The sequence below is a fragment of the Aotus nancymaae genome, unplaced genomic scaffold (genome assembly GCF_030222135.1).
Source record: "Aotus nancymaae isolate 86718 unplaced genomic scaffold, 86718_ANA_hifiasm-v0.15.2.pri h1tg000040l, whole genome shotgun sequence".
NCBI lineage: Eukaryota > Metazoa > Chordata > Mammalia > Primates > Aotidae > Aotus > Aotus nancymaae.
Window position 1 is genome coordinate 62,341,611 of NW_026988454.1, and position 144,179 is coordinate 62,485,789.

General features: G+C 36.4%; 1 protein-coding gene and 1 non-coding gene across 6 annotated transcripts; one reads left to right on the top strand and one right to left on the bottom strand.

Moving 5' to 3' along the window:
* Positions 1–10,372: 10,372 nt before the first annotated feature.
* On the top strand, positions 10,373–114,442 carry HACE1 (HECT domain and ankyrin repeat containing E3 ubiquitin protein ligase 1). Of its 5 annotated transcripts, XM_012438445.2 has the most exons (24): positions 10,373–10,715; positions 18,205–18,259; positions 19,238–19,327; positions 21,002–21,106; positions 25,270–25,345; positions 34,895–35,026; positions 54,371–54,453; positions 63,137–63,233; positions 63,407–63,508; positions 64,464–64,570; positions 69,990–70,140; positions 76,563–76,897; positions 77,401–77,469; positions 77,717–77,804; positions 85,193–85,304; positions 85,400–85,497; positions 85,684–85,771; positions 89,141–89,290; positions 89,821–90,017; positions 98,561–98,692; positions 102,337–102,435; positions 102,714–102,784; positions 109,774–109,887; positions 110,427–114,442. In XM_012438445.2, the coding sequence occupies exons 1-24, from the start codon at positions 10,640–10,642 to the stop codon at positions 110,527–110,529; spliced, it is 2,730 nt and encodes a 909-aa protein (XP_012293868.2). In that variant the 5' UTR covers positions 10,373–10,639; the 3' UTR covers positions 110,530–114,442. The 5 variants fall into 5 exon arrangements, with proteins under 5 accessions (XP_012293868.2, XP_021526191.2, XP_012293869.2 ...); XM_021670516.2 differs by lacking the exon at positions 54,371–54,453; XM_012438446.3 differs by lacking the exon at positions 34,895–35,026.
* LOC135268544 (U6 spliceosomal RNA) lies at positions 91,657–91,766 on the bottom strand. The gene has a single exon (XR_010336853.1). It is a non-coding gene; the product is annotated as a U6 spliceosomal RNA (small nuclear RNA).
* Positions 114,443–144,179: the final 29,737 nt, after the last annotated feature.

Here is a 144,179-nt window from a genome sequence, read left to right on the forward strand (position 1 = left end):
CTTGCACTATGGTTCAAGAATGGGTAATGAAGAAAAGATGCACAATTCGAGACTGTGTTTGTCACCATGAAATACAAAATGAAATAAGGGAAATAAGACAGATACTGTTATTATTCCTATTTTGCCAATGACAAAAATGGAAGCTTCCAGGGGTTAAGGAAGTTTTTCCAAGGTACAAGGTTAATAGGGGCAGAACCAGGAATTCTAATCTAAGCTGTTTTCCTCTGAAACCAAAAGGGCTCAATAAACTGGCAATTGTTATAAGACTGAAAAGGTTAATTGAAAACAGACAGTCCCAGACTTTGAATGGCATTCTTAGGAGCTTAGATTTTTTTTTTTTTTTGAGCCGGAATCATACTCTGTTGCCCAAGATGGAGTGCAGTGGCGTGATCTCAGCTCACTGCAACCTCTGTCTTGAACTTCTTACCTTGTGATCACCTCCTTGGCCTCCCAAAGTGCTGGGATTACAGGCATGAGCCACTGAGCCCAGCCAGAAGCTTAGATTTTTAAATGATGGAGAAAAGGGGACAGCTGCAGAGATTCTGAGGTAGGAAATGAAATGTTTTAAGTTGTTCTATAGGAAGATAACTCTGACAGAGACCAGAGAGTTGTGATGGTGCCCCCTGCTCTTGGCATTCATGAGCCATCTTACTGTATCAATAAATTCCTTATTTAACATAAGCTAGCTGAAATTGCATTTCTGTCAGTTAAAGCTGAAAAAAATATCCTATTAATAATCTCAGTTTGCAGAGGAGGAAACGTAAAACCAGAAAGTATAAATGAAACACAGTTTTTTAGTGTTAAGGTCAGCACTGGACTGTCCATGTCCTCACTCCCCTAAACCACTGTACCCTGGGTAATTAGACCTTTTACTTTTTCACTGCACTACTTGTCTTGAAGAAAAAGTGAACAAATCAATTCTTCAATGGCAATTGAAAGTGAAGATTTTATGAAAAAATTTTATGCAAAAAAATTAATTAAAAAATTAATTCTATACTAATAGATGTGGAAAACCAGTACTCAGATGACAGATGCATTTATTAAATGAATCTAGTATAGAACCATCCCATGCTTCAGAACAGCCTTGACAAGGCTCATCAGAATTCTGCTACCTAATGATTTGGAGTTAGAAACAAACATAGCATGCTCACATAAATAGTGAAATACACAGTAACACATGTTCATCAATAAGTCTACTGCACCAAAGTGGAGGAAAAACAGAATCAAACATATATCATACTAATTTCAATGCCTATAACCTAGCTTTATGAGAAATGGATGACTTCAAGAACAAGACTCTGTCTCAAAAAACAAACAAAAAACAAAAACAAAACCAAACCAAAAAAAGAACTACCTTACTCCTGTCCCTAACTTTGGAGTCATCTTTAACTCTAACCCATCTATCCCACTGATCATCGAGATTCCAGATTCTGCAGGCTGCCAATCAACAGTATCCTCACATACATCTTTTGTTTTCACCCCCACCTTAATACAGTGTCTTGTATCCACTCACTAGTATAATTGCAGTAGCCTTTTAACTCATCCAGCTGTTGCCACTCTCTCCCACTACCACCTAATTATTTTGCTCCTCACTGCTTATAGAATTGACTTCAAGCTGCTAAGCATGTCATTCAAGGCTAACTGAAATCTGACTAATATGTTAGCCTTAATTCCTCAATTACCCATAAGCCTCAGCTAAATCAGCTATTAATGCTCAACAAGTATCAGCTGTTATTATTTGTTGTTAATCAGATTGTCCTGCTTGTTTCCGTACCCCATGTGTAAATGTGACCTCTTTCAGGCATGAAATCTCCCTGATTCTACTCCCTCACTACACTGAAGCGGTGATTCTTTTTCTCACTTCCTCAGGGGTTTTGATATAGCTTGAAGGAGTCTCCAGAGTTTGTTGTGTATTATTGTCATACTTGTACCTGTCTTAATTCTCTTTTTAGAAGTTGAACTCCTAGAGCATAAGAAAAAAGTATTTATTCTGGGGATGCATGTGCGGGTTTTTATTCTTTAGTGTACATCTACTTTGCATTTTGCACATAAATGTATGTGTTGAATTTGAAACTAAGTTACTGATGATGGAATGAACTCACTAACACCTTTTATCTAATCCAAATGGAATGTTCAAAGAAGGTAACATTTTACTGAAATGAAAAAAAACTCAACACAAAATAATTAATTTTAAATACACAAGTTAAATGATTTCCTTCTTTCTTTCTCTCTTTCTTTTTCCTTCTTTCTTTCTTTTGGCTCAAGTGATTCTCCTGTGCTCAGCCTCCTGAGTTACTGAGATCACAGGTACGTGCCACTATGCCTGGATAATTTTTGTATTTTTAGTAGAGACAGGGTTTTACCATGTTGGCCAGGCTGGTCTCAAACTTCTGACTTCAAGTGATCTGCCTGCCTCGGCCTCCCAAAGTGCTGTGATTACAGGTGTGAGCCGCCGTGCCTGGCTGATGCTGTTTTTCTTGACACTATTTTTTTTTTGTACGAAACATCTTTCGTGCTACTCTCTGAAGTGATTACTAAGGTCACTGAACTTACTACAAAATTCGGAAAACACTTTCATAGGACTAATTACTGATTCCATTTCATTTATTATGAAAGTCACAGACTTCTACAAATGTTTTAATGGTTTAAAATGTTTAACTTCTCAGTATGAGTTGCATTTTGGATGTTGTCTATTGATATCCTAATGCCTCACTTTGGAAAACATAACACTGCTTTTAATATTAGCATAAAACATGAAACTTGCAATAGGTATATGAAAATTTGAAACATCAAACTTATTTAGGCATGGTTAAAAGCTTCTACTTTATGCAATCACAATTTATGAATTTTGATTCATAGGAATCCCCAAATTTACATTTCTCCTGGGAACAAATACATTTTAAATCCTAACCTAAAAGGCACGTAGGCTTGTAATAATCTACTCCTGAGAAAGTTCTAGTGGCTTGCAATTTATATCCATGAGGACCAGCCTCTGTCGTTAGCATGCACTTCTTCCCATTGTTGATATACAGGGAAGAAGATTGACATCTACCATTCTTTAAATACAAGCGTTAGATATGGATTTTTAATTTATTTGTCCTCAGTATTTGTAGTGTGTTTTCTCAGGACTCAAGAAAACAGAAAGAATATTTTAGTGCAGTTAGATTTATCCAGTATGAAATCCCTTCTACATATTAAGCAATATGTGAATTCTGCAAAAGTGGACATCTTTCATTCTATCTCTGTATTATTTCATCATAGTCTCAGAGAAGAAACCTTTGCATTGATAGAATATGCACTTATTAACTTGGTGTGTCATGAGAGGCATTCGGTTGTCTTGAGACATATTATATTTACTGAGTACTATAGCATGAACATCTTCAATTTATTAGGTTGTTTTTGAGTGACAGGAATTCTTTGTATGCAAATTCCTTATGAGATAGGTGTTTTCTGAATATTTTCTTCCCTAGAGAATTTACCTATTCATTTTTATAACAGTATATTTTGCTAAGAAGAAGTTTTTAAGACCAATATAAAGTTTTTGCTTTTACGCTTTTTTACTTTGTCCTGTAGGAAGTCTTTGACTTCTCCCAGGTCATGAAAATAGTATTCTATATTTTCTTCTAGAAGCCTTATAGTTGGCTCCTATGTTCAGATTTATGATCCTTTTTGAATTAATTTGTGTGTGATATGATGTAGGAATTGAGGTGTTTTCTTCTCCCAAATGAATATACAATTACTCCAGTATCATTTTCATTCACCAGGTCTTCTAATACAATGTTGTATAGAAGTAATGGAAACAGATACTCTTGCCTTATTCCTGGTTTTAGAAGGAAAGCAATCAATATTTTACCATAAATGTAGCACACAGAGAGAGGCAGGAGAGAGAGGGAGGGAGGCAGGGAGAGACAGAGACAGAGAGACAGAGAGAGAGACAGAGACAGAGACAGAGAGAGATATTGAGGTTCTGGTTCTCAGAAGAGTAAGAAAGCTTTTTTCCAGAAAGTTCTCAGCAACTTCTCCCCATTTCTCATTGGTCTGAATTCTGAACTATTGACTATCAGTAGTGGCCTGGGATGAGATTACACCTGAGCTACCTGCCCCTAGAGTCAGGATTAGAATCAACATATGGGCAGTGCAGAAGTGTAGACACATGAATGAAACTAGGACTTACAAATACGTGTAAAGAGGGTTAGGGAAGAGGAGAGCTATTTTATAGAATATAAGAGGTTTTGCAATCATAACAACAAAATGTGATATATGAGTGTTATTTGGATTCTGATTCAAATAAACCAGTTGTTAAAAATGTCTAAGACAATTGGGAAAATTTGAAAATTCTCTGGATATCTGACAATATCATTACATCTTTTAAAATATTTTATGTGTAAGGCTGGGCATGATGGCTCATGCCTGTAATCCCAGCACTTTGGGAGGCTGAGGTGGGAGGATCACCTGAGGTCAGGAATTCGAGACCAGCCTGACCAACATGGAGAAACCCCATCTCTACTAAAAATACAAAATTAGCCAGGTGTGGTGGTGCATGCCTGTGATCCTAGCTACTCGGGAGGCTGAGGCAGGAGAACTGCTTGAACCCAGGAGGTGGAGGTTGCAGTGAGCCGAGATAGTGCCATTGTACTCCAGCCTGGGCAACAAGAGGGAAACTCCATCTCAAAAAATTACCATGCCTGGCAAATTTTTAAGTTTTTTTGTAGAGACAGGTTCTCACCATGTTGCTCAGGATGGTATTAAACTCCTGGACTCAAGCGATTCTCCTGCCTCAGCCTCCCAACGTGCTGGGGTTGTAGGCGTGAGCTACTGCGCCTCACCTTGAGAATACTTTTTATCACCCTTTCTCCTTTGCCTAGATACCTTCTATTTATCTTTTGATTCTTAGGTGAAGTGTCTGCTTTTTTGGAAATCCTTTCTAGAAGTTCTCAGTATTTCATGGAATGGTTTTTCCAGCCTTTCGGAACACATATCTTTATTTATAATTGTATGTCCATGAGCATAATTATTTGAAAAACATTATTAAAGAAACATTTCTATTCCCCTGCTACAGGCAGTGTACTTGTGTTTGTTTACAAAACACAAGGAATTTAATAATACTTCTGTATAAATAAATATTTATCTATACATCTTTGTCTTTATTTCAGATTGCTTCTTTGGATTATATGCCCAGAGGTGAAATGAATGGATCAAAAAGTACACAACAATTCTAATGGCTTTCAGTACATAGACAGATATGTTAATAGGTGATGAAGTATTCTCTCCCAAAGAGCCCATTAATGAATCAAAGATAATCTGGGAAAGTTTTAGGTGGTAATTTCAGTGCGGGTCTTTTTTTTTTTTTCTTTTTTGTCTTTCTTTTGTTTCAGCATCTTAATCTGTTACTTAAATCTCTATACAGAGAGGGAGCTTGTCAAATCTGCCCATGATATACAGCAAAGAAGATACCAGACACATGATTAATAGATGCAGGTTCCAACAATATCTTTTCAGGTTATAGTAATGACCTCAGGCCGGGAACAGTGGTTCATGCCTGTAATCCCAGCATTTTAGGAGGCTGAGGCAGGTGGATCACCAGAGGCTAGGAGTTCGAGACCAGCCTGGCCAATATGGTGAAACCCCTGTCTCTACTAAAAATACAAAAATTAACTGGGCACAGTGGCTGCGCACTTGTAGTCCCAGCTACTTGGAGGGTGAGGCACGAGAATTGCTTGAACGCGGGAGGTGGAGGTTGCAGCGGGGGTTGCAGTGAGTGGAGATCACACCACTGCACTCCAGCCTGGGCAACAGAGAAAGACCCTATCTCAAAAAAAAAAAAAAAGAAAGAAAAACCTAATCAAGATGAAATCCAGCAGGACAAATGTAGGATCCTTCACTTTGATTAAGAAATTCTATAGCACGGGTACTGGATGAAAGTGTAGTTTAGTGAGACCTGTGTCTGCCTCTCGTTGCTAACTCCAAAGTCCCTTCTACTGTCTTATGTATCCCCTGACTTTCCTGCTGCTATTTCCAGACCCACAGTCTGCTTTGTTTTTCTTTGATAGCTTCCTCTGTCCACTCCATTTCTTGGAATTTTCATCCTACCCTCCCCTGGCTTTGGCCATGGTCTTCCTAGTTGCCACCTCATTGACACTATTCTCAAGAAGGGCACTTGGACGCTTTGTATTTTTGTAACTGTAATAAATGTGCTTTGAAAGAATGTGTATTCCCTCTTCATTAGCAGTGAAGTGAATGTTCACACATCCCCTTGGATGAGACTTGAAGTCGAAGTTTTTGAATCTTCTGTATCCTTAACTATTTTTTCCTGCTAGCTTTATTCTTTTCAGAGAGAAGAGTGTGAAAAATCTAGCACCGTGATGTGAAACTTGTAATTCTGTCAAGTGTAGCTTTATTTTTAGTCTATGTTTTTAGGTATAGGTTCAGGACTATTATAAACTTTCTGGTGACTCTCTTTGATCCTAATAATGTTTTTCCTTTAAAATTTATTTTGCTGATATTAATATTGTTCATGACTGTTAATTTTATGTGTCGCTGGGCGCGGTGGCTCACGCCTGTAATCCCAGCACTTTGGGAGGCCGAGGCGGGTGGATCACGAGGTCACGAGATCGAGACCATCCTGGTCAACATGGTGAAACCCCGTCTCTACTAAAAATACAAAAAATTAGCTGGGCATGGTGGCGCGTGCCTGTAATCCCAGCTACTCAGGAGACTGAGGCAGGAGAATTGCCTGAACCCAGCAGGCGGAGGTTGCGGTGAGCCGAGATCGCGCCATTGCACTCCAGCCTGGGTAACAAGAGCGAAACTCCGTCTCAAAAAAAAAAAAAAAAAAAAAAAAAAAAAAAAAAAAAATTTTATGTGTCAACATGGAGGGTGTTTTTGGAAGAGATGAATATTTAAATTGGTTAACTTTGGTTAAAGCAGATTGCTGTCCATAATATAGGTGGGCTTCATCCAATCAGTTGAAGGCCTGAATAGAACAAAAAGCAAGAGGGAATTTTTCAGCAGAACTGCCTCCAGGCTTCATTTGCCTTACTGGCTGCCCTGGCCTTTGACTGGAACTTCACCAACAGGTTTCTTGGATATTGAGCCTGCTGGTCCAAACTGTAGATTTTGGATTTGCCAGCTTCCATAGTCACGTGAGCCAATTCCTGATAGTAAATCTCTTCTCTCTCTCTATACATACATTCTATTGATTCTGTTTCTCTAGAGAACCCTAATAAATATATTGTTATATCACATTTATTTGGCTAGTATTTTCTATGGTATCTCTTTTTTCCATTTACTCTTAGAGATGGTGGTCCTTTAGAAACAGCAAATAGCTGTTTTGTTTGATCTTTTCATATGTAAGAAATAAATCATATCAAATACAAATTAGGATCCAGGAGATTTTGAATCAGTGGTGAGAAGCTCGCCTTACTGCAGTTCCAGTACAGTTTATAAAGCATAAAGACGAAGTACTTTGACCTTTTTCTTGATTGGCTGTTATACATTAATTTTTTTAGGGCAACTATTTAAGCTGATTTGTCTATAGCTGACAGGCTTAGTTTCACCGAGTTATGCTGACAAGGATATAAACCTTATGTTTTGTGTTTATTATTACAGATGGTGTTTTGGGGAAATGAGGATGAGCTTTGGTCTGTGGTTATACAAAGTTGGACTTGGGTATATCTAAACTGTGGCTTCCATTTTCATTTTTATTTAACACACTAAGACCTCTGTTTTTTAGAGTAAACATTGAGTTTACTCTATTTATATTTTCTGTGACCATGAATATATTTAGATTTATTTTTACCGTTATTTTATGTTCTGTTTTTATGAGTATTTTTCTTTGCTTCCCACCCACTTCCTGCCTTTTGTTGAACAGATTGTTTTCCTCTTCTCTTTTCAAATGGAGAAACTTAAAGCTTGGGAATTTTCAATAAAACCAATTTACAGGAAAAAAGAAATACCAGTTATAGAAAAGTTAAGGCCACAGAAGAATCTGGGTTATTTTAAGTGAAAATCTCTATGCTTTTTTTTTTTAATGGAACTTAAGATACAAAGTAACCTTTTAAAACTTCCATTTGATGTTTCTCGTGTTGGTGACAGGTAAGAATATCTTCTATTCTTTAGCTAATAATAATCTATAAGAAGCTATTTAGCTGCTTTGGTGTTCTCCTGGAAACCACAAGGCACATATAGCTATTTAACTTAGTTAATTACATTAATTATACTTTAATGAAAATTTAAAATTGAGTTGCACCAGCCACATTTCAAGTACCCAATAACTCCATTTGGTTAGTGGATGCTATTTTGGACGTTGCAGATTATAGAACATTTCTATCACTGTAGAAAAGTTCTATTGGACAGGAGGTGATAAGCTGATAGCAGTACTGTAGCTTTGCACTTTTGAAGCACAGCTATTTGGGAGACTGCATCATATTGCAGAATTTAGAACTGACAATCTACATCAGCATTCCATGATGTTCTTCCAGTATCTTCTGCTCCTGTGGTGAACAGTGACCAGAATGAGGTGCAATGCCCACCATGGAGGCCACTGGGGCTCCTGCCTCTGTCCACAAACTCCAGGCTTGGTCCTCACAGGACATTGGAGGTAATTTATATAGAGCAACAGCCTAGAGAGCAATGGTGGTAACAGCAGCTGAGAGGCCAACTTCTGTACAGCAGTGGATATCCTGACTTTTTGAAAACTATAGAGAGGCCAAGCAAGACTGGAGCATTTTTAGTTGAAGCCAGGTTGCAAAGGGTTGGGCCTGGCCTAGACTGGTCCATAACATCTGGTATTCCTCCCTCCCTCCCTCTCCCTTTCTCTTTCTCTCTTTCTTTCCTTCTGCCTTTGTTTCTGTCTCTCTCTCTCTCTCTCTCTTTTTTTTTTTTTGGACAGGGTCTTGTTCTGTCACCCACGCTGGAGTGCAATGGTGGGATCTTGACTCACTGCAGCCTCCACCTCTTGGGTTCAAGTGATTCTCCTAAGCCTCCTGAGTAGCTGGGATCATGGAGGCACACCACCATGCCTGGCTAATTTTTGAATTTTTTTTTTTTTTTTTTTTTTTTAGTAGAGATGGGGTTTCACCATGTTGGCCAGGCTGGTCTTGAACTCCTCACCTCAAGTGATCTGCCTGCCTCGGGCTCACAAAGTGCTGAGATTACAGGCATAAGCCACAGCACCCAGCTTCTGGTATTCTTTTGAAGCTTTGACCTCTACCACCTTGTTGCCAGACTGGTTTAGGTATTATCTGATTAGGTAATATTACAGAGGTCTTTCCTAAGCCTGTGGCACCACTGGCACAAATGGTCACTAGATGGAACTTATTTAGGATGGCATTGGCAGAGAACACACATGCCAGCCACCATCTGCCCCTTCATATCCTGAATGGGTAGGTGAGACTCTCTTTCTCTTGGCCGACCAACATACATCATCAAGGTACATAGGCCCATTCATTACAGGAACAGCTTTGCCTCTTTGAGGGAAGAGAAGCTGAAAAAAAACAAGCCTTTTGCTTCTCTCTCACTCCAGCATCATCTTGGCACTGGTAACATATCCAAGATATTCATAGTCAGTGGTGTTAGCCAGGTTCATATTTACCCCTTTGATTGGGTTAATTTTTTCAAGTTTCAACTTCTGTTGTTTCAAGTGTTTAACTTCTGTGCAGAGCTTATGAATATGATTTTTGCCACTGAGTTCCTTTCATTTCTTTCACACTGTAGGTATCCAAGTTTTTTGTAACTTGCGAAGTCAAATCCTTTGGATTTCCCACTAGGCCCTGTCATCATATTGACACTTTAGCATTGTAGCAAATAAATGAAAAAAATTTTCAGGTTGTCATCATTCATATCTTCCCCAAAGTTTTAACTTTGTGCCAGGTGCCTTGTTAAGTACAGGGATACAATACAGTGCAACATTAAATGGTGTCCCTGACCTCAAAGTCGCCCAGCAGGAAAGACAACTAATTAAGCTATTGTTAAGTTATTTACGATGAAGACAAAAGCATATGGTGCTTTTGCATCTGTTTGATTTTATTACTCTTTAAATTTGACATATTAAAATACCATTTAAAAAGTTAATGTTCCTGGAACAGATGCACTAAACAGTGCTATTAATGTCGTGACGGATTTAAGAACAATAGTGACAATTCCAATCTGCTTTATAGGACAGTTACAGAATTGGAGGAAGCTGCTCCAGTACAACTTTGGAGGGGAGGAGGAGCAGGGCCTGAAGACATCTTTCCAGGGACTTAGGACTACGCCCAGTCGCCGCGTGGCTTCCCGCGCACTCAGCACCTCCGCCCGCGTCGGCGTGGCGGGGTTCCCCTAGCGTGACTCCGCCCAGTGCGCTCGGTTCCGCTAACTGGAAACTACAGTTCCCAGAAGGCCGCGCGAGCCCGGGAGGGACGCGGCGGAGGTGTAGGCAGGAAAGGCTCGAGTGGAGGCGGTGGCGGGTGTCCACTCGGTGGTCGGTGCGGCAGCAGCGAGGTCCCTGGACGCAGGACGTGGTCCAGGCAGCCCTCGCAGCTCGGTGCTCTGGCCAGGGCAAGCCCGCGCCTCTGCCCGCTGGACGGGCCCAGGCGAGATGTAGGGCGCTGGGCGCGGAGGCCGCCGGTGCGGCGGGGGGATCGCAGAGGGCGCACCGAGGATGGAGAGAGCGATGGAGCAACTCAACCGTCTCACGCGCTCGCTGCGCCGCGCGCGCACTGTGGAGTTGCCCGAGGGTGAGCTGGTTCGCCGGGCCGGGCTGGCCGCGGAGCGGGGGGCGGCCAGTGGGGCAGGAGCTCCGACCGCGTCTAGGTCGGGTAGAAAAACTAACCCAAAGCTGAGAAAACGCCCATTTTTACTTTCCAGAACTGAGGGGCGGCCCCGGGCCCCGGACTCCCCCCGGCCCCACCCCCTCAGGTGGGAGTTTGCGTGAGGAAACTGGGTTGGTGCGGGTTCCGCTGCTGGGAGGAGCGAGACAAAGATCTCTCAGGTCTGTCGATTAGGGAGGGTCTTGGCAAAGGAGCAGGAATACCAGCCCGAGGCCCGAGATCCGGAGTCAGAAAACATCATAGTTGCGGGCCGTTTCACAGTCGCTGGGGATAGAGATGCCCCAGAGATAGTGTTTCCTTTAAGCTGCATCAGGGTTCCAGGCGGGCTTTTATTTTAGTTATTTTTTAAAATATGGGCACTGCCTTGTTTTGATAACTGGCAGACAAAGGGTTGTCACATCAAACAGGTACTCTTAAAGTTCTGTGTGTGCAAACACAATACATTTTTCTTTGATATGCATGCCTGCCTTCATTCTTCATTTATTCGTCAGACTGGTATTGAGTAAGCTAGCTGGGAACTAGGACGCATCTGCAAAGAGGAATAAGGCATGGTCCCTGAGGTTCAGGACTTTTAGTTCAGCATACCAGCGTTCCTTCAGGACAGGCAAAACTCTACTAATAACAGAGAAGAGAAAATAAGCAGTTTTGTTTGCAGTGTCGTGAATTCAGACGTTTTATTGGTGATGGGAGATGGTAGTGCTGCTTCTAAGAAGCTTTTGGCTCTTTATGCCCAAGTGAGAGAAGGGTTGGGATGAGGTTATGGCTGGTGAATAGCTTTTTTCTTAATTGTAGTAGTTTATCTTATTTTCTAAAAAAATCTCTTTGAATTTCTGCTCGGTGGTTTGTAGGATAGGGAAGGAGACTTTGGCACAGTCATGAAAGAAATGTGGGAATGAGTATTTTGGCGGTAATTTTCTTTCCTTTCTTTTATAGAGATGAGGTCTCACTATGTTCCCCAGGATGGTCTTGAACTCCTGGGCTCAAGCGATCCGCACCCCGCTCCCCTCAAAGTGTTGGGATTACAGACATGAGCCACTTTGCCTGGCCTGGGGATAATCTTGAAAAAATGTTCTCTAGTCCCTGTTTAGAATTCAGATTTTAGTAACTAGATTATAGCTTCAACTTTTTCTGTATTTTCTTTCCAACTTCTACCTTTGAATCCATTTCTTAAGTGCTGCTCTTATTTTCTGTAGTCACATTATTGGTATAGGTTGATGAAGACTGCATGTATAATTTCTATTGTCTAGTTTGAATCCCCACATTTTTTTACATAAATGTGATTTAGAAGACTTTGATAATGTTACTTGGCTTTAAAAGTAATACACTTTTGGCCGGGCTCGGTGGCTCAAGCCTGTAATCCCAGCACTTTGGGAGGCCGAGGCGGGTGGATCACGAGGTCAAGAGATCGAGACCATCCTGGTCAACATGGTGAAACCCCGTCTCTACTAAAAATACAAAAAATTAGCCGGGCATGGTGGCGCGTGCCTGTAATCCCAGCTACTCAGGAGGCTGAGGCAGGAGAATTGCATGAACCCAGGAGGCGGAGGTTGCGGTGAGCCGAGATGGCACCATTGCACTCCAGCCTGGGTAACAAGAGCGAAACTCCGTCTCAAAAAAAAAAAAAAAAAAAAAAAAGTAATACACTTTCACAGTAGAAAATTTGGAAAATAAAGAAAAATAGAAAAACTATGTCATTCCACCACCCGGTTATAAACAATGTTGTTGTTGTTATTTCTTTCTCTTTCTCTCCCTAACAAGTTAAGATCATATTGTATATAGTCTTTTATTTTGTGTTTAGAAAACATCCCAAATGTTTTTTTATGTGCTTCAACAGACTTAATGAGTGCAGGATTTCATAGGATGCATGTAACAAAGGTTGAATCTAAATATTGTTTTTAAACTGATTTTTTGAGAAACAGCTTTGTTTTTAAGACATTGTTTGCCCCTAAATACTTCCTTAGGGTTAATTCTTAGAAGAACAATATCTACAATGCATTGCTAAGGCTCTACATATCAGTTTCTCAACTTACACTTAGGAAAGTTCCACCAGCAGTCTGAGAGCGCCCAGAAACCAGAGTATTATAAGTAAAAGCAAAACTTTTCCACATATAGGCAAAGATGGCATCTTGTTTGCATTTGCTTTTCTTTGATTATAATGAATTTGCTCATTTTGTTTCTTGATTTTAATTTACCTTTGTAAGTTCTGATAAGTCTTTTTGAATTCTCTGAGCTTGGTTCTTTCTAGTATATCATATATATATATAGAAATGAATATATATATAGATTTCTACTGTTACAGACTCACATTTTGTGCTTACATTTTAAGGGCTGAATGGAAACTCTGAAATCTCTCAAAGTTTAGAAAATAATCAGATTTTTTTTTGCTTTGTTAGAATTCGATAATCAATAAGCATCTAATTACAACAGACTACTAAGCTTGTGAACTTCTTAGCTTGTACTTTAAAATTAACTTTGTTGCAAAGATTGAAACCATAGATGTTTGATTAAACTGCGTTGGATACTGTGTTTTCTTGAGATAATGAAAACCTGAGTATTACCCTAAGTAATGGAGTGCAGGTAGTTGAGTCATCCTAGGCTGGCCTAACACAGGAATATTCTTGAGGAAAAAAAGAGGTGAAGAGTAAGAAATTACTTTAGGGATATGGATTATTAGTAGAGTTTAAAAGGTTGAGGCTGGGCGCAGTGGCTCATGCCTGTAATCCCAGCATTTTGGGAGGCCGAGGTGGGTGGATCACCTGAGGTCAGTAGTTTGAGACTAGCCTGGCCAACATGGTAAAACCCCAGCTCTACTAAAAATACCAAAAATTAGCTGGGTGTGGTGGCCGGTGCCTGTAATCCCAGCTACTCAGGAGCCTAAGGCAGGAGAATTGCCTGAACCCAGGAGATGGAGGTTGCAGTAAGCCGAGATCACGCCGCTGCACTCCAGCCTGGACATCAAGAGCGAAACTCAGTCTCAAAATAAATAAATAAATAATAAAAATAAAAGGTTGGTGTGTGTTGTTAGTATATGTGGAGAAAAGTTTAAACTACTATATAGTGAATGCAGTTTGTTTAATAAAATAATGAAATTTGAGCCCATTTTAGCATATGTGATCAGGATAATTGTGTTTAAAAAAATTACTCCCGTCTGATGGTTTGAAGAGAAATTGCATATAATTGAATACTCTGAGCACTTTTTCTTTTTTTTTGGAATAGTTTGGTTTTGAAACTGTAGTGATAAAAATGGGCCAACATGTCTAATAAAGTGAGAGATTAAACTTTTCTTATCACCCTGGAGACTTTAATTATATACCTAATCTTGAAGGTGTCTTCAAGAGTAGAGAAGGAAGTATCTGGCAACAAATTTTATTCTGTCCTTTCTTAGTATAGTCTTTCTTGGATAGTCTTCTACCACCACAGTTGGGGTTAGATTTATTTCTTCATACTTACCTGTTAATGTATGTGACCTACTTTTTTTTTTTTTTTAGGTTAGATGTGACTTAAATAAGATGTAAATCTAAATTTTATATAAAAAATAAAAACCTTACAAATAAAACCAATGTGAACCTTATTATGCTGTCTAATGCTCACTTAAAATTATGCACTATGTTGATTTAAAATTTATCTTGATTTAAGTGTAAACCCACAAGTAACTGTTTTTTATGACTTTATTATGGAGTGACTTAATAGAAATTCTCATGGTTTAGAAGTTCAATATTTATTGAGACATGTATTATTATATGCGCGATAAAGAATGTTGTCATGTCAAGGGAGGCTTGGTGTAGTATTTTCAACTCCTGATGGTGACTCATTGGTAGTTTCTGAGAGCAATTAGTGGGTTGCAGTCAGCATTTAAAGAAAGAAAGTAAGAGGATAAAAGAGAGTCTGTTTTACATATTAAGAATATTATTATATTGTGGACCTTCTAGTTATATGGTATATACTGGGTGCACTGTAGGATATATTATTTGTGGAGGCTCTGGAATCAGCCACTTAATGCAGCCATTACACAGCTTGTTACTTAACTAGTACTTCTGTTTCCTCATTTGTTAAATGAGGTTAGTAGTACCTACTTTTTAAGGTGGTTGTGAGGAGAAAAGCAATGATATATGCACCATGTTTAGAAAAGTGCCTTTAAGATAATGGTTCTTAAATGTCAATTATTAATAGGATTTGTTAGTATTTTACTTTTATAGTGAATAAGTTGTTGCATCTGCATACTGAACTTGTGAATTTTGACAAGGACTAAATTGCTTTTCATGTCTACGCTCACAAATGGTAAAATATGTGAAGGAATGGTAATAACTTTTCTCCAGTGCCCCTATAAACAGCTCAGTTTATATTTCGAAACACATGAATTATGTTTTTCAAACACAATTCTGATACCAACTAGAGCCAATACAATTAACAGTGATTTTGTATTATCCTGAAATAAAATACTGAGTCCATATACAGTTCGTCTTCATCCTGAAAATTTCCTTTTACAGTTTTTTAAAAAAAATCACTATCCAGACAAGGGCTACATATTACATATGGTTGATTTGTCTCTTAAGACTTTTATTCTATGACAGTTTCTCCTCCTTTTAAAAAAATATTTTTTAAAGTAATTTTAAACTTACAGAAAACTTGCATGAATAGCACAGAGTTCCGCCCATGTACCTTTCACCCACCTTTTCCTAACATTAGCATCTTATACAACCATAGTACAGTTGTCAAAAATAAGAAATTAACATTTGCATATGCTATTAACTATACTACAGAGTTTGTTAAAATTTTACCAGTTTTCCCACTAATGTCCTTTTTAGGATCCAATTCAGGATACCATATTGCCTTTAGTTATGTTTCTTTAGTCTCCCCCAAACTGTGATAGTTCTTCAGTCTCTTTTTTTTTCCTTCTTTTTTTTTTGAGGCAGAGTTTTGCTCTTGTTGCCCAGGCTGGAGTACAATGGTGCAAATCTTGGCTCACTGCAACCTCCACCTCCCGGGTTCAAGAAGTTCTCCTGCCTCAGCCTCCTAAGTGGCTGGGATTATGGACATGTGCCACCACACCTGGCTGATTTTTGTATTTTTAGTAGAGATGGGGTTTCGGCATGTTGATCAGGCTGGTCTCAAACTCCTAACTTCAGGTGATCCACCCACCTCTGCCTCCCAAAGTGCTGGGATTACAGGCATAAGCCACCGTGCCCTGCTGTTCTTCAGTCTTTCTTTGTGTTTAATGGTCCCGAGAACTTTTAAAGAGGACCTGTCAGATGTTTTGTGGAATTACCCTTAATTTGAGCTTCTCTGATATTTTCTCATGATTAGATTGAAGTTATGCATTTTTGGCAAGAACAGTAGTCTAACCCTTATCTGCAGCTTTGCTTTCTGAGTTGTCAGTTGCTGGAGGCACAGCACAATACTTTGAGAGAGAGGGAGAGAGACCACTTACACATAACTTTTATTAGAGTATATTGCCATAATTGTCCTATTTTATTATTGGTTATTGTTGTTAATCTCTTACTGTGCCCAATTTATTATTTATTTATTTATTTATTTTTTTGAGACAGAGTTTCACTCTTGTTACCCAGGCTGGAGTGCAATGACACGATCTCAGCTCACCGCAACCTCCGCCTCCTGGGTTCAAGCAATTCTCCTGCCTCAGCCTCCTGAGTAGCTGGGACTACAGGCGCGCGCCACCATGCCCAGCTAATTTTTGTATTTTTAGTAGAGAAAGAGTTTCACCATGTTGACCAGGATGGTCTCGATCTCTTGACCTTGTGATCCACCTGCCTCGGCCTCCCAAAGTGCTAGGATTATAGGCGTGAGCCACTGCGCCCCGCCCTACTGTGCCCAGTTTATAAATTAAACTTTATCATATAGGGAAAAGAATAGTATACATAGGGTTTGGTACTATCCACAGTTTTAGGCATTGATTCAGGGTCTTGGAATGTATCCCCTGCAGATAAGCGGGGACTGCTGTACTACAAAAGTGATGTGCCCTTCTCAGTGGATCATACCAGGAGCTATATGATATTGACATATATTATTTCTGGTGATATTACCCTTTGTCAGTTGATTAAGATTGTATCTGCTGGGTTCTTTACTATAAATTTTCTTTTTCCTTTGTAATTAGTCAATATTTTTGAGAGGTACTTTATACTACGTAAATATCCTGTTTCTCCTCAAACTTTAGGTTAAATTGAGCATCAGCATTAACGTTTAAAGGGCTGAGTGGGGGCTATCAGGATTTTGTCTCTGTAAATAATTTATTAAAAAACAGAAACCTCCAAAATACATTGAATTGATAAATGACCCTTAGTAATATATAAAAATCAATTCAAAACACTAGCTGAAATGTACATAAGTATAATATGACATCATAGATATTGATTTTTAACCTTTTCTTTTGGGTCATGTTTTTGTGAATTTATCTCCCTTAGTCTGTTTTCTGCTGATGTAACAATACTACAGACTGGATAATTTGTAAAGAAAACACATTTATTTCTCACAGTTCTGGAGGCTGGGAAGTCCAAGAGCATGCATGACACCAGCATCGCGTAAGGGTCATTTCATGGTGAAAGGCAGAAGGGTGAGAAAGGAAGACAGAGAGGAAGGGCTAAAGGAAAGGGGATTGAACTTCCACTATAACTAAGCCACACTTGCATTAACAACATTAATCCATTAATGAAAGAGGAGCCCTCATGTCTCAATTACCTCGCCAAAGCCTCACTTCTTCACACCATCATAATGGCAACCAAATTTCCAACACACGAACTTTTGGTGACACATTCAGACCTTAGCACATATGAATAAAAATGTTGTGAGTAAAGTGGTAAGTACAATGAAGACTTCGGTGCTCTTTCATAAAACCTTCTAAGCTAATTTGTTTTGTAATCATATTGACAAGAAGCCAGTATTATGTATATTTAAGGTTTTAAAATTATTTTAGCATATATATAATATCTAAGTATATTTACAGTTCCCCCAAACTACATGTAAGTATGATAAAACATGATGCCTATAAACACCTCTTTGGAAATAAAATACATTTCAGTTGTTAAAGCTACAGGAAGGTTTTTGGATGATGATGTGCAGGCTACCATACTGTGCTTAGAGACTTGTTTTTTGATGGCTAACGGGACAAAACCTTCCGAAGAATCAGTCTTTAATTTTCCTTTTACATCCAGAAGCTAAGCTCTTTTGTGATAATGTAAAGGGATAAGCAGTAGAGGGGATGAAAGATTCTGCACTATCATAAATTTTGAATTACCTCTGGTATTCTGTATTATTCTTTCCTCCTCCTTCCTTTCCTTTTCGCTTTTTGTATAGAGTTAGGAAAATTCTAAACTAATCTTAAGTATCACCCCTTGGACAAAGTAGGGGATAAATGAACTTTCTTTTTTTTTTTTTTACTCAGATAATGAAACTGCTGTTTATACATTAATGCCAATGGTTATGGCTGATCAACACAGGTGAGTGCTTATTTCATAAATTTATGCTTTTTAAATGTGTACCTGCATGCATGCACATGTGCGTGTGCGTGCGTGTGTGCACGCACACACACACAGACACACAGAGTTTGGACATAGATATTGTTTTATCCTGGGGCAAGTTGTTTAATTTTTCTGTTATAATTTTGTATGTGTGAAATAGGGAATAAGATTTTCCAAGATCCATATGCGCTGTAAAATTTTATGGTGAGAGATTTTCTTAATGAATATTCAGATATTTGGTTGGTCACTGACATAGAAAAATACATTGTGATGATTTCTTTCAGAGGTCACTGCTGATCTTACAGCAAAAGATGAGGGCTGAGGGACAGCTTACTTCCCTTATGTGCTACTTACTTTGATGTTTCTTTTTTTGATGTAGTGTTGACACTCTTTTACAGGGCATATATGAAGTACAATTATTTGGCTTTGTGAGGGAGTCTTTACACTTACACCAGTCAGCTCTGCTGTGAGTAGCCATTGGATAGTTTGATATAAGAAGAAGAATGTGAAAAGAAACTATTTTGAAACAAGTTAAAATTTTTTTTTCTTTTAAATTTCCTATATGGTATAATTAAAAAATGTTTTTGTCTAATTTTATTTGGCCAAAATTAATATAGCTAGGCTCAGCTTTTGGCAAGGGGAACAGCCAGGCCTACACCCTTTGTTTCTCAATCTAAGGAGAGCTAAAGCCAACTTACTCTGTTGTATATCCTGAGCAGGTAACATAGGATGATCCAGTGGCAGATGAGGAAACCTTCAGCACCCTTCTTGGCCAAGGGGTTTGGTTTTTGGATGATAATGTGCTGGCTAACATACTGAGAATAGTGCAGTATTTTGTGGTGGGTGTGGGACAAAATCTGAAGAATCAATAAGAGTAGCTAAAGAGCTGTTAACTTAATTTATTATGTTTTTGAAAGCTTTTTTCACACAATGATTCCTTTTTTTATTTTGGCATAGGTCTGTTTCTGAACTACTATCAAATTCAAAATTTGATGTCAATTATGCTTTTGGACGTGTGAAAAGAAGCTTGCTTCACATTGCAGCAAAGTAAGATAAAAGATATTTTGAGTTAAACTCTAGTCTAGAGCAAGGATCAGTAAGCTTTGAATCAGCATTGTCACACATTATTTATGGGGAGATATGGCACAGACAGCTAAGTAGTTCCTTATACTGTTTTAGGGTGTGGTGTGCTGTTTGTTCTCTACATAAACAGATTTATGTAACTTTGGGATTGTATGTAAGTCTCATGTCCCTCTTGTCTTAGCGTGTTTTATATTGGATCAGAGTAGGTTAGGCATGGAGATTGTCTTTCCTGGATGGTGCAGTTCACCAAGATTTTCTTTTCTTTCTTTTTTTTTTTTTTTGCTCTGTCGCCGAGGCTGGAGTGCTGGAGTGCAGTGGCATGATCTCAGCTTACAACGTCTGCCTCCTGGGTTCAAGCAACTCTCCTGCCTCAGCCTCCCAAGTAGCTGGGACTACAGGCATGTGCCACCATGCCCAGCTAATATTTTGTATTTTTAGTAGAGATGGAGCTTACCATGTTAGCCAGGCTGGTCTCAATCTCCTGACCTCGTGATCTGCCCGCCTCGGCCTCCCGAAGTGCTGGGATTACAGGTGTGAGCCACCATGCCCGGCCCAAAATTTTCTTTTCATCCCACCAATATGAGATTTTTATATGCTGTCTGCAGGTGAAGTCACTAGCCTTATATTTTTTACCTAGGTGGGAGAATGATTTTTATTTACAGTCTTCTAGTGTGTAATCAATCAGTTACCTGTCCTCTTCAGAATTTAGGTAGGTGTGTAGAAATCAGTTGTCCATGAATAATTTGGCTTTGAAAGGCCAGAAAGTTGAAAGTACCATTTGGTTTCTTTGAAGTATTTGAGTTTCTCAAATACTTTATAATTTTCATAGTAGAATGAATCATCTTGAAAGTAGGGAATGTTTACTATTTGTGTCAGAAGTTAAATCAAATTATAGGTAAAAAAGGACCTTAAAAATAATGTGTTTAAGGCCATGCACAGGGGTTCACATCTGTAATTTCAGCACTTTTCAGGGCAAAGTGGGCAGATAACTAGAGGTCAGAAGTTTGAGACCAGCCTGGCCAGCATGGTGAAACCCCATCTCTACTAAAAATACAAAAGTTAGCCGGGTGTTGTGGCATGCACCTGTAATCCCAGCTACTTGGGAGGCTGAGGCAGGATAATTGCTTGAATCCAGGAGGCAGAGATTGCAGTGAGCCAAGATCATGCCACTGCACTCCAGACTGGGTGACAGAGCAAGACTCCATCTCAAAAAAAAAAAGAAAAAAATTGTTTAAGGCTAGGCATGGCAGCTAGCATGGCAGCTCACACCTGTAATCTCAGCACTTTGGGAGGCCGCGGTGGGAGGATCACTTGAGTTCAGAAGTTTGAGATCAGCCTGGGCAACATAATGAGGCTTCTTTCCTATAGAAAAAAAAATTACCCAAGTGTGGTGGCTTATGCCTATAGTCCCAGCTACTTGGGAGGCTGAGGTGAGAGGATTGCTTGAGCCCAGTAGTTCAAGGCTGCAGTGAACCGTGGTGGTGTCAGTGTACTCCAGAGTGGGCAGCAGAGTGAGACCCTGTCTCAAAAACAACAACAAAAACATGTATTTAATAGAATATTTTGTTTTTTAATTAAACTATATCAAATATGGCTGTACATTGAATGTATCTGAACTGTCTTTTAATATTGTTGTAGTTGTGGATCGGTGGAATGCTTGGTTTTGCTGTTAAAGAAAGGAGCAAATCCTAACTATCAAGATATTTCAGGCTGTACACCCCTTCATTTGGCAGCAAGAAATGGGTAACTATTTAGTTTTCTTAAGTGGCTTAAGTTGTATTATCAGTTATTCAATGCAGTTTGCCTTGGTTTGATGATTCCTCCCACACCCCCAATATTTACCTTGGGAAAAGCTATAATAATGATGTGCATATTTTATTTTCTATAATTTTTTTTGTCTCTCAAACCTATTGATGAGATTATTCTTCTTTATAGTGGATCTTGAGTCATTATATTGAATTTTAAAATAGCTGTCATATTTAGTAATTCATTAGATTGCTCACTAATTTCTTCTTGAAAATGAGTATGTGGAAGTTCATTATTGCTTGTATTACAGTGAAATTGTATTTTCTGAAAAGCATAATTTTCATCTCTTTTTTAGTGTGCTTTTTTTCTGCTAATCTTTTGTCACTCCTAACTCCATGGCTCACTTTGCAAATTGCTTGTTTAGATAATTTTATTAATGGAATTATACACAGACTTAATATATTGTACACAGTTTATTTGTAATTATTTGTGGATTAACTATACCAGAGTAACCTTCCTAGAGAGAAAGGTAGTTTACTCCTTTTAGTGCTAACATTAGTTTTTATTTGGTCTGACAAATCAGACTAAAATGATTAGAATTATATTTAAAAGGAAAACAAGTAGTTTTTGATTCAGGACTTGAAGAACTGATGTTTTATAAACCCTTTCAAACAGATACTTCTCTATGGAGTCCGGGCCTGTAATCCCAGCATTTTGAGAGGCCAAGGCGGGTGGATCACCTGAGGTCAGGAGTTTAAGACCAGCCTGACCAACATGGTAAAACCCTGTCTCTACTAAACATACAAAAATTAGCCAGGCATCGTGGAGCATGCCTGTAAGCTTAGCTACTCGGGAGGCTGAGGCATGAAAATTGCTTGAGCCCAGGAGGCTGAGGCATGAGAATTGCTTGAGTGCCCAGGAAACCGAGGTTGCAGTGAGTGGAGATTGTGCCATTGCATTCCAGCCTGGATGACAGAAGAAACTCTGTCTCAAAACAAAAACAACAAAAACCAAAAAAACTTCTCTATGGATACGGTGTACAAGTGCACTGTGTCTTTTTTTTCTATTACTCTTGAAGATATTTTTGTTTCCTATTCAGAACTATGCTTCTAGATATTTGTATTAGCTGCCTAATAAGATTGATATGGAGCTAAAATTGTCCGTTACATCAATCTGAGGCCAAATTTTTGCATATAAAGATTAAAATAGAGCAACAACAACAAAAAAGACAAGTATAATAGTGCCTAGGTTGGAGAGGGGAAAGGCATAGTCCTTTGACCCTATCTGATCTGCCCCATTTCCTGATTTAGCATGCGAGCCGGTTTAATTGTCCGCTGTTCTTATAGGTAACAATGTGTTGAATAAACAGTTGTTTTTATAATTAGCCATGTTAGGTATCTTCCAGTGTGTTACACCCAAGGTCATAGAGTAAATCATTCATTCCCTTGCTGAATTGATCTCAGGTCTAGGTACATTATCCCAAGTGTTGATAGGGTAGTGACAGAGGTCTTGAAAAGGTTACATATAGGAAAATATCTTAGTACTCTGTTTCAACAACTGTTAATGAAAAGACAGATTAGCACAGAGCAGCGATTAAAAACTCTGCTGTCATCTCAGTAGGCAACTTAGTCATAAGACTTCCGTGTGAGACTTGAAAGACAGGATGTTCTTGATCTGCTAAAAAGAATTTTCATGTACTGTTTTTCAGAAATAAATAAAGTGGCACAGAGAAAATAAATAGTTTTGATCACTATTTCTGTCAACAGTAATTGAAGACCATTATGTTTTAAAGATGAAGAAATATGGCAGATTCACATAGCCATTCAGCAAGAAGAAAAGGAATAAAAATAATTCTTGATCCTCTCTTTACTTTGCATACTTTTCTATTTCTATAAAGATTACTCTTGACATTTAATACTTAAATATTTTGTTTTTTATTATTTATTTAGTGGAAGCCTTGTACAACTTAGAGGTGCTCAGTGTTTGCTAAGTGACTTGAGTACTTCCTGTAGTGGCTGATGTTTTCAGAAATAGCTTTTTACTATAATATCTTTATGAGTTCACATTTATTCATACCGAAGTAGAAGTCATAGTAGAGTCCTGCCCATTTTGCTGATCTGTCTGTGTTTTGGGGCCAGCTTTTTGTTTTGTTCCCTCAGCTGTCATCAGATGGCTACTATATTTCTCTTGGCCTGCTTTAGCATTTTTCTCTTTGCCATTAGTGCTGTACTGGATTGTCCTCCTTTCCAAAAGAAGCCCCCTTAAGCTTCCACAGAGTGCTTAGGTGACTGGTCCCTGTGTCATTTGGGTTACCATAATTTCCCTATAATTGGTGCAATATCTGAGCAGGAATGTAGTTGCTTCCTTATACAGGGTGATTCAGCATTGCTCATTCTTATGTGAGAATGTTAAAAGGAGAGGCTTTGAAATTATTGTGTATTCTTAGTTGCATTTTGGTCAGATTTGAAGGAAGAATTTTTCTTTATTTTTTTAGGTGATTGTGAGCTCATAAAGGGTAGGGCCGATGTATTACGTAGTATACTAGTTCCTGTTAGCAAAATAGCCGCTCATTTATCGGGTTGATTTGACTTACTCAGATCTGGAAAGTAATACTAATGGTTGTTCAATAAGAAAGACAGGATATATTTCTCTCTGATATTGCCCTGTACCTTTTGCAATTCATTTTTGGGAGGGGAAGCATTATAGATTACTGCTTTTCTTCAACAACCCCTACCCTAAACACTTTTTTGGGTCTATTTCCCTGGCCCATTCCTAACTAACAATTTATTTTGGCATTATCGGCTTTAGGCCAGTGGTCCGTGATAGGCATCTGAAAGGTTTTAGAAATCCATGCATACTGGTATAGATACATGAACACACGTTTAAACAGTACATTTATTTTAATGGGACTATCTCATCTGTGGTCTCATGATTATTGAATATATATTTCTTAAGATTTTCCTAACAGTGTGTTAGACAAAGGAACTTTGTAAATGTTTGATTTTGAAAGTTTACCCGAGCTTTATTTTCCTCCATTTCTTTGATTATAATGCTGATTTTAAATGACATACAACTTCATTACAAGTACAAAAATCAAAGCAAGAAAAGTAACTTGCCAGTTCTTTTTTCTTAAAAGTTGTATTCAGTCAATGAGAATTTTACCTATTGACTTATAATATTGAATATTAATAATCAAAAGTTTTATTGAGAGCTATGAGCCTGACTATGCTTAGTACTGAGTTGATTAAAGAAATGTTATATAATCCATGGCATGAAAATGTTTATGATCTAGTCGAATAAATAGTTATATATATATATAAAATATACACTCTATATACCTAGAGTATATAGCATAGTCTATATGTATAGCATATGATTTAGATTAGTGCAAAAGTAATGGTGGTTTTTGCCATTGAAAGTAGCGGCAAAAACCACCATTACTTTTGCATCAACCTCTTATTATATTACTACTGTATTTATTACATCGTATAATATGTATACAATACACATGTATTATATATACGCTATATTGTATATATTACTATTTACTCACTGGTCTATTTGCCAGTGAACTGTACACTTCAAAATGGTTATGATGGCAAATTTTATATGTATTTTACCACAATACAAATAATGGAAAAAATAATAAGTCTATGCATCTCCCTTCTCACCCCCAGTGAGTAGAGGGAATGCCTAGACATACATTTTATTGATATTCTGATTATGTTTTTGTAACGTTTTTGTGTTATCTTTTAAATATTTTGCTGTCAAGAATGTAGGATACAATGTTGAGACATCATTTTTCTCTATCCATTTCCCTTCCATTAGTCTTATATTTTGTTATATTTCTAATGAATATTACTATTTCATAAACTTAGCCAGTACTAGAAATTTCTCTGCAGTTTGAATGATTTGTCCCAATGATATGAAAACCTGATTGTGCCATTGTTCTATCCTGTTATCTTTGAGTCACAGAAGCAGTTTTGTATTTTATATCAAATAGTGTTTGTTTAAATATTGCAGATATGGTGTGATATTGCAGATAAAGATATGTTTTGATGTCATCAGCTGTTATGGATTGTAGTTACTATTTCAGTAAATTAATTGTTATTTGCATATTTTTTTAGTACCAGTTATCCATGACTCTCTTTTCTTTTCAGGCAGAAGAAATGTATGAGTAAATTATTAGAATATAGCGCTGATGTCAACATTTGTAATAATGAAGGCCTTACAGCAGTAAGTGCTATCAATGTTATTTGATATTTTAAAAGTACATTTTAGAAAATGATATTGAATGTGACAGTAAGGCAAAGTGTAGTACAAGCATTTCTGCAAGTTACTTTTTTTTCTGAGACAGAGTCTCGCTCTGTTGCTCAGGCTGGAGTGTGATGGTGTAATCTCAGCTCACTTCAGTCTCCACCTTCTGGTTCAAGCAATTCTTGTGCCTCAGCCATCCAAGTAGCTGGGATTACAGGTGTGTGCCATCATGCCCAGATAATTTTTACATTTTTAATAGAGATGGGGTTTCACCATGTTGGTCAGACTGGTTTCTAACTTCTGGCCTCAAGAGATACCTGTCTCACCCTCCCAAAGTGCTGGCATTATATATGAGCCACCATCCCTGGCCTGCAAGTTTAGTGATTAAGAATGTGTAGAATGATTTGAGATAAAGTTTGTAGCTATATTTAAGAAACAGGTTTTAGCTATATTAAGACAAGTTATGGCTCACCGTATTTCTCTTTTCTCCTTTTTAAGTTTATGACTTTCATTTATTTTGAAACTTATTCCCCTAGCCTTTGTCACTGACTTTCAGGGACTTCTTAGGAGCATCTCTGCTGAGATGTGTTATGTGTTCATTATTGGAGAGCTGTTTTTCATTATGTTCTTTTAAGTACTTTTAATATGTTCATTGTAGAATTAGATGGCTAGTCAGAAAGGAAGAAAAAAGATAACAAAGGGAATGAACACTCCCTGTATGCCTTGGACTCTGAGATAATCACAGTTTAAAAAAAAAACTTTGTATTTTTAGTAGAGATGGGGTTTCACCATGTTGGCCAGGCTGGTCTTGAACTCCTGACCTCAGGTTATCCACTCGCCGGCCTCCCCAGAGTGCTGGGATTACAGGCATGAGCCACCGCACCTGGCTCAAAAAACCTTGTGGGACAGGGTCCCACAGTCACCCAGGTTGCAGTGTAGTGGCATGTTCATAGCTCACTGCATCCTCAAACTCTTGGTCACAAGAAATTATTTGGCATCGTCCTTCCAAGTAGCTGGGACTATAGGCGTATGTCACTACACCTGGTTAGTATATTTTATGTTTTTTTGTAGAGGTGGAGTCTTGCTTTGATGCCCAGGCTAGTCTTGAACTCTTGGCCTCAATCATCCTTTTGCTTCTGCATCCCAAAGATATAATCATTGTTAACATTTTATCCTATTATTAGACTTACATTTTATATAAAGGCGTGTTTGCCATTTTGCCATACCACTTTCTTTGCAAAAATAAGTTTATATATTTTTGATTCACATGGAGGTGGTATGGGATACTGCTGAAGAGATTGTTGAAATCCCAGAGTTTTAACCAAGTTTGTCATTATTTAATAGAGCACTATTAATTTTAGAAGTAGAGATAACAGAATTATGTGACTGTTGAGCAGTTGTTTTGAAATCATGGCAGAAGATGTTAAGTTTTATTTATTAAATTATACATTCCTTTGAATAGTATTTATATTTTGAATCTTTTAATTTGTTAATAAAGAATAATATTGAATATTTACTTACCATGCTGGTTTTCAAGGCCTTTATGATAAAAAATTTGAGGGTGAGGCATAGAAAAACAACTTTCCTAAGATTTTGAATGGCTTATTATAGAATAAACTCAATCATGATGATTATATGGCATCTACAATTCCTGTAAAAATTCAGTTTTTGTTATATATTAGTAATATAATACCATCTATTCTGTAAGGAAAGTCTGTATTCTGAATATCCATAGGATGCGTAGTGACATGGTAGGTGCAACAGAAGCTTTTGAAACCCTAGAAATGACATAGATCTTTCCTTAGGACACTAACCAGTTTAGGCGTGATAAGGTGTTCAGTGTTAATATAATGTGCATTAATTGCCTAAGTTTTTAATCTGTTAATTTCTTCCCTTCCCTCCTGTACTTTAAGGGAGGTGGAATAGAAAATTTGTAAAAATAAAATTTTCATTTAACAAAATTATTCAGGTATGTATTTAAAGAATCAAATATTCCACATGGCTTGTAGAAAACAGTCTCTTGGCCTTCCTCCCCAACCTCCCAACTTCCCACTCCCTAAACAACTTCTCTCAGCTATTTTAATGGATTAAAAAATGTTATCTCTGTATATTCTAAATAGCATGCTAAATGTTACTTCTTGGTTTTTTGGTTGTAGGCATCACTTACTGACTTTCTGGAAGATGAAGTTATTGTTCTCTTTTTCAACTCCTCCTCCCACCCTGTTGTGTATAAGCACATTTCTCTTCAATCCTTTAAATAAAATTACTGTAATTTTAGTTAGGTCATTTTTAGTGTGTGTTTTTATTTTTTTGACTACATGAAAACTATTCATAGTTAAGCCAAATAGTTGGTTATAATTGCTTTCTTTTCTTGTATGCCATTTTATTTTCCCTGTAGTTAATGATTGCCTTTTTTAAAAAATTGAGATAATTGTAAATTCACATGCAGTTCTAAGAAATAATACAGAGAGATCCCCTGCACTTTTTGCCTAGTTTCCTCTGTAAAATTTTGCAGAACTGTATTATAATATTATAATAAGGACATGGACATTGGTACAATCCATCTTACTGAGATTTCCTCAGTTTTATTTTATTTTTTTTAAGACAGAGTCTCGCTCTGTTGCCCAGGCTGGAGTGCAATGGCACTATCTTGGCTCACTGCAACCTCCACCTCCTGGGTTCAAGTGATTCTCCTGCCTCAGCCTGCTGAGTAGCTGGGACCACAGGCGTGCACCACCATGCTCAGCTGATTTCTGTATTTTTAGGAGAGATGGGGTTTCACCATGTTGGCCAGGCTGGTCTCGAGCTCCTGACCTTGGGTGATCCACCTGCCTTGGCCTCCTAAAATGCTGGGATTACAGGTGGGAGCCACTGCGCCTGGCCTTCCTCAGTTTTAATTGTATGTGTGTGTATGTTTATGTATATTAAATTCTCTTCAGTTTTATTACCTGTGTAGGTTACCTATCTAGTTTTATTACCCACGGTAGGTTTTCGCCACCATAGTTAATATTCTGAACATTTCTAACACCACAAAAGATATGTGTTGTTGCCCTTTTGTAACCATACCTTTCCCTTTGTCCTTCACATCCCATGGCTAACTCATGGCAGCCATTAATTTGTTCTCCATTAGTCATTTCAAGAACGTTACAGAGATGGAATTATATTGTATGGAACTTTTGGGGATTGGCTTTTTTTGTTTGTCATATTCCCTGAAAACTTATCTAGGTTATACTTATCGTGTTCCTTTGTAACGCTGAGTAGTATTCTATCCAGTAGTGGATATACCACCATTTGTTTGACTACTCACCTATTCAAAGACATCTTGGTCACTTCTGGTTTGGGTCTATTATGGGTAAAGCTGTTAGAAACATTAGGGTACACATTTTTGTGTGAACATAAGTTTTCGTTTTTCTGGGATACATGTCCAGGAATGCAGTTGTTTTCCATAGTGGCTATACTAATTCACATTCCCACCAGCAGTGTATGAGGGTTCCTGTTTCTTGACATCCTTGCCAGCATTTGTTATTGCCTGTCTTTTGGATATAAACCATTTTAACAGGGGTGAGATGATACCTCATTATAGTTTTGATTTGCATTTCTTTGATGATCAGTGTTGTTGAGCCCCTTTTTACATACCTGTTTTCCATTTGTATATCTTCTTTTTTTTTTTTATTTGAATGCAAACAGCTCTGGGTATGGATATATCTTCTTTTGAGAAGTTTCTAAGATCTTTTGTTCATTTTTTAATTGAATGATTTTTTTTCTTTTTTCTTTTTTTTACTATAGAGTTGTTTGAGTTCCTTATATATTCTAGTTATTAATCCCTTGTCAGATGGATAGTTTGTATTTTCTCCCATTCTGTAGGTTCTTTACTTTGTTGATTGTTTCCTTTCCTGTGCAGAAGCTTTTTAACTTGAAGTGATCCTGTTTTTCTGTTTTTGCTTTGGTTACTTTTGCTTTTAGTCAAAAGCAAATTCACTCAAGGGATATTACTCAAGAAAGCTTTGCTCAGACCAATGTCCTGGAGAGTTTCCCCAGGATTTATTTTAGTGTCTTATTTTAGTAGTTTCATGTCTTAGATTTATGTTTTTAATTCTTTTTTATTTGATTTTTGTATATGGCAAGAGATATAGGGGTCTAGTTTCATTCTTTTGTATATGGATATCCAGTTTTCACAGCACCATTTATTGAAGATACTGTCCCTACCCCCAGTGTTGCATTCTTGGCACCTTTGTAGAAAATGAGTTCACTGTAGATGCGTGGATTTATTTCTGAATTCTTTGTTCTGTTCCATTGGTCTGTATGTCTGTTTTTATACCGGTATCATGTTGTTTTGGTTACTGTAGCTCTGCAGTATACTTTGAAGTCAGGTAATGATATTCCTCCAGTTTTGATCTTTTTGCTCAAGATGACTTTTGCTATTCTGTATCTTTTGTGATTCCATATAAACTTTAGAATTATCTTTTCTATTTCCATGAGGAATATCATTGGTATTTTGATAGAGATTACATAGAGATTACATTGAATCTATAGATTGCTTTGAGTAGTATGGATGGTTTAACAATATTGATTCTTTCAACCCTTAAACATGGAATATCTTTCCATTTTGTTTGCGTGTACTTCTTTGGTTTCTTGCATCAGTGTTTTATAGTTTTCTTTGTAGAGATCTTTCACTTCATTGGTTAAGCTGATTCCTAGGAATTTAATTTGTAGCTGTCATACATGGGATTACTTTCTTCTTTTTCAGGTTGTTTGCTGCTGACATAGGAATGCCACTGATTTTTGTATGTTGATTTCATATCTTGCGACCTACCTATTTACCAGTTCTAATGGTTTCTTGGTGGAGTGTAGGTTTTTCCAAATACAAGATCTTATCATCTGCAGACAAGAATAATTTGACATCTTTCTAGTTTGAATGTCCTTTTCTTCTTTCTTTTATCTGATTGCTCTAGGACTTCCAGTATTTAATAATGGTGTTAACAGGGTCTTTTGAAGAGCAAAATTTAATTTTGAAGCCAAATTGATCAGTTTTTTGCATTATGGTTCGGGCTTTTGGTATCAGGAACTCTTTATCTAGTCCTCGATCCTGTAGATTTTCTCCTATCTTTTTTTCTAAAAGTTGCATAGTTTTGTGTTTTACATTTAAGTTTATGATCTCTTTTGAGTTAATATTTGCATAAGATATGAGGCTTAGGTCAAGGTTTACTTTTTTTTTTTTTTTTTGGCCTGTGAATGTCTAGTACTAGCCCTGCTTATTGAAAAGGTTGTCCTTCCTGCATGAATTTGGTTTTGCATCTGTCTCAAAAATCAGTTGGGCATATTTGTGTGGACCCACTTCTGGACTTTATATTCATTCCACTGATCTGTGTGTCTCTGCTAATCTCTCTGCTAATACCACACTGTCTCGATCACTGTAGCTGTAAGTCTTAATACCAAGTAGAATAAATAATTCCTTTCACTTTATTTTTCTTTGTCAAGATTGTGTTAGCTATTCCGGTTCCTTTGCCTTTCCATGTAAATTTTAGAATAAACTTGTCTATGTCTACAAAACAACCTTACTGGGATTTTGATTGGAGTTGCTTTAAACTGATAGATCAATTTGGGCAGAATTGTTATCTTTACTGTATTGATTGAGTCTTCCAATCCGTAAACACAGTATTATCTCCACACTTATTTAGGTCTTTGATTTCTTTGATTAGAAATTTATACAGCATAGTATAGGGCTTTTGTGCATGTTTTGGTAAGCATATAACTATTTCATTTTCTTTGGCATAATTGTAAATGACGTGTTTTTAGTTTGAGTTTATGCATGTTCAGATAGAAACACAGTGGGTTTTTGTGTGTTAATTATGTATCTTGCAATCTTGCTGAACTCACTTGTTAGTTCTGGGGGATTTTTGGGAAATTGCTTGGGATTTTCTTCATAGACAGTCAGGTTTTCTGCACGTAGAGACAGTTTTATTTATTTATTTATTATTTTGACATAGAGTCTCACTCTGTCACCCAGGCTGGAGTGCAGTGGTGCCGTCTAGGCTCACTGCAACTTGCATCTCCTGGGTTCAAGTGATTCTCCTGCCTCAGCCACCTGAGTAGCTGGGATTACAGGTGTATGCCACCATGCCCAGCTGATTTTTGTATTTTTAATAGAGATGGCATTATACCATGTTGGCCAGGCTGGTCCTGAACTCCTGACCTCAGGTCATCCACCTGCCTTGGCTTCCCAAAGTACTGGGATTATAGGCATGAGCCATCGTGCCAGGCTTTTATTTTTTTCTTTCCAGTTCGTATGTCTTTTATATTTGTTTCTTGCCTTACTGCAACTTTATTAAAGTTTTCTTGTAACTTACTAATTCATTACCAAAGTCTCTTTCAGCTTTGTAAATATCCTCTTAATAGGTAGTCAGTACCTTTCATGTCCTTGATTATGTCTTGGAGGAGTTTTTTTTTTTTGAGACGGAGTTTCGCTCTTGTCACCCAGGCTGGAGTGCAGTGGCATGATCTCCGCTCACCGCAACCTTCGCCTCCTGGGTTCAGGCAATTCTCCTGCCTCAGCCTCCTGAGTAGCTGGGATTACAGGCACGCACCACCATGCCCAGCTAAGTTTTTGTATTTTTGGTAGAGACGGGTTTCACCATGTTGACCAGGATGGTCTCGATCTCTTGACCTCGTGATCCACCCGCCTCGGCCTCCCAAAGTGCTGGGATTACTGGCGTGAGCCACTGCGCCTGGCGGAGGAGTCTCTTAAGGAGACTTTTATGCTCTCTTTGCTGGATTTGTTGGACCTAGGTCTAGCCACACAGTTGTTTGGAACGTCTCCTTATCATCCTGGGGATTCCTTTGCTTTTTACTTGCTTTGGGTTCTCTGTTATGTGGGTCTCATATCTGTCTTTTCTGATAACTGTTCTGCCACTTTGATGGAGCGCAACCCGGACAGTTTCCTGAGAAAAAGAGTGTGTGGGTTATCTGTTGCCACCTTGCATGTTTGAATATGACTTAAGTCTTTGAGTCTGATTATGCAATTGACAGTTTAGCTGACAATCTAGATGAGACATCATTTTTCCTTAGAATTTTGAAAGCATTGCTTTGTTGTCTTCTAGGTTTGTTTTAAAGTTTAGTACTATTTTGATTATTGATTCTTTATATGAAATCTGTTTTGATTTTTCTCTCTAGAAACTTACAGAATCTACTTTGTCCTTATTGTTCTAAAAGCCTATGATTATTATGTCTTGGTTTGGATTTATTTTATCCATTTGGCTGGATAATAGTATTGAGATCCTATCAACCTGGAATTTCATGTAATAGGAACTTATGAGAAATATTCACAAATTATTACTTTCATGATTTCTCTTTCTGACTTTCTCTGTTTTATTTTTTCCCCTAACCTCTATTATTTGAGTATTAGACCTATTCACACTAGCCCTTTACTTTTCCTACTTTTTCTCATTTCTTCATTTATCTTTGTACTTTGAGGGAGACTTCCTCAGTATTATCTTCTAAATCTTCTTATGAGTTTGCATGTCTCTCTCATAGTATTAATTTCCAAGAGTTTTTTTGTCCCTTGTGTCTTTCAAAAAATAGTATCCTGTTCTCATTTCAGGGATGCAATCAGTATGTTCTCTCTCTGACAGTATTAAATATAGTTTTTTCTTGAATATTCATGGTTCTTTTTTCCCCCTACCTTTTGCTTTAAAAAAATTGTATTTTGTCCTTCAAATTAGGTGGGTTTATCAAATGTTTGATGGGAATGGAAAAAGCTATTTGAAGGCTGTCAGCATGAGTGAGGTTTGTTCATTAGGGGCTTCAGTGTAGGGTGATCTCCTTGGGCATTTGCCTCTTGGACTTTTCCAGTGTTGATTTCTTTAGGCATTTACTCTTGAGCTGGTCAGATTTCTCAGAGAAGACTCTTCCAACTGCCTGAAAGATGTTAACAGTCTGGGTGCTGGTTAACAGTCTGGGTGCTGGTTAGAGAAGACTGCTTTGTAAAATCAATATTCAGTGTTTAAACTTGCACTAATCTCCCCTTTTTAGTGTGGTATTTTTGGTTCAGTGTGCCTGGTGTCTCTTACCTAGAGACTGTTTTCAAGCCTCTTGTATTCTATCTGATTGAGGAGGGGCTGTTAGTGGCCTTGCACACTTGGGGAGGGATAGAGATATGAGGCTTATTGAAATCTTATTAAATAAATTTTCAACCTCTTTTTAAGAGATGCATGGTACTTACTATTGATTCTTGATCCTTTTGGGAGTCCTATGATCTGAATCACATTTTTGAGGGGGTTTGTCTAATACTGGGGTAGCATTCTGACAAGTCAACAAGTGTAATCTGACAAGATAAAACATCATCTACTTTCTTTGCTTCCAAAACTTGCTGTTCTCTTCTCTGTATCTTTATGGATTCTTTAAGGAAATACTCTTTCCTGTTATTTCAGTGGGGTTTAGGGAAGAAGAGACTCATGCATATATTAAACTTGCCATTTTAAAACGGATTGCATGATTTTCTTTTTAAAGAAAAAAAAAAAACTTGTGAAAAATTCATAGATAGCATAGTCCAAAGTTTTAACATTGATTATCTTTGAGTGGTAGACTTATAGGTGTTTTATGTATATTTTTATCCTCCTTTTTAAAAATTTATTTATGTAAGATACATGTGTTACTTGTAAAATACAGGAAGTAAGGAATATAGCATTGCTATGTTAACTACTTTTTAACTTATGTTTGATTCTGAGAAAGGAAAAATATCTAACACCTTTTCTCCAGAGATAAGCTATGCATAGAGTCCAGGATTATCTAGGAAGCAGAGTATTTGATGATTGTGAGCTGGGCATACTTATTATTTTGAACCATTGTGAGTTATTTTAAAACAGTTTTTCTTTTTTTGAGGCAGGGTCTCACTCTGTCCCCCAGGTAGGAGTGCAGTGGCATAATCGTAGCTTCTCAAACTTGTGAGCTCAAGGGATCCTCCCACCTTAGCCTCCCGAGAAGCTAGGACCATAGGTGTATGCTACCATGCCCAGCTAATTTTTAAAATTTGTTTGTAGAGACAGGTCTCGCTACATTGACCAGGCTGATCTTGAACTCTTTGCTTCAAGCAATTCTCCTGCCTCAACTTCCTAAAGTGCTGGGACTACAAACATTAGTCACCACTTCAGCCCCATTGAGTTCTTGATTTTGAAATATATAGTAGTATAATCTGCATCTTGATACAGAAATTTTCCTCATGTAAAATCTAGTTTCAGCTACTTAAGAGACTGAGGCAGGAGGATCACTGGAGCCCAGGAATTTGAGTCCAACCTAAACAACATAGCAAGACCCCAACTCTAAAAAACACAAACCCATAAATTTAAAAAAATTTTAAAAAGGGAAAAATTACATGGACTTAAAATATCTTTAGTTTTTAACAATTACATGGACTTAAAATACCTTTAGATTTGCTTGAGCAAATCATGCTCAGCTGAGAAATAACATTATTTATCTGCTGTTTTTATATAAAACACTCTTACACAAATGTTAAGTAATGAAATGGCTTCACAGATACACTGGCTGGCTGTGAATGGGCGGACAGAACTACTCCATGACCTTGTGCAGCATGTCAGTGATGTTGATGTTGAGGATGCCATGGGGCAGACAGCACTGCATGTTGCCTGCCAGAATGGTCACAAGACGGTAAGTTCAGCCATGAGGACTTTAAGCTGCATGTGTTAGTTTTTAAAAATTGAATTCATGAAAAACTTTTTACCGTGCATATTTGGGAACATGAAACATTATAGCAAAATCTTATTTTCTGCATTATATGGACTTTTTATTTTTTGAGACAGTGTCTCACTTTATTGCCCTGGAGTGCAGCACTGGGATCCTAGCTCACTGCAGCCTTAAACTCCTGGGCTCAAGCAGTCCTCCTACTTCAGCCTCCCGAGTGGCTGGGATTACATGCGTGAACCACTGCACCTGGCCCATATGGACGTCTGATTAATATATTCTATTATTAATATATTCTATACTTCTGATAATGGGTAGAGGAAATAGGAAATAGTGCTTTTGAACTGGGAGCAGTGGCTCACACCTGTAATCCCAGCACTTTGAGGGGCTGAGGTGGGTGAATTGCTTAAGCTCAGGAGTTCAGCTTGGGCAATGTGGCAAAATCCCATCTCCCAAAAATACAAAAAATTTAGGTGGATATGGTGGCATGTGCCAGTAGTCCCAGCTATTCCAGAGGCTGAAATGGGAGAATTGCTTGAGCTCAGGAGTCAGCAGTTGCAGTGAGCTGAGATTGTGCCAATATACTCCAGTCTGGGTGACAGAGTGAGATCCTGTCTCAAAAAAAAGGGAAAATAGTGCTTTTATATCTGTTCAGAATATTTATAATTTGCATTTTGATTTTATTTTTGATTTATATGTTTTAATAGTTGAATATACTAAAATTTTGAATGTAGTATATTCACATTTAATTTTAATATTTATAATGTTTATTCTATTCTCAGTTTTGGCAAATAAAACTTCATATTTTATTTTATCTTTTGCCCTTAAGCCTCAATTTTGAGGTTCAGATAGTGAGAAAAGTGAGCGGTGACACTGGTTGAATAGTATGAGTCAGATTATCCTATTTTCTACTTTCATTATACATGGTACAAGTAACAGTTCTTTCCTTTTCTTTTCTTTTTCTGTTTTTTTCTTTGCTTTGCTTCTTTCTTTTCTTTTTTTTTTTTTTTTTTGAGATGGAATATTGCTCTGTCACCCAGGCTAAAGTGCAGTGGCACGATCTCGGCTTGCCACAACCTCTGCCTCCTGGGTTCAAGTGATTCCTGTGCCTCAGCCTCCTAAGTAGCTGGGATTACCGGTGTGTGCCACCACACCCAGCTAATTTTTATATTTTTAGTAGAGACGTGGTTTTGCCATGTTGGCCAGGCTGGTCTTGAACTCCTGGCTTCAAGCAGTCTGCCTGCCTCGGCCTCCCAAAATGCTGGGATGTAAGCTGCTGTGCTTGGCTATTTTCTTTCTTACTCTAGGTTTCTAAAATCATGCATTTGTTTTATGACAATGCTTTCCTGTTATTCCTGTGTCCAGACATTTGGCTTTTGAAATTGCTATTTCTCTCTCATTAGGAGACTTTACTGCCTTATATAAAGATTGAGAGTTTAAGATTTTAGATTGAATTTCTGCTTTGCTGTAATTTTCTACCCTGTTTATATTTTTCAGTTTTTTTTTTGACATTTAACATTATTGGTAATAGAATGTACAGGTGTATGCCAGTAGTCTCAGCTACTTGGGAGGCTGAGGTGGAGAGGATCCCTTTAGCCCAGAAGTTGTGGGTTGTAGTATGCTATGCTGGTTGGATGTCCATACTAAGTTTGGCATTGTTGTATCCAAGCGAGTTAGAAGGAAAGAGCCACACTCTGAGTTCCAAATTAAGAGTCCTTTATTAATTAGCTGGTGACTGAGAGATGAAAGTCGGCTAACGCTCAACATTCTCTTGGCCGGAGGAAGGGGCTTGATTTCCTTTATACCTTGATTTAGGTAGGGGAGGGGGAGCTTAGCTGAAGCAGAATTTTACAGAAGGGAACAAGCCAGTTAGATAAGGAAGCTGGTAACCAGGGGGCAGGAGATTCCCAGGACTGTTGGTTGCTAAGGGTATTTCCATACAATCATCAAGGTAGGGTAGCAGGGGGAACTTTCCATACAATCAATCACCAAGGAAGGTGTTCACAATAGCAGGTAGACTTGGCAAGCAGGATGTGGTTACAGTGGTTACAGGTACTGTGAACAGTGTAAACCACTCTTGAAGGTTCAAAGCTTTGAGTGCAGCGTGACCCAGTAATGTATCTGAGGGGGCCAAGGCAGGGAGGGAGAAGCCAAGCGGGAGCCTACTGCCAAGATGGAGTCAGTTAGGCTAACACAGCCTAGGTTATTACATTCCCCACTTGTGTTTTTGGAGAGTCAAAGCATTGACTCTTCCATTACAACAAGGGGGTTATAGTGGCTTTTGAAATACCTAAGTTTGACAGAATTTATGCACTGCCTTATGAAAGCAAGGAGCCAGTTTAGTATACAGGGCCCAAAGATTAAGCCTCATAGGAGGAGAAGACGAACTGGAGCCCATGGCTAACTACTTTAATAACTGGGCTATTAAAGTTTAATAAAGTTTAATAACTTTAATAGCCCAGTTATTAAAGTAGTTAGCCATGGGCTCCAGTTAAACATCCTTTGGTACCATGGGGTGTTCTCCTGCTCCTGTTGGCGTTTATCTAAATTTTCTTGAACTCTTTTAAGAGTGTCTTTTATGACTCCAGATTGGTTAGCATAAAAACAACAGCTTTTTCCCAAAGCAGCACATAAACCTCCTTGAGAGAGGAACAGTAAATCTAAGCCTCGTCAGAGCAACTTCAGCTAGGGATTTTACTTGGGTATGTAACATATTTATGGCTGACTGGAGATTTCTTAAATCAGCATCTACTTGTTGAGATAGGGACATTAGTCCAGTTTTTCCTGGACAAGAGCAGCAGTGCTGATAGCTGCTGACCCAGCTACGCTGAGGCCAGCCAGAAGGGGCACGAGAGGTGGGACAGCTTGGCGGGTCCTGGAATGCAGTTCAGGGGCAGCGATGAGAAGTTGTCCTTCTGGTCCGCTGTACATGTAGACCTGGGGAAGCACGTGAACCAACACGCACAGGACAGGTCCAGGTTCAGTCCCACTGATGCAGCAGGTGAGGCCTGAGGTGCAGGTCAGCCAAGTACTGTTGGGTGCCTGGTAGGAGACTGAGGAGTTTAGGGAAGTAAGTAGAGACTCGTTACATGTAGCCTGAAAAGGAGAAGCAGACAGTTTATACCCATTGCTAATTAGGCAGGTGGTGTTTCCTGCCATGTCCCCTAGTGTTAAGGAACGGGGGGAGTGTCCTTTCCAAGCAGGAGTGAGTCCTTCTTTGGGGAACTTTTGACATACACCAGGTCACTAGGATGGAAAATGTAGCAGGACCTGCTTTGGTCAGGAACTGGATTAGGGTGTGCTCCCTGGATGAGTGACTGGATAATGTCTTGAACCTGTTGGAGAGACTGTAGGTACTGTAACAAGTTAGCTTGGGCTATTTCTGCTAGATGGGTATTTTTTAGCTTAGGCAAGATAGGGGGAGCCCTCTCATACATGATTTCAAAAGGAGAGAACCCCACCTTGTAAGGGGTGTATCTGACTCTAAGAAGGGCTAAAGGAAGGAGGTTTGTCCAACCCTCACCGATCTCCAAGATAAATTTTGTAAGAGTACTTTTTACAGTTCTATTCATGTGAATGTGGTGACCTCTCAGGAGAAGGGACTGCTAGGTTGCCTGAGGAGAGGTGAACCAGACCAGGTCAGAAACAGAGCACGTCAAGAACCTCATGCTGGTCAGTTTGTGGGATCATGCTAGTGAATTGCCACCGTACCTCATCTCTTAAAAAAAAGAGAGAATGTAATTTATTTTCTTACTGACCATAATAATAACAAAACCAACAGAAAGCAAAGTTAGTACTATTAACTACAAGGATACAAAGTTTGTTTATTTTTTGTTACAGACTTTCTGAGTCTTCCCTCTTGTTAGGAGAATTTCTAGTGGAATCTGGATTTTTATCTCTTCAAACACTTTTTCCTTAACCTTGTTTCAGGATGTATAACATAATTCACAGAATACTGGACTTCTTCAAGACAGGTTGACATTGTCTTATGTTTAATAGGTTGTTGGAAAAATGGAGGGATATATGATCCTTTTTCTGTTTCGTGGATTTTTTTCTGAATACCAGTGTTCATGTGCACTTTTTGTCTTTTATCATCTGAAAACTAACCCAGTATTTTCAAGTATATTCTTCTCATTAGTTTTTACTACTTAGAGTCAATATTATTAAATTTAAAAAGTATTCTATGTGGGAAAAAAAAGGTCTGAAATGTCCTAATCTTGAGTGCTTCAGGTTTTTAAGGCACTATTGCATATTAGAGAATGAGTCTAGCTGATAGCTCTCAGAGGGCAGAAGAGCACCTACTTTAACATAAACACCCTCTGTTATAACAGATGAGCAGAGTGTCATTTAGTAAGACTTGCACACCCTATCTGGTGCCTAGGAACTTGGATAGGAAAAATACTGGGATTCAGATTAGAAGAAGATCTATAAAAGCTAATTTTAGCTGCTTTGAACTAGTATAGAAGCAAGAATTACTAAGAAAACTTTGTTCAAAACATGTGCATTACAGGCTGCATTAAAACTTTAGAATTGCCTTCTGAAGTTATTGAAAATTAGGTGGTATAATATACTCCATATGGTTTGCAACCTAAAGCAAGTGTGGTAAAGTAATGGAGAATTCCTCATAGTCAGATGCCTTTGAACAATTGTATTCTCAGAAGATTTATAGGGAGCCTGACTTCATTGTGATGATGAGTTTCACAGAATGAGGTTTTGCAGGCAGAGTACAGGAGGAAGGGTACGAAAAGTCATGTTGATTTGTGGTTGATTATAATTGCCAATGGGATTCATTCTGTCATAGTTAGTCAGTTATAGTTATCTGCAATGATCATATGCAGGTAAAGGGAATGCTTAGCACTGATTATTTTCTGAATCCTTGTTATCTATAATGATCATATAAAGGTAAAGGGAATGCTTAGCACTGATTATTTTCTGAATCATTGTTATCTACAATGATCATATAAAGGTAAAGGGAATACTTAGCACTGATTATTTTCTGAATCATTGTATGTATTTATTCCTTTTTCAATTAGGACAAGAGGGAATCTTGAAAAATTAGTCTATTTCTTTGCCTCCTAGCTGAATTATAGTTCTAAAAATCTGTGTTCATAGTTGTGCTAATACTGCCTGTTTCAGAATTGCTCATACATTTCTAGGACACATTCACATCTCAGTGTATAAGCGTATTGTTTTATTTTGAGTTGCATGTGATTTACTGGGCTATGAAATATGATGTTATTATAGGATAAGGATTACTGATTTTTTAGAAACCCTTGTATATCTTCCCATAAGTTGAACACTGAGTGTGTAATGCTTTGTCAGGTATCCTAATGACTCAGTGGCAAGTCAGAATGGCCTTTCTGTTGTCTCAGAGTAGCAACTTCTGCATAAATTCATCAAAAAGTCTTCAGAACTCTTGTCCATGTAGATATATACCAATGCATGTAAGTTTCAAGATTTTATTTTTAAGCTTAGGAGTTTACATAATTCTGATTATATATATTTTATAGAATACGATAGAAAACTTTAAATGGGAAAGAAACTCCATTAAAAAATAAACCACATCAGCTCTTTTCAAAGAGGCATGGATGATAAATCCTTTGAAATTTGCCTTCTAATCTCATTTTAGAGTAAATCTGAGGAGTGCATGAAAACATTTTGAGCAACTAGCTAAGCGCCCTGTAGCTTTGTAGAATATGTAATGAAATGCTGTATTCTTGCTTCAATGACAAGAAATGCTTTTTCAAATTTATATTACATTTTTTAAGGATAAAAGATTCGGAAGAAAGATTCCTTTTTTATCATAACTAAGAAATTGAGTAATCTTAATTATGATTTCATATAGATGCAACTGTTGCGTTAGAGGTAAAGATAATAAAGATCTCATTTTCCTTTTGTTGGAAGGAAGTGGTTTGGGCAGTTGAAGAGTGAACTCTGTTTTTGTCATTGTAGCATAGTAGCACCGTTATTTTAAACTACTTCTATCCCTATTTAATAATGATGAGATGAAAGAAATCACAACTTCTTAATAATTTCATTTTTATGTAACTTTTCTTAGAATAACTGTTTAACTCCGTTCTTAGCTGTATAATATCAGAATACTGGTGTGTCTTCGGGTACTAATTTGAAAAAATCATTTCAGAGTTTGGTTATTCAACTGGAGATGATATAATTTTACTGGTGATATTATTAAGAAAATGTTGTGAATCCTTTGGAAGGCATTTAACAGCAGTAATAACTACTGGCTGCTATTATGATTGTTATTAATATGCATGATGTGATTCTGTAAAAGTACACAGATTACTGTCTAGACCTTTTATTCATTTATGCTCATACAAGAAGCTGGGCCCAATGTGTTGTTTGATTTTTAATTTCAGTTTTAGAAAGTTGAGTAAAACCTAACACTGTTTTCTCTAGGTATGACGTGCTAACACTTTTTGGACCATGAATTAAACCTAGTTTTTGGTAACTTTTTTTATAAGATTTATGAATGTGTTGAATTGTCAGAAATGATTGATTACAGTCTTCTTGGAATATCATGGATTTAGAAACCCTAGAGAACTGTCAAATGGTTCAGTCTAAATTTCTGTAAGTTAGATTACATGGCAGGATTAGTTAGGGACTAATCTGTAATTTATTTAAAAATAAATTTCATTTTTATCAGAATAAACCTTATTTTCTTAAGTTTATGTAACTAAATACAAAGCTTCACAAACAATATAAAATGATAGTTGAACTCCTAGTATTAGACTATCTTAGATAGAACTGACTGCATTTTTTTACTAAAATCATAGACTTGTTAAGGAACAATGCTCAGCAATGTTCAGTCAGCTCTCTTGATATCGTTAGCCAGCTTCCAGGTTTTTCATCCAGTTACTGGACAGCCATGCAAACTTAATTGAAAACATTTTCCAGACATTAATTAGATTCAGCCTTGAGCCACAAAGGTAGGTAGACTAACATTTCAGAGTATATTTCTAGGTTCAGAGTAATTTTATTTATTCTAATGCTAGAATTCTCCTTTAATCACTTCTAAGAAGTTGAAGCAAATAGTAGAAAGTTCTCTTACCACTGTTACTTTTATAACACAACTAGACAATAATGATTTTTGATGGTTACTATGTAATAGTTCAAAGTTCTCAATAGGTGAAGGTGGACAGGTTTCTAGAGACCTGTGTAAACCAGTCACTGATTAATGAGTTGGGAGTTTTTGTTAGTGTATAAGTTATATGTGCATTGCCATAACTCACGTCTTCAGAATTATTTTTAATAAAAAAATTAAGGACTCTGTTTTTGTTGTTTGTTCTCCTTTTAGCTAGTGATAATACCACAACTTTAATTTTTACTTAGAGTTTTATTATTGAATATCTATTCCTTTTTACTTTGATCAGTGTTTTGAGAGTTGACATTGATAAAGTAGGGCTGCTTTGGATTTCTTGCTTTGTAATTTATCAGTGTATTGGGCACAGGTGGTCTTCGTTAGTCACTGCTTTCAATTAAATGACTTGAGATTGACCTACACATTAGGTTTGTACGTTCATTTTCCACTCAGGATATTGTTTTATCACTTGAAAGGTTATGAAGTCTGTTGAAATATGTTGTTTCTTCTTAAGGATGTCTTGAGGGCCATATGAAAATACCCTATGTTTTTCTTTTACGGTTTCTCTGCAACAGTTTCTTATTTTGTAAGGAGGAGGGAGAAATCCCATTCTAGATAATCAATGACTAGGAGAACAGTTTTTTTTGGTAGGGAGTGGAGGGGCAGAGTTGGGCAGGGAATTTGCAATTCTAAATATTTTAAAAAGTGTCTTTTGTCGATCCAGTTTTAGGCATATAAAGTGATTTCAATTCAGTGTAGCTCTTAAAATTATATTAGCTCGAAAAATACATAGGTAATCAGCTGTCAGTAACACATTTATATTGGCATGCTTTACATGTTTACATTTAGTAAATTGTAAGCTAACTGTGCTCAATTTTAGCAAGTAAATGAGAAGCCATAAAATTTTAAAAGTAGAAGTTATGACAATCATTTGAAATCACAATTGTTATGCTTTTTATGGACTTTATGACTTACAAATCAGTGCACAGTTTTCACAAAATTATTTGTGTGTGGGATTTTAGGGGCAAGAAATTTGCTAAAATAAATTGAATCCAAATCCTAGAAACTTCTGGTTTATTTTTCTGGATAGCACTGATCACCATCTGGTACATTACAAATTTTGTTTATTTACATCTTGTCACTTTATCTTCCTTTTCCACTATAAATTTGAAGGCAGGGATTTTTGTCTGTTTTGTTCATTGTTGTAATTCAAGTATCTAGAGTAGTTCATAGCACATAATTTAGAGCAGTGGTCCCTAACGTTTTTGGCACTAGGGACTAGTTTCATGGAGACAATTTTTCCACAGTGGGAAGTTGTGGGGATAGTTTCGGGATGCAAGTGTTCCACCCCAGATCATCAGGCATTAGATTCTCACAAGGAACTTGCAGCCTAGATCCCTTTCACACGCAGCTCGTGTTCCTGTGAGAATCAAATGTTGCTGCTTATCCAACAGGAGGCAGAGCTCAGACAGTGAGGCTCATTTGCCTGCCACTCACCTCCTGCTGTGTGGCCCAGTTCCTAACAGCCCCTGGGTTGGGGACCCCTGATTTAAAGTAGTGTATAACACATTATCTAGAAGAGGGCATAGCACATGATAGATAGAGATTTTTGTTGAAAGGTGGAAGAAACTGGTGGAGGGTGTCCAGATTCTTGGCATTTTGAACGAAGAATTGGACAAAACACATAAAGAAAGATTGAAGCAACAAAAGCAGAGATTTATTGAAAATGAAAGTACATTCCACAGCGTGGGAGCGGGCCTGAGCAGCTGCTCAACGGTCTGGATGCAGAATCTTCTGGGGTCCAAATACCCCCTACAGGTTTCCCCTTGGCCACTAGGTGTTCACCTCATGTAAATGAAGTGGTAGCCCTGCAATCAGTCAGATGCTGAAGGAAAGTTACAAAGATCACACCCCATGCAAACATCTGATTGGTTATGGGAAGCAACCAATCAGAGGCTAAAGTGAAGTTACAAAGTTGCACTTCTGTGCAATCTAAGACTTGACCCTCAGTCAGTCTGTATTCTGTATTGTTGATATCTGCAACCAATCAGGGGCTGAAATGAAATTAGAAGATTACACTTTTATTGCAAACGTCTGACTGTAAATTCCAGTTGTTAAGACCAGGCAGTAAATACCTATCAGTTGCCTTTTGCAACCAATCAGTGGTAATTTCCTTTCCCATCTGCCTTGAAAAAGAGGTGGGGGTTTGCAAAGGGAATAGTCTCTGGTCCTTTTGTTACTTAGGCATGGAAAGTTAGGGTTTTCCTTTCAATTTATTTCTAGGAAGTCAGTGTGAAATGGCCTTCAGTTCCCTGCCTCCAGACCCTGTTCTCCTGCCTCAAAACCACTCAAATGCAGTATCGTTTTGATGAATATTTTCTGCCATTTTCTTTGTGTTTCTGAATTTTTTGTTTGCCACTTTTTTCCTTTTATATCTTTAAATGGAGTGTATATTGATAGTGCTGATTCTTGCAAAAGGTTGTATCTGATTTGTTTGTATCTATTGATGAAAATCTCTCCTTTTGAGAATCCTTAGGGATTTTAAAAGTTTAATCCAGAATTTATTCTCTTGAATTATGTTGTGCCTTATGTTTTGATACAATTTAAAACTCTCAGGTAGTGTTGTTTATTCAAGAGCTTTTATGTATTTATTTTAACTTAATAAATGCTCAGGGTGCATTTTCTTCTACCTAAGTTTTAACCTTTGGACACACATTAGCAGTTTTCACATAGTGGAAAACATTTATTATTTTGTAGCACTTCAGAAGAGTATATGTGGAGTCTTGAAACTCTGCTGTTAAATTCCAGTTGTTAAGACCAGGCAGTATATACCTTATTCCAGTTCTATATAGCTATTTATCATTCACGATATATCAATATCGTATGTGTGTATTGTCAGCGAGAATATAATTTTTGTGGTTAGACCTTTTGCTTTACCATTGAAATATTATTACTCTGGATTATCTGAGAACAAGAATCCATTTTGCACACTAGTTTATGTCCAATTAAAGAGTAATAAGGAACTCAGGAGGGCTCACCTTCTGAACATGGCTCAGTAGAAACAGCCAGAATAGTAATAGGGTGGGTTGGATAAGCGTTACAGCTTCTTTCTCTCAGCCTAACACCAAGTAGATCTTCCTTATTCTTTTTACTACTCACCACTGTGCAGTCTGCTAATTGTTGAGGTGAGTACATCTTAGGTTCCTTCTGTACTTGAATTATCTTTACTTGCTGTCCTCAGAGAAATGACTGGAGAGTTTTTTTTAAACTGTAATTAAGGTTGTCTGTGACTTTCTAGCAGCTTTTCTTATTATGTCATTTAATCAATATTGACTGAATTCTGCGTTTTCATTTCCCTTCCTGTTTTAGAGCTTTTACAGAAAGAAAACACCAAGCAAACATCTTTTTTTTTAAGTCACAAAGATAGATGACTGCACTCATTTCATTGCTGCAAGGCAATTTTTTATTCTTTCAAATTCCTTTATACATTTTTATCCTTATTCTAAGGGAAGTAGGTTTTTTTTCTGTTTTTTGTTTTTTGTTTTTTATTAGGGGGATGGGAGCAACATTTAATCTACAAGTGCATTATTGAAAACTTTAAAAAATACATTTATTTTAATAGGTACATATTTTGAGGATCTTAATTGGGCTAATTCTGTTAAAATAGAAAAGTAGTAAGATTTAGGAATGGAAAATAAAATGCTGGAACAAGTAATTTCCAGTTTTTTTTTTTTTTTTGGAGACTCAGTCTCGCTCTGTTGCCCAGGCTGGAGTGCAGTGGTGCAATCTTGGCTCACTGCAACCTCCGCCTCCCAAATTCAAGCGATTCTCCTGCCGCAACCTCCCAAGTAGCTGAGATTACAGGCGCCCGCCACCACGCCCAGCTAATTTTTGTATTTTTAGTAGAGACAAAGTTTCACCATGTTGGCCAAGCTGGTCTGGAACTCCTGACCTCAGGTGATCCACCCACCTTGGCCTCTCAAAGTGCTGGGATTGCAGGTGTGAGCTACCACATCTGGTCTCCTATTTTTTAATCAAGTGTTTTCTCTCTTAAAAAAAATTAATTTCTTTGTAGGATATATTAAAAGTGATGGCAAAAACCACAATTACTTTTTCACAATACAGGCTATGACAGTTTATGTTGTAAATAAAGCTTTTTTTCTATGATTTGTTGGAAGTTTGTCTCATCACTTTGTTGAGAACAGTAGAGGAATATGTTAGTCTAATGGCTACATTGTTTTTATATTGTAAGCTCTACAGTATAAATAGAAATACAGAAACACTATAAAAAGTATATGGTTAAAAAATACCATTACTTTTTTTTTGGAGACAGAGTCTTACTCTGTCTCCCAGACTGGAGTGCAGTGGTGTAATCGCAGCTCACTACAACCTGTGCCTCCGGGGTTCAAGCGATTCTCCCATCTCAGCCTCCTGAGTAGCTGGGATTACAGACATGCACCACCACGCCTGGCTAATTTTTGTATTTTTAGTAGAGACGGGGTTTTATCATGTTGACCAGGCTGGTGGTGAACTCCTGACCTCAAGTTTTCTGCCCACCTTGGCCTCCCAAAGTGCTGTGATTACAGGTGTGAGTCACTGCACTTGGCCCACTTTTTTTTATTGTTTATTTTTTTGGAGACAAGGTTTCACTCTGTTCACCAGGCCAGAGTGTAGTGGTGCGATCATAGCTTACTGTAACCTTGAACTCCTTGGCTCAAGTGATCTTTCTGCCTCAGCCTCCCAAGTAGCTAGGACTACAAGCACACACCGCCATGCCTGGCTAATTTTTAACAAATTTCTAACTTTCTTTTGTAGAGATAGTAGCCTTACTGTGTTGCCCAGACTGATCTTAAACTCCTGGCCTTGAGCAGTCCTCCCACTTTGGCCTCCCAAAGCCCTGGGATTACAGGCATAAAAATAGCATTACTTTAAAACTATACACAAATAGCTGTCTAGGCACTTAAGCTTGACTCTGTAATAGTTATTCAGTAGGGAGTTACTAGGTTATCTGTGATTAACATGGTTTATGAAGATATGACAGATTATCCATAATACTATAGTAATTTGAATTCAGAAGAATTATGCCTATTTTTTGATAAATGGAATAGTGATTATGAACATGGACTTTTTTTTTATTGAGACAGAGTCTCACTCTGTTGCTCAGACTAGAGTGCAGTGGCATGATCTCGGCTCACTGCAACCTCCGCCTCCTCAGTTCAAGTGATTCTCCTGCCTCAGCCTCCCAAGTAGCTGGGATTACAGGCACATTCTACTATGCCCAGCTAATTTTTGTATTTTTAGTAGCGATGGGGTTTCACCATGTTGGCAAGGATGGTCTCCATCTCTTGACCTTGTGATCCACCCGCCTTGGCCTCTCAAAGCACTGGGAATACAGGCATGAGCCACTGTGCCTGGCTGGACTTAGGCTTTAATCCCTGCTTCCCTGTTTATTTATGTGTTGGGGTAAAAATTGCATGATCTCTTTGACACTCAGTTTCCTGCTTATAAAAGTGAAGAGAATATCACCTTCCTCACAAGGTGCATTAAATGAAATGATAAATGCTTATTAGCACACGGTTTGGGTATATATTAGTGTTATTTATGTTATTATATCATTGCATAGTTTTAACAGTATAATTTAGTCACAGGCAGCCTTAATCACAGTTTTAAAAAAACTCTCCAGTCATTTCTCTGAAGACAGCAAGTAAAGATAATTCAAATACAGAAGGAACCTAAGATGTGCTCACCTCAACAATTAGCAGACTGCAAAGTGGTGAGTAGTAAAAAAGTGTCTGTTTATGTCCTTTGCCCACTTTTAATGGGCTTGTGTTTTTTGTAAATTTGTTTAAGTTTCTTATACATGCTGGATATTAGACTTTTGTCAGATGCATAGTTTGCAAAAATCTTCTCTTGTTCAGTGGGTTTCCTGTTTATTCTGATGTCAGTTTTTTTTTGCTTTTGTTGCAATTGCCTTTGGTGTCTTTGTCAGGAAATCTTTGTCTGTGCCTAAGTCCTGAATGGTATTGCCTACATTGTTTCTTTGAGATGGAGTCTCCCTCTGTCACCAGGCTGGAGTGCAGTGGCACGATCTCAGCTCACTGAAGCCTCCGACTACCTGGTTCAAACGATTCTCCTGCCTCAGCCTCCTGAATGGCTGGGATTACAGGCATGTGCCACCACACCCAGCTAATTTTTTTATTTTTAGTAGAGATGGGGTTTCACCATGTTGGCCACGATGGTCTTGATCTCCTGACCTCATGATTCACTCGCCTTGGCCTCCGAAAGTGCTCTGATTACAGGTGTGAGCCACCGCGCCCGGCCTACATTTAAGTCTTTACTCCATCTTGAGTTAATTTTTGTATATGGTATAAGGAAGGGGTTCAGTTTCAGTTGTTTGCCTGCACTGCAGCTAGCCAGTTATTCCAAGACTGTTTATTGAATAGGGAATCCTTTCCCCGTTGCTTTTTTTTTGTCAGGTTTGTGGAAGATCAGATAATATTCAGGGTGTGATCTTATTTGTGGGTTTTCTATTCTGTTTCATTGGTCTATGTGTCTGTTTTTGTATCAGTACCATGCTGTTTTGCTCACTATATCCCTGTAGTATAGTTTTAAGTTGGGTAGTGTGATGCCTCCAGCTTTTCTTTCTGCTTAGGATTGCCTTGCCAATTTCGGCTCTTTTTTTGGTTTCATATGCATTTTAAAATAGTTTTCTCTCATTCTGTGAAGAATGTCAATTGTAGTTTAATAGGAATAGCATTGAATCCATATAAATTGCTTTGGGCAGTATAGCCATTTTATTGATATTTATTCTTCCTGTCCATGAGCATGGGATGTTTTTCCATTTGTCTGTGTCATCTCTGATATTTTTGATCAGTGGTTTTGTAGTACTCCTTGTAGAGACCTTTTACCTCTCTAGTTAGTTGTATACCTAGGTATTTTATTCTTTTTGTGGCAGTTGTGAATGGGAGTTCATTCCTGACTTGTCTCTTGGCTTGATTCTTGGTGTGTAGGAATGCTAATGATTTTTGCATGTTGATTTTGTATCCTGAGACTTTATTGAGGTTGTTTATCGGCTTAAGAGGCTTTTGGGCTGAGACTCTGGGGATTTTCTAAATATAGTGTTATGTCTTCTGCAAACAGGGATAGTTTGATTTCTTTTCTTCCTATTTCTTTGTCCTTTTGTTTCTTTCTCTTGCCTGATTGCCTTGGCCAGAACTTCCAATACTACGTTGAATATGGGTGGTGAGAGAAAGCATCCTTGTCTTATGCTGGTTTACAAGGGTAATGCTTCCAGCTTTTGCCCATTCAGTATGATATTGGCTGTGGGTTTGTTATAGATGATTCTTATTATTTTGAGATAATGTTCCTTCAATACCTAGTTTATTGAGAGGTTTTTTTAAAAACACAAAGGGATGTTGAATTTTTATCAAAAGCCTTTTCTGCATCTATTGAGATAATCGTGGCTTTTGTCTTTAGTTATACTTATGTGCTGAATCACATTTATTGGTTTGTGTATGTTGAACCAACCTTGCATCCTGGGGTTGAAGCCTACTTGATTGTGGTATATAAACTTTTTGATGTGCTGCTGGATTCTGCTTGCCAGCATTTTGTTAGGGATTTTTTCTTCAATTTCATCAAGGATATTGGTCTGACATTTTCTTTTTTTGCTGTATTTGTTCCAGGGTTTGGTATCAGGATAATGCTGGCCTCATAGAATGAGTTAGGGGATAGTCCCTCCTTCTCAATTTTTTAGAATACTTCAAATGGCAATGGTAGCAGCTTTTCATTGTACATCTGGTGGAATTCAGCTGTGAATTCATCTGGTCCTCGACTTTTTTCGGTTGGCAGACTTATTTTCTATAATTTCTATAACAGTAGTGAACACTGTTGCTACTCTCCATCTCACTCCTATTTTGGGACCTTACAGACACAGCTTTTAGGTCAATAATCAGAGGAAAGCCATAATTAGAAGGCCCACATAGACCTTCTCTTATAAAATAGTGACCTAAATACTTGTTTTTCTTATATTTGAAAGCTATACTTGACTACTTGTTTTCAATTTAAAGGAATTACATAGCTAATAATATAGTTTTATATAACACTGCTTTTATTACATAGATTATGGAATTCATGTTGGGATAGAAGTAAATTTAGGTAGACATGTGAATACTATTTAAAAAAAATATTTTATTAGTGTTAAAATCTTCTAATAAGATTGCTAGTCCCTTAAACCCACTGCTCTCTTTGTCAAGTCATGATCACCAGAGGCAACTTTCAACTTTATTTAAACTTTTCCTTTGGTATGTATTTCCAAATGATAAGCTTCCATGGCTCTTTCTCAGTTTATGACTTTTAAATGTTACTTAATCATTTCTTGTTATTGTAAATGATGATTTATAAGTTTTGATTAGACAACATTGGTTATATATATAGTTAAAGTATTATTTACTGCTCAGTCAAGTAGTGAACTGTAATATTCTTCGAGGATGACTATTTTCTTGAAGTTAATAATTGGCTTTGCTCAGTTTTCTTGTACGAATCAGCAGTTCTTCATCTATATGCTCCTATATCCTCTCTTCTACAAAGACAGATTTGTTAGTTTGCTAGTTCCATCGTTTTTTCTCCTCTGTATTAATTTGTTTTCACACTGCTATTAAAAAACTACCTGAAGCTGGGTAATTTAAGAAGAAAAGAGTTTTAACTGACTCACAGTTGTGCAGGCTTAACAGGAAGCATGACTGGGAGGCCTCAGGAAACTTACAATCATGGTGGAAGGTGAAGGGGAAGCAAGCAGCTTCTTCACATGTCAGCAGGAGAGAGAGAGTGTGTGTGACAGGGAAGTGCCACATGCTTTTAAACCATCAGTTCTCATGAGAGCAGCAAGGGGGAAATCTGGCCCCTTGATCCAGTCACTTACCACCAGGTCCCTCCTCCAGTTCAACAGGATATTTGGGCAGGGACACAAATCCAAACCATATCACCCTCTAAATCTAGAAATAATCTTAGTGTCTCTCCCATGTTTGAATCTCCATATTCTAGATTCCACGTCTTCTATTTTGGTTTATTCTCTTGCTTTGTAGGAGGATATACTTCAGTAGCTTCTTGAGAAAAGGTGCATTGAAGGTAATTTTTAACATCTTATAAAATAGTTAAACTTTTTTTTATTTATAACCATATATTTGAATAATAGTGTAGTTGGCTATAGAATTCTGCAGATAGAGTAATTTATCTTACAAATTTGAAGACTTTTCACATTTTAGATTTCTGTGTTGCTGTTGAAGTTTAGTGCCCACGTGATTTCTGTTTATCTCTGGAATCTTTTATCTCTGATGTTATGAAATTTCACTTTGACTCACCTTGTTGAAGATCTTTTAATTTAATAGACCGTACACTTGTTGAGCCTTTTAAACCTGGCACCTCATGTCCTTCAGTTCTGGGAACTTTTTTGGTATTATTTCTTGGTTATTCCCCTTTGGTCCCTCACCCCCTTCCTTTTCTTTATTCTCAGTTTCTGCCATATGTCTCCTTTGATTAACAAATTTTGTCATCTTTCCTATTTTCTACTTTTTGTATTTTTATTCTACTTTGTAGAATTCCTGAACATTTTCTTTTTAAACTTCTGTTGAATTTTTATTTATTCCATTGTATTTTTGATTTCTCATTCTCTGAATATTTTCTACCCAACATCCTTTTCTCATTCCATAGTATAATTTCTTTTCTGTTTGAAGTTATCAGTTACTTTTCTAATTTTTGTTGTTTTCTTTAGTTCCCTTTATTGTCTTTGTAATTCTGAGTTTCATTTTTCTATTTGTTGTAATTTTTGTTTTTCAGGTTAGAGGCCTGCTTCAGTTGTATTTTAAATATTGTCTGTTCATTCTTGTGTAATGGTGAGGCACTCAAATGCTGACTGGAAGCCTTATGTACATGAGTTGAGTTGTTTGTTGACTACTTGGTTTGATTGTGCACCAAGGTTTCTCAGCTCAACACTGTTGATATTTTGGATCTGATAATTCTTTGTTGTGGGGGCTGTCAGCTGCATTTTAGGATGTTTAGCTGCATCTCTGACCTCTACCCACTAGCTGCCAATAGTATTCTCCCTTCCCTAGTCATAAAAATAAAGTTGCCTCATGTCCCCAGGGGGAAAATTTAGCCTTTGTTGGGGACTACTACCCTAGACCCATTGTCCTGAATTGGGGTATTTCTTTATTTTTTATTTTTATTTCTTTTTAGAGATAGGGCCTTGCTTTACAGATAGGGTCTTGCATGAACCACATGCCTGGCTAATTTTAAGCTTTTGTTGTAGAAATGGAATTTCTTTAAATTGCCCAGGCTGGTCTTGAACTCCTGGCCTCAAATGATGTTTCCACCTTGGTTTTCCAAAGTCTTAGAATTATAGGCATGAGCCACCATGCCTGGCCGAACTGAGCTGTTTCACTGGGGACTTTCTAATGCCAGTATCTTTAAGATTCTTTTCTTATGCTAGTCTCCAGAGGAAGCTTTTAATTCCTTCTACTTGACATTTTTAAGCCTGCCTGCTGGATTTCTGGGAGCCTAGTAGAACATGGAGGCTGAAGGTTTTAACTTAATTAGTTATTTTTACCATGGCTTCTCATCTTTTGCTCTACCTATGTTTCTTGTCTACCAGTCTAGAGCCTCCCTGTTCACTTTGTGCAGGAATAAACTCTCCATCTTCCAAGACAGCATAAAGAGGGATAGTAACTAACTGGATGGGATGGGAAGAAAGGTCCTAGGGGAGGGTCTGTTTCTTTTATTGGCTTTCAACTATTCCTTCTGTTTTTAGCTCTACATAACTATTTCTATTTTCCAAGATACCTGGTACTTCCAATTCCTCTTTTCCTTTTTTTTTTTCCTTAATGTGTGTGTTTTGTAGTAAGAATTTAGTTGCTTATTGTTGGAATTCCATTTGTGGCAGTTAGACTTCAGCTTTCTTTGATCTGCTAAGTCAGTTACTATTTCTCCATTTGCTTGCTGTCTTTCCAAAACTTACTGACTTATCTAGTATGCTGTTGTTTTCTTTCTTGTTCTTCTTCTTTGAGTATTTAGTCTTATTATTTTACGGATATTGTACTTTGTTTAAAAGCAGCAATAAAGATGAAGTGTTCGATCCAGAAGTAACAGTCTAATTTCAAACTATTTTATTTTATTTTTAGATATGGGGTCTTGCTCTGTTGCCCAGGCTGGGTGCAGTGGTGTAATATAGTTCATAGTAACCTTAAACTCCTGGGTTCAAATGATCCTCCTGCCTCAGCCACCTGAATACCTAGGCCTACTACCATGACGTTCTACCATGACTAGCTAATTTTTTTTATGTTTTTGTAGAAATGGGGTCTCACTATATAGACTAAACTGGTCTCAAACTACTGGTCTCAAGCCACCTATTGCCTTCTCAGGTTTTATGTTTTTACATTTTCTTCCTTTTAGCAGAAAAAACTCAATGAGGATTTTAGGAATAAAACCATAAAAGTGTTTTTAAAAGGTTTTCAACTGATCCTTAATCATCAGATATGGTATTTTTAAGATTTTATGTTAGCGTACTCTCTCTTAGTATGAGTTAAATGATTGGAGGAGTAGAGCTTAGGGGACTAAGTATACATTAATGGCAATCAGTGAAATTCCTGTATATGCTACTGTTAATAGCAGAAGGGCATCTTAGCTTTTTAAAATGTTGTACTTTAATAGTTATGCTCTTGACTTTGGGAAAGTTATTACTCTGGTGCTTATTTTTTGTTTTAGAGGTGAAAAATTCTGGTATTTAAAGCAGTTTAAATTCAGGTATCTAAAGCAATAGGGTCTAATTCACTAGACACATGTGGCTGTTTAGATTCAAATTAGCTATAATTAAATACAATTAAAATTTTAGTTCCTTAGCTGAACTTAGCCACATTTCAAGTACTTGGTAGCCACATGTGACTACTGACTACTTATGATACAGTGCTGCTCTACAGACTTCCAGATTAACACAGTTTCTATTACATTGATAATTCCACATGTATTGTGTTGTGCCTGAGAAACTTAGAGAGCTTACAGAAAGTTGAGTTTGCCCAGTTATAATAATTGTCACGTGTCCACTCAGTTCCTATGTAGAGCTTCAAGTTGTGGGAAGAACTTTCCTTATAAGGATTAAAATTGTGGTAACTGTATCTTTTGTTTGACTTTTCTGGCTTTACTTTTAATTATTTTTTTCCCCTCAGACAGTGCAATGCTTGCTAGACAGTGGTGCTGATATTAACAGGCCAAATGTATCAGGAGCCACTCCATTGTACTTTGCTTGCAGGTATGATATTTTATATTTCCAGATGCTCCTATTAAAGAATGTTGTATATATACTCTTATTTCCAGGCACACACATTTCTTTGTATTTTCTAAAACTCTCTTATTGTCCCACAAATACTGTGCTCTCTTTTAAGATGAAGTATACTCTCTCTTTTAAAAATGAAGTTTTATAGTTCTATTACTTAACTGCATGAGGAAGTATTTTCTGTTATATTTAATTGCCATTGCTTTTATGTTATTTGTGGGAGCTTTTGATTTGCTTGATTATTTCAATTTTAGACTAAGTACTTATTAACAAAAGACAAATCAGTAATCTGGTAATTCCCATAGTTTACTGTGTTGTGTAACCAGGTCATTTCCAGTGGGATAAGCTGTTGGAATATATCTTCTTCCAGAGCCATGTCTTTTCTTTCTCTGTATCTATAACCAAAAAAAAAAAAAAAAAAAAACTTGAGTCAGTCTTGTTAGATATTGTTATACATGAAGTTATTTTTGTATTTCCATATTGGTTCATTTTCTTGACGTGTACATTTCGTTCGCTTATTCATTCATGTAATCAGCAGATGTTTAATTAGCACTCACTGTGTCATGCATTGTTGTAGGTGTTATAATACAATAATAAACTCTAGTCCCTAAGGAGCTAACAGTATAATTATATACATACAGTCACACACCAACACCCACACACATATATAAAAATATGTACACACATATATATTATATATTATGTAAATGTAGTTTGCAATTAGGAGCAGTTCACGGAACAGTATAGTGATTCCTATTTTTGATTTAAATTATATGAATTGTAATATTTATTTAGGCTTTTATATTCAGATATAGAACTCTCCAGAAAACTCCTGTCTTCTTTTTTCCTGTTTTGTATTATTTTATTGGAGGTTGGTTTTAGGTTGAAAGATCTGCTTTTTTCTTGTTGAGTTTCTTGTTGGGGTCTCTGATGTTCCTTTGATGAGACCGATTCAGATCATCTATTTAACAACCTTGTATTAGAATTCAGGGGCTTTTGGATTTCTACACTTCCAGATCTTATCCAATACCAGCCATTTTCTTACATTATATTTATGATTTGGTCGCTTGGCTAGAAAACCTGTTCCTTCCATAGTGTCCTGAATTTATGAATAATATCATCACTTGATTCCCTGAAATCATATTGTATCTTGAAGGGTTATCTTTAGATCAGACCTTTCTTTGAAGCTCCAGATTTGAATGTCCATCTGTCTGATTTACATCACCACTTAGAAATACCACAGAATCTCAGATATTAACATGTCAAAATAGAGCTTCAGATTTTCCTCGTCAAACATTTCCTCCAGTTTTTTTTCTCATCTTAAACAGTAGAACCCTTATCTTCTCAGTTGTTTAAATTAGAAATGATTAGGTTATTATTTTTTAATTTCTCTGTCAACTTGGAATTTATTAGTAAAGTTCTATAAATTACGCCTTCAAAATATGTTTGGAATCTCAACTTCTAACTCAACCTAAACCACCTTAAAGTTGTTACCTTTTGCCTGGAGTACTGCAGTAATCTCTTCGCTGGACTCCCTGATTCCTATGTTGTTTTCCTCTAATCTCTTTCCTCAGCAGTCAAAGTGATCTTAAAAGAAAAAAAAAAGAATTGGCTCTTGTCGCTTTGTATTTAAGCCCTGTATGTAAAACTTTTCAGTGCCTCTTTGTTGCATTTCAAATATATTCAGGTTCTACCTCGGCCTGTGAGACCTCCATGATTTCACTCTTGTTTAGCTCACTGTATTTTAACCACATTGATTTCTTTGAGTTCCTTAAATGCAACCAACTTAGCAGGCTTTTCTACTTGGTGTTTGTTTTGCCTGAAATCTTCTTCCCTAGGCTTTTTACAGGGCTGACTGCTTCTTATTCATGTTATTGCTAAATTAAGTTACTTTTTGGTGAACAATCTAGGTACGCCTTTCCCCAAATTTTTGATTGCAGTATCACAGTCATTTCCTTCATAGCACTTCCTGTTTTGTAGTTGTTTATTTACTTGTTTATAGTGTGTCTTCCCTACATGCCTGAAAACTCGATGAAAGCAGGAACTGTATTTATTTTGTTTACCACTTTATGTCAAAATGTGGTATAGTGTTTTGCAATTAGATGCTTAGTAGATGTTTTTGAATGAATGAATCACTCTGAAAAATATCTTATAAAAAACAATGCCATTTATAATAGTTGAAAGAATAGAGATATATTAGTGTTGTGCAGAACTGGTATATTCCTATAATAGTTAGTCTGAGCTTAGGGATATGGCCAAAGGATTTTTAAGAAATATTTTCTACTAACATTCCCATCACTTAGTTTCAGTTTAGCAAATATTAGATCTTTTTGAATAAAAATGGTTAAGCAAGTTTGTGATGAAATGTGAAACCAAAAAACAAATTCATTGTTGTAGAAGAATAATAGATAAGGAATGTGGTTCTTCTGCAGGAATACTTTTAATTTTACTTGTCATATCTTGATATAGGTATAAATTAAAAATATAAATAATTCCCAATGTGTTGTTTCTGATAAATTAAAGGGAAAGGAATATCGAAAATAGAACAAGTTAACCCCCAAGACAAATTATAGGGCTCTAAGATAAAGGTTAAATGGAATATATGGTTTTTATTTGTTGAGAAGTATTATTAGATATAATACATTATTTCATATTTAAGTGTCAACTACTGAAACTATTTTTTTGTATTTGAATTTTGCAATTAAATTTAGAATGGTATTAAGATACAAGGGAAAGAACCTAGGTTGTGGAGGCAGATTCAAATCCCTGCCTCCAAAGCTATACAACGTTGGTCAAAATTCTTGACTCCTGAAGCTTTGTTTGTGAAATGAAAGTGCTGATATCTGCCTTGTGAGATTATTGTGATGATTAATATTGGCTTCTGTAAAGCATGCTGCAGAATCTTCAACACTTAGTAGTTGATAGGTGCTCACTAAGCTCTGACAGACTTCTTTCACTCATAAAATCATATTGTCTTCATTTAATTTAGTTGCTCTACAGGGTTTTCTTTCTAAGAAATGATTCTTCTGGCTTAATCTCAGCTCATTGCAACCTCCGCCTCCTGGGTTCAAACAATTCTTCTGCCTCAGCCTCCTGAGTAGCTGGGAGTACAGGTGTGCACTGCCACACCCAGCTAACTTTTGTATTTTAGTATAGACGGGGTTTCGCCATGTTGGCCAGGCTGGTCTCGAACTCCTGACCTCGGGTGATCTGTCTGCCTTAGCCTCCCAAAGTGCTGGGATTACAGGTGTCAGTCACCGCACCTGGCCCTGAGCACTGTTTTATAATGTAGTGCTTCTGTGAGACGTTTTCAGATGGATTTTGACCTAAACTTATGATAGAAACGGTTTTCCAGCCACTTTTCTTGTCTAAATACTCTGGGCAGGACATTATAACTCATGTAAACTATATACCTCATGCTTTCTGTTGTGAAAAATGTAGGCACACATTGATTTTTTTTCCCTCTGCCATCTTTACACACCTTTGTTTTTAGGTCTTTTATATGATTGCTACCAATATTTCAAATCCTGAAATTGCTAGATTGGTTTTATATTCAATCCTGATGTTCCCAATTCCCTCAGCTGGGTTCTTCAAATGAAGGTTGGGATGTATAATGGTTTTCAGGTATTTTCTGTGCCTGTAGATAACTTTTATTCTATTAGGAAAAGCAAGGTTAGTTGGAATTGTATAGAAACAGAAAATTAATGAGACATTAGTGGAGTTTTAGAGGTCTCTAATAGAGTCAGAAAGGGCTAAGATTTAGAATGTGGATTTGTAGCTACTGTGAAGCAACTCCTTTCAATTAGAGTATTCCAAATCAAAGTAGCCATGTAAAAGAGTTCTTAGACTTAAAATTTTAAACTTTTAGCATAGAAATGGACCTTTAGAAAATATGATCTCTTTGTTTTGTAATTCCCAATAATAAATATTTGAACTGCTTGTACTATTTACACTTTGGCCAAATTCTCAAATTTGTAATGATGAAAGAGTCTAAAGTTAGGAGGCTGAAAGTTTTTGAGAAACTAGTTCTAAGTGCTTTAGAAGCCACCACAGGTTTCTTATTAAATTTTTGTCAACTTCTTAGTTTTCATAAAATACATAGGCATTTTCTTGAAGAGAGTATTATCGCAATCAATATTAAAAAATTGAGACTGTCTCAAAAAATATTAACTTCATTTATAAAGAATGATTATCTGTTGAGTAATTTTTTACAGTTATTTCAACTGAAAAATCTTTTATGCAACACTCTGAGCAGTCTGAAAGAGGATTGTTCTAATTGAATTACAGATGAGGCACTTGAGTCCCTAACTGTGTTGTGCAGATTTTGTATATTATTAGCTATTGTTTATTGTTTTAAAATCTATTTTAAAACTTATTCTTATGTTTAAATTATTACTTTTTAGAGACAGGGTCTTGTTCTGCCACCCAGGCTGGAGTGCAGTGGCGTGTTCATAACTCACTGCAACCTCTAACTCCTGGGGTCAAGCATTTCTCTCATCTCAGCCTCCCAAGTAGCTGGGAGTATAGATATGCACCACCACACTCAGCTAATTTAAAATTTTTTATGTTTAATAAAGTCAAGGTATGTTGTCCAAGTGGCTCTTCAACCCCTGGCCTCAAGTGATCCTCCCGCCTCAGCCTCCCAAAGTGCTGGGATTACAGATATGAGCCATGGCACCTGGCTCTTAATCTGTTTTTGAAATGAAATGTCAACTGATCATAAATGAGATTTCTGTGTAGTTTTAGAAATGACTCTGGCTTTCTAAAAATGTTATATTGGTATTTCTTTTTCTTCATGCTGATTATCCTTTTTTGCTATGTATGGTACAGAGTTATTTTGAGGCTTTTTTATTTACCTTATGTATTTAACATTGTCCTGCTTATACATGGTGATCTTGTCTGTTCATCCTGTCTGATCCCCATTGCATTGTTCTCATAGCACATATTCTCCTGTGTCTGATACCATAGTTTTTTGAGTACTAGATTGTTTACTTTTAGAGGTCATAAAACATAGAGAGCAAACTCTATGTTTATTTATCTTGCTAGAACAGCATGATATAAATGAAGGATTTTGGAGTCAGACTGGTGCTGTGAGATACAGCAAAGTTTCTCTTCAAAGACCCTGCCTAACCTTTTATTCTTTAATTTCCAGTACCCTCACTTTTTCTTCTCCTTTTCTTTCTGACTTTACTACATGCCCATACATGCCACAACACCAGTGGTGTTATCAACGCCAGCTCACATTCCTTTTCTTATTTAAAAAAAAAACCTAGCTCTCTAGTTCGCCGCAGATGACCCCTTCCTTCTCTCCCCTCTCTCCCATCACATGTCCTTATCTAAAAAAGTTTAAATGTTTAGCCAGTCAAGTCTAGTTTAAATTATACAGTCCAACCCTAGCCAGTAAAAAAAAGACACAGAGACAAAAGTCACTTTAAAAATAAAAACTTCTACCCTCCTTTGTTCAACGTACTCTCATGACAACCAGCCATACAAGAGACACCCTTCTACACAAAAGTAAATTTACTTTGCTAAAAAATCCTTTGTCTGAGTGCTCATTTTTCCTTATGACTCCAAGCATTATTTGTAACAGGTGCAGATTTAAATTCTGCTCTGCCATGTAATTGTTCATCTTGAGCAACTTCGTTATACTCTTGAGCCATGGTTTTCTCAACTGAAAAATTGAGCGAATACTCTTAAAAGAAAAACCTTAGAAAAGTTAAATTTAAAGTTTATTTAAATGATAAACTATTCATGAATCATTCAGAATCAGAAGGGGTTGAAAGAGCTCTTCCCAGCAGTGTGTAAGTAATGAGCTTTTATAAGCTGAATATGGAAGCAAAGTAGAGAAATCACTTGAATGGCTACCCTTATGTATGTATTTTCCTTATTTGGGCATGATGTGATGAGGCATTTGCCTAATTTGGTTGTAATGTGACACATTGGCTATCTGATTGGCTGAAACCTACTCTTGCAAAATATATACTTCCAGGTTAGGTTGCAGTTTGTTACAGAGGAACTCAAAAGCATAGTGACAATCTCAGGCTAATGGCCTCCTGTTTGCTTAATTTAATGATGCTTATTAACAATGTTGGTGTTAAGTCAGACGACTGAGCATAATGCTTGTTACCTAGTATATCCTAAATAAATTGTGTTTTAGGTCTCTTGTTATTTTCTATAGTGCAGTGTTGTCTTTAATACTTATTTGTCAAATGAATGGTGTAAGTTAAAGCCTGTAATATAATTCATTGAATGTATTGAGTACATGTTATAAGACAACTGCCATCCTTGGTGCTATGGAACAAATCTACTGTCAAGAAGTTTACAATTTAATTGGAAAAAATCGGGCACATGGATATTAAAGAACTGTAAAAGAGATATCATTAAAATTGAACACAGCAGTTTTTTTAAACTGTATTTTAGGTTTTGGGGTACATGTGGAGAACCTGCAAAATTGTTGCATAGGTACACACATGGCAGTGTGATTTGCTGTCTTCCTCCCCTTCACCTATATCTGGCATTTCTCCCCATGCTATCTCTCCTCACCTCCCTACCCCCTGCTGTCCCTCCCCTATTTCCCCCCAACAGACCCCAGTGTGTAGTGCTCCCCTCCCTGTGTCCGTGTGTTCTCTTGTTCAACACCCACCTATGAGTGAGAACATGTGGAAACACAGCAGTTTTATAAAATGGATTCCTCAGAACCTTGGCTACTTGCAGAAGTATCACTATATCCCTAAATAAATTAAGCTCAAGTTAGTTGCTTTTCACTTGGCCTTTATTTTTAGGCATGTTAAAGAATGGAACAGTGTAAATTATAAAATAATAACCATTAGCTATAGTTTATAACATCTTGACCAACACTTTCAGCTTAATGACAAATGATGCTTGATGAGACCTTCTTGCTTGATACTAGTAAAGCTGATTATTGTTGCTTTCAGAGGGATTGCTGATTTACTTACTTTTTTGATTTTTCTAAAATAAATTAGATATTATTCTTAAGTTCTGTGTTACTGATATTAAGGAAGATAATCAGTATAATAATAAAGTATCAAGAGAGTGATATACCTATAATAACTGTTGCAGGGTTTTCTGGCACTAGATTCATAGTAGGATACTAATTAAGTTTCTTTTTTTTAAAACTTTAATTCCAATTGGCTATAAATTATTCTTCATATAGTGCCATTTTGTGAAAGAGAATGAATGATGTTTTGTTTTTTCTCAGGCATGGTAAGCGTCTGAGAAATACGTGTAGTCTTTTTCTTTGTGAAACGACATGCCTCTTTAGGTAGTGTCATTGTGGAAAGTGTATTGGTCTAGAAGCCCAGGTGCCTGAGTTGTAGTTTCACATGTGCTTTGATTACTTGCTTTTCTCACCTACAAAGCACTTTTTGGATTCATGCTCTTTCAAACTGTACAACTTATTTAGGCCTGGCTTTTGTTTTCTTTTCTTTCCTTTTCTTGCTTTTCTTCTCCCTCCCTCCCTTTCTTTCTTCTTTCTTTTCTTTCTCTTCTTTTTCTTTCTTTTCTCCTTTCCTTCCCCTTCCTCTTCCCTTCCTGTTTTCCTTTCCTTTCCTTTTTTGGGGTTTCGCTCTTGTTACCCAGGCTGGAATGCAGTGGCGCCATCTTGGCTCACTGCAACCTCCGCCTCCCAGGTTCAAGTGATTCTCCTGCCTTAGCCTTGCAGGTAGCTGGGATTATAGGTGCCTGCCGCCATGCCCAGCTAATTTTTGTATTTTTGATAGAAACTCCTGACTTCAGATGATCCACCCACCTCGGCCTCCCAAAGTGCTGGGATTATGGGCATCAGCCATGGTGCCCGATCCTGGACATTTCCTAAGAATCAGCCTTTAACATTAATCTCCCTGAATTTTAAGCTTATTTTTTATTGCCTTTATCTAGGACCAGATGAGCTCATTGAATAAGAGACTAGAAGTCAGTGGCTACTATCCCCTAAGTAACTTGGTCTTATCTCAGAGTGATAGTTACCAATTCTGCTTCTACAAGAAAGAGAGCAATCAGGGAATGAGGCATGTGGATAGGAGAGTTCATTCTAGGACAGATTGAATACCTATCTGCAGAAGCCAAACTGAGTGGGTTGATAAAATGAAGATGGAAAGTTAGATAGTATTTTTGAGTAGTAACCCTGCCTCATATTCCCCTTTCCCCCAAATCTTAAAAGTTTTACTTTTCTCCTTCCTTCCTTTTTTTTTTTTTTTTTTTACATATGCCATAAAATGTACTCTTGTTTTGACTTTTGAGGTTCTTTGGATTAAGAAGCCTAGAGACTTGGATGTGTGTGGTAGGAAGAAGGTCAGCCTAGAGTTGCAAATGGTCAGGCTAAGGTGGAGAGAGGGATTAGGAAGTGAATGTAAGAAACACATAAAGCAGAAGCCTGAGTAGTAGTTACTTATCCCCGAAATATTATGACTTATTTTAGGAAATGTGACACAAATTCAGTTCTAAAATGTAATATGTCACTTTTTGGTCTACATAGTGAAAGCATGGCGCTTAACACTGAGAAAAGTATTTTTCTGTATTTCACATCCTCCTGTCTTAATTTTTAAAATTATTCCTCTTCTATTGACTCATATTAATTATCCACAATTTATAGAGAAAGACTTTAAAAAGATTGTATTTTTACCTTGTTTCTATTTCTACACAGTCATGGTCAGAGAGATACAGCACAGATTCTATTATTACGAGGAGCCAAATATCTGCCAGATAAAAATGGAGTAACTCCTCTGGATTTATGTGTACAGGTATGCTTTTAATTTATATTCTGAGCCCCTTATCTCTTTAATAGAAACTAAGAGTGGTAAAATTATTATTTTTTTCAATGAAAGGGTAGGTGCAAAGTTTTTTATTGTGTGAAAAGTATGAACTTTAAAAAGGACTGTTTTTAAACCTGAATAACTTTGAGTCTTGTTTTTAGGGTGGATATGGAGAAACTTGTGAAGTATTAATTCAATATCACCCTAGGCTTTTTCAGACTATTATTCAAATGACACAGAATGAAGACCTCCGAGAAAACATGGTAATGTGTTTGTGCTAGTAGCTTGTAGATGAAGAAGTTTTATTCATGCTTAGCATATATGACATTTTACAAACATGCTTAGCTTAGTAATTTTCTTTATTGTCACAAATATTTTAATAATTAGATTATCTGCACTATAGGATAAGGGTATATTAGATAATAATTAATATGGCTTTTGCTAATATTTGGTCATATAAATCTTCTGCCCTCTGGATCTTTGGTCTCTCCTTAAGATAACTAGAATAGGCTGGGCGTGGTATCTCAGGCCTGTAATTTCCAGTACTTTGGGAGGCCAAGTTGGGTGGATTGCTTGAGCCCAGGAGTTTGAGACCAGCTTGGGCAACAAAGACCCATTTGCTACAAAAAAAAAAAAATTAGCTAAGTGTAGTGGTACATGTCTGTAGTCTGAGCTACTTGGGAGGGTGAGCTGGGAGGAGGGATTGAGCCCAGAGGCTGAGCCTGCAGTGAGCCAAGATCATGCTACTGCACTCTACACTCCAGCCTAGGTGACACAATGATGCTCTCTGTCTTTAAAAAAAAAATATTCCCATGACAAGAGGAAAATAATTTGTGGAGGAATGTCGTTATGATTGGTAGTCACTAGTTTACTGAGCTATGTATTTGTGATAGTTTTAGTCTTAGAAAAATTGCAGAGTTTAAACTTCTCTTTTATTTTAGAAGTTTAGAATTAAATTTCCAAAACTATACTTGATGATTTTTAAATTTTATCTATATTTATTATTGTTTTGCAACTGGGTGATTTTCAACAAAGATTTTATTATATATCATTATATCTCTATATTAGCTTTTAAATTTATGCAAGACAAAATAACTAAAGGACTTGATTTTGACTGATTGGCTTTAAGATACTTACTGAATTAATAGGTACTTAATTGTTTGATAAGATTTAATGGATTACTGTGCAATCACAGTTTATCATTTGTAAAAAATTTAGTTACGGCAAGTTCTGGAGCATTTGTCTCAGCAAAGTGAAAGCCAGTACCTAAAGATTCTGACAAGCCTTGCTGAAGTTGCTACAACAAATGGTCATAAACTGCTTAGGTAAGTGTTTCTGAATAGGAGGAAATCAATAGGTAGCAGTGTCTATTGGCTTCACTCCTGAGTAGTTTATTCTGCAGGATGCCTTTTGTCAGTGATACCATGTTATAAAAATTTGCTGACTTCTGGTTTGTTTTGTTTGAAAGGACTAGGGTAATCAACTATTGCTAAAGAGATTTTAGTGTCTCTAAAGAGCCTAAAAATAGAGCATACTTCAATGAATTTGAGCTTATGTGTCTAGAATTTTGTGAAATGATTACTTAACTAGATGTGTAAGTAAATGTACATGAAGAAGAATCAAGAAAGTTCAGAAATCTTGACTGCTAATTAATAAAATAAAAATAAAATTAGTTATAAACTATTGTTTAACCTTTCAGTGTACCCTCATGACTCCTTATGAAGTTTTTTCTCTGAACTGTCCCCCCTCATTTAAGTTCTTTCTTCTTTCCAAAAGATCCTGTGGTTTTAATGGCTCATCACTAAGTTCATGGAGTTAATGCCTTCTATTACTTGACTTTATATATGAAGTGTTTTCCTGCAGCTACACTTCTGTCTATGTGGCTGGCTACCACGATTAGGAATAAGCAGCCATTGAGAAATGATTATCGTCTTATTATTTCTTAGCCTACAAATTTGACCCCCTTCTGATTTGGATGCTTTCCCCTTCATATTATTCATTTTACTAATTACTTCCACACTTAATGAATTGACATGTCATGATCTTATCCCACCTCTGTAGTTGCAACTGAAATTTTTTCCTCCCAACACCGTGCTGCTACTTTAAATCAGCTATATTATTAAATTTATTATTTTAACCATTTTGTTTCCATCTTCTTTGGGACGTTTCATGTATTTCAGATTGGAATCCCGTTTTGTACTATTTACTTAAAAGAACCTTTGCTAGGTTCCTTATACTTCATGATTCCAAGATCACCTTCTTCTGTTCTTTTAACCATTTAGTCTTTCTCAGCAATTCTACTCAATATACCATTTGTTTATTTAAAAAATTATTCTGTTTCTACCTTTGAGACTACGTATAGACTTTGTCTATAACAGTCATTGAATTCCAGCTTTCCATAAAGCTCCCACTTAGTTATTCCCAGTAATTTATGTATTTCATGGAACCCTTGTAAGATTCAGATATGATCATTAAAAGCATGGGCTTTGGAGTCAGCCAGACTCAGGCTTAAATCCAGATATTGTCATTTACTGTGTGACTTTATCAACTAACTTTCTTGAGTTTCCCTTCAACATCCACCCATTCATCTAATACTTTTTTTTTTTTTTTTTTTTTTTTGAAACAGAGTTTCACTCCATTGGCCAGGCTGGAGTGCAGTGATGCAATCTTGGCTCACTGCAACCTCCACCTCCCAGGTTCAAGTGATACTTCTGCCTCAGCCTCCCAAGTAGCTGGGATTACAGGCATATACCACCATGCCTGGCTAATTTTTTTATTTGTAATAGAGATAGTGTTTCGCCATGTTACTCAGGCTGGTCTCGAACTCCTGAACTCAGGCAATCCACCCGCCTCAGCCTCCTAAAGTGTTAGGATTACAAGTGTGAGCCACTGCGCCCAGCCAAATGCATATTTTTGAGGGCCTACCATCCATTAGACCATCTGTGGGGCCTACCATCCATTAGACCATCTGTGAGGTGATCATGAATAAAACAGACAAGATCTCTCTGTTGAAATTACATTCTAGTCAGGATTTTATTCCATTTTGTTGGAAACTGGTAATAAATATCTTAATGAGTTGTGAGAATGAAATAAGATAATGCTGTAAAATGCAAAGCAGGGTCCAGTATATAGTAGAGGTGATGATGGTTATTAGTTTAAGTTCCCCTGTAATACCATTTAGCCTGCTTTCCTACATTAGAAAACTTATTTTTTCTTCTTAAATATTTTTCATGTTGTTTATACTTCCACGGTAATCAGAAAGCGTTTATGTTTTTATGTATCTATGAAAGTTTACTTTCATCACTTATTAAGCAGGTACTAAGCTAAGGAACATTCAAATATATTATTTCATTTAAACCTTACAGTAACTTTATAATATAGATGTGATCTCCATGTTATGTATAAAAAATTGAGTTAAATGATTTGCCAAGCTAATAATAAACCTGGATTTATATCATCAGTAGTAAATAGCAGATTCTAGGTTCTAATATAGCTTCTAAAAATGATGGGGGCTGTGGGTTGGTTAGTGGGACAGGAGAAACAGGGTAGGAAAAAGGAATCTGGGGCCAAAACAGTAGTAGCTGTTTGTTTTTTGATTTTTTTTTTTTTGAGACAGAGTCTCACACTGTTGTCTAGGCTGTAGTGCATTGGCGTGATCTTGGCTCACTGTGATCTCTGCCTCCTAGGTTCAAGCAATTTCCTGCCTCAGCCTTCCGAGTAGCTGGGACTACAGGCATGTGCCACCATGCCCAGCTAATTTTTTTGTAGTTTTATTTGAGATGGGGTTTCACCATGTTGGCCAGGATGGTCTCGATCTCCTGACTTCATGATCCACTCGCCTCGGCCTCCCAAAGTGCTTGGATTATAGGCGTGAGCCACTGCACCTGGCCAACAATAGTAGTTTTTAAAAAATTGCTGGCTAGGCGTGGTGGTTTATGCCTGTAATCCCAGCACTTTGGGAGGCTGAGGAAGGAGGATCACGAGGTCAGGAGATCGAGACCATCCTGGCCAACATGGTAAAACCCCCATCTCTACTAACAGTACAAAAATTAGCTGGTCATGATGGCACATGCCTGTAATCCGAGCTACTCGAGAGGCTGAGGCAGGAGAATCACTTGAACCAGGGAGTTGGAGGTTGCAGTGAGCCGAGATTGGGCCACTGCAGAATGAGGCTCCATCTCAAAAAACAAACAAAAATTACTCTGCTTAACTGTACTGTCTCACCACTTACAATGCTATGTTCCAAATGTTTTATAGAATCTGTTATTTGGCCATTTTTGGCCTGTAAATATCTCATTGTTGGGATTGGTAGTGAGTATTGGTTATTAGTTAGAATTTATTGTACTGTTAAAAAGGTTATATCTTAGGATGATTTCAAATACGGATTGTTTCCCCTTGCTGATTTATGTTTAATGATATTTTGTAGGGTATCTCACTTTTGTTCATTTATTTGTAAATGATTTTATGTTTATTAACCCACTATGTGAAGTAATTTTGACCTTTGTTTTAACAGAAATTTTCATTAAGAAAGTAACTGATTCAAATATATGTTAATTAGTGACAACTAAGGTGTTATCCAGGATAGTTCTTGAAAAATTGGTAGCCTATTAGATAATAGACTGATTTCAGGGATATTTGCTAAAGATAATAAACATTACTTGCACGTAATGTTATATTTATATTGAAATGAAAGATTTATCTTCCTTTCTGTATATTTATGTTTGAAAGTAGAGGTAGTTAATGATGTGGAAATAAACACAAAAATCATAGCAATATGCTAAGTAAGACACGAGAAGATACCCATATAAACCGAAGGTGAGGATTTTACAGTGATAGGGGTTTGAGTTAGGAAATAAATTTTTAAACTTTTCTGGTACAACATTTTAACTTTGGAACAAATGATCATTTTATGATCAACTGGAGAAGGGTATATGAGGTTTAGATTTTAGAGTCTTTTTATATAATACAAAAGAGACACTTCACTGGTTGAAAAATGAGGAAATGATATTTTTTACAGCAGTGATTCAGCTTGGAAGAAGTTTCAATTGAGTAAAGTAATATAAAATTGTTAGACTATATTTATAATTAATAATATTAGATTCCATGGTTTAAGAAAATACTTTTTACCTTAAAGTAAGATAACTTCTGATGTATTTCCTAGATCAGATATTTAAAATGAATATTTGTATATGTGGTAATTTTGCAGAAGAAAATAAAATTCACACCTCTCTTACAGAATTTGAGAGTCATTCTAGTTAACTTTTCCAAAAGCTGCAATACTGTAAAAGAAGGAGATGGTTACAACCAAACTACATTTTTATTTTGTTAGTTCCATATGATATACAATTAGAATCACTATTTCATAAAGACAGATATGTAAAAATCAGTGCAAGCTAAATTAGTTACTCTATACACATTTGCTTCAAAATTACTGAAGCAAAAAAGGCTTTGCTAATGTGTTTTAGCTGTATGGACAGCAATAGCTATTGATAATTTGTGAACACTGGTAGCTGACAGCTAATTTTTATTGACTTTTAAAACAATTTCATGAGTCTTACAATGATAAAATAGCATGAATATTAAAGTGAAAATGTCAAGAAATTTTGATTCATGTCACCAGGATTGAAAATGCCCTCTAATTTGACATTTATCAAACAAATACTTCAGACATTTGCCATTATCATCTTACTATTTTTTTTAATATTAATACCTATAAATATCATAAAGGAAGATTTCAATGAACTGGGTAAAATATATAAGAGAAGAGACAGTAAGCTTTTGATACTTAAATTTTTAAAAAGGGCAGCAGCTTCTGCCATTCTGCCCAGAAGTTTATGCAACTCTTTACTTTGCTCCAACATTTGTTATATAAGATAACTGATGTTAGAGATATCAAAATAAAACCACCATCAACCAACAAAAATAAAATTCAATACAAATTTAGCCTAACTCCTACAGTTTTTCTGTGGAAGGGTAATGATTGGTATTCATGATGATGACCAATCCCAAGGTACTGTGGGATTCTTAGGGCTTTCTGATTAGTAAAAGTGAGTTTATGTTATATTTAATATGATTTAGTGTTAGTTAATTTTAGTCTTTTCTTTTTTCATGGTAGGGGTATATTTCCTATCTATATGTAGAGTCTTAAGCGACAGCCCATTATATAGAGAACAAACCTAATGTAGACAACAACTTTAAAATTATTCAATTTGTAAATGTTCTATATGTGAACAATTGGTTACTATTCTGGGGTGGGAAGGGGATATGGGATTAGGGATATAGTGGCAGACAGTTCAGTTTAGCCTCTTTGTTAAAACAGTTGTGGGTTGGCCTAAGAATATGATGATTTGTACCATTGCTTCTCTGTGAAATATAATCAGAGTTCTAAAGAATAAATTTAATTTACAAATATACTTTTGAAAGTAAAAGTTTTAGGGGTTGCCTTGAAGTTGTTGCCACAAGAAACCAACTATTCTAAAGGAGTGATTTTCTTCATATTTTAAGTTTTGATCGTTTGTTATATTTTGGATGCTTAAAAAATAGTAATTCATTTATATGCAATTCAAATAATGTAACTCCTTGTTAAACCATTCTATCTCCTATCATGATAGGAAAGGAATTTTACTCCAGTTATATTATAATATGAAACAGATGGTCAGTGGGATGAAAATGTTTTAAAATAAGCATTTTAAGATGTAATTTGTTTTACTCCATCTAATCTCATATTTTAATTTTTATTTTCAGCCTATCTAGCAATTATGATGCTCAAATGAAGAGCCTTTTAAGGATTGTGAGAATATTTTGTCATGTCTTTCGAATTGGTCCATCCTCCCCCAGTAATGGAATTGATATGGGTTACAATGGGAATAAAACTCCAAGAAGCCAGGTGTTCAAGGTGAGAAAAGTAGATGACATTATTAGGAAGACAGACATAAAATAGATGAATTTGACAAAGCATGCGTTCATTAATCAGGAACCTCATGAACAGGATGTAAGTTTGGTTTATAGCTATATCACTTTTAAAATTAGGCATACCTTTCTCTTCTCTGTCAATAACAGCAAGTTGATGAGCTTTCTGTATTTTTCTTACAAATAAACTTTTTTATTTCATTAGTGTTTTATTCTAAGGGTAGAGATATTTAATGTTTAAACTTAATTTTATTAAGTTATAGATTTTTAATATAATATGCAGCCAGCATGCTTTTGAAAGAAATGTATTTCTTATCAGGAGGGAAATCAATACAGTTTTAATTTAGATTTTAATATGATATGTGTGTTAGGTATGTGTCTGTGTATGTGTTTTTAAAGTAATGTTACTTTCATTTACTGGGTTTACTAACAGTTAATTTCTGAGATCACTGCAAGGAAGAATTGTTGAAATATTTTCTTAAAATATTTTGTATTGCTTCAGCTGCCTTTCTGTATAAGCACATATGGATTAAGTCCTTGGAAGAATGAGTTCATGTAAAACCCAAGGGAGTGTTGGTACTCATGTTAAATTATAATTTTATGAAGTAAACAAAATGAATATGACTATAATTGCTTTTGTTACTGTTTTCTGGATGACATTTTAAAATAACTGAGATTTTAGAAAAATGTTTAATTTAGTATTAAATTATTTATTCATGTATTTTTATTTATTCATGTATTTATTTTTGAAACAGAGCCTCATTCTGTTGCTTAGGCTGGAGTACAGTGGCACAATCATGGTTCACTGCAGCCTCAACCTCCCTGGGCTCAGATGATGCTCCCACCTCAACCTCCTGAGTAGCTGGGACTAGAGGTGCATGCCACCATATCTGGCTAATTTTTATATTTTTTGGTAGAGATCGGGTTTTGCCATGTTTCTCAGGCTGGTCTCGAACTCCTGGGCTCAAGCAGTCTGCCTGCCTCTGCCTCCCAAAGTGCTGGGATTATAGGCATGAGCTACTGCACCCAACCAACTTATATTTCTTTAAACAATGATTTGAGTATAAAATATAGGTTATTTATCAAAAAAGTAATATAAATGTTTTTATGTGCCACTTCCTCGAAAACTAGTTAGGATTGACAGCTTTGCTGTCTGTAAAATTCAAAGCTAAATTAATGTTCTATACTAAATGATTCATTTCTTACATGGAGAATTTTTGCAGAAAGGTAAAAATAAACAGTTTGCAAGAACTTTGACCCTATAGATTAATACTTTACAGTAGTCTTTTAGAAAAGTATGTATAAATGTCTGTCTATCTGTTTTATTCTCTTTAAAAAAAATCAGTCTAGGAAGGAAAGTTTTCAGCCATGTATGTATGCCTGTATGTGCATGTGTGTGTGCAGTTTTTTTCTTTTTTTTTTTCTTATTGTGCCACCTCCTGGAAGAATGAAGTTATGCATTCTTGTAATTCTTGTGGCTTTTCACATACCACTTCCTTGAACTTAGGAGTGACAACTTACTGTCTTTGTAAAATTTTGATCTACATTATTGACCTACTTTTTTTGTCAGTACTGTTTTAAGCGAGCTTTACTGCTCAAACATTCATATCACGCAAAGTTGTTTTTAATGTGTTCTGGCATGGCTCACTCTGATAGTGATGGAATCTACCTGTGATTTGAGTTTGACTCATCTTTTCTACTCACCTGTAATGATGAATATAAAATCAAATCAGGCATAGAAATGGTCACCATTATTCAAATTGAGTTAGATTATATTCAATTTTGTCTGATGTTTTTGGTTAAAATTTGAATCTGCTATTAGCTAATATCAGAAAGTATATGTTAAGTAGCCTCTCTATAGGTGTTTAATCCTTGGTTTGAATGTTAGTTTTCTACCTACACAGTCAATACAGACATAACAGAGTAGAGAGGTTATCTCTGTTTTCCTTTTTAGCTTATTTTTAAAAAATAGAACCCAGACTTTATGTTTTGTCATATATCTATGATATATGTAATATGTAAATACTTGTAGTATCTGTTTCATTTTTTTAAGGTAGTACTTTCTACAGCATTCACAACTACAATTTCTTCTCATCACTTATTTTCTCTTAAATTTTGAACTTTCATTTTGGTAAAACACTTTAATTGCAAAACTCAGCTAGTTTTTAAACACATTAATAAGTTTTAACTCTTAAAGAATTTACTAGTCTCTTTTCATCCAGTTTTATGAATTAAACACGGAATCTTTGGGGGTTGGCAAAATGATCTGCCCTTCCATTTACAAGGATAAAAATAGAAACTATACATTGTCATCCATGTGAATTAGGTCTGTTCATTGTGGGGTGACTCAAGTTGTAAAAATCTTTGCTATTTACTGAGTTGCTGTGATGTTAGACTGGAAATACCATTTTAATTCTTACCAGATTTTGTCTGAGGTAGCAATTGATCCCTAATTTCCATTTCATTAACAAGGTACTCTAATGCTACTTTATTGTTCAAATTAACTAATGGGTTTTCCATTAAGAATGAGTAGGTTTATAGGCCATATGTTTTTAGTAGTTGAAATTGTTTAACATCCTGTTATTAGTTTTCTGATTTATTTTAGAAGTTCTTTAAGTTAGTCTTAACACATAGCCATTCTTTGAGCATTAAGAGATTTTTATCTAGTGCCTTGGGAACTTTGGTGCATTTGAAGGAGAAGGTCATTTTTATTTTCGAAGCACAGTGAACATGGGGAAGACAATTTAGGCTTCCTGAGTCTTGCTGTGTTCTTTTTTTGTGAATAGTAGGCTGTGACTATTAATGGTTACATAGACTTAGAATTCGGAAAATTTGGTAACCAAGAAAGATTGTGAAACTTTTAACTTTAAGATCTTATCTTATGGGTTGTGGCATTTGACATTATCACAAGTTAAGAATAGACAGACTAACAGGCTATCAAGGTACTGTTAATGAACATAAGTTAGTAATACTTTTCTGCCAGATTTATTCCTCATTTCAGCACCTTGAAATTTAAAAAATATTTCAGTAAGTTTGAGATTGTATATTATTGTTTGAAAATATGACTTAGAATGCTTATAAATCATTTATGATTGTCATGTCATTGTACAATATAATTCTTTGGTAAGGATCACTCAATAATAATGAATGAAGCTGTATTTTCTCAGTACCAAGAAACCTGCTAATATTTTCAGTAGTAATTGACTCATTGTTCAGTAACAATTGGTATGTATGGTATTTCTTATTTAATGTATTTTATTTATGAATATAGAAAGCATTATAGATATAGTATGCAATGGTTTATTTTTAATTTTAAAATGTATTTGAATCCTTTTTTTTGGTGGCTGCTACCACAGTTAGAAATTAAAGCTATTTTTATAGTATTCTTTTTTGTGATTGAAGAATGAATTTTCTGAACAGATCTTCAAATAGAAAACCCTAGGTAAACTCACCTCAAGGTTGGGATTTAGTTTTAGTGCATGTATGATTGAAGAAATAAAAGGTGAGAAAAGAGAGAAAAGTAAAGAAAGGCCCAATGTGGCTTACTACTTATTTTTTTTCTCATTCTTCTAATTCTTTTCTGTGTTCCTTTATTAAAAACTCTGGCTTTTTGTTACCTTTATTGTCATTTTTACACATACCATGTTTCTTTCCTTGGTGTTATTTCTGCACCACTCAAAATTTGCCTTTCATTTTTTACACATTGTCAGTATTTGAAAATAGGATTGCTCTTGGTTGAGACTCAGTGCTTATCTGCATGATCAGCTGTGTCATTTCTTGCCTTAGGCCTTACCTCCTTTCAGTATGTTGATTTTCTAGGTTTTATCTTTTCTCATTTAGAGGCCAATTATTCTTTTTTCTTTTTGTTTCAAGCAGTTTTATATCACCACCTGTTCTTTCCATTTCAGAAGTTCATTTTCTGATATAAAGCTAAATAGTTTTGCTGACATAAGTTCTTTTCATCTTCTACAGCAGGTTCAGTGTTTTGCTCATAAAGAGAAACTATGGTTTCATGGATCATGATTAGAATTTGCAGTGAAGGTATCTGTCAGTATTTATGGCAGCTGGTACTTCTTTAAGCAGTTCAGGGACCCCAAATCTGTCAGCCCTTGTGAGTTTGGAAGAACCCTTATTGTGGCTGAGAGGGATACTTACTTCAACTTCAAACGAGGGTATAATTTTTTTAAAAATAGGAAACATTGTACTTACCTGCCTGCCTAGTGCATACTACTGGTTGAGTGAGTGAACTATGTTTTGTTGATTATAGTAGTGGTGGTTTTGTTTGTTTTGTTGTGTTTTCTGCCTTTTGGTTTAATGTGTAAATGAAGGCCTGAATGATTTAATAATTTGCAAATTTAGTAAGTAAAATATTTTCAAAAAGGGAATGTTACAGAAATCTGAAGAAAGGCTAAAAATGACAGTGAAGGTATTTATTAGATAATGGTTATTCAAACATTTCCTAAGATTCCAAATATGGTTTTATAATCTCCTTCCATAGTGGTCTTTAAAAGAAAGATTATTTCTTTCCTTGAAATATTTTAAAGGTGAGTCTTTCTGTAGCACATGGTCTAGTTTGTAGCATTCTGTAATCATATGAGATTCAAAAAGTGAGATTAACTTTTATATTTATTTGCAGAAAGATACCTCATCATCTCAATAAGAATATTTAAAATAGTGTAGGATGAAGGAATTGTTTAACCACTGTAACACTTGTAAACTATTAATCTTTATTTAGTATTAAAAATATCCTAGCAGGCCTTTTTTTTTTGGCGGGAAGGAGGAGCGGGGGTGTGTGTAGACAGTGTCACACTCTTTGGCCCAGGCTGAAGTGCAGTGGCACGATCATGGCTCACTGTAGCCTTGACCCCTGAGACTCAAGCAGTCCTCCCACTTCAACCTCCCAAGTAACTGGGACTACAAGTGAGTGCCACTGTACCCAGCTAGAATAATAATAATAGGAAATAGCTTATTCTATCTCTTTTTCTTTTAAAGCTGTTAATCTTTACTTGGAATTAAGAATTTGCTACTCAGTATTTCTTTTTTTTGGAGATGGTGTCTCACCCTGTCACCCAGGCTGGAGTGCAGTGGTGTGATCTTGGCTCACTGCAGCCTCTGCCTCCCGGGTTCAAGTGATCCTCCTGCCTCAGCCTCCCAAATAGCTGGAATTATAGGCGTGTGTCACCACACTTGGCTAATTTTTTGTATTTTTAGTAGAAATGGGATTTCACCATGTTGGCCAGCCTGGTTTTGAACTCCTGACCTCAAGTGATCTACCCACCTCAGCCTCCCAAACTGCTGGGATTACAGGCATGAATCACCACCCCCAACCTGCTAGTCAGTATTTTAATAGAAGTTTGGTAATTATATTTCTTGTTTTTAAAAAACACTAGTTATTAGAGATGGAATGTATGTATATATGTGTGTGTATATACACAAATTTGCCACATTTTATAATTTCTTGTCAAACATTATCAAAATTCTAGGAATTATATGTAAAGAAAGGAGTACAGTAAACTAACCTGTTCATTAGTTTCTTTAGGGATTCTCTTTTTTTTTTTTTTTTTTTTTTGAGACAGCGTCTCACATTGTCTCCAGGCTAGAGTGCAGTGGCTCAGTCTCTGCTCACTGTAACCTTCGCCTCCTGGGTTCAAGTGATTCCCCTGCCTTAGCCTGCTGAGTAGCTGGGACTACAGGCCCACGCCACCATGCCTGGCTAATTTTTTTTTTTTTATTATTTTATTTTAGTGGAGACAGGGTTTCACCATGTTGGCCAGGATGGTCTTAATCTTCTGACCTCATGATCTGCCTGCTTCAGCCTCCCAAAGTGCTGGGTTTACAGGTGTGAGCCACCGAGCCTGGCCAGGATTCTCATTTTTTAACTGAAAAAAGACATTTGTTTAATTGAAAGTTGTTGACACTGATTAGATTAATACAGAAAATATTGAGTGATTATATATATTTAGGGATTCTCAGTTTTTAATTGAAAAAGCCTCATTTGTTTAATTGAAAGTTGTTGACATTGATTATATTAATACAGTAAATGTTAAGAATGATTATGTATAATGGTAATGTGTGCTTTTAAAACTAAACATTTGAAAATTAGAAGAAAGATTGCTTGTGAATTTTTTGTTAGATTTAGTTTTTTCTTTTTATTCCAAGGAACACATGCATACAAACTAAATTATTGCCATAAATGAAGAAATTGTCATTTATATATGCTATTTATATAGCATTCATGTAATTTTGTTACTTACATTTAGGCATTACCATCACATTAACTTGGGAGGATAGAAATAACTAGAGTAAATTTTCTCTTTTATAATATTTGTCTAGGTAGGGGTGTGTGTGTGTGTGTGTGTGTTTTATCCTGTAATTTAAGAATGATGTTAAAAAACACTTTTGTTTCAGCCGCTGGAATTGCTTTGGCACTCATTAGATGAATGGCTAGTTTTAATAGCTACAGAATTGATGAAAAACAAAAGAGACTCAACAGAGATCACTTCTATTTTACTGAAACAAAAAGGCCAAGATCAAGATGCTACTTCTGTTCCTCCATTTGAACCTCCAGGACGTGGGAGCTATGAAAATCTGTCCACTGGCACAAGAGAATCTAAACCAGATGCTCTTGCAGGGAAACAGGAAGCCAGTGCAGATTGTCAGGATGTTATTTCTATGACAGCTAACCGGCTAAGTGCTGTCATTCAAGCTTTTTACATGTGCTGTTCTTGTCAGATGCCTCCAGGGTAAGAAAGTTTTGCCTTATTTTTTTTTTTTTCTCTGATAGATGATGAAAAGCAGTGAGATTTTTGTAATTTCAGAAACAACAAATAATAATTTGTTGACTTGAAGTTCTATTTTCTTTTCATTTTAAGATATACTAATCTAGATCTAGTTGGGAATATTTAAATTTTAAACAAGTGATATATATTATTGATTTATATCATAAGAATTATGAATGTCACCTTGTATAGAATCTCTTAACTATGTATTCAAAATGTGTAGAGCAGAAATGCATCAAATTTCAAGATTTTAAAAGTCACTTTTTGATATCGTCTACTGATGAGAAGTTAGAATCATTTTACAAATTGGCTAGGCATGCTTCAGTTTTCTAAACTTAGAAAGAAGATCCAAACCCAGATTCTTTTTGGTTTAGAAGCCAGTCCAATTCAATATATATTTATCAAATTTGCAATACTATATCACAAACTTTAGCCTGTGTATTCTGATTGATTTTTACCCCCGACAGAATGACTTCACCTCGTTTCATTGAATTTGTCTGCAAACATGATGAAGTTTTAAAATGCTTTGTTAATAGGTAAGCTTTCTGGGGTTTGTGGACTACCCTGATAGCCTTTCCTCTCTTTACCTACAGTTTCTTCTAAGCAGAAAAAAATGTTATTTCTCTTACTATTCAAAGTATACTCCATTACAAATGGAACTTTAATAAATGTGGATTATTATGTATTTTTCTTCTGTTTCAGTATCAGTGTATCTGAATTTGCATTTCACTTAATGTTACTCATTCTTCCTGTCCATTTAAACAAAATACATTTTTCTTTTAGAAATCCCAAAATTATATTTGACCACTTTCACTTTCTCCTTGAATGTCCTGAGTTGATGTCAAGATTCATGCATATCATAAAAGCACAGGTAGAAATTTTTCTTCATCTTTTTTTTCTATCTAATGAAATTAATTTATAAAATTCTAATATTGTTTAGTGGAATAATTATTACACTTCAGAAATTCTGTTGTAAGAGGAATGATTGCATGTTACTTTACTATGAAGAGTAAGTTTTCTTCAAGAAATATGTATTGAGTGCCTACTATGTGCAGAGGTCTGTACAAAAACAGCAGAACACATTGCCACATTTCCTGAAAGGGGTTTAATGAAACTCCTTAGTCCTATAAGGCTGATTGTTTTCTTGAAAAATGATTTTAGCCCCAAATACACTTGGGAAATTACATAACATATCCCCTCTGGAAATTTGTAAATCACATTGGCAGCATGTTAAAAGGCTTTGAGAAGCCCTTTAGTAAAAATAGTGATTTAGCTTTGTTAATCCTCCAAAATTATTTGACCTGACCACCTTTCTCCTTCCAGATGTGTACCTGTTCATTCCATATATCTCATGTTATGTGAAGGTAGCTGGAGGAAAGCTTGGTTTGCTCCTTACCAGCTATGTGAACTTTGGGCACATTTCCTAACGTCCTTGAAGTCTTGTTTGCTTCATCTACAAAATAGAGATAATGACAGCAGCCTCATAGAACTATTGTCAAGAATGACTATGATATATGCTCAATAAATGGTAGTTGTTTTGGAGATAGAAAACTTACTCCCTTTCTCCAAGAGGGTTCTAATTCAGTCTAGCTGTAGAGATAATAAACATATCTATAAAATAGTAACTACAATATTACCTGGTTCTTTAGGAGTTTAAGGGAGGAAGAACTGGCTCTGGTGTCTGTAGTTGGGAAATTTCAGAGAAGGCAGATTTTAAGTTACCTTGAGAAAGCTTGAAAAAAATATGCAACATTTTGATGGGAATAAACAAGGAGGGAGAACATTCTGGCCAACATGTGGGCTGGGGCATGTAAATAGAAAGTATATAAAACTGCAGTAGTTGCAGCAGAAATTTTGTGTAGATAGGAGCAATATAGAGTTCTGGAAAGGTAGATTGGGGTCATTTACCCAATGGTGAGCCTTGATTTCCAGAATGAAGAATTTTCTTTGTTTGCTAGGCTGTTAGGAGCCACTGAAACCCTTGCTTTAGGAGAATGGCATAATTCTGGCAAAATTTTAGAAAGTAATTTGCCAGATATGTAGGACAGACTATAGGCAATGGTTTGGTTAGTAATCATAATAAATACCATACATGGTTTTTAATATCTTTAGGGACATTTATCTTTTCAGAAGTTAAGCTATGAACTAATTTTTATAAAATTATACACAACTATATAGAGGGATCTTTTGACATCTTTAATAAAGATAATGTACAAGAGAAGGCAGTAGTAATAACTTTCACTGAATGCTAATTTTAGGTCAGGTACTATATATTTGCTTCCATGAATTATTTTCTTAACTGTCATGTAAGATGGCTATTCTTTTTATCTAAGCTGAAGTGGTTAAGTAACTTAAGTCATTCAGCTACTAAATGGGAGAACCAGAATTTAAAAGTCTATCTGGTTCTCAAGTTCAATTTCTTTCTCTCTCTTTTTTTTTTTTTTTTTTTTTGAGATGGGGTCTTGCTCTATTGCCCAGGCTGGAGTGCAGTGGTGCTATTTTGGCTCACTGCAACCTCCATCTTCAAGGTTCAGGTGATTCTCCTGCCTCAGCCTTCTGAGCAGCTGGGACTACAGGTGTGCACCACCACACCCAGCTAATTTTTGTATTTTTAGTAGAGACAGTGTTTCGCCATGTTGGCCAGGCTGGTCTTGAACTCCTCGGCCTCCCAAAGTGGTGGGAGCCACCGCACCTGGCCTTTTTTTTTTTTTTGAGACAGAGTCTCACCTGTCACTCAGGCTGGAGTGCAGTGGTATGATCTCAACTCACTGTAGCTTCTGCCTCCAGGCTGAAGCAGTCCTCCCAGATCAACCTTTAAAGTAGCTGGGACTACAGGTGCACACCACCACACCAGGTTAATTTTTGTATTTTTTTGTAGAGACGGTATTTTGCCATGTTGCCCAGGCTGGCTTTGAACTCCTGAGCTCAAGCGATCCACCCACCTTAGCCTCCCAAAGTGTTGGAATTATGGGCATGAGCCAAATTCACACCTGGCCAAGTTCAATTTGTTAACCTACAGTATGTGATACTGTTCTGGGCAAATGAGAGAATAGGTGAAAGAAGATTTTAGTTTTTGAGAGATAGTAGGCTGTTTTAGGTTGGTGTAAAAATAATTGTGGTTTTTGGCAATTACTTTTAATTGCCAAATTAAAATTGTCAAATTAATTAAAATGGCAAAACTTGCAATTACTTTTGCACCAACCTAATACTGCCTCTACTTTTTACTTTCTATTCTTTCTCCCCTTCCTGAACAATTCAGTAAAAAAGCATCTGTATTAGGTATCCACCTTCTTGACCCAGAGAGGTGAGTTTTGTTGCCTGACCAGGGTGAGGAGGTTGTCTATAGGTGTAGTGGTGGCCTAATGTGGGGTTTTGGAGTTTGGGTGTGATAAGAAGGGTGTCCGAGTAGAAGAGGTTCCCAGTGTGAGTTATGTGCGCTAGAGTGGTATAAGGATATCCATGTTGGGGGTGGTGGCAGCTGATCAGTGCTGTCTGATGGAGCCCCAGTGGGGTGGAGGGCATCTATGCAGTAGAGGGGCCGTGTCAGCGACTGGAGATTGGTTACATATAAAGGGAGTGGGGTTGCAGATCAAATAAGCAAGTATGAGAGTCTAACTTCATTTGGGATTGCAGGTTGATCAAATAAGCAAGTGTGAGATTCTGACTTCTCATTGTTGGGGAAAGGAGTTACAAAATGGAGGAAACTAGAAAGGAACCTTGTGCTGTTGTATTTGAATTGGAGTTACCAGTTTGAATTTAGTTTTAAATCTACATAGATACATGTAGCAAACCTGGCACCTAGCTCTTCGTCTCTCAATGCCATTCTCAATGAACCAGGGCTCCTTGGAGAAATGGCCAATTTCAGGACTAGATCAGGGAAAGTAGAAAATAAGCCTGAAACATTGTGTGAGAAGATAAGGAAGCGTTCAACAAATGATGGGTTTATGTTAACGTGACTCAGAGGACAGCTTGAATGGACTCCCACTACCAAATTTGGAAGAATTTGAACATGAAAATAAATAATGATGGCAACATAGTTATAAATAGGAACCTATGAATCTGTACCGAAAAAAATTAATGAATAAATGGAAAGTTTGATGAAGGGTGGGATGGTTACACAGTCTCAAGTTATCTCACAACAGAATGATTACAAAGAGAAAAAAAGAGTCTTCCAGTAGAGAAGCTTGGCAGCGATGAAAGCAGACATAGCAATATGCCAGTTGTTAGGATGCTCTGAGGATGCCATGGCATTACTTCTGTGATATTCCTGCCAAGGATGCACACCTTAAATCTAATCATGAGGAGGCATCAGGCTAAATATAGTTGAGGGACTTTGCATAAAATTAATCCACCTGCAGTCTTTAAAACTATCAAGGTTATGAAAATTAAGAAAACATTGAAGCAATGTACCAGAGTAAAGGAGACAGGACAAAACAATTAAAGGCAGTTCATGAATCATTTTGCAATAAAAGGACATTATTGGAAAATTGGCAAGACTTGAAATGCTGTCTAAGGATTACATGTAATAATGTTATCAGAGTTAATTTCTTGTTATGATATCTGGTTATGGAGGAGAATTCCCTTGTTTGTAGGAAATAAACACCTAGGTGTTTATGGGGGACTGGACATCATATTGGCAACTTACTCTCACATCAGAGAAAAAAAAGTACTTTGTATTCTACTGTACTTGGAAGTTTTCTGGAACTTGGAGATTGTCCTCCTCTAGAAAGTTAAAAAGAACAACTACCTCTGCTAAGGGATTGACTTCTTCTGTTGGTGGTTTTCAGGTGGCCAGTGGTTAGAGGGAGAAATGTTTTGTTTTGCTGTACAAATGCAATTAAGAGAAGCCTCTATATAATCAGTCCTGTTTTGTGAATTATTTATGGAAATGCAGGTACTCTAGAAAGTTTACGTACAAAAATGTGTCATTTGGCTATGTAGGTGTTTGTGTGTGTGTGTGTGTGTGTGTGTGTTGATGTTAGAGATATTGTATTAGCTTTTGAAGGTAGCAGTTTGTACCTTTTAATGGTCCATTTGAATTGCTTGAAAAGGTTTCCATTTGTTTTTATTTTTTGGTTCACATTTCATAGATAAAGGACATAGTTTAATATCTTATAGTGGGCAGTAAGTTTTCTTTTAAATAGTTATTGACAATAATTTTAACATTGTTGTGAATGACAGTGAGAACAATATCTATTTATTGAGTGTTCTAGGTATTGAGTATTAGAGCATTAGTATAAATGCTTTTAGGGTATTTTTCTCTTTGGTAAAATGGGGACAAAAGTCCCTTTTTCTCATAGTGTTGTGAGGGTTGTATGTGGTAATGCATTGTGAAGTGCTTCAAAAAGTACCTGGCCTATAGGTGCTTAATAAATGTTTGCTAATTTATGATTACAATTATGATTATTATAATTATTGTAATGATGTTCTTTATTTGCATTATTTAATTCTAACAGTTAGCTCTTGAAGTAGGTATTCTTTTCTGTTTTACAGATGAGAAAACTAAAATTCTGTGAGAATTAGTAATTTCCTTAAGATAAGTCTAGTAAGTGACAGAATATTTCAAACCATGTTTATCTGACTTCAAAACCCATATGCTTCTGTGTAATGTTTTTTCTCTCCTTTTATACCAAACTTTTAGAAATAATTAGCGTTAGAATTTCAAGTACTTTGACTGGGCGCGGTGGCTCAAGCCTGTAATCCCAGCACTTTGGGAGGCCGAGGCGGGTGGATCACGAGGTCAAGAGATCGAGACCATGCTGGTCAACATTGTGAAACCCCGTCTCTACTAATACAAAAAAATTAGCTGGGCACGGTGGCGCGTGCCTGTAATCCCAGCTACTCAGGAGGCTGAGGCAGGAGAATTGCCTGAACCCAGGAGGCAGAGGTTGCGGTGAGCCGAGATCACGCCATTGCACTCCAGCCTGGGTAACAAGAGCGAGACTCCGTCTCAAAAAAAAAAAAAGAATTTCAAGTACTTTATATTCCAGTCTGTTAAATAAAAATGAAATATTTAATTTATATGCACAGTAGTACATATAACATGTAACAAGTACTTTATTAAAAATGTGGAAGACTGCTAAAGTATGGACAAAATTACACATTTAACTTTAAAAAGGTAGCATTTATTCTTTCCTTACTGAAAGAGCAAATATTAAAAGGCAGAAGTTCATCTCTCAATCATATTAATTAATGTTTTTATTAAGAATTAATAACAAGTGACATTTGAATCTTTTAAAGCAAAGCTATTTAGTTTAACTGAGATAAAGAAGTTTATTGGTGTCCTAAAAGCTACCTGGAAGATAACTTTTTTGTGGTGTTAGATGATATTCATCATATTTATCTCCTGAAGTTCTTAGCTTTTGTGGTGGTATTGCACCACCTTAGTTCTCCTTTGACTTTTCTTGTTGTCTGTAACATTTGTAAGCAAATTCTCAGTCGTGACTTGTGATCATAAACTCCTTTGTTCTTGGTGTTTGTTCTCTGTATCTTTTATCTCTTAAACCTTATCCTGTCTCCAACTTTACCTTTGTTCATAGCTTTACTTCCAGTGTCTCAGCTGCAGCACTGTTCAGTATCTCTTTCTAAATCCCTAATAGTTACATCCCACAATATCTTAAAACTCATGATACATAAAATCTTACTCATTATATCTCCACCAGTACCTTCTAGGAGTGTGGGGATAGGTTGTGGGAAAAGGGATTTTCCCCTTTAAGTTATTTCTGTTGATAAGTTCTATCTGCAGAGATCCTTCCTTCCTTTTTTTTTTTTTTGTAGAGATAGGGTCTCACTTTGTCACCTCAGGCTGGAGTGACAAAGCGAGTGCGCTACAATTATAGCTCACTGCAGCCTTGAACTCCTGGGTTCAAGGGTCCTCTCACCTCAGCCTCCCAAGTAGCTAGGATTACAGGTGCATACCACCATGCCTGGCTAATTTAAAAAAAATTTTTTTATTTTTTTGCTAGAGACAGGATCTCACTGTTGCCCAGGCTGGTCTCAAACTCCTGGGCTCAAGCAATCGTCCTGCCTTGGCCTCCCAAAGTGTTGGGATTACAGGCATATGAGCCACCATACCTGGCCTCTTCTCTTACTTTTAATGCTTATTCAAAGGAGTAGTATCTCTCAGATCGACTTCATTGTTCTTCATTGCTGCCCTGACCAGGACTTCTGTAGCTCATGCTTCACTATTTAGAACTTAATATTATATAATAATATTGTGTTGTTCTATGTTAGTTTCATCTGTTTAACTGTGTTAAACAGTTTTTAGCAAGTTCATGGAGATTTTTACTGCTCATATGCAGTGTTGGTACATACTAGGTAGTCAATACTTCCTGATTAATCAAAAATTATAGATCACTTACAATTTGCTTACCTGGTAGATGAACAAAACGGAGAGACTTCCTTTGCTATTCAAGAGATCTTATTCTTTAATTTTTAGGGTAGAGAATGAGAAGGGATAACAAATTCCATTCCAGTTTCTGCATATATTCTCAAGGATAGAAATAAGAATAAAGTTAGGAGTAAGAGGCTGGTCATGGTGGCTCATACCTGTAATCCCAGCACTTTGGAAGGCTAAGGTGGGTGGATCACCTGAGGTCAGGAGTTTGAAACCATCCTGGCCAACATGGTGAAACCTCATCTCTACTAAAAATACAAAAATTAGCTGGGTATGGTGGTGCGTGCCTGCAATCTCAGCTACTCAGGAGGCTGATGCAGGAGAATCACTTGAACTCAGGAGGCAGAAGTTGCAGTGAGTGGAGATCATGCCACTGCACTCCAGCCTGGGCAACAGAATGAGACTTCATCTCAAAACAACAACAACAACAAACGGAAAAAAGAATAAAATTGGGTGTTTTAAGAGATTATTTTCTGAAAAATTAAATGGAACATGCAATGTGATTTTTCTGGGTGTGAAAATTCATTGTAATAGGCTTAGATTTAAAAGAAATTGAGAATAAATGTGTTCAATTATGTATCTGATATTAAGTTCTTAGACATAACCAAATTTATCAAGTCTTTTGTATTGAAAATGAAGGAATTTAAAAAAATACATTCTCTAGGTAGTCAAACTATTTCAGCTATGATCTGCCTTTTTGTGAATAGTTATTGAAATGTTAAAACATTATCTAGTAATTCCTTATTATATATAAAGATCTAAGAATGATTATTTGTAGAAAAGGCATTTAGCATGCTAGCAAAATCTGGTAATTAGATAACTGATATACTGCTAACATATTTTACTCTTATTTTTTGAGCTAGCCTTTTAAGGATCGCTGTGAATGGTTTTATGAACATTTGCATTCAGGCCAACCAGATTCAGACATGGTGCACAGGCCAGTGAATGAAAATGATATTCTACTGGTTCATAGAGGTATGTTTAACAAAGAAACGGTTATATGCGTGAAGCACAGAGTGCTTGTTATTGTAAATTTTAATATGTAAAATTAACCAATGCTACATATTTAGATTCTATTTTTAGGAGTAGCTGTGAAGTTGTGTCAAAAGCAAACTGTGCAAAGCTAAAGCAAGGGATTGCTGTACGGTTCCATGGAGAAGAAGGCATGGTGGGTACAAAGGAAGATGATGTAGAAATCACTGTATATGAAGAAAGATTGAAATGCCTTTTGAATAAAGTTTGATATTTAGTTGATAAAGGAAGAAAACTTTATATTTAAATTTTGTTATTTAGAAAAAAAATTCCCAATATAACATATTTTTGTTGATGCTGAATTTTATTTTCTTGAATTTAGGGTCAAGGTGTTGTGCGTGAGTGGTTTGATATTCTGTCCAATGAGATAGTCAATCCTGATTATGCATTGTTTACCCAGTCAGCTGATGGTAAGTTGTATAGTCTAGATGACTTTTTCTGCAACTTGTTGCATTTTTCATCCTATTTCAGTACACTTTATCTTTGATTTGCACAGTAGACCTGTGAGCTAGGCGGGATGCTCTTATTTTATAGATGAGAAAACCGAAATTCGGAGTTTTTATCTGCATTCACAGAGTTAATAAGTGGTAGAATCATAAGTGGAACTTGACTCTTGGCCCCAAGGGGGTTTCTTATTAGTCCTTTGTAAAATAAAACTAAATTTGTTCAATTTAAGTATTGTTCTTTAGTCTACTTTTTTGAGGTAAATTTTTTTTTTCATAGATTCATGGTGCTTGTAGATGGACTTAAACAAATAAAAGTCCCTATTTGGAAAAATTAAAATTTGCTAACCCTATTTGAGTTTCCAGGTTTTAAAATATATTGGTTTTAGGAAAACCAAAGCCTAGAAATCTTGATGTAAAATTTCAACTCTTAATGTATTTATGTATACTAACTATTTTCAGTCATTTAAAGAGATCAAGACCTGGCTACTACAAAGCTCTTATTTAACCATATCATACAGATAATTAACTCTGTTTGTTGAAATGGTGCTTGTGACCTATAGAGTTGTAATTTGATATTGTAAACTAAATGGAATTAGTTATCACCTCATTTGTCTGAGGCATATTTGAGAACTCTCTAACTTAATAAAGACATATTCCAAGTAAGGTGGGATTTCAGTTTTCAAATGCTCTGTACACTTGCTTGTTTTTCCTAAAAATCTTTTCTTTCCCCAATGTTTACATTCTTTTATCAGGAGAAAATACTTCATTAATTGTAGTTTCTGATTGCTTCCAACCAAATTAGCAGTAAATCCCCATTTGATAAGAAGGATGATTTTAGGGGAGGCAAGTGGGAGTGGGCTGCAATAGAGCTAGGCAGCTGCAGGCATTCATCCCTGTGATGGGCTTCTTGGATACACCTTGAGTATTTGAAATCACCTAGGACTGCCTGCTTTAACTTGGTAACCTTTGATTCTTTGCTCTGAGGTGAATTTGGTGTCTGTGAATGACAAGTTCAGTGAAGCCGTGAGTTTAATTACTTAGGCCTAATCTTTGAAGCTAGATCTAGCATTATATTTTAGACTTACTTCTTCTCTTTATATCCTTTATTCTAAGTTGATTTAGTTCAGTATCTCAAAAACAGATTTGATGTGGAATCAAGTTGAAGTACTTCCTTAATGTAACAGATTTATAACAGAGCAAATGTTGAAGTACATAGACCCATAAAGATTTGTTTGTTTGTTTGAAACAGATTCTCACTCTGTCAGCCAGGGTGGAGGGCAGTGGCATGATCTTGGCTCATTGCAGCCTTGACCTTCTGGGCTCAAGTGCCTCTCCCACCTCAGTCTCCTGAGTAGCCGGGACGGCTGAGGTGGGAGGATCACTTGAGCTGGGAGAGCTGCCACGGCGCTTGGCTAGTTTTTGTATTTTGTAATTTCTGTGTGTGTGTGTGTGTGTGTGTGTGTGTTTTTCTGAGACCATGAAAATAATTGGGAGGGTCATAACTATGTATTTTTTTGAATTTAAAATTTGACATAAACTTTTAATTCTATTTAAACTAATTTTCAAGTTAAAAACTGTTACTCCTTTTCTGAAGATTTTCTCCGTTTCCTTTTTTTTTTTTAATTCTCCTTATCTATACTTTTAAGAATCTAGATTTTTCAGAAAGTAATTAGAGAAGGAATTAAACACAGAGCTAGGGGAGGAAAATAGAGTCATCAGAAATCTTTGTTGGTCCATAGCCCTAATCATTCATTATTTTTCAGGTAAAAAATATTTGTGATTATTTTCAGAATATTTTATTTTTGAGATTATGATTATATTTGTCTTTGAAGTCTGCCTTTATCATACTCACAAAGCTTTGCTTTGGATTTTAATATCGGGTCTTGCTTCATGACAGGGAATTATTCTCCAGAGGTCCTTAACAGTGAATGATGAGACTCACATGACTTACTGAAGTTATTCCCATAGATTTCCAAATTTGTACCTTATATCTAAATAAACTAGTCAGCAGTTTAACCTTGTGTTAACACTGAGAAATCAAAGACCAATGAAACACAGAGTGAATTATTGTCAAAATATATATGTAAAATGACTAAACATTTCACTTTCCAATAAATTTCTACCTTTTGTGTTTCTTTGATGCTATTTCATTAGGTTTATCAGTTATTCTTTCTTTTAGCCCAGGCATTTACAATAGTAGTATGTAGACAAGCTCATGATATGTTTGTTGAATGAATGTAATATGAATTAGTGGCCATCACAGAAAAATAGGAAAAATAGGAACAGAAAGTTATTTAAAGTTGAGGTTTTGGCATTAGGTTTTAACATTTAACTAGTAGTAGTTTTTTGTTTTTGAGATTTTTTTTTTTACTGTGATAAAATCCGCATAAAATTCACCATTTATATTATTTGAAAGTATACAATCAGTGGCATTTAAGAAGATTAATGATGTTGTGTAACCATTGGCCGCTATCTATTTTCAGAGCTTTTTCATCACCCCAAGCAGAACTTCCATACCCATTAAGCAATATCTCCCATTTCCCCTTTCTTCAGCCTTAGGTAACTACTAATCTACTTTACATATCTATAAATTTCCCTATTCTAGATATTTTATAAAAGTGGATTCATATTCCATTGCACTAGATTTTCAATAATTGATAACTATTGCCCTTGCCATTTTTACTTTCACCTCAGAGGTAATTGTTTAAACTTAATTGTTTGCCATTAGGAAGACTTGGTTACCTTGTGGACTGGGGTGATTTTCTAATCATTGTTAACAGGCATCAGGTTCATTGACTAGGTCTGTGACTTAAGAACAGTTGTAAATTTAAATTTTTTAGTTATTCTCATAGTGTTCTACTCCTAAAGAAGCAGAAACTAGCAAATACTCACTGCACTGGCATAAACAGATGAATGGGATAATGTCTGTCCTAGTGAACAGCCTATTCCCATACTGCCTAGGAAATTGTGTATATATGCGCGCGCGTGTGTGTGTGCGCGCGCACGTGTGCGCATGTGTGCACATGATCTTTTGCTGTATTATTTCCAGGGTGTCTCTGATGATCTTCCAACTAATTTCAGTCAAAAGTACTCTAAAATTTTCTCTCTGCCATAGACTTACTGTGATAAATATGTATGAATTAATGATTATCATCTGTACTTACAATTCTGCTTACCATATGTTATATATTCCACAAAGAACATTTCTCTGGAAGTTTATACATAATGAAACCTTAGCTTTGCTGAAGTTGTATGTGAATTAGTTTATCTGCATTGAAATAATCTTTCTTCTGCATATAGATTCTTAATAATATTTTGTATTTATTTCAATAGGAACAACTTTTCAGCCTAATAGCAACTCTTATGTAAATCCTGATCACTTGAACTATTTTCGTTTTGCTGGGCAGATCTTGGGATTAGCTTTGAACCACAGGCAGCTCGTTAATATTTACTTCACACGATCCTTCTACAAGCACATTCTTGGTATGGCTCTAGTATTATTTATGCAGACATTTATTTTTATTGTTTTTCTTTCAGTTTGAGGAAAACTAGATAAGCAGTGGCATTTTGGATGAGATAATTTTTATTTTGATTGGAGGCCATCTGTATATATAAGGCATTCGGGTTTGAGGGAGAAAAAAATGACCTACCTTTTTTTTTTTCCAAACACTTTTAGCTAAGTTTTTTTTTTTTTTAATTTTAGTGTGTGTATGTTTATGCTAAAAATATATTCCAATATGAGTATACTTAAGATAATTGGCACTTTTGAAGTTTATAATAACTTCCTGAATAGCTATTTCAAAGAAAGATTACATTGTAACAACGTGAGAGAAACACAGGCTTAATTTAACAGACTTTCAAATTCAGGAATCCATTTAAAAAATGCTGTGAATAGGATTATATTATATTTTGCAGTTTTTCAGAATATCTGTAGAGGGCAGCATTTTACCATTAAATAGAGAAGGGAGGCAAAAACAGTTAGACTATAACTACTGCATGTTTGCATTTTGTAGGTATTCCTGTGAATTACCAAGATGTGGCATCCATTGATCCAGAATATGCCAAAAATTTGCAATGGATTTTAGATAATGATATAAGTGATCTGGGTCTAGAACTAACTTTTTCTGTTGAGACTGATGTGTTTGGAGCAATGGAAGAGGTGCCTTTGAAACCTGGAGGTGGGAGTATTCTTGTGACACAGAATAACAAAGTGAGTACTTCCGTTTTTACCTTAACCATTGTTTGTAACTTGGCCCTGATAGTTTGCTAGTTACTCTAAGTTCTTCTGGCATTTGTAAAAAACTTTTACTGTTACAGTTTCATAACAGATAAAACATTTAAGTTAACAAAACCATCAAATATTAAATTTTGATTTAGAAAGGATTATTTTGTTAATAGTGCTAGCTATGCTGAGGTGGTTCCTAAAAAAGTCTAGAGCATTTTAACTGATAGTATAAATTAGACATATGCATTTTGAGAAATCTGATTAGAAATATAAACTTAATTTATAATTTTGAACTATTGAAACTTAAATTACTTGCTAAACTTGTTAGAGGGCCTATGTAAACCAGTCTCCACGTGGGGGAGTCACTTATTCCCAAATTTTATTAAAAGGCTTTGATGATTATAAAGTGAAACCAAATAGATGAAAATACCTTTAATTTAAAAAGCAGTATGTTATATAAATAAATGAAAGTAATATAGGCAAATGTATATATATTAGTTCCACATTTGAAATATAATGCTCTTAAATTAATTAGATGTGGCCTCTTTTGCTCATATCTTCAGTTCTAGTTTTTAGAATTGAAGCTATAGGGGTTTAAATGTTAACATCACTTTTATAATACTAGTCATAAAGTTCATCCAGGCTGGGAGGAAAAAAAAAGAAGAAGATAGTAGAGTGGGGTAGGATATCAGGGAATGAATGATGTGGTATGGAAGTTAAATTATAGAGGTGAAGCATTAAGTGGTCAGGTAGGAGTAAGGATGGGAAGAAGGAAATGTTCTGGGCTTACAGGAAGGAGCAGAGGTGACACAGAGCATGATGTGTTTGGGAAACCACAGATCAGAGTTGTGAAGCTTAGCTTAGGTTACAAAGTAAGCAAGTAGAAAAAGATGATGTGGGGAAGGGAGAAAGTGGCCAAATTCTGAAAGACTTTGCATCCGCAATTAGTAATTTGAAAATTATTCTGAAGTCTGTAGGGATGATTGCAGATGTTAAAGAGAGAAGTGACATGATCAAATTTTAGTTAAAAAAAAAACCCCAAGAAACAACCGAATCAGCTTGGAGTGTGAAGAATGGGTTGAAATGGGGCAGTACTGGAGTCAGGACAACTGAGAGGAGGCTGTGGCATTTTGGTTTGGGGAAGCATGCATGGGGAATTAAGGCAGTGGCAGTGATGATGGAGAAAATGGGATAGCTTTAAGCTTGTTAGGATAATAGAATTTATAGAACTTGGTAATCAATTGGGAAGATGTGAAAGAGGAAGAACTCAAGGATGACTGCCGCTTTTGTGGATTGGGCGACCTAATGACTGATAGTGTTGCCCTCCTACTCTTCATCAACCTCATTATCATTAGTTCTGTTTTCTAGTGATAGTAATTAGTACTTATTGAGTACTTTGTGTGTTCTGAACTATGTTCTTTGTGTTTCTCATTTCCTGTAACAGCCTCTTGAGATAGTTGTTTCTCTTTATTCAGTGTGGAAATAGCCTTAATATTAAAAAATTTTGATATTAGGTTTTTATAATGTGCTAGGCACTGTTTGACATGACTTATGGGTATTGTGCTTAACTTTGTGAGGTGGAGATACCTCTTTCTATAGGTGAGGAAAGAAGCATATAGGAGCTAAATAGCTTTCTCCATGCAGTCTTTACATTTCAGGACTGCTTGTGTAGGGGCCATCCTAATCTTCTCTGTATCATTCCAGTTTTAGTATATGTGCTGCCAAGATGAGCACTCAAGCCTGCTTGTAACTACAACACTACATTTCTTTAGAAGTTAAATAACTGCCCAGGGACACAAAACTTGTAAATGATGTTTTCTTATTTTTAATGGACATCTGTAAGACAGTGTAACTGCTAGGCTTATCGTTTACTAAGGCAGTGAATATGAACAAAGTAGCAAATACAAATTTAGTATGTTTTATCAATTTCATTTTAATATGGTTTTATTGCTAGTTTTATATAGTTAAGTTTTTATGGCTAATTTTGCTTGATTTATTTAACATACACATTTAACGCACATACAAACACAAAATACAGGCTTTTATCCATAGATTATTGACTTAAAGTGGATTCTTTATATGCATCTTTACAAAAGTATACAGGGGCTGAGTGCAGTGGCTCATGTCTGTAATCCCAGCACTTTGGGAGGCCGAGGCAGGTGGATCATGAGGTCAAGAGATTGAGACCATCCTGGCCAACCAACATGGTGAAACCCTGTCTCTACTGAAAATACAAAACTTAGCTAGGCATGGTGCTGTGTGCCTGTAGTCCCAGCTACTTGGGAGGCTGATGCAGGAGAATTGCTTGAACCCAGGAGGTGGAGGTTGCAGTGAGCGGAGATCGTGCCATTGCATTCCAGTCTGGCGACAAAGCAAGACTCTGTCTCAAAAAAAAAAGAAAGAAAAAAGTATAGAGTTTGAGCATCCATAATTCAGAGTGCCCCAGAGTCTGAAACTTTTTGAGTACTGACATGAAACCGTAAGTGGTAAATTTCTGATCTCATATGACCAGTGGGCACTCAGAACACAAGCATACAACATATAGTTGATTGAGTATCCCCAAAGGAAAAAAAACCCTCCCAGCCCCCTTCTGCTGCATGTATATATATTTTTCACACACCAAGATTCCCTCATAATGAAGTGAAAATGGAAAGGAACTGTGACTTTTCAGTAGTCTAGTTGCAGTAATTTGAGAAAAGATATGTTAAATTTTTAAAGATTTATGGCAATAGAGCATCTGCTGATCGCAAAACAGTGGTGAAATTCATTGATGAATTTGCCAAGGTCATTGCTAATGAAAATCTGATGCCAGAACAAGTCTGTATTGCTGTTAAAACATCACTGTTTTGTTGCTGTTGCCTCAGAAACACACTGACAACAGCTGATAAGACATTTCTTTCATTTGGACCTTGGGGAACCTGATGTGAAGACACATCTGATATATGTCTTGGGGTTGAACTTTTTGTGGAGTATCTTACTGGGGTTCTCTGCATTTCCTGAATTTGAATCTTGACCTGTCCTGATAATTTGGGGGAGTTCTCCTATATGATATCCTAAAGTATGTTTTCCAATTTGATTCCATTCTCCCTGTCTCTTTCAGATACTCCGATCAGTCATAGGTTTGGTCTCTTTACATGATTCTATATTTCTTGCAGGTTTTATTCATTCCTTTTTGTTCTTTTTTATCTGTTATTGTCTGCCTGTTTTATTTTGGAAAGATAGTCTTCAGTCTCTGAGGTTTTACCCTCCGCTTGGTCTATTCTGCTATTGATACTTGTGATTGCATTGTGAAGTTCTCCTATTTTGTTTTTCACCTCTATCAGGTCTGTTATGTTCCTCTCTAAGCTGACTGTTGTGACTATCAGCTCTTGTATTGTTTTATCATGATTCTTAGCTTCTTTGCGTTGGGTTACAACATGCTCCTTTAGCTCAGTGAAGTTTATTATTATCTACCTTTCAAAGCCTATTTCTGTCAGTTCAGCCATCTCAGCATCAGACCAGTTACGTGCTTTTGCTGGAGAGGTGGTGCAGTCATTTGGAGAAGAGGCTTTTTGAGTTTTCAGCATTTTTGTGTTGATTCTTTCTCATCTTTTTGGGCTTATCTACCTTTGATCTTTGAGGTTGCTGACCTCTGAGGTTTTTGTGCGGTCTTTTTGTTGATATTGTTGTTTTCTGTTTGTTTGTTTTTCTTTTAGTAGTCTGGCCACTCTATTGTAGGGCTGCTGTGGTTTGCCGGGGGTTCTCTCCAGAACCCAAGTGTCTTGGTTTCTCCCATACCTGGAGGTATCAGCAGTGAACGCCATGAAACAACAAAGATGGCAGGCAGGTCCTTCCTCTGGAAGTTCTGTCCTAGGGGGTACTTACCTGTTGTTGGCCTGCACACACCTATAAGAGGTGGCTGGAGACTACTTGTTGGGAGATCTCAGCCAGTCACCTGCCAAAAGAAGTAGTCTGGCTGCTTTTTGGTAGAGCACGTGTGCTGCATTGAGGGGGACCCTTCCTTGCTGGACTGCCTGTATTCTCCAAAGCCAGCAGGCTGGAGCAGGCTGGAGCAGGCTGGAGAACCGCCGATATGGCGGTCACCCCTCACCTTTGGAGCTCGGTCCCAGTGAGATAGCAAAGCTCTGTTCTTAGAACTGTTAGCCAGTGTATTTCTACACAACACGAATGCTTGAAGTGTTACTGGGTAAAAGTACTGGGTGTTCTTGGTAAAATTTGTATTGTCATGATAATATTAATTTGTTTTATTCTGTTTGAAGGTGTACTGTTTAGTGAGGCAGGGAAACATCTTAGAAAGAGTTTGACTTAGATTTATCTGTTAAACACAGCTATCTTTTAACTGTTTGAAAAACTCTTATATTACTGAAAAATTAAGAAGGGTTTATGATAGCTAGCTTTCATGACTTTATTGAAAAATACCTTTCTGCCTGTGGATGCCACTGAAGAAGCATTGTTAAAGTCTCTCTTCTCCCTGTAATCATGTCTAAGTCAGAGTTTCCTGAAGAGCCCGAACAGCTGAGAAAGCTGTTTATTGGAGGGTTGAGCTTTGAAACAACTGATGAGAGCCTGAGGAGCCATTTTGAGCAATAGGGAAGGCTCACAGACTGTGTGGTAATGAGAGCTCCAAACACCAAGCACTCCAGGGGCTTTGGGTTCGTCACATATGCAACTGTGGAGGAGGTGGATGCAGCCATGAATGCAAGGCCACACATCGTGGATGGAAGAGTTGTGGAACCAAAGAGAGCTGTCTCAAGAGAAGATTCTCAAAGACCATGTGCCCCCTTAACTGTGAAAAAAATATTTGTTGGTGGCATTAAAGAAGACACTGAAGAACATCACCTAAGAGATTATTTTGAACAGTATGGAAAAATTGAAGTGATTGAAATCATGACTGACCTTGGCAGTGGCAAGAAAAGGGGCTTTGCCTTTGTAACCTTTGATGACCATGCCTCCGTGGATAAGATTGTCGTTTAGAAATACCATACTGTGAATGGCCACAACTGTGAAGTTAGGAAAGTCCTATCAAAGCAAGAGCTGGCTAGTGCTTCATCCAGCCGAAGAGGCTGAAGTGGTTCTGGAAACTTTGGTGGTGGTCATGGAGGTGGTTTTGGTGAGAATGACAACTTTGGTCATGGAAGAAACTTCAGTGGTTGTGGTAGCTTTGGTGGCAGCTGTGGTGGTGGTGGTGGATATGGTAGCAGTGGGGATGGCTATAATGGATTTGGTAATGATGGAAGCAACTTTGGAAGTGGTGGAAACTACAGTGATTTTGGCAGTTACAACAATCAGTCTTCAAAGTTTGGACCCATGAAAGGAGGAAACTTTGGAGGCAGAAACTATGGCCCCTATGGTGGTGATGGCCAATACTTTGCCAAAACATGAAACCAAGGTCACTGTGGCAGTTCCAGTAGCAGCAGTAGCTATGGCAGTGGCAGAAGATTTTAATTAGGAAACAAAGCTTAGCAGGAGAGGAGAGCCAGAGAAGTGACAGTTTACAATAGATGCCTAGCTGCTACAAAGAAGACATTATTTAGACAAATACTCATCTGTATGGGCAAAAAACTCGAGGACTGTATTTGTGACTAATTGTATAACAGGTTATTTTAGTTTTTGTTCTGTGGAAAGTATAAAGCATTCCAACAAAGGGTTTGAATGTAGATTTTTTTTTTTGCACCCATGCTGTTGATTGCTAAATGTAATAGTCTGATCGTGACACTGAATAAATGTCTTTTTTCTTTTAACGTGCTGTGTAAAGTTAGTCTACTCTGAAGCCATCTTGGTAAATTTCCCCAACAGTGTGAAGTTAGAATTCCTTCAGGGTGATGCCAGGTTCTATTTGGAATTTATATACAACCTGCTTGCATAGAGAAGCCATTGTCTTCAGAAACCTTGGTGTAGTTAAACTGTGATAGTTACTGTTGTGACCTGAAGTTCACCGTTAAAAGGGATTACCCAAGCAAAATCATGGAATTATTGGTTATAAAAATGATTGTTGGCACATCCTATGCAATATATTTAAATTGAATAATGGTACCAGATAAAATTATAGATGGGAATGAAGCTTGTGTATCATCCATTATCATGTGTGATCAATAAACTATTTAATTATCTTGAAAAACAAAAAAGAAAAATAATTTAGTTTAACTGCCATCCACATTTAAATTACTTAATTAGCATGAAGACTGGGATGTGAAGGAGCTGATTTTCACAAATTGGTATCAATAACTATGAACTGAGTTACTGCAATACATGTGAAAATAATAAATATTAAAAGAAATAGAAGAAAAAGTATGATGAGTGTATTTGTAAAAATTAATTTAAAAATAGAAAGTAGGAGGAAATAATTAATTAGTAAAAAGAATATATACTATTCTGATAGATATGAATGCAATTAAAATAGGTAACATTTACATGAGCAATTCACAAATCTTTTATTTTCATGCTTCATGATTTGTTAAAGTCTTCAACAGAGATTATTGAGTCACACTTTAAGATTGTAAAGCCAGAACCTCTCGGAAAAAAGTCAGTTTTAGGGAAGAATAGGGTCTTTTCTGGCATCTTAAAAAATATAGGTGTATAATTATATGAATGGGGCAGAAAATTTTTAGTACATCCAGTCAACAGTTTTAGTGAGAGTAGACATAAACTAAAATATAATCATGTGCTAATGCAGATACTTCTGTAATCACTGTAAAATGTTTTATATACGTTATTTCTTGGGCTGGACTCTGGAAATTTAGTGTATATTTCTGTTTGACTGTTGGGCACACATTTCTGTCTCCCTCTCTATAATAACTACCTGTATGTAACTTGTAACTGATTAAGTCCTATATAGTGGAGAAAAACTTGCACCTTTGGTTGGTGGGAAGTAGGATTTGGGGTGAGAGTAGATTGATAGCAGAGACGGTAGCTTTCCTTGTGTTAAATTGTACAAGGAGCCACACAGGGTTTCAGGAGAGTGTGAGGAATAGCTCTGAGAGCTATGGAGAATTCATAGCTAGCAGTCATGTAGAACTTGCTGGCTCAGTGCCTTTTTTTGGTCTTTTTTTCCCCTGTCTTTTGTTTGTTTGTTTTTGTTTTTGAACAGAGCATCAGATTAGTGCCAAAAAAGAACAAAGGAAGAGGGCTAAAACAGACTTCCCTGTTAGAGTAGTAATTCCTTGTAGGTGGGAGCTATATACCTGCTACAGCATATTGCTTTTAACTCACAAAGTTTCACTTACAACTAATTAAAAAATATATAAATGATAACATCTGATAGTTTATATATGTATACACACAGATACTTTTTTTCTCTCTCTGTATACAATTCATTTTGTTCTAAGCCAAAATACATTTTTTAAATTATCAGTTCATTTTTTTTTCTTTAAGAGACAGGGTCTTGCCCTGTTGTTAAGGCTCTAGAGTTTGGTGACATGGTCATAATTCACTGCAGACTCGAACTCCTGGGGTCAAGCCATGCTTCCACCTCAGCCTCCCCTAGTAACTAGGAGTACAGGCATGGTCACCATGCCCTGCTTATTACCTGTTAAATTTTAAGTAACAATATTTTCTATGATTATGATGTATTTTAAAATACAATGGGTGAATATAGGTTAACTTAGAATTGAATTGGATGTGCTGCAAACAGTCATTTTATCAAGTTCTAAGTATGTGTTAAGTGAATTTGATGATTGTATGCATTCATTCATCACGTACTTTTTGAATACTTACAAAGTGGTAGTCACTTTTTAGGAGTTTCGGTATATATATTGGTAAAACAAAGCCCCTGTCTGCAGAGAGATTACATTCTAATGAGACATTTCAGTGAGAATGACCTAGAAGTATAAACATACTGGGGCCTGGACAAGCTTGTGTTTCAGGAATAGCCAGAAAGCTAATGAAACTAGAATTGAGTGAATGAATGAGCTAGGTAGAGAATGGAAAGAAATGAGATCAGAGAGCAAGGCAGGGCTAGATCATTGAGGGCCTTAGAGACTAGGAAACGAATTTGGATTTTACTCCAGATGTCATGAGAAGTCATTATAGGGTTTTGAGTAAGAGAGTTGCCTGATCTGAGTTATTTACATATACATACACACACATATATTTCTATGTGTATATATACATATATATTTTTTAAAATCACTCTGACTAAGGTGTGGGGAAGCAGCAGTACAGGGACAAAAATGGAAACAGGGACACCAGATGTTGCAGTAATCCAGATGGGAAGTGATAATGGCTTGAACCAGGGTACTGAAATGGAGGTAGTGAGACAAGGTCAGATTGAGAGTATTTTTTTAAAGGTAGATCTCATAGCAAGCATCAGCTGAAATAGAGTGTGAGAGAAATCATGGATGATTTGATTCTCTAGAATTTTTGCCTAAACAGCTTAGTGAACGGTGGCTTGTTGGTTTGCTGAGATGTATGTGTTGGTGTCAATTTTGTTTTAAATCTTTACATCTTAAATAAGAAATAATTATATTAACATTATCTTAAGTATGTAAGATGTTTTTAAAAAGTCATTATGAAAACTTCTTTTTCAATAGGCGGAGTACGTCCAGCTTGTTACTGAACTTCGAATGACAAGAGCCATTCAGCCTCAGATCAATGCTTTTTTACAGGGCTTTCATATGTTCATTCCACCTTCCCTCATACAGCTTTTTGATGAATATGAATTGGTAAGGAAAAACATCAGTTTTTATGTCCTTACACAACAACACAAAACTCTAGTTGATTTAATTCAGAAATAATTGTGGAGTACTATAATGAATGAAAAAATGTATAAATGAGACAAAATGGTTGAATGCTCATTTATAGAGATTTGATATAAGATTTATGGATGTGCTTCTCTTAAGCTTAATAACCAGATTAACAACTCCTTAATGTGAAATGATTGAGATGTTGACGAACAAATATGAAATATATTTCTATTTCTTCTGTATGGGAGATGTTGAAGGCCAGTCTGCCTATATGCAGTATTCTACATTATTTCTGAATTCTTTATTTGACCACATGATATAAAGGATGCTGATACTTTTTTAAACTTCTAAAAAGAATTAAGAAAACGTTTTTTCTTATTGTATAGTATTATCTTCTTCAGTTTCTTATATTGTCATATATATAATTTTATAATTCTTCATTTCAAACCTATAGAGTTCATCATCTTTGCTGTCCTCTAGTCCCTAATGAATGTTTGGTTTTGCTACTTTAATTTGCCTTTCTTATACTATGATCCAACAGGATTTCTAATTTTATATGATTTATGCCTGTATTTTTCTCCATTTTTCTTTTTTTTTTTTTTTTTGGTAATTTGGAGAATTATTTTGAAACTCTTTGAGTTATCTCAATCTTAATAAAGCACAGTATCTTAAATAGAATGTAGCTGCTTTCTTATCTAAAAAATTGTAATTTGGAATAGTAAGTTCCAGATCCGTGGAAACGTTTTCTTTGGTTTTTATTCTGTCAGAAAATTAGTTTTACCCTATGCCTTTCATTTTAAATGGATACAGATACCGATATATTCTGTTAATTTTACATATGTATCAGTATTTTTAATTTATCACTCATGGTATATCTTAGTATAGTAGTGCTAGGCTGCAAACCCATATTCCCTGGCCCCAGATCCCATCAGTGTTGCCAGTCTGCTTCTTGGTGGCATGAGAAATCAGAGGGACTTGGCTTTTGAACTTTTTGTGTGACTTTGTGTCTTTCATAGGGGAGGGCTATGCTACACTGAGAAAGGAACCTTTTAAAAAATTTGATGTAAACATCTAAGCTAGATGTGCATCTGAGTTAAAGGATTCAGGTTAAATTCTAGAGTTTTAGTGAGGAGGAGGTATCAAGTAGCTCCACTGTCCTGAACTGGAGGTATAGTCATCCATTGTAGACTGTTCTTCCATACTGTGCTGCTTGTGAATTTATCCATGATAGAACCAGAATATAAAAACATTGAGTCGTGCAATACTAGGTAAGCTGAAGGCTATGAATACTTACGTGATTCAGTTTCTAACTATTAGTTTAAGTTATATACCTTACACACAGTTCCAACAGAAGAATTCAGTTTTTGGTTTTTTTTTGTATTTAAAAAAATTGATTGGGACTTAAAATATTTTTGTTTTATGTACTTTTTATTCTAGAATTCTCATTTCATCTATTTGTTTTTGGTCAGTTTAATAACTTTTTTGCTCAGTTGTTAGATGGGATAATAAAGATCCTTTCTTCTTCTTCTTCAAAAAATCATAACAAGTAATGTGATATTCATAAAGTGCTTCAAATTTCTTAAGAGAATATAATATTAGTCATTTTTATTAATAATTACGAATAATGAAAGCATACTTAATATTATTAAAAGCTTATCTTCAGCCTAGAAGGGAAAAGGATTAAACTCATGAATTACAAGACATGCATAAAGCCTATCCCACTCCCTTTTAGCAGATCTGTATCAGAGTCCTGCCAGAGAACAGAATTTCCCCAGATGGTTCAAATATTGAAACTTTAACAAAGGGACTATTATAGAGATATGGGCAATGTTAAGAATAAGCAAGGTCTAGTGAGACATCCACAGACTGGCAACAGGGAAAGCCTTTATCATCCCTAGGACTGAAGAGACAGGTAGAGGAATTACTATGAAGAGCTCTGTGGGAGCTTCACCCACCAAGGAGGGGCCACCTGGCAGTAGCCATACTTGAGGAGCCGTAGCTACTGCAAAGAGGTGCTGAAGCAGTGAGGGAGCATAGAATACCCTCACCTCCAGACTAACTGCCTAACTGCCTGTGTTTCCCAGGCTCCAAACCCAACCGGAAATTGGCAGGCAAGAGGGCCAGCAGGAAAACGCAGCCAGTCCGAAGTGCAAAGGAAGGTAGAGAATGTATTTGGGGTGGTCAGTGGAGGCTAATGACCATCTAGGAAGAGGATTCTGTAGTACTCTGACTAGGAGGACTAAAACACACCCTATACTAGCAGTTCTAAAAGTTTTTGGTCTTCAGACCCCTTACAACTAAAAAGTTTTTGTTTATGTGGGTTATGTCAGTGGATATTTACTATACTCGAAATTAAAACAGAAATGTAAAATATTTTATTCACATGAAATAATCCATTATATATGAACACAGATAACATTTGAAAAACTAAAATTGCATTTTCCAGAACAAAACAAAAATAGTGGGAAGACTGGTACTGTTTTACATTTTTGCAAATTTCTTTAATGTCTAGCTTAATAGAAGACAAAGGGCCCTCATAACTGCTTTTGTGTACAATCTGTTGTGATATGTTGTTTGGTTTGGTTGGAAGATATGAAGAAAATCCAACCTCATACAGATAAGCTGGAAAAGGGAGAACCTCATGGACCCGCTGAATAGATCTCAGAAACCCTCAGGAGTTCTCAGTTGTTGCCTTGTACTAATCTTATTCAAGGTACAAGGTCAGGTATATGTTATGAGTAGTTACTATAGAAGACATGATTTTGAGTCCTGGGGTAGCTATGTCCCTGAAATAACAAATCCTGATGTTCTGGCTTATCAGTGTAAATGTAGTCTAATCATTGCCTCCCCTGACTATGTAAATGTATCTAACTGTGAAATATAGACTGATTCAGAGAAGTGGACAAGCTCTTTTCATGTCCTCTTTTCCCTTGGAAAACAAAAAGGTAAATACATTGGCATTCTTAATTTCATTTTTACTTATATGATTGAGATTTTGTGCCTTTATTCGATGATCTTCCTAGAAAAAACAAACCTATCAAGTCATTAGGAAAATTGCTTTTTTTTTTTGACTGGAGAAAATTGACTTTAAAGGATCCAAATTATTCCAGAATAGAATTCCTAAAAGGCCTAAATCTTTTTTACAAATGGTAACTATTTTTGTATTACCTCCTTTTTCCTCATGATAAGGATTTCTTGATGATTTTCCTCTTGTTTAGTCAAGTATATATTCAGGTCTTTGTTGTCACTTTCATGTTGATAATACTGTCTCCTTACAGAAGTTAACAACTTTGCTAAGAATTGTAAAAATATAAAGTAAACCAAAGATAATGTTGATAAAACTTTTGCACATATAAGCTGTTGTTGCATATGTTTGCATATAAAAACATGTTTTAATGAAATTACATCAATATGGAAACATCTCCACATCTTATAAAATTTGAGATTATTAGCATCAAGGATTCTCTCTCATGTAATGCTTGTTATTGATGACATGCAGGAACTGTCACAAAAATATATCAGTTTTACATGGGATTAGTTTCTAATTAAGGCAAATTTACCATTAAAATGTAATAACTTTTTTCCCCAAAGAAGATTATTGAAATATTTTCTCTTCCCCCAAGGAGCTACTGCTTTCTGGTATGCCAGAAATTGATGTGAGTGATTGGTTAAAAAATACAGAATACACAAGTGGCTATGAAAGAGAAGATCCAGTTATTCAGGTAAAATTTCTCTAGAGTTTAGAATGAAGTTAAGTTTTGCCATTTAATTTTGTAAGCTTTTCAGCACTATTGGATGAAAACTTACATTAATTAACAAAGTGTTTTCTTAAATTATTCTTGTGGGAATAATGCATATGAAAGCTTTGCATGAAATCATTTTTGATAAACAAGTTTCATAGAATAAAATGTGCTTTATGAATATTGCATATTTATCTGGTATTGAGAAATCTACAATTGCTCTGAAATATGAGCTAAGGGTTTTTTTTTGTTGTTGTTAGTGGTTCTGGGAAGTTGTGGAAGATATTACTCAAGAGGAGAGAGTTCTTCTCTTGCAGTTTGTTACTGGCAGGTAAGAAGTATTTTTATGATAATATGGAAATAATTTAATGTATTCTGTTTTTTAATGGCTTAGAAATGACTAAAATGAGGAATTATTACTCTGAATTGTCAGTAACTTGCCACTCTTTCCACTGTTTTGGGTATTAAAGAAAGATTTATTTTAGTATTAAAGATAAGACATTTATAGTAGTGATCAATTATGTTTATTTAATATATTAAAAAGCATCTCCAATCAGGACTATCAGAATGTTGTACTTTATAATTTGGAAATCTTTTTGCTGTGCATGTGGGTCAATGATAGTAGCCAAATTTTTAACATCTGTGTATTCCTGGTTTGGTTTAATAGTAAGGCAATTCAGTTTATCCTGGATAACTCATATATATACTCTATATTACCCATACACAATAATTTTTCTGTAATTCATAGTAAACTTTAAAGTGTCAAGATTCATGGCCTAAAAAATAATTTGTGGTACCACACTTCTTTGAAAAGTCCACTTTTAGAAGCAGTTAAATATAATAGGTATTAGAAAACTAGATGATTTGAAAACTAAATGATTTAACCATCTTTTAGCTTATATTTCTGAAAGGTGTAAAAAAAATTCTGATTTTCACTTTTGATAACAGAATTTTGTCTTCTGTTTGTGAAAACATAATTCACTTTTTTCATTATAAATGTACATATTTCTCCTAGGAAAGTTAGAAAACAGAAAATTAGAATAAGAAAAACCACAGCTCATCAGTAATAACCACTATAAACAATTTGATGTGTTTACTTCTGTATTTTTTCTGCATATGTAAAAACCGTAATTGTGGCTATATATCTGTCTAAAATACATATATATATATATATATAATTTTCTAAAACCATATTTTTAAATTTTAAAAATAGTGTTTAATCATTGTACAAAATTTGGAAAATGGAGAAAATAGAAGAAAATAAAAATCCTGTTAAGTGATCCCACTATTCAGAGATAACTACAATTAATATCTTGCATTTTTTTAAAAGGCTTTTTACTGTATAATCAGAAAAATAGTTGCAGTCACACTATAGATCTAATTTTAAAGAATAAATAAATACTCTGGACATGGTGGCTCGCGCCTGTAATCGTAACATTTTGAGAGGCTGAGGCGGGCAGATCACTTAGGTTTAGGAGTTTGAGACCAGCCTGGGTGACATGGTGAAACCCTGTCTCTACAGAAAATACAAAAAGCTGGGCATGGTGGCACATGCCTGTGGTCCCAGTTACTCGGGAGGCTGAGGTGGGAGGATCACTTGAGCCTGGGAGGTGGAGGTTGCAGTGAGCCGAGATTGTGCCACAGCTCTCCAGCCTGGGTGACAGAGTGAGACCCCATCTCAATAAATAAAAAATAAATAAAACAACTATTAACAGGTTATAGGCTAAATATATATATAAAAAAAACTTGTTATTTTGTTTTTTGCCTCTGAATGCCAAGAAATACTCAGAGCCTTGAATAACTTAATAAAAGAGATGAAAAAGTAATTCTGTTTTCTATGTAAGAAGGTTGACAATTTGACAGTTCACGTAGGAGAGAAAAAAATCACCTCCAATCTGTATTCCCAAAAATAATCACTGATAACATTTTTGTTATTTTTAGAAATTTATATTTTGTTATATTTAGAAATTTACATATATAATTTTTACTTTAAAAACCATTGTTATGACTTTTTGAATTTAGCAATATGTTATTAAAATTGTTCCATTTATAGATCTATGTAATTTTTAATGGCTGTCTAGTTTTCTTTTTAGGGGCTTCCTTTAATTGATCCTTTATTGCTAAATTTTCCTATTTATGAATAATGCTGTACAAATAAGGAATTCTTGTGCTTCTATCCTTGAGGGGCAGTCTGATTATAGAAGGTAAATTCTTAGAAGGGAAATTTTTGTATATGAGAATATGTAAATTGTTATAATCTTGATACATATTCATTTATCTTCTAGAAGAAGGGTATTGATATCAGTAGAGAATGAGAGAACTTATTCCTTTATCAGCACAGGGTATAGTCATTTTTATTTTCATATAATTTATTGTATATAATTTTTTGTGTGTGGTATAAATTACCTTTCTTTATTCTTTGGTATTCCACAATTATTTTAAAAAATTCAGTTTTAAGTGTTCTTTATATATTAGGGGTATTAACTCTGCAAATAGTTTTCTTAATTTATCAAAGTTAAATACACAGATTTCCATGTGTTTTAAATTTATAACTTGAAAGTTTTAAATTACCATATTGCCAAGTTGATTATCATTATTTTCCTTTGTGGTTTTTGTAAATCCTTCCCTACTGCTAAGATTTTATATATGTTTATATAAATTTCTTAATGTAAGTTTTTATAATTTCTGTTTTTACATTCCAATTTTTAAGCCATCTGGAGTTTGTTTTGGTTTATGTTGTGAAGTATTTTTTCCTAAATGGTTTATACTTCAACACCACCTAGTGAATTATTATATTTTCCCCATGATTTGGTCAATATGAGTCTTTAAGATGCAGAAATCAGTTATTCAAATTTTTTAATACTAAGTTGTCTCTTAGGTGGCTGCTCCTATAGTGTAAAAAAAAAATGCTAGAACTTACAGTAATACACAAGCCTTCTCCACTTTAACTAGAACAGTCATTGTTAGCAATGCTGAGGTCATCAAGTGTGGCAGATCCACTTGAATAGAGGTGAAAGATGTGGGTGTAGAGTAGAAGCCAAGGAAGCTGCAGGAAACCACAGGGCTAGCTCCACCCTCAGAGTGAAGAATCCACTCTTCAACATTAAGTCTAATTAGAGTCCTGTATTTTAAGTTCAGACTGAGAAAGTTTTAAGCTTTTAAAAATCTTAACTTTTACCTTGAACTCCCAGTCATTAGTATAGATACAGTACTTGTTGTTCAAAACCAAAAGTGTAAATTTTTTTCTTTTTTAATTTTTGGAAAATTCTGATTTTGTATTTGTTTATATTTTAGATACTGAAGTATCTTTCTACAGGTCTGTAGTATAATTTAGTGCAATCTTACAGAAAAATCAAATGTGTTCCAATTGTTGAACCAACAATTAATACAAAAGTGATTTTTTAATATTTTTATTAGTATTGACATTAATATTTTGTTGCTCTATAAGACCATCTTAAATGTTTTACTTTTTATTATCCCTTAAGAATCAGACTTATTTCTTTTTTCTTTTTTTTGAGAAAGAGTCTTGCTCTGTCACCCAGGCTGAAGTGCTGTGGCACAATCTCAGCTCACTGCAACCTCCGCCCCCCAGGTTCAAGAGATTCTCCTGCCTCAACCCTCTCGAGTAGCTGGGATTACAGGCGCCTACCACTATGCCCAGCTAATTGTGTATTTTTAATAGAGGTGGAGTTTCACCATGTTGGCCAAGCTAGTCTCAAATTCCTGATCTCAAATGATTCACCTGCCTCGGCCTCCCAAAGTTCTGGGATTACAGGCGTGAACCACTGTGCCTGGCTTATTTCTTTTTTTTTTTCTTTTGGGATGAAATTGCTCTGTTGCCCAGGCTGGAGTGCAGTGGCTTGATCTCGGCTCACTGCAACCTCCATCTCCCGAGTTCAAATGATTCTCCTGCTTCAGCCTCCCAAGTAGCTGGGATTACAGACGGGCATACCACTTTGCCTGGCTAATTTTTGTATTTTTAGTAGAGACAGGGTTTTACCATGTTGGCCAGGCTAGTCTCTATCTACTTAACTGATCTCAAGTGATCCACCAGCCTCAGCCTCCCAAAGTGCTGGGATTACAGGCATGAGCCACCACACTCGCCCCATTTCTTTTTAAATGCAATAGAAGTATGCCATTTTTGTTGACTGTAATTTTATACTGTATAATCTAAGTGTCATAATATTCAACCAAAGACTGTTTTATTAATTTTTCTCATACATACTTATGCCTGATAAATTATAATCTTAACATGATAAGATCTGATTATATAAGTATGGGGCCAGCCATATTTTCATAGTGCAGGAAAAGAGGAGTAAGGTTTCAGGAATGGGTCATGAATATCAGCTTATAGAATAATTTTAATTAACATGTTAAAAGTAGAGGATCTTCTGAATTTTTAACTCACCTTTCTTACTTGTGTGAAGAACATTAGATTGATCATACTATTGAAATACTGTGCTATAATTTGTATAAAATCAATGTCAACATTTATTTTCTCATCTTGTCTTGATAAAATAGTTACATTTAATTTGAAATTCTATATCTTAGGAAATTCAGAACAGCTTGATTTTTATCCCTTTTCATGTTTGGTCACCTTGTTAATTTTTTAGGCAAAAGTTAAATATATAAATGAACTAATGTTAAATTTTATTTTAACTTACAAAGAGATATAGCCAGGTCTTCTTATTCTCTTGCTGCAAGTAGGAATTGTTTATGCATTAGTGTCTTATAAGCAAGATTCAGGCATACTTTTAATATTGACTTGGTTTACTAAGGTAAGTTCAGGAATTTCATCAGTAAACCAAACCAGACGACTTCCCAGATAGAAGAGAAAATTGCTGTTTTTATGGATGCTTTATATTGGATTGTTAAATGTTTTTTTTCCCTGTGGATGTATACATATCATCAATGATTTCAAATAGACAATCTTGGTGCATTTTTTCAACTGTTGGTGGGTGTGTGTGTATGTATGTGTGTGTGGGGGGGGGTTTATGTTTGTGAAAATGCATATCATAAAATATTTAAACAATTTTTAAGTGTACACTTTTGTGGAATTAAGTGTATTTGCATTAATGTGTGATTATCACCACCATCCATCTCCTGCATTTTTCATCTTTCCAAACTGAAACTCTGTACTCATTAAACACCAACTCCCCATCCTCCTTTCCACCTCATTGTTTCTGACAACCACCTTTCTACTTTAAGTCTTTACGAATTTGACTACTCTTAAGAACTTCATATAAGTGGAATCATACAATATTTGCCCTTTTGTGATTGCTTTATTTCACTTAGCATAAGTTATTCAAGGTTCATCCATTTTGTAGCAGAGGTCAAAATTTTCTTCCTTTTTAAGGCTAGTTAATACTCCCTTGTATATGTACACCACACTTTGCTTATTCAGTCTTCTGTTGATGGACACCTGGGTTGCTTCTACCATTTGGCTATTGTGAATAATGCTGCTGTGAACATGGACGCGCAGATACTTCTTTGAGTCCGTGCTTTCAGTTCTTTTAGATATATACCCAGAAGTGGAATTGCCTGATCATATGGTAATTCTGTATTATAATTTTGTTAATTTTATTCAGGAACTGGCATACTCTTCATAGAGGCTGAAAAGCCTCTGTGGAAATTTCATTTTTACATTCCCAGCAGCAATTTCTTTACATCCTTGCCAATACTTGTGATTTTCTTTTTTTTTTTTTTTTGATTTTTTGCCAATAGTCATCTTAATGAGTGTAAAGTGGTTTTGATTTTCATTTCCCTAGTAAATAGTGGTGTGAGCATCTTTTCATGTGCTTATTGGGCATTTGTGCATCTTTTTTTAAAGAAATATCTATTTCAATTCTTTGCCCATTTTTAATCAGGCTGTTTTTTTGTTTTTGTTTTTTTTGCTGTGGGAATTCTTAATATATTCTGGTATTAATTTGGTGTCATATTCAATAAATCATTGCCAAATCTGGTGTTATGAAGCTTTTCCCTTGTATTTTCTTCTAAGAATTTTATAGTATTATCTCTGACATTTAGGTCTTCAATCCATTTTGAATTAGTTTTTAAGTAACTTAGTATAAAGTAAGGGTCCAACTTCATTTTTGTTGTGAATATCCAGTTTTCCCAACACACTTCATTGAAAAGACTATCTTTTCCCCTTTGAATGTTGCTGGCAGTTTAGCTGAAAATCATTTCCTGTGTATGTGAGGGGTTATTTCTGGCCTCTATTCTATTGGTTGATATGTCTCTTTTCTTGGCAGTATCACACTGTTTTGATTACCACAGCTTTGTAATAAGTTTTGAAATCAGGATATGCGAGTCTGCCACCTTTGTTCTTTTTTTTCAAGACTGTGTAGGCTAGTCGAGGTTCACCTTTTTTTTTTAAGTGAACTAAACTATGCTTTATGTTATAAATCATTTATTTTTTAGAAAATACTTTAAGTCTTCAGATCTTTGCAAGTATGTTTTTAGTAATCTATACACTAAATGTTCTTTTGTCATTATTCTAATTTATCCAAAAAGCACTACAGCACCTCATTTAAAAAGCAATAGAATTTTTTAGTATCAGTTTAATCATGATACAGGCATAAGCTAACTTTAGAAGAAATATTAATTTTCTTTTTGATGTATATAGAACTTGAGAAGTTGTCATTACATCCTCTACAGCCATATACCCAAGATTAATTTTCTACTGATGTGTTAGGCATTATATGTTAGCCTTCCTGTGGCCTCATTATATTAGTTGATGTTTGAAAAATATATTTGATATTCTGGATATCAGAGAGGAACATAAAGAATTTTCAGTTTTTTCACTATGAAAAACAAAATAAAACAAAAAACGCTTAGGGCCTAGATATTTTTCACAAACAAGGAAATCATTTGGATTACATGTCAGAGCATTTATTGCTCAAATTAATCAATCAAATATTAATCTATTCAGCAAACACTAAATGAATGTCTACTCCAGGCATTTTGCTAGCCCCAGGGTTATAGATGTAAATATGACATGTTTGGGCACTCAAATAAGCCCCATTTCAATAGAGAAATACATGAAAGCAAACAGTTGTGAATGTAGCATGCTAAGTGCAATATTGATGTATGTGCTGTGTCCAGTTGCAAGCATAGTATGGAAATGCTGAGGGGTGTCTCCATGAAAGCTTACTGACTCATCACAAAGGAACTTACAGTAATGAGTTGGAGTTATGTAGACTAAAAAATGTCATGTTGTCATTGTCTTAGAGTTGGACATATTCCTACCCTAACTTAGAACTTGAATTTATCTGTCCCAGATAGCTTTCTTTCATGATTACAATGTATTAAAACTCTTAGTTCCAGAGTCCCACATGGAGGGTTTGCTAATATCATGGGTGGAAGTGGATTACAGAACTTTACAATCGCTGCTGTACCATATACTCCAAATCTTTTACCAACTTCAAGCACATGGTATGTTGAATTTGTTTATTTAAATTCATTACAAATGTTTTGATTAATTTTGAATGATCAGAGGTCTAACTATTGCTGTATTGAGAGGAAAACCTCAGCTGTGATCTCTCTCCAGGATTTTGGCATCACCGATAAGTAATTATGTAGTTTTTTGGGGCCCTGTTTTTGGTAGGGAAAATGGTTGTGGAAACCCTAACATCCTATACAATTTAATTGACTATAGTTCAAGTATCACTAAAGTTACACTATCATAAGTAGCACTCAGTTACACACCATCATTTCAAATCAAATTGCCCTATTCCTTATTTATTTTAAGCTGAAAGGAACTTACTTTCTTCCACTGCATTTGCATGCTGAAAGAAACTGCAATGCAGCAGATTTTTTCTTCTTTTTAAATACTACTTTAGGGTTTTTCCATTTGAATGCAAATTTGAGAGGATGATTTTATGTTAATTATGAGTAGTGTTTTCACTGCGAGACAAAACAATGAGAAATTTTATAGATTTCCTGTTTTATGGTGGTGTATTTTTCTTTTAAAGCATCAACATGCTCAAGCTACCTGAATACCCAAGTAAAGAAATACTCAAGGACAGACTTCTTGTGGCACTACATTGTGGCAGTTATGGTTATACAATGGCATAATGAAATCTGGAAAACTCGTCTGACTGCTGATGCACAATTCAGAATGGCAGAAGTAATTTGGGAAAATGTCAACGGAAAAGCAGCCTAAATGCAACCCATAGGCAGGGCTGATGCTTCAGATTTATAAAGGATCATCAGGTTTTCTGTTTCTCTCTCTCTCTTTTCCCTTTTATGTTTTCTCTGTTTGTGATACAGTTAGAAAATACACAATCACAGTAGACTTTATTTTTTAAAATGCTAATTGAAAGTAGTAGAGACTGTTCTTTTTCATAATTAATTTTATCCAAGATTGTATTAAGGCAAAATCTTATTCTACATTATACTTCTGCTCTGTAACTGTCTTCTTAAAAGGGTGTTTTCTCCTAATTTTCTGATAGATGAGTTCATCCAGCTGGTATGTTCTTTTGCATGTAAAGTGCCATTTATATTTTAGAAAGCTATTGTATAGAATGGATTAATTTAGATTGTGTATAAAGCCACAAATATGTATTTTCCCACGGTGTATTCTATATTGCAATGATTTTTTTTAGCATTTTAATATTTTAATATATATTGTAAAATTTAGACTGATGGTACTAACAGCTGATGAAATGACATCTAATTTATATATTAAAGCTTACAGTATATTGTATGAATTATTTGCATCTTTCAGTGGCCAGTTTTCCATATGTATATATTGTGGTCTCAATGTTTTCCTTATGCCTTATTTTAATTTATAATGAAGGTAAAATTAAAATGTATTTTGCCACATTTATTTTCATTACTTTTATCTGTGAGCTCTGACACATCTGAAGAAGTAATCTGATGTGCAGATTACAATTTAAATATGTTAATATTTTTTACTTCTTAAATGTGCTTTTGTCATTAAAATGTCAAGTTCAAGTGATATGTGCCTAATACTGAGTGTTGGGTTTTTTAAATTTTTGGGTGGTTTAATCAGTTTTCTTTTGAAAAGATGTACTTGAATAGTTACAGCATATGTTTGAACAGGAAGTAGGAACGTGCAAACATGAAGAAATGCCATTGGAAGGATTTTAATGTTTAGGATCTTCCCTTGTAAACTAAAAATAGAATATTCAATGACATTATTGTTGTAGAATGGCATATACAGATTTTCTCATAAGCAGTCATTATGTTTGTCAGTAATGTTTGAGAGACATATAAGTTGAAAGTTTTGCTAAATTATAAAGCTTCTTTAATACATTGGTTTTGGTTATCTTGTTCCTGTCTTTTCTAAATGTTAACAAAATATATCTTAACAGATTACATGAAATTTAGGAATTATTTAAAAATTACCATTAGCTTTAAAATTAAGATTCAGATGCGTTATTTATAGTAACTGAAGCCAATAATATATAAAGTTTTGATTTTTTAAAATTTAATTGTAAGTCACTGCCATGTTAGTTTTCAAATAGATAACCACCTTTAATATTACATTGCTAATAATACTAAAGTTTACAGGTATCTGTTTCTAACCATACAGTACATTGGCTTTTTCATATTAGTTATTTTACAAATAGTTGCATAAAAGAGATAGATAATAAAATATTAAATAGCTGAGTGTAATGGCTTCTGTCTGTTCAATCTCAGCATTTCGAGAGGCTGAGGTGGGAGAATTGCTTAAGCCCAGAAGTTCAAGACCAGCCTAGACAGCCTAGGAAGATCCCATCTCTACAAAACATAAAAATAAGCTGGGCATGGTGGCATGTGCCTCTGGTGGGAAGGCTGGGTATGAGATCACTTGAGCCCAGGAGGTCGAGGCTGTAATGAGCCATCATTGTGCAACTGCACTCCAACCTGTGAGACTTTGTCTCAAAAAGAAAAAAAAAAAAGAAATACGATATTTAACCACAAATTAGAATATTTTAAAATATAGATCTAGTTATTTCAGGTTTTATTTTTTCACATTTTAAAAATAAGAGTAAAGTTAATATAAAGAGATTTTACAAAGATTAAAAATACGATTTAGAGGCAGCATCTTTTTAATTTACTCCATTCCCACAATTTCTTATATATGTAGATGGCTATGTTGAATGCAAGGTAGTATTAAAAAATGATTAGAAAGATTTTATTTTCCTTTGGGTAAAAGAAGATTATGTTAATAGGAAGATGACTCAATTCTTAAAAGTAGTTTCATATAAAGAAGAAGACAAATAAAATACTCGAAAGGAATAAAAATAGAAAGCAAGGGAATGTATTGTAGGAAGCTGATTAATGAAAATATCTGGACAGAGTAGATGAAGTTATCTCAATAGTTTGAGGGGATAGTGACCACATAGTTAATAAAATCCATTTTCTAGTTAACCCAAGAGCAAAATGTAATAGAAGGAAATCCCAGCTTGTAAATAATCTGCTGAACGCAGCCTCTACTATTGAGGCAGTCTTTTGGATATGGGGGAAATGCAGGCTTTAAAAGATAGGTCACAAGTTGGAGGCCCAGGAGATGATTCCTACTTATTTGTTTGTCATAGTAATTCCAAAATTTTGAATGAGTTATCAACATTTTACAAAACCTGAAGATTTCATGCAGAAGTCGGTAGTTTTGGGTTCTTTTGAGCAGTGAGACAATATTGGGCACACGGGTGCATATTCCTACAAAGCATTATTAGTACTCTGGAATTGAGTAAATGCTGCTGCTTTGAATAACTGAATGTGCTCTCCAGTTTGCCATTTCCTTTCTTTCTTTCTTGTTTTTTTCTGAGACAGAGTCTCACTCTGTCACCCAGGCTGGAGTGTAGTGACATAATCTTGGCTCACTGCAACCTCCACCTCCTCGATTCAAGCGATTCTTGCTCCTCAGCCTCCTGAGTAGCTGGTATTATAGGAGTGCGCCACCACCCCTGACTAAATTTTGTACTTTTAGTACAGATGGGGTTTCATCTTGTTGGTCAGGCTAGTCTTGAACCCCTAGGGACCTCAAGTGATCCCCCCACCTCAGCCTCCCAAAGTGCTGGCATTACTCCACCATGCCCAACCAGTTTGCCATTTTCTTAACCCAGTGTGCTTCCCTAATTTATGTTATCTTCCTGGCCATTGAAAGCACTGGAGTCTGCTTTAAAGAATCTATGTTGATCAGAAATGTTCCCTTGGAGTGTAAATTGGTACAGATTCTTTGGAAGACAATTTGGTACCACCACAGATTTTTTAAATGTACACATAATCTCTTACCCAAAAATCCTAAGAATTTATATCTTAGGGATCCACTTGTTCATGTACATAAGGATATTTGTATAGTAATGTTCACTGAAGCCTTGTTCATCATAGAGAAAAACTGAGAATAACTTCAGTGTCTATCAGTAGGGAGCTGCCTAATAATGTGTTACAACCATAGAACAGAATAATAATAAGTATGTACAAAGGATGCAGTGGATTAATACATACCGATATATAAATGTTTCTCAGGTATAAATGAAATAAGGTATATAACAGAATGACTAATGTGAAATACAATATATATGGGATTATGTGCAAAAAAAATTTCTGGGAAGGTGAATAAGACTATTGCTATATCTGGGAATGAGTTTGTAGTGGGATGGACTTTTTCACTTCATAACTTTTTTCCCTGTTTCTCTAAATTATATGCCTGCTATTTTCTGTATTTTATATATATATATGTGTGTGTGTGTGTGTGTGTGTATGTATATATAAACATCCACTATCTTTAATCAAAAAAGGAAGTATCAATAGGTTTTTTTGAATCTGTAAAGTGCTGTAACAGTAACAGTAATAAACAGTATTTTTATAATCATAAAACTTACAATTTTAGGTTTAAAACAAGTCTAATTAAACTTTTTGTAAACAGTTAAAAAAAAAAGGAATGCTCTCTTGGCCACAAGGTCATTTCCATATTGCCTGATAATTAGCACTGTTTTTAGCTCTCTATAATTCTACCAATTAAAGATTTATGAACACTTCTCTCTCTTAACTTTTTTAAATAACAAAAGGGGTACTTAACTGATATGGGAACATCTGGAAAGCATAGATTAGTGTACTAACTGGTAAAAAGCAATAAATTATAATTCTAAGCCCACAATTGTGTTATATTTGCTTCTATAGCAATGAATTTTTTACACAGTTGAGTTCATAAAGAACATAGCACTTAGTATCTTATTTTCTTAGCATTTTGTTTTAAACATTTTCAGTCATTAAAACTTTTTTAATTAAAAAAATGCTTTTTCTAGAGATGGAGGTCTCTCTATATGTTGCCCAGGCTGTATTCAAACTCCTGGGCGCAAGCGATCCCTCCACATCAGCCTTCCTAGTGGCTGGGACTGTAGCTGAATGCTACTGTGCCTGGCTTGTTTGTAAACGTTTTGGGGAATGGTAGTATAATATTCTGTTGTATGGATGCATCATAATTTATTTGACTATGTCTCTAAAATTAACATTTACATTTCTAATATTGTTGCTTTTATAAATAACAGGAGTGATCATGTTGCCTGGGTTATTTGTTGAAATGTCCATCAATTGCTCTGTGGTCATAGAATTACTGCTTGAAGGCTCAAGAAAGGGGTGTTGGAAGGAGGAACCCTTTGTTAGGTATGACAGCAGTACCGTTAGGCCTGAGTGCCCTACCAGGGTTTAGGTTAGAAAAGGAGCCAAAGCTGCGGGATGAAAGTCAGTTATTTTAATCATTGCCAACCTCCAGTCTCTTACCCAAGAACAGGGGAGGAAATTCATCTTCTGTATGACACAAGCCCCATTCACAGGACTCAGCACTTGAGCATTTGCTGTTATAATATATTGTATAGTTCGCTATGTCAAGGATCATTTATGCTCTTGTGAGTTGAACTAGGAACTTGGCCTTCATTTATAATTTTTCCAAAAATTAGATTTACAAACTTTTGGGGTATAACACTTTTGTCAATTGGAGAGTGTGTAATAGCTGTCTTTATCAATAGGTGCTTAGCTAATAATGAAATTTTGAGGCCAGGCACGGTGGGGCTCATGCCTGTAATCCTGGCATTTTGGGAGACCAAGGCAGGAGGATTGCTGAAGACCAGGAGTTCAAGACCAGCCTGGGCAACATAATGAGACCCCTGTCTCTATTTTAAAAAATAATACAAATGTGGTTATTTTCTCCACAATTTAAGGTATATCAGTGTGTGTGAGTAGTCAAGGTTTTTTCATGTGAAAGATGTTTCTCTGGTCTGCACTTCCACAGTTCTTGGGCAACAAAATTCACTTTTAAGGTTAACAATAGCAACAGAAATCCCCGTTTTACGGTTTGGTTTAAGCTATTTTAATGTGAGCAGATTTCTGTTAGAATGTCTCTGGTGAAAATCTTAGGTACTGAATTATTGTAACCTGCCTACTGGTCTGGTGTTAATTGGCACATACTTCTTCAATTTATAATTAGTCCCTTCATTTTATAGATGAGAAAATTGGAAACTCAGAGAGGTGGTGACTTGTGCAAGGTTTCTGGGATACTTGTTAACCAAACAGAATTTAAAACTTAGATTTTCTGATTCTTAGTCCACTAGGGTTTCTGTTATTCCATGCTGTCTTTTTATGACATAACTACATTATAAAAAGACTTTAGAGAAACACCTGCAGCCTATTAACAGTCATGTATGACAAGCCTGCTGAGAAACTATAACTTAATAAGCTGATACTTAAGAGTGATTAATAGACTGTATTTCTTCTCTCTTACTGTGCCACAACAAGCTAGGGTGGGTATTTTATCATCTCAAAATGAGAAAGAACAGATGTATTGTCAGATCATAGATCATGGGTAGTCATTAACTTTTATTATCTTTATAAAAATGTTCAATTTCAAGCATAGTTGGTGCTTCAAAATATAATGTACATCTGATGTTGCAAAACCATTAAACTATAAACTGAGAATCTAATGACTATTACTATATTTAGTACTTGTGTGAGTGAATCGAGTCTAGTTGACTGAAATGGAGGCAAGTGGTCCTGAGTTGGGTGCTGGATACATAGTTAGTGCAGGAAACTTTTCAAATTAACAAATTCCATTTAATGCCTCCCATATACTTAACCCTAATTTAGGGACTGTGACCCAGTCTCTACCCTAAAGGAAATAAAATTCACCTGGGTAGATGAAATGTATATTTGAAACAGTTTTAACTGTGCAGTATAGCAAATGTTGTAAAAACCTGCTACAGAAACATTGGTGCGGGGAAAAAAGGGCTTGATGTAAACTCTGTGTCCAGTGCAGCTTCAGATATCTGGTGTAAATGAATTACCACATTATTCTCTAGATTTAGAGACAAATAAGTTGGTCAGGCTGTTGATGGAACAAATAACTGAAAAGGATAAAAAATGATAACCATGGTAAAATAAGGCTAATGTGTGGCAGCCATTCATTAAATTGTTCTCAAATTTTTCATTGGTGAATTATTAGCTTTCTGAGTTCTAGATTCTGGTCATTCCTCGAGAATTCGATATCCTGGTAGTTTTCATGATTTGGAGACTTTTGTGTTCATATTGCAATCATATTTTGAGCTGGCTGTACATTTTTCTTAGAAAATTGGTAAAATCTTATTTTTTGAAAGAAGCTTATTGAAGGAGTGGGGAGCAGTAATTAAAATGGTGTGCGTACAGTATTCCTTTATATAATATTTCTCTTTTCCTAATATCTAGGAATAGAGAAAAAATAAATCGGTATTCAAATTCCAAGGTTCTATATACAGTGGCCTAGTTTACATCTTCACTTGGATGTGTTTTTAGGAATAATATGTCCAGAGAGGAGCTTTTGTTTCCCTGTGGTCAGCTGCCATCTCACCCCATCCCAATCTTTCCTGTCTCAGCAAATGGGTACCATTTAATTGCTCTAGCCAAAAACTGAGACGACATCTCTTTCTCTCATCTAGTATGCCCAACCCATCACCGAGTCTTGTTGAACTTACCTGTCCAGTATATATTTTAAATTAGTCAACCTTTATTGCCCTTGTCCAAGCCACCCACCTTCAGTTCCTCAGACTGCAACAGTCTAACACAAAAGAGGGCAGTAGAGCACCATGGCTAAAAGCACAGACTGGAGGGGCTAGACTACCTGGATTTGAACTCTGGCTTTGACTCTATTAGCTGTAGTCAAGGGCTCAGCTGAGCTGCGAAAGAGAGGCGCTGTCAGGTGTTAGAGCAGCCAATTAAAACAAGCTACAAATGTAAGAGTTAAGTCTTAAATCACTGTGATGGTATAAGCGAGAGGCTAAAACTGGAGAAGGCACTGACTTCCTGTTCCATTTCCCCCTGGGAACTGTGCACTGCTTGAGGATTAGGTAGATGAGTACAGACTTAGGGTCATCTTATTGCTGAAGGAGCCCCTGCAGTTTTATGGACTCTCGGGTAGGGGATAGTGAGTGAGAAGTTGGGCAGGAGGGTGAAGGGGGAGAGCTGGGAGTTGAAAACTACTGGGGACTGAGTCAAAGTGGGGGAACATGTTTTCAAGATTCCCCGCCCCATTTTTTTGAGACAGAGTCTCACTCTGTTGCCCAGGCTGGAGTGCAGTGGCGCCATCTCGGCTCACTGCAACCTCCGCCTCCTGGGTGCAAGTGTTTCTCCTGCCTCAGCCTCTTGAGTAGCTGGGATTACAGGCACGTGCCACCACACCCAGCTAACTTTTTATTTTTAGTAAAGACGTGGTTTTACCATGTTGGCCAGGTTGGTCTCAAGCTTCTGACCTCAGGTAATCTGCCACCTCGGCCTCCCAAAGTGCTGGGATTACAGGCATGAGCCACCGCACCCAGCCCAAGGTTTCCCTTTCTTATCCCCAGTAAGGAGGATTTTACAGAAGCACCTGAAGAAGATCTTTGCCCAAGGTCTCAGATAAAGAGACTTAGGAATGAAGATGCCTGAGCTAGGAATGCAAATACATGTGTATAAGAGCGTGGCTGCCCAGGAATTTCTGAATTTGACGTCAGCTCCCTCCAAAGACTGCAGTGCATTTGCGGTGCACCAAGTCCATATCCACAGGTTCCACAGGGCCCACTGCAGAACTTGAATATTCACAGATTTTGGTATCCTTGAGAGTCCTGGAACCAATTCCCCACAGTACTGAGTGTAATAGAATACTATCCAGCAATAAAAAGATATAGGCGACAACATAAAAGAACCTCAGAAGCAAGGCACAAAAGATGACATTTTAGAAAAGGCAAAATCACTGGAACAAAAACCAGATCAGTTGTCATCAGAGCCTCAAGATGAGGGGAGGAAGTACTTTAACTACAAAAGGACACAGGGGACTTTTTAGAATCATAAAAATGTTCTATATCTTGATTGTAGTACTGGTCACATGGCTGTGTGCATTTGTAAAAAGCCATCTTTTTTTTTTTTTAGAAGGAAAAACAAAGGAAGAAAGAGAAAGAAAAAAAAAAGAATGAAGAAGAGGAAGAAAAAGGAAGAGAAAGAGGGAGAGAGAACGGGAGTATTGCTTTATTGCCCAGGCTAGAATGCAGTCTAAAAATGGGAATTGAAAACCTCTTTTATGCCAATAATGGTGCTTAACAATGGAGACAGGAAGGAATAAGGGAAGAAAATAACAAACAAGCAGCCAACCAATATTTCATTTAAACCTATGGAATGCTATGCAATTATTGAGGAGTGATTTACTTCCAATTATGTAGTCACTTTTTGAATAGGTGTGATATGGTACTGATAAGAATGTATGTTTTGTGTATTTGAAGTGGAGAGTTCTATAAATGTTTATTAAGTTTACTTGTTCCGGGTCTGAGTTCAAGTCCTGGATGTCCTTACTAATTTTCTATCTCGTTGATCTGTCTAATATTGACAATGTGGTGTTACAGTCTCCCACTATTATTGTGTGGGAGGCTAATTCTCTTTATAAGTCATTAAGAACCTGTCTTATGTATCTGGGTGCGTGTATATATAGGATCGTTAGCTCTTCTTGTTGCATTGATCCTTTTACCATTATGTAATATCCTTCTTTGCCTCTTTTGATCTTTGTTGCTTTAAAGTGTATTTTATCAGAGGTGAGAATTGCAACTCCTGCTTTTTATTTATTTATTTATGTTTGCTCTCTATTTGGTTGGTAAATCTTCTTCCATCCCTTTGTTTTGAGTCTTTGTGTATCGTTGCATGTGAGATGGGTCTGGATACAGCATACCAATGGGTTTTGGCTTTTTATCCAGTTAATAATATATATGAGTTTAATACTGCCATTTGATGCTAGCTGGCTGTTTTGCCCATTAGTTGATGTAAGTAAAAAGACATCAAACTAAACTATAAAAGGTAAAGTTTATTTCTATAAATTATACTTCAAGCAAAAAAATAGAAAAAAAAATAGAAAAAATCTATCTACTCAATTAACAGAAAAAGCCTGCAAGTTTCAGAGGTGTATAGGGGTAAAATGTGAGCCATTAGCTAGAAAAGGAAGTTTGTAACATCTGTCTGACAGGATTTCTGTGCATAAAATATTAACACCTTATTAACAAAATTGTTAAGAAATGAGACCTACCCACATATAATTGATTTTAAACATGTTCATTACCTCCCAAAGTTTCCTGCCGTCTCTTTATTATTACTTTTTGTGTGTGTGGTAAGAACACTTATCCTAAGTTCTACCCTCTTACCAGATATAAGTATACGCAGGATACTGTTAGCTATAGACACTACACTGTCTGGTAGATCTCCAGAACTTCTTTATCTTGCATAACTGAAACTTTGTACCTTTTGACCATGACTTCCACATACCCCTCACCCCTGTGGTTAGTGCTTTTTTTGTCCTATGTCAGAAATCTTTTTAAAAAAACATTTAGTCATGAAGATGTTTTCTAATATTGTCTTCTAAAACCTTTATTGTTTTGGTTTTCTCATTTAGATTTATAATCCACCTGGAATAGGTATTTATATCTTTTGTGAGGTAGGAGCATGTTTCCTGCCTATTGATTGATCGATCTGTCATCTTACCTAGTGTCCATCTGTGCATGGGTCTGTTTCTATTGTGCTGCATAGGTTAATTGGCCTTGTACAGTGTCTTAATTACTAGAGCCACGTAAGTCTAGATATCTAGTAGTGCAAATATTCTTGCCTTCTTTTTCTTGGGATCTTCTTGACTTTTTGTGTTTCCATAGAAATTTTAGAATCAGCTTGCAAAATTCACAAATGATCCTGTTTTACAGTGAAACTTAACAAAACATTTAACTAACAGCCAATTCAAGTTATTCCATGAAAGAGGGGCTATAGAAAAGTGCTGACTCATTTTATGAGGCTAGGCCAATTCTGATTCAAATTCCAATGAGGATAATTTTAAAAGACTACATGCTTATTATACTTATGGATATGCTTATGAAAGTTCTAGTGAAATATTGGCTAATTGAATCCAACAATGATGAATTAAGTTTGACTTCAGAAGTATGCAATGGTTCAGCATTGGAAAATCAGTATAGGCTGTTATTAATATATTTTTGGAATAAGGGAGAAAAAACATATGATTATATCAATTGCTGTAGAAATAAACACTTGGTAAAACTTCAACCCCTCTTAATAAAACTATAATAAAATTCAAAAATGTAAAGGTATTTCCTTGATTTTATAAAGACAATATATCACAAATTCTTCAGCAAATATCATGTTTATGGGGAAACTTCCCTTCTCATTTAGATTGTTATTAATTTACATAATACTGAAAGTTTGACCAATGCTATGATGTAAGAAGAAGAATTAAGCGTTATCAGGACTGGGAATGAAGAGATGAAATTGAAATTCTTTGCAGATGTTATGATTTTATATATATAAGAAATATGGCCGGGCGCGGTGGCTCAAGCCTGTAATCCCAGCACTTTGGGAGGCCGAGGCGGGTGGATCACGAGGTCGAGAGATCGAGACCATCCTGGTCAACATTGTGAAACCCCGTCTCTATTAATACAAAAAAAAAAAATTAGCTGGGCACGGTGGCGCGTGCCTGTAATCCCAGCTACTCAGGAGGCTGAGGCAGGAGAATTGCCTGAACCCAGGAGGCGGAGGTTGCGGTGAGCCGAGATCGCGCCATTGCACTCCAGCCTGGGTAACAAGAGCGAGACTCCGTCTCAAAAAAAAAAAAAAAAAAAAAAAGAAATATGTGGAATGAGCAGACTGTTAGAACTGTTGGGAGATAAGAATGATAGCATTCATCTTTATCAGCAGTAACCAAGCAGAAAATGTAATTGGAAATTAGATACTACCTACAATAGGGGCTAAAGCTGTAAAGTAAGTAATAACCTCTCAAAGAATGCAAAAAAAATCTACAGATAAAACCTTGAAACTACTTAAAGGAATTATGGCCTGACAGTGGGGAAAAACATAAACAAGACTTTAAAAGCATAAACCTTAGGGTGAAAATTGATTACTACAAAATTATGAGTTGTTTTTCTCACTTGAAGGATATCACAAAGTTAACAGAAGATGGCAGATTGGGAAAGATATCTATAATGTCTAAGTCCAATGAGGGGTTAACATACAGAATATATAAACAAATCTTGCATAGCGACAAGAAAGGAAACTCAACGGGCAAATGGACAAAGGATATGGCTAGGCATTTTATAGCAGGATAAGTCTGACTGGCTAACAAGTATATGAAAAAATGCAAATCAAAAAAGAAGTTTAAAATAAAAATTAGATTCCATATCAGAGTAGCAAATACAGTATTAGAAAATAGAAAATACTATATTTTATGAGGAGATAGCACAATGAGAAGTCTTGAGCTAGGCTGTTTAGAGTGTTAACTGGTAGGGACATTCTAAAAATAATTCTGAAAAAGTTTAGTGAAATTAAATATGTATGTACCTATGATCCAGCATCTCATGCTTCATATTTCCCAGAGAAATTTTACACATGTTCATAGGGGGACATTATTATTTGTATATTGAGGCCTTATTTATGGTAGACATTTAGATTGCCTCCTGTTTTTACTATAAAAGCAATATTGCGGCCGGGCGTGGTGGCTCATGCCTGTAATACCAGCACTTTGGGAGTCTGAGGCGGATGGATCACGAGGTCAGTAGTTCGAGACCAGCCTGGCCAATATGGTGAAGCCTCGTCTCTACTAAAAATACAAAAATTAGCCAGGTGTGGTGGCACTCGCCTATAGTCCCAGCTACTTGGGAGGCTGAGATAGGAGAATTGCTTGAACCTGGGAGGTAGAGGTTACAGTGAGCTGAGATCATGCCACTGCAGTCCAGCCTGGGCAACAGAGCGAGACTCCATCTGAAAAAAAAAAAGAAAAAAGAAAAAAAACCCACAATATTGCTGTGCATATTCTTATACATCTGTATACATGCCAGAGTTTTTCTGGTGGATTGCTGAGTCATAGTTAATGTACATCGCTAACTTTAATAGATGATCCCAATTGTTTTCCAAAGTGGTGATACTCTCTAGCAGTGTCTAAGAGATGTGGTTTTGCTAAATTCTTGTCAGCACTTAAGGCTCTCAGATTTACAAAATCTTGCCAATACAGTTGGCATCTCTGTATATTTTAATTTTTATTTTCCCAATTACTAAAAAGTTAAACAGCATTTTTATAATTAACTGGCCATTTGTGCTTCATTCTATAAAGTGCTTTGTGCCAAAGAATATAATCTGTATGATATCAAACCTTTAAAATTAGTTGAATTTTGTTTTGTGACACAGAACGTGTTCAATATTTTTTTTTCCCTCTAGACGGAGTCTTGCTCTATCACCCAGGCTGGAGTTCAGTGACGTGATCTCAGCTCACTGCAATCTCCGGCTCCTGGTTCAAGCAATTCTCCTGCCTCAGCCTCCTGTGTAGCTGGGATTACAGATGTCTGCCACCATGCCTTGCTAATTTTGTATTTTTAGTAGAGACCAGTTTTCACCACGTTGGCCAGGCTGGCCTCAAACTCCTGACCTCGTGATCCACCTGCCTCGGCTTCCCAAAGTGCTGGGATTATAGGCGTGAGCCACCACACCCGGCCAAATGTATTCAATTTTTATAAATTACTGTTTCAGCTTAAAATGCTTCTCCACTCTTTGAAAAAAATATTCTATATATGTCAACAGGTAACACTTGTTAACTGTATTGTTCAAATCTTCCATATCCTTTTGATATTTTTCTGCTTGATTGAGTGAGCTATCAACCACTGAGGTGTGTTAAAATCTTCAGCTTTACTGGTATGTATATATTTTTGCTTGTAATTATTTTAAGTTTTGCTTTATATATATGCTTAAATTTATATTATTTAGAACTTAGTTTGGAATTTTTATATCTGGCTGGTGAATTTAACCTTTTTTCATTATTTAGTTTCATTGCCTTTTGCCTTAAAGTCTATTTTGTCTGATATTAATATAGTAATATCAGCTGGAATTCCAAAAGGACAGAATAGGGAAATTTTGAGGAAACAATATTCAAAGAAATAATGGATGAATCTTCCAGATTGAATGACTCAAATCATCAGATTGACAAATCCTAAATTGCTAAAGAAAAAAATAGAAAAGCTGAGCAAGTAAAAAACATAAATTAAGATGTGGAAATAAATATAAACATCTAATAAATAAATGCAAATGGGAAAATAAACCTATTTAAAAGTTAAAATTATCAGATTGAATAAAAAATTTTAAATCCACCAATGAAGTATTTTAAAAAGAAGCCTGTGACATAAGAATAACAAATGGTTGAAATTAGAAGGATGAAAATATATACATATTTTAGAGAGAATTAGAAAAAAATAACTATTGGGTACTAGGCTTAGCACCTGGGTGATGGAATTCCTGAAGGACAGAAATTGACTTTTGTAGATATTTGCACTCTACCACTTTTTTCATATTTCACATATGCTTATGTCTCTGTTCTGCATTATGCAAAGTATTTTTATTTATCTTCCAGTTCATTAATTATTTCTTATACTGTATCTATTCTTTTGTTTAACCACCCTTTGAATTTTAAATGAAAATGATTTTTCATTTCTAGAAGTTCTATTTGGTTCTTTTTTCCAGATACTTCTGTTCATGTTTTACAGTCTCCTGTTCCTTATTCATATTTTAAATTCTCAAGCAGGTGGTTTCTTGAAGTAATCCCAGGGAACAGGAGTAGGGGACTGGAGAAAGTGAAACAAGAAGAGAAAGACAACATGAGTCTGCCTTAGGTATTGTCCACTATGGGCAGTTGGGGCTTAATTTCATCAGGACCTTTTGAAGAGCTGACATCTCAGAACTGTCTTCCAAGAGTGAAAGATGGAACTTATCTATTAGCTTTCGTAGCCCATCAATCAAAGGTTGCCCCAGGGATGACAATGTCCCCATACTTCCAGATAATACATGTATAAGTGCCTAATTATTTCTGAAGGCTTCCTAACTGCTGTCAGAGAAGTCCAGGGTCAGAGCAAGAAATAAGTGCAAAGCACTGCCAGGTTATGCCTCTCATTCTCTATTATATAATTGAATTGGGGTTTGATTCTTATAATTTCTATTGGCTCTACACATGGTGCTTTGTTTATTTGTGTGTTTTATTAGAGCTTATTCTTTTTTTTCTTTTTTAATAGTTATATGTCTATTTTTTTTGCCTTTTTTTATTGCATTTTAGGTTTTGGGGTACATATGAAGAACATGCAAGATTGTTGCATAGGTGCACACGTGGCAGTGTGATTTGCTGCCTTCCTTCCCTTCACCTATATGTGGCATTTCTCCCCATGCTATCTCTCCCCAACTCCCCACCCCGCACTGTCCCTCCCCTATTTCCCCCCAACAGACCCCAGTGTGTAGTGCTCCCCTCCCTGTGTCCGTGTGTTCTTGCTGTTCAACACCTGCCTATGAGTGAGAACATGCAGTGTTTGATTTTGTGTTCCTGTGTCAGTTTGCTGAGAATGATGGCTTCCAGGTTCATCCATGTCCCTACAAAGGACACAAACTCATCGTTCTTGATGGCTGCATAGTATTCCATGGTGTATATGTGCCACATTTTCCCTGTCCAGTCTATCATTGATGGGCATTTGGGTTGGTTCCAGGTCTTTGCTATTGTAAACTGTGCTACTATGAACATTTGTGTGCATGTGTCTTTATAGCAGAATGATTTATAATCCTTTGGATATATACCCAGTAATGGGATTGCTGGGTCAAATGGAATTTCTATTTCTAGGTCCTTGAGGAATCGCCACACTGTCTTCCACAAAGGTTGAACTAATTTACACTCCCACCAACCGTGTAAGAGTGTTCCTATTTCTCCACATCCTCTCCAGCATCTGTTGTCTCCAGATTTTTTAATGATCGCCATTCTAACTGGCATGAGATGGTATCTCAATGTAGTTTTGATTTTGCATTTCTCTAATGACCAGTGATGATGAGCATTTTTTCATGTTTGTTGGCCTCATGTATGTCTTCTTTTGTAAAGTGTCTGTTCATATCCTTTGCCCACTTTTGAATGGGCTTGTTTTTTTCTTGTAAATCTGTTTTTGTTCTTTGTAAATTTCTGGATATCAGCCTTTTGTCAGATGGGTAAGCTGCAAAAATTTTTTCCCATTCTGTTGGTTGCTGATTCACTTATTAGAGCTTATTCTTTTCTAAGCTTTTATTATTTGGTGGTGTATCTGTGGGAATTGTTTGATGACTGATTTTAAGTGTGACTCCTTTACAGTGGATTTGCTTTTTGATTCTGCCAGGTGTCTGTCAACCTAATAATAGAGAGAGATTCTCCAAAGACAATGGGTTTGTTTGGGAATGTGCAGGGGATTTGCAAATTTGGGATCTGTGGACTGTGGGGACCAGAGTCATATCCAAAGTGGTTAAGGCAAGGGGAAGGTTTTAAAGGTAAAAGAGAGAGTACACACAATTTGTTTTTGTTTTGAAACAGAACATTGGTTACTGGGGCTTATTTTAGGAGTCAAAGTCAGTTCGTGAGTGGAGATGGTGTGTCAGGTAAGTGTTCTTCTGCATCCTGCTATCTGTCCTGTAACACATGTAGCAAGCTGCAATTCTGAAAGTCTTTGGAAAAAGTTTTTGTTACAGGTATATGTGCATGAGAGCCCTCAGTCTTACCATAGGCTTGTGTATATGAGACACTCTTTTCTTTTTCTTTTTCTCACTCTGTCGTATGGGCTGGAGTGCAGTGGTGCGATCTCGGTTCACCGCAACCTCTGCCTCCCTGGTTTGAGCGATTCTCCTGCCTCAGCCTCCTCAGTAGCTGGGACTACAGGCGCATGCAACCATGCCTGGCTAATTTTTTTTGTTTTTGGTATTCTTAGTAGAGACGGGGTTTCACCGTATTGGCCAGGATGGTCTAGATCTCCTGATCTCGTGATCCACCTGCCTTGGCCTCCCAAAGTGCTGTGATTACAGGCATTAGCCACCGCTCCCAGCCAAGGCTCTCTTTTCTTAACCTCCTATTTTATTTGGGTTTGACACAAGTGATTCCTTCTTGATTTTGACAACTTTCACATATCTGAGTGCATTTCCAACAAAGAACCATTTTAAACCACATTCTTAATCTGTAATTTTGGGGGGAATTTGCATTAGAAACCCAAATAAAGGTCAATTTTGTTGTTATGAATTCTTTACATTGAGGTCTCTTATTAGACTCCTGGCTTGGGTAGGCCCTAGACTTTGCCTTGTGTCCTCATATCCTGTGACCTTATGAAAAACAAGAGCCAGGGTTATCATGGATCAATGCATATCATTAGAGTGAAAACTGACTTTAGTATTCAGCATGCCTCTCTGGGTCCGCATTTTCATGTAATTTTAGGCGTCTCAGTGTTCGTTACCTTCTTGCCAGCTTATCAGCACATTTTAAAAAGTTTTTTCTTTTAATTTTGTGCCTTAATTTTGGGTGCTTTTAGTGGAAGGGTCAATCAGACTATCTAGATTGTAATACTGCCTGAAATGAAAATATTCATTATTGTATTGTCAGAAAACTAATGAAATTTCTCAAATTCAGAAAGCCGTCTCAAATTCGTTATTAGCATCGTACCATCATCAGAGCACAGGTTGGCTAATCGGTTTGCCTAGGTTGGAAACTTGGCTCTAATATTTACTAGTTGTGTGGTCACAGGTAAGTTAATCAACCTCCCATTGTCTTAGTTTTCTCAGCAGAACAATAGTACCTATTTCATAGGTTTGTGATGAGCATTTAATAAATTAATATATATAAAGCACCCACACTCATGGAAAATATTAAGTGCTCCATATGAATTAGCTAGTATAATTATTATTATTCTTTCAAGGTTACCTTTGAACCAATCTACTCTTTCATCACCCTTTGACTGACCTAAGTATATATCATTATTTCTCTTAAAACAATCCTCCAAGTGTTAATAAGAAGAAGTCATTCTCAAATAACACCTAGCCCAACTCTTAGGGAGAATTTTCAACTCTGCCCCCAACCAGAACCCACTCAGCAAGCTGTCTCCCCATTCACTCTCCTCATTTCCTAATCTAACATTTGATTGGGTTGTCTGTGGGAGCAGAGGGTCCCCAGTTGGGGACAGGACTCTCGACACTCTTAGCCCACCCTATCCCCTTACCTGTTGTTCCCTACCTCCTTGTCCTATCCTGTTTTGTGCTGCTGTAACAGAATACCTGAGTCTGGACAATTTATAAAGAATAGAAATTTATTTCTCACAGTTACAGGGGCAGGGAGCCCAAGATCAAGGTGCTGGCAAGTTTGATGTCCAGTAAGGTCCTGGTCTCAGCTTCCAAGGTGACACCTTGAATGCTGTCTCCTCCACAAGTGGGAAAATGCTGTTCCTTACATGGCAGAAGAACAGAAGGGGATGAACTCACCCTCAAAAGCCCTTTTATTGCAGCATTAATTCACTTACGGAGGCACCCTCATGACTTAAACGCCACCCATTAGACCTCCAACCCCCAACACTGTTGCATTGGTGATTAAGTTTCCAACACGTGTTTTGAAGAGCACAAACTTCAAACCATAGTACCCAATTACCCTAACAATAGAACAAAAACTTTAATAATGTGATTTAAAGCATCAGAAAGACCTTAAAATCTGAAACTGTCAGATCAAAGTTTGAGTCTTAGTTCTGTCATTTACTAATGATGTAACCATCTACATACCTCTCAATGTTGTGATAATTAAACAAGGTAAAGTTCTTAAAGTTCTTGGTAAGTATAAAGCCCTACATCGATACAGGTTTTATTAAGAGGTTGGAGACCCTGTTTAAAAGATAGGAGATGAGGCTGGGCATGGCAGTTCAGCTGGGCATGAGTTCATCTGTAATCTCAGCATTTCGGGAGGATGAGGCAGGAGGATCACTTGAGGCCAGGAGATGGAGACCAGCCTCAGCAACATATCAAGACCCCAATCTCTACAAAAAATAAGTAAATTAGTGGGGGTGGTGGCCCATGCCAGGTATCTTACCTACGCAAGAAGCTGAGGCAGATCGCTTGAGTCCAGGAGTTTGAGGCTGCAGTAAACTCTGCTTGCACCACAGCACTCCAGCCTGGGTGACAGAGTGAGACCCCGCCTTGAAATGAATACATAAATAAATAAAAGCTAGGCGATCATTAAAAACAACCACACCATTTATTTTCATCTAGAGGAATCAAGCATACTATTGATCATTGCTTGTGAGGACAGTGGGTTATGCAACATGAAGCCTAGTTGCCGTTAACATCATTAAACATGAATTGACATCACCACACAAGACTTTTCCCCTCCACCAGACTAAATGCAGTGATCATTAACTTATGCACGGGAGGCTAGAGTGTGTGTGTCAACACAGAGTTCAGCTGTATGTACTTATTCCACTAAGTACTTGTGACACGGTATGTCAAGAGTTCAGTGGCTGAGTTTCACATAGGGCAGCGTGATTCATCGGGATTATTAGGATCCTCCTGGAATAACTTCCCTGAGTTGATTGTCTTTGACAGATCAGTTTGCTTAGATTAAAAAGCAATTGCCGCTGTCTAGTCAAATTTAAACACTTTGGGTGGAAGAAGTTGAACTCTAGCTCTGTCTAGTCTATAGAAACACCTTGATGTGAAAATTACATTGAATGTAGTGAAGAAAAAAACTGAGTTAGCAAGACTCCAGGGCATGGTTTTATAATAACATGAGGAAGTGTAAGTGCCAAACACAAGTGACCCCAAGCATATGTGAAGGAGGCAGGAGTACATTGCTTTTAATAGCAACTTGATCTGTGCCCAATGTACTGCTAAGTCAATAACAGTGTTTGAGGTACCACTCTGCTCTACGTTCATGTAACATTGACCACCGGTAGAATCTGGATAGAAAAGATTTGTCTTCTGGGATGAACAATGAAAGGTATTTTGGAATCTAAGCATCTCCCTCTTTCCTCTTTCTGAATGGACTCAGGAATTTAACAGAAGAAACAATAGCATCAAGGGGAATGAAACAGCAATATGCTAAAATCCAATCCCTGTTTTAAAAAGCTGAGTGGAACATCTGATTTCAGTGAAATTTAAGCCTAATGCCTGAAATTACATTTCTGGCCTGCACGAGCTGTAGATGAAATGGAAGCTGAGATGACATTAAGCTGACATACAACTTATCTGCAGTGGATCATCAAATAAATAGAGTTTTGAAACTAGTATCAGCAAGATTTCATACATAGCCTCGCTTTCATCACAGCCTTCGTTTATGTTTATGTTTCTTTATCTCTTTGGGTTTGGAGGCTAACTGGGATGTTCAAAGTGGAGAAGATAAGCAAGTTTGTTGGTCTCCTCTCCTCTGAGTATAAGATCCCCCAAGAGTGTAATCCTTACATGGACCAAGGCTGCAGAAAACATTAGTTATACAGAATTTTATTGTAGTGAATTTGGTATCCATTACCCTCACAACCAAGAGCATTGTTACTGTTTCCATCTGTTAGTATATTCATGGAGTTATGCAACCATCACAATGATCTAGGTTTAGAACATTTTCATTATCCAGAAGAAACCCAGGTATCCATTAGTAGTCACCCCCCTTCCCCTCCCCCAGTCCTAGGCAACCACTAATCTACTTTCTGCCTCCATAGATTTGCTTATTGTGTACATTTCATGAGTGGAATAATATAAGATGTGCCTTTTGATACAACTTTCTTTTACTTGCATAATGTTCTTATAACTCACCCATGTTTAGCATGTAACAGTGCCTCACTTCTGTTGCTGAATAATTATATATTAATTGTATGAATTAGAGAACATTTTATTTACCTATTTATCAGCTAATACAAATTTATATGAGTTTTACTTTTGGCTACTATGAATAATGGTGCAACAAACACTCCTGTACATGTTTTTGTGTGGAAGTATGTTTTCATTTCTCTTGGGCATATACCTAAGAATGTAACTGCTGGTCATATATTAATAGTAACTCTATATTTAACTTTTTTGAGCAATGGTCAACTGTTTTCCAAAGGGGTAGAGCATTTTACATGTATGAGGATTCCAATTTGTTCACATTTTTGTCAACACTTATTAGTATTTGTCTTTTTGATTATAGCCATCCTGGTGGGAGTGAAATATTATCTCATAGTGGCTTTGATTTGTGTTTCTCTCATTGCTGATGAGGTTGGTTGTGTTAGTCTGTTTGTATTGCTATAAAGGAATACCCGAGACTGGATAATTTATAAAGAAAAGAGGGTTTATTTGGCTCATGGTTCTGCAGGCTGTACGTGAAGCATAGTGGCGGCATCTACTTCTGGTGAGGGCCTCAGAAGCTTACAATCATGGCAGAAGGCAAAGGAGAGCCAGTGTGTCACATGGCAAGAAATGGAACAAGCGTGGGGTTGGGGGTGGGTGGGAAGCAAGCAGATCTCATGTGAACTCATCACCACTCATTACTGCAGGGAGGGTACCAAGCCATTCATGACAAATCCACCATTATGACCCAATACCTCCCATCAGGCCCCACTGCCAACACTGGGGATCACATTTCAACATGAGATTTGGAGGGGCAAACATCCAAACTATATCATTGGTTGAACATTTCTTCAGGTACTCAGTGGCCATTTTATATCTTTGATTTTGGAGAAATTGCTATTCAAATCCTTTGCTTGTTTTAAAACCAAGTTGTTTTTATTGAGTCGAAAGAGTTCTTTATATATCTTCAATACCAGTCCTTTTATCAGATACATGATTTGCAAGTATTTTCTATCATTCTGTGATTGTCTTTTCACTATCTTGAAGATATTGGCTTCATCATAAAAGTTTTAAAATTTGATGTAGTCCAATTTATCTATATTTTCTTCTGTTGCTTATGCTTTTGGCAATATACCCATTATATCTAAGAAACCATTGTCAACCAAGGACAGAGATTTATATCTAAGTGTTCTTCTGAATTTTATAGTTTTAGCTCTTACATTTGGGCCATTAATTAACTTTGAATTAATTTTTGGGTGTGTTTTAACAAAGGAGTACAACTTCTTTCCCTTTCCATTTGGATATTCACTTATCCCAGGACCATTTGTTGAACAGACTATTCTTTGCCTGTAGAATCATCTTGACACCTTTGTTGAAAATTCAATTGGCCATAGATGTATGATTTTGTTTCTGAACACTTGATTCGATTCCATTGATCTATATTCTTATCCTATTCCAGTCTTGTCTTGTCTTGATTACTGTAGCTTTGTGGAAAATTTTGAAATCAGGATGTGTTAGTCCATCAAAACTTGCTTTTCTTTGTGAAGTTTGTTTTGGCTATTCTAGGTCCCTTGCATTTTCATATGAATTTTAGCATTATCGTGTCAATTTTTGCCAAAAACCTAGTTGAGATTTGACAGGAATTGCACTGAATTTGTAGATAAATTTGAGGAATATTGCCATCTTAACAATAACAAATCTTCTAGAGACCACAAATACGGGATGTCGTTCCACTTCTTCTTTAACAATGTTTTGTAGTTTTCAGTGTATGAGTGTTGCATTTCATTTGTTAAGTTTATTCTTAAGTACTTTATTCCTTTGGTGCTATTTTAAGTGGAATTTTTCCTTAATTTTACTTTCAGAATGCTTACTGCTAGTATATAGAAATAAATACAACCAATTTTTGTATATTGATCTCGAGTCTTTGCAAATTTGTTGAACTCATTTGTTATTTCTAATAGCTTTTCGTGAATTCCTTAGGATTTTATATATACAAGATCATATTATCTGTGAAGAGAGATAGTTTACTTTTCCTTTCCAATATGAATGTCTTATTTATTTTTCTTGCCTAATTACCCTGGCTAGAACCTCCATTATGATGTTGAATAGAAGTGGTGAGAGTAGATGTCCTTTTCTTGGATGGACATCCTCATCCATTCTTGCTCTTACAGGGAAAACATTCAGTCTTTCATCATTAAATATGACATTAACTTTAGGTTTTCAAGTTGAGGGAGATACCTTCTGCCATGGGTTGAATGTGTCCTCCCAAATTCATGTTGAAACTTAATTTCCATTGTAATGGTATTAAGAGATGAGGTCTTTTGGAAAGTGGTTAAGTCATGAGGGCCCTGCCCTCATGAATGGATTAGTGCCTTATAAAAGGGCTGGGGGGCATCTCACTCAGGCCTTTTTGCCCTTCTGCCTTCTACCATTTGAGGATACAGTATTCACCTCTTCTGCCATGTTAGGATGCAGCAAGGAGGCCTTCAGTAGACATTGAATGCAGACTGCCCAACCTCCAGAACTATGAGACTCCTTGGACATCCCAACCTCCAGAACTGTGAAAAATAATTTTTTATTGTTTGTAAATTACCCAGTCTGTGGTATTTTATTATAGCAGCACACATGGACTAAGACATCTTCTATTCCCAGTTTGGTAAGTGGTTTTATCCAGAAGCGGTGTTAGATACAATAGTTTTACTGTGTTTATTGAAATGATCATGAGGTCTTTGTCCTTTATTCTATTCAAACGGTTTATTACACTGATTTTTGTTTGCAAACAAACTCTGTTAACTTGCATTCCTTGGATAAATCTCACTTGGTTATGGTATATAATCCTTCTTATATGTTACTGGATAAGTCTGCTAGTATTTTGTAGGTTTTCTAACTTATATTTACAAGGAATCTTGGTTTATAGTTTTCTTTTTTGTGACACTTTTGCCTGATTCTGCTATCATAATGATACTGGTCTCATAGAATGAATTGGGAAGTGTCCCCTCTTGTTCTTTTTAGAAAACTGCAAAGAATTGGTATTGTTTAAATTAATGATAGAATTCACTCAGAGAAGCTATCTAGTCCCGAGATTTCCTTCATGGAGAATTTAAAATTAGTAACTTAAGCTTTTTACCTGTTATACATTTATTCAGATTTTCTATTTCTTCTTGAGTCTTGTTTTGTGTTTGTATTTTCTAGGAGTTTTTTCATGTCATCTAAGTCATCTAATTTATTGGTATACGGCTTTTCATAGTATTCCTTCATAATCCTTTTTATTTCTGTAAGGTTGATAGTGATCTTTTTTCCCCTGTTTTTAGTAGTTTGAGTCTTCCTTTTCTTTATCAGTCTACACAAAGGTTACAATAATAATTTATCTATAGGACTTTTATGTGTAGAGTTTGCTTTAATTCAGAAATCAAACAAAAATTCCTGAAGGCATTTCTTCTCTTTTATTGGTCTTCCCAGGATGTAACCTTCCCCCTTTTTCTCTACATGCTTATAAGGATAGTTAACTCCTTCCATTTATCCCCCAGTTATGCCCATCCTCTTCTTTGTCCTTCAGGGCACAATTTTGATCTCATATTCCAACATCGAATCAAATCAAGGGGTCCAATGAAGTACATTTCAGTGTATGTGTGTGTTTCTTTGGTGTCTTTGCCCAATCTTGTGTAGCACTACTGACTCCAGCCTTATTCTTTTAAATTATCACAATTCAGGAATTCACTTTACTTCATAGAAGTATTCTAAGTTTCATTCTTGGGAAGTCTATTTTGTTAATGCCATTTGAATTCAAAGTTCAACAACAAACTTGCTGCAATCATATTTAGACACTCAGGATTTTGTTTCTGGAAGAATTTTGGAGATTATCCAGGATTAAGCAACAGCCACTCAGTACCAATCAGTTGTTACCAGATGGGAATGAGAACCCACTGTGGCTGGATCGTCTCACTAAAATAAACAAACAAACATAAATCTGGATATTCGTGGGAAAGCTTCAAATTTTTAAATGAAAGCAATGAATTGAAAACTCTTAAAACTCTGTTAACATCAAGGACCCTGTTCTTTTAGTTTATTTGTATCCTGCTTTGTCCTCAGCATGCAATGGATTGGTGATATTTCTGAAGAGTTTAGTTGAAGGAATTCTAGGAGATTATATGTCTGGCTATATCTTAAGACTGGCATAAACAGGAAACAGTTATTAGCTTTATCCTTTTAATATAAATATAGGCTATTTGGAAGCAGATGGGTATTAAGAAGCCATGTGAGTGAACTTTCTCCCCTCCTTAAACTTTTACACTTGATTAACCAGTCATTTACAAAGTTGGATCTTCAAAGACACTTTTTATTAGCCCTGGGAGTTGTCCCTTCTACTCAGCTAGAAATTGAAGTGATGCTTTAAAATCAAGCATCTGTTCTCCTATTTAGCTCAAGTTTTAAGGATTGGTGTCTTCTGGAAGTGAGGTGCCCATAAAGAAGCATCCTGGGCATTCTGACATTCAAAGAAAATGGCTTCGAGTCCAGCACCATTATTCAAAGCAAAGCTGTCAACATGTCTAAAGTCATCCTGGGAAGTGACTAAAGACACTCACATTTTAAAAATTGAAAATGAGTGTTATTTGTTTTGGAGATAGAGATAGAATATCCCTTTTGATCTTTTTCTTTTTCTCACTGGCTGATCTTGGGATTTGATTTCTCTATTCAGAAAAAGAGCATGGTTCCACATTTTGCTCTTTTAAGAGTTTTGAGCCCTTTACAGCTGAATGGCATAGTCCATAGTTTCCTGATACCTTTCTTAAGATTTCCTTCCTGAGGAAACTGTCTCACAGGGGAGGAATGACGCTTCTGACCACATCCTGCTGTTCTTGTGTGTGGCTGAGCAGCTTTTTTCAGATCTCAGGGAAAGGCAAGGTGAAGTCACCTCTTAATACTTCTCTTTTTTTCCCTATAGACATTTAGAACTAGAAGCCTTTGAGCCAGCACAACTGGATGTGTAAATATGTTTTGCCAAGTAAGGAAATCCATTTAAACAGGGACCATTTAATGGTGAAAATGAAAATCTTAACTGATGCTGGAGAACGCCAATAAATGTAGTATAAGAATCTCTCTATTGAAAAATCAAAGTGCTTTTACACCCTTGTTTGTGACTTCTGTTTTTAATCCATTTAGGCAATGTTGATTTTTTCCCCTCTTAATAAATAGCAATTAGGCTGTACGGTTTTACCTACCAGTAAGTGACTATCAGATCTATCAGATGCTTTTGAAAATTAGCCACTAGCAAGTACATTTCATGTCTGAAGTAACATTTTGGCAGATGGACTCAGCTTAAAATCGGGACTGCCGTGAACAGTCCCAATTTCAGAATCAAGTTAATTCCATGTGGAACCTCACCAAACCTTTAGGCATTAAACAGAGCATGATGTAAATCCTCGATGTGTACATTGCACTTGATGAGATGGCTGGCGATCCTAATAAAGAGTGAGTCCAGAGGCTAGACATCTGGTGTGGTTCTTTATGCAAAATGCATTGTCACATTGTAGCATATAGAAAAATAATAATTGTCATTCTCTTTTGCTGACATTCCTCCCAGGAGTGTGTTTTTGTCTGCTCTCTTGTCGAAATTATGTTAAACAGTAAAAATAAAAACTACGCTTCACAGTTTTCCAAACTTATCTTTCTCAGTGGGTTGCTCTTAAGGAATGTGACTTATGACCTCTACTTTGAGATGCGGCAGTTTCCTTCTTTCTCACGCATATAGGTAAGATCTGCTCCAACAGTAAAGGAGGAGGATGTATGTTTTTCAACTGCTGCCTTTCTTTTACTACCTGTTTGTATTTATATCAAAGAGCACGTTGTATTTCCTCCTTTTCTGAAAGTCACTAACTCCACTTGATTTTGCCTTCCAGTTCTGGTTAATATTTATTATTTCAAAGTCTTAGTTTATTTTTTGTGAACGTTAAGATCTGTGACTTCAAATTATTATTCATTTACCCATTATAAAAATCTTTTTTCTTTTGTTTTTTTGAGACAGTCTTGCTCTGTCGCCCAACCTGGAGTGCAGTGTCACAATCTCGTCTCACTGCAATCTCTGCCTCCCAGGTTCAAGTGATTGTTGTGCCTCAGCCTCCTGAGTAGCTGGGATTACAGGTGCCTACCACCATGCCCGGCTAATTTTGTATTTTTAGTAGAGTTGGAGTTCCACCATGTTGGCCAGGCTGATCTTGAACTCCTGGCAACAAGTAATCTACCCGAGTCGGCCTCCCAAATTGCTGGGACTACTGGCATGAGCCACCACCCCGGCCCATTATAAATATCAATTGTAAGTGTTTAATTTACTGGAGCATCAAAATACTTAAATTGATGAAGTTAGCATGGCTTGTTTACCATGAATTCTAACTTTGAGATGTTCTGAATGTGAAGTTAAGTAGAATGTAATGATTTGATCCGTATAGCTCACCTCTTCGGACCAAGGTCTGTAGCTTAGAGGTTAGAGTGGGAAAAGGGCAGAGGTGTTTTTTTCACCTGTCTTCTGTCTGGAAAACTTCTGACCCTATTCCTTTGTGTGTTTGTCAAATCCTGCTTGTCCTTCAAGCATCTTGGTGCACTGGAAGCATTAATCATGTGTTCTACAACTCCTTACATTGGTGCACAATGAAAAGCCTCTTTCATGCAATGTTTCTTTAAATGTAGGAAGTTTTAAATGGACATCGGGGACCATGCCTTCAATTGCACTCTGAAGAGACTTCCCGTAAATTGCTACTGTCAAAGAGAATCCTATGTGAAAAAAAAGAAGACAAAGCAATTTGTGTCAATGAAAAAGAAATCTGAACTTTATTGAAATCACTGTATTATTCACCAACAAAAAAGTAGACTGTCATTTTGAAGGCTTCTTCTAGAGACTGAGCTGCCATTTGGCTGAATTGCCCTGGCCTCACTGTGAGTGAATCTCTGCCCCTAAAATGAAATCTTTTCCTTGCTTGTGGTTATAAGTTTTTGTTCTTTCATAATAAATCTAGCCCAAAGACAATTTCTTTACTGGAAATTTGCTTGTAAACAGAATCTGCTTCCATTACCTGTGGTATGGTAGAACCAAGTTTGAGCATTTTGTAGAGTAAGCATATATACTAAGAATCAATATGTGTTTTATTAGCACCAAGAGACTCATTGGATTGATTTTTTTTTTTTCTTTTTACCTTTATGGGCAATTGCTATAAAAAGGTAAATTAAAAAGTTAACCATCTGCTACCTCACTTTTCATTAAAAATCTTTTATTTGATTACTCTTTCCAGGTAATCAATGCTTTCTATTTTGCTATTATGCTAGCTAGTGAATGAAGGTGGTTTTAATTTATAGCTTTTATTTATCTAACGGTATTGTCAGAGTCACAATCTTTATGCGTCCTATTAGTAGTCTGGAAAATATTTCTTACTACATCGAAACAGAACAAAATTCAATTTAGAAATATAATTTCCTGCCATGGAGACACTTGATAACAGGGGGGAGATTAATGGAGCCCAGTGACAGAAACTTGATTTAAAGCAGGAGATTAATACTGCTTTATCAGCCTACACTGCAAGTGAATTGGCTCCCACAGAAAAAAAAATCTGTTTGAAGTTGCTGAGTTGTGTGCTTGTCGGTTGGAAAAAGGTCTCTGGACATCTATTTTGTTATTGCTGAGTATTTGCTGCATGCTTGTCTATTTGACAACATCGGAACAGACCTGCACACAACACCAGTCTTGCTTATTTTACAGTAGTAACATGTTTCTTATTATTCCTTTTGATCCCACAGGAAGCTCGAATGCTGCGGAGGTCAGCCTCGGACTTAAGGGGATTACATTCAGTAAATCACGTCAAAATTAACGAATAGAATTGCGCTGACACTCCAGTTTGGTTGGATTTAGGTAAAATGTTTAAATGGTATTTTTAATTGCAAAGCTCCGGCCCCTAAGTCCCATTATAAATATTTTTTTTCTATCCTTGACAGAAGTCATTAATTTCCTTTCCCAACTGTAAAAGTACGAATCTTCCAGAAGAACCTCAAGTAAATCTGAAGATTACCTTAATAGATTGAAACGCTCACTCTGTATGTTCTGAAACAAAATTTGGAGCTTAGTGAACTGTTAGAAATAAGTGCTAAAGGAAGTGGGTCCAAACTTTGAGTTTGATTCCCGGGAAATTAAAGCATTTATATTGCTGGAATTAAATTTTTAAACGTGCTCTTGAGCTATGTGAATTTTTAACTTTATATTTGTTTGGAAAATAAAAAAGAAATAGAATGAGTTCCTCACCCAGTGGCTTCACAATAATGGCCATGTGTTTTTCAAAAGCTTAAAATTTTAAACTAATAGCTTGGTTACTTTATTACTGAGGGAAAACGGCATGTTTAACAACTTCTGCTTGTTTTCACTGACTTTGAAATTGTGTAGAAATGAACCGAGAATATTTTTCATTAATTTTATTAAGTTCCGTAATAGAGTATTTTGCCAGAAGTCAGAATATCTGGATTGTAGTACTAGGTCACTTAACGACTTTCTGTGTTGTCATTTTTAAACCACTTTCTATTTCCAGGAGAGCTGAAGGGTAATAATAATACCTGTCTTACCACATCACACCGTTATTGAGAATATCAGATGAAATGATGTCTGCAAAATATTTAGACATTAGAAAGGGCTATAGGAATATAAACAGTTGCCTAAAATATTATTAGTATGTATAAACTACTTTAAATATATTGCATTTAGGATTTTCTTAGGGTAAGATGCATAATTTCACAGACATCTACTTTAATTTTATGTTGATGTGACTGAGACCATTAGTAGTTATTGGAATGGATCCACTGAAGGCTGTTTACATTCTTTTTAATATATGGAGAATAATAACTAACCTGTAGTGCATTTCTCCTTAGAACCAAACATGTGGAATAATTGAACTAAGCGAAATGTAGGGTCCATGGTCCGTTTGATTTGCTCAGTGTGAGCTCTCAGTACATGGAAAACAGGAATGGTATGATTGAATAATAGTGAAAATGATGAGCCTGGGGGACATGAGTTCTAAGGACTCCAGGCCAGATTCTTCGGGTGCCGATCTGTCTGATGTCAGCTGTGTGGCCTCTTTAGACTTCATTAGCTTGTCCACTTAGTTTGGTGCTTGAAACAACACTTAATCCTGCAGGGAACATTAGGCCCTGTTAAAACTACCAGGAAGGAGTTGCTTCTAGGAATTTAAAACCATTTCTAAGCCTTAGAATTTAGCAGAGGACGATGTAAAAACGTTTTTAATTTCAATGAACATGCATGTGCTTTTCTTTCCTCGTTTCACTGATCCAGAGGGACCCTCGGCGAATATGCCCCTTTGACCTTTTCCTAGTCATGCAATTACCCTCATCCTGCTTTTTCTCTTTTGCACTTCCTTTCCCAAATGGCCTTTCTTTGGTGGTGCGGTTTAAATTGTGCGGTGCCTACTTCAGACACGGACGCCTGGATTAACTCTAATCCCCCATTCTGACTTGGCTGGGACCTGACCATCAAGGGCACCACCCTCTTGGGAACCAGGCTGGGTTTTGCCTGAGGTTCACAGTAACACAAAATATTCACAAACATTTCGTTTTCCATCCTTGAGAATGCAGTATTGAAGATTTTACTTTCTCTTTTACTTTTCTTTTTTAACTCCCTCTTCTCTGTGCTGAGTGAGATTTGGGAGCAAGAGAACCACGAAGATTACCAACTGTGACAGCTCAGCAGCGGTTATGAGTCTGAGATGGCAAATCAGGCCCAGGAGACACATAGGCTTTAATCTAACACCACTTTTATTCAGCTTTCTGGAAGGAAACAAGGCAGGAGGCACAGCAAAGAGATTCAGGATCGTCATCATGGGGAGGCCCTCCAGCTCGACTAGTGACAGCTTTTTTTTTGTCTTTTCTCCCTCATATGGCCAAGGTGAGACAGCCAAGGTGTGTGGGGTAACCCTGTCACAGCGAGGCCAGTCCCCTTGCCCCACCAACGTTGCGTATGGTTTTCATCAAGCCCGAGGTCTGCATGCCAGCTCGCAGATCCCCCAACCCGTTTTTTTTTTTTTTTAACACAATAAGGAGGGAGAGACCCTCATTTATCTCAACTCTACTGTTTCCAAGGAAACAGGGCCATGGGAGCTGAGGTCATTCTCAAGCAGGACTGCCTCAGCCGAGGCCTGATGTTAACCCTTTATTCATACTCACGCACACTGCTGTAGAAATGGTAGCATCACTATGTACAATGCTAATGCTCAGTTTCCATGTGCTAGTAGAATATCTTTAATATCAGCTTTACCACTGTCGATTTTTTAGGGCACTAAACAGAAAGGAAAAGGCTGAGATAGAGATCCATTTATCTGTCCCTTCATCCAACCATTCGACTCTCCAGTTACTGAGTGTACATTGTATGCCTCACCTGAGTTTAGAGACTGAGGATGGAAAAATAGAATGCAGACCTAACCACTGAATGCTTCAGAATCTTCAGGGCGACCTCTCTGCATGTGGGTTGCTGTAATGCCAATCTCCAAGTTCCATACAAAACAGTGCTGTGAGAGCACAGAGAAGAAAGTCATCTATTTTTTGGCCAACATTTTGTATCTTATAGACTTTATTCAGCATTTCCTTAACAAACATGTCCATGTAGAATAGTAACTGATCTCCACAGTAGTACTCTGGGATATTGCAAAATCCTAAGCTGCCCTCTGAATCACTGAAAACAGACTTTAGACTTAACTGTATTTTATTATATTCTAGACCACAAATATTGTATTTCTCACCTCCCCCACCTCCCCTGCCGCCAGAACATTAACAGTATTATGTGTCTAGGAAGTGAATGATAAAGGTTTGTTGAATTAAATCTAAATAATACCACTAGGGCCATTTCCTGATACTCAAGACATGAAGTTATGGACAAGTAAATAAGATGTACTTCAATTTCAAACTTATGGAAGTTATATCTTCCAAGAGTTCATACTTACTGAAAAAAGGGACTTATTAAAAAAACATGTTAAGGCTGGGAGCAGTGGTTCACACCTGTAATCCTAGTACTTTGGGAGGCCAAGTGGGAGAATTGCCTGAGGCCAAGAGGTTGAGACCAGCCTGGAAAACATAGCAAGACTCCATCTCTACAAAAACAAACACACAAAAACACATTAGATAAGTCCATTGAGTGTTTTTCTGTAGTGTTACATTAAGTGTTACATCTCCAACTTTGAAACAGACGTCAAGGGCGTAACTGCTCCCTTCTCCAACACGGTTCTTGACGTCATCATGATGCAGTTCTAATCTGGGGAAGCCATGGATCTGATCCAGTTATTCTGATTTCATTACATAGGAGACTTGTTCGTGACATTCACATATATTTTTCCTTTTATTATTTTTCTCTGAATACAATCAAAATTCATGAGTCTTTTGCCAGCTTGGGGGAGAATCCAAGTTTAGTGTTAGCTGATACATGATTAATATCCAGGTTTAGTTTCAACAAAGAAAGGAGCATAAAGTTGAAGAAATCAGCCAGAATGCAGACCAAAAATAATTTAAATACAATTTAAAATATCCTAGAATTTAATTTAAGGTTATGCATTTCCAGAATCCAAGAGCTCATGGACCCACGGGAGTGTAAATGGACTCTAACTAATTTGGAAAACAGTTTTTCATTGCCTGTGGAGTAGAAAATAGGCATTACATAGGAATAGTGCTATCATAACAAGACCGATAGCCTCATTTGACCATTTAAACTGTATGCATGTATAACTTCATTAACAATAAATTATTTTAAAGAATGCTATTATAATAGTTGCTTACTTTTCATAACAATAATAATTATTTTACTGAAGACCTTCTGTCTGTTAGGCATGGAGACACACTTTTTTCAGGTGTTATTTGTAAGTTTTATATGGCCCTGCAAGTGAATTATTATCATCAACATTTACAGAGTCAAACACTACCCCTAAGAGAAGTTAAATGACTTTTCTAATACGACATCTATCTTGCTCTAAAGCTCACTCTGGCTGGATGTGGTGGCTCATGCCTATAATCCCAGCACTTTGGGAGGCCGAAGCGGGCCAATTACCTGAGGTCAGAAGTTCAAGACCAGCCTGGTCAACATGGTGAAACTCTGTCTCTACTAGGGCGTGGTGGCGGGTGCTTGTAACCCCAGCTACTTGGGAAGCTGAGGCAGGAGAATCGCTTGAACTCAGGAGGTGGAGGTTGCAGTGAGCCGAAATCATGACATTGTGCTCCAGCCTGGGTGGTAAGAGTGAAACTCTGTCTCAAAGAAAAAATAAAAATACAAAATAAAATACATAAATAAAGCTCACTCTCTGCCCTCTAGACCAGTCTTTATTTCTCTGAGGTAGTTCCCTAGGACCTAACTTAGGAATATTCCTTTTACGAGAATCCTGGGAACTGAGGCTCACATAACTTTGCTCTGTGACACACATTCATGATGGTGGCAACAATAACAGGATGTTCTGAATTTGGTCACAAGAAGCGACAACGTTTTTCTTTTCTAGCAGCTGGAGGCATTTGGAGGGCTATTCTGATGGCCACTGAAGGAGAGAGAGCCCTCGGATGTCAGGGGCCTTCCCAGTGGAGAAAGATATTGAGTAGAACCGCAAGGGTTGATGGCAAGTGTCAACATGTGGATGAACTATGGCTTTTGATTCCCTTTTTTGGAGAGCTAGTTTCAGACTGCTGGGTTCTATACGGGCAACTTCTAAGTAAACTAGAACTGACAGATAATAAACATATAGCTACTGCTGTAGCAACAAAAATCAATGCATTTCAAGTTCCACACAAGAGAAAGCAGTCAAGGCGTTTCAAGTCCTTTTAGAGTGATGAATGCAATTTATACAATAAGCAAGAAATCATGATTGGCAATAGATGGTGTAAGATCCCATCTAGGAGAAGGAAAAGAAGTCTCTGATGGGGCGATGTTGCTAACCTTAGAAACTGCCGGCAAAATCAGCTCTGAAAGTTATCAAAAGAACAAACACATACAAAACCCTGTGAATATAAGCCAAAGAAACAGGAAGAGTTTAGGTTGCGTGTTGATCCACGTCATCCTCATATTGGAGATAGGGCCCAGCCTGGAACGTGCAGTTGACTGCATTTGTTTTAAGCAAGTCTACCTTTCTTGCCTGATGGAAGTGGAACCAAATGACAGCCAGGTCTAGAGACACATAAAGATACACATAAAGACATTTTATGCAAATAGGGGCAAGCTGAGCCTATATGTTTCCAAGAGCTTTTGCCATGTCACTGCCAAATCTTAGACTCGTAGCTAGTTTATCAGAATGGCACAGTCCTCTGATAGGAGGCCTATGGGGCATAAAATAAACTCACCGAAGTTTTTTTTTTTTTAAATGACACCTCTTATAAAATAGGCCTCATGTATCCCCAAACTGTAAAATCCATGCATTTCAATAATCTAATAGCAGGGTGATGGGAATTGAGGGAGATGTCCCCCTATGCCCTCCAAAGACCAAACTCCCGATGTTGGGGTAAATCCTTCCCCTTTCCTCTTCTGCAGAGGGAGCTTTTCACGGAGGCAATAGAGTGTCCCTTAGGCTGAGCCTGGGCTTTGGAGTTGCTCCGTTAGAGAGGCTCTGTGTACATTTTTGGATCAGCGTCCCTGC

What these genes read in the sequence shown, in the direction of transcription:
- HACE1 (XM_012438445.2), top strand. Translation starts at nt 10,640, where the DNA reads ATGGAGAGAGCGATGGAGCAACTCAACCGTCTCACGCGCTCGCTGCGC. An exon ending in TCCATGGAGAAGAAGGCATG is followed by an intron (nt 85,498 to 85,683) that starts GTGGGTACAAAG and finishes TCTTGAATTTAG; the next exon opens with GGTCAAGGTGTTGTGCGTGA. An exon ending in TTGCAGTTTGTTACTGGCAG is followed by an intron (nt 102,785 to 109,773) that starts GTAAGAAGTATT and finishes TAAAACTCTTAG; the next exon opens with TTCCAGAGTCCCACATGGAG.